Raw genomic sequence first — 122151 nt, 5'->3', positions numbered from 1 at the left:
TATGAGGCAGAGTTCTTCGGGATAAAACTAACATAACGAATTTAGGGATAAAACAGTAACGTAGAATGCAAAACCGGTGAAGAGCTGCTGTCAATTACTGCAACAAAAAATGACATCATGTGCTGCTAAAATGTTTGTTCGTGCAACTGTCATAAAATCCTCCCCCCCCCAAAAAAAAACCTGGTTTTCAAAGCTTTGAACCACATGTTGCAATCTGTCACTGGAAGCATTTCTCTGAGCGCTAAGCACCTGGTACACATGCAGACGATGACGCTCTGGTAATTGTTTCTGTACCTGCGCAGAAGAACAAAAGGTTAAAGGTTCTTTTTTTTTTTTTTTCCAGAAAATTTCCCATCAACAACTTTCCTTCTCACTGACGGAGTAAAACTGACACGTGAACAGTTTCGATTGCCAAAATAAAATGAAGAAAACAAAAAAATAAATAAAAAAGTCTGCAAAAAAAAAAAAAGGGAAATTCCTGGCAGCTCTTTATTACTGCCTTCTCGCCCCCCACCCCTCCTCTCCCTCTGCCTGTTTCCAGGCTTTGGAGGCTGTTTAATACAAAGCTCAGCGCATTGTTCTGGCAGGGCAGCTTTGTGTATAATGACATCTGACAGCGGTGGAGACGAACTGAAGAGCACGTCTGTCTCTCTATAAGTATTTACAAAATCTAACTCTGGGGAACCGCATTCCATTTCTGGAAACGCCATCGAGAGCGAGTCGCCGTGAACAACCACATGGATCTAACTATTACTTTGAAATGCATAGGGAAAAAAAGGAGTGAGGGTGCACTAGTCCCCCCCCCCTCTCTCTAAAATTGGAACAATTTGTAAATGGGTGGTGTAGAAGTGAAGAATGTAAATGAGAACTGGTCTAAGAGGTACAGTTACAGGGAGCGCTCCATTAGAGCCGCTGGCTCCACTCAATCTGGCTGTTGTTCTTGTTTGGCTGCCGTCCAACACTAGAGGGATTTGGGCTCTGCTGTGCTTTATAAACTTAGCCTTAAAAGTAAAATGTACGTATGTTAAGGCCGGGTGTGTTCAGTTTTTTCTTTCTTTCTTTCTTTCTTTCTTTCTGGATCATAGTGAAAGTCTCTCTCAAAAGCAGAGATTTGAGGCCCAGGTTTTAACAGTGAGCAGAAACGCTCGACCCTTTCGACATTTAGGCCTTCACGATTTTCAACTTTGATGTTTTAAATGAAGTCTGAAGTAACTTTGTTGTAAAGGAATGCCAGCTGGATGAGGCAGAGAGAGGAGAGGGAGGGAGGGGGGTTTGGACGGTAAGGTTAGTAAAACTCCTCGGCTCTTGTTTTGACTCCTCTCTAATCTCTCTAATTGGTATTTGGGGACCAGAGACCCCTGAGAGCTGCCAGATCTTTTGAAGTAAATGTTTGGTGATGTGACAGGGTCAGAAGAAAAAGGCTCTTTGCAAATCACTGGACAGGGTTTGTTTCTTGTGCTCCGTCCTGCTGCTGTCGGCCTCAGGACCCAAACCGGTCCAAGCAGGCTTCACCTGCAGCGCCGCTAACCTGGGAGATTGTTCACACAGCATCCCTTGGTTGTTCTTTTCACAAATCCTCGGGGTTGGAGCTCTAATTGAGACGGAGGAAATACCCTTCAGCAAATCCTGGAGGCGCTTCTGCGTGTTTTCGCTTGTTCAAAATGGGCAGTAAAGGAAACGGTTTTAAAAAGACACAACCCGCCACCCCATCCTCCAAGCTCTCATGAAATCTGCAACAATGACATTTATTACATTGCTGTGTCACCAACTTACCATAGTCCACCATTGAATATGCAACAACGTTCACATTAGGTAGAAATAATTGTTTTTGTTCCTATCAATGCAAATTTGACTCATTTAGGCTGAAGACAGCAGATAATGAAAAGGGAAAAGTCAGAGTTTCAGATCTAATGCATAAAATGTCAAGTCTTCTTTGGATGTAGTTCTCTCTCTCTCTCTCTCTCTCTCTCTCTCTCTCTCTCTCTCTCTCAGCATGGCATCAGTCAGTGTGCGTAACTTGCGTCACAGACCATAATAGGTGACGACTGACTCGCAGCGGACCAATCAGTCGCTGTTGTTCCTGAACGAAGTCATGCTGTAGCTGCAATTCCCTCATTACCCAGATACTTGGAGGCTGGAGCTAATGTGTGTCAGCGGATCGTCTCTGGAAAGCAAAACTCGAGATAAGTGTTCCGGCGGAATCGTCTTGCTGAGCTTTACCCAGACTTTTTTTTCTTTTTTCGTCCACAGCGCACTCTTCTTCTTCTTCTTCTTTTTTTTTCTTTTTTTTTTTTTAACTGAACCGAAACTAAGGATATGCTCTTTGAAAGTTTCCCAACCTGAAATATGGTTCTAACTGTGCAGCTTTGCACGTTAAGCCACCGTCTGTGACGGGATGAGAAGCGATCCGCCTTATTCTGGGTAGACTTTACGGTGGAGACGTTCTCATGAAGTCAGTTTTACACGCTTGGGTGAAATTAAGCTGTTGCCATCATTAATGGAGCGGGTTCTACTTCTGATATGCTGCGAGTTGATCATAGCCATCGGTTCTTGTGGTGGATCTCCGAACCATAACCATCGCCCCGTGTGCTGGAAAGCCATCCTCAGATGTCAGGGAGAAACTGAGTGCAGTTACGCGTACGACCAGTACCTGCACGCCTGCGCGTCCGTCATCAGCGGCGTGCGCAGGAAGTGTCCCAGCCACTGCATCTCATCTCTCATCCAGCTCAACCTGACCCGGCACGGCCCGGACCTGGAGGACTGCGACTGCGCCGCGGACCCGGTGTGCCGGAGCACCCAGCGAGCCATCGACCCGTGCATGCCGCGGACCAGCACTATGGGCTGCACCGAGGCACGGCTACAGTGCGAGACGGACCCGGCGTGCAGCTCGGCGATGGCGGACTACCTGTTCCACTGTCGGAAGCTTTTCGGTGGCCAGAGGTGCTCGGAGAGCTGCCGCAAAATGATCGCCAAAATGCGCTCCATGCCGAGGGCGCAGCAGCTCGACGCCTGCGTCTGCGACGGCACCGACAGGAACATCTGCGAGTACATCAAGCTGAGCATGAAGACTCTGTGCGCGGAGTCCGGCGACAGGTTCGCGGGCAGCGGATTCGGAGACTCCGAGGAGGACACGAAGGAAGATGATATTTACCAGGATTATTATGTGGAGAACTCCGGCAGCTCTCCAACTTATCAAACACATCTGAAAACTTTGACCTTCATGGTGGCTGTCGCAGGATTCATCTGAAGGACTGTTATCAACAGTTATTATTATTATTATTATTATTATTATTATTATGTGGTAAAAGGACATTCGACCAGGGCAAGTCCAAGGAATATGGGGGCCCTGAGCAGAACTCCATTTGGGATCCCCACTTGCAGCTAACCCCACATACCCTAGAGAGCTAGGGAGGAAGGCAGAGTTTATAGTTAAAGGGGTAAAGGTCACCGAAATGCAACTCCAGTTCAGACACATTCAGGGAAAAAAAATCTTGCATTAAATATGATCCAGTTAATGGTACTTTTAAGCTATGAAGGTTATCATTTGGAATGCAGAAATGTTGTTCATGCAGTCGAATCAGATTTTAAAAGTTGAGAAAATTCGTGGTTTTGTGTTGCTAACAGTAGTTGGCACCAAAACTAGTAGCAATTTCAATTTAGCATACTCCGTGTTACTTTACAAAGGGTGATAAAGGCATCATATTCTGTGCAATAAGAACATTTACCTAAAAACTACTAAACTCAGCAGCAGTTTATTCTATATTTTTGACTAAAATCTAATTGTAAGATTGAAAATAGTAATAAAGAAATGCCACAGGTGAAATTGTTAAATGTGTAATAATCAGGATGCTAAATTATTTTTGCAGCAGCTGAAATAATAATTGCTTTTCTGCTTTAAATAAAAGTGATATCTTGTTGTACATTTTGTTTTAAGACAAAATGTACATGCATTTTTTTTTTTTTTTTTTTTTTTTTTCAGAGTAAAGTCCAATTCTCTTAGGACCTCCAGACCAGCAGAGGGCCCTAGGCGGTCAAAACCGTTTGCTTGTACTTTGGGCTGTCTCTGAAATATCATCTGAAAATTAGACTTAAGAAAATTTTTTATGCTAGCGTGTTAAACTGCACACTTTACATTAGTGTATATTTTGTTGAAACAACACAATATCATAAAAAATGTTTTTATAAGAGTTTTTTATATATATACAAAAATATATGAACGAGTTGCACTGTATGACCAGGTGAGCCCCACCTTTGTACAGCCGTGTGTGTTTCACAGATGAAGAAAGTTTGTGCTGTCTCTATGTGCCTGAAGTTCCAGAGTAAGCCGTCACTTCCCTTTGAGAGAAACCAAAGTTCATTTAAGCCACTTAAATGAGTTTTAACCCCAGGGCAGATTCTGACATCGACTATAGGAAGCTCTTAGAATGATGCACTTGTCTCTGTAAACATGGATGTTTGCATAAGACAGAAGTGTTAATTCCTGAAGACTGCATGTTCAAACAGACCAAAGAAAGGATAAATCACACTGCTGGGGAAGAAGTCGTTCGGTTGGTTAGCTTCGTCTTCACTGCCTGTTTAAGACTTCAAATGCACAATGCTTGAAAAAAAATGCTTGTAATTTGATGAGGGGAGATTTTATTTACCTGTTAAGAACACAGACCCATGAATGTAAAACTATACTGAATAAAGTGATTTTTAAATGCAATTTCTGCCTCACACAAAGTTATTTTTTTATGGGAAGGAAAGATTTTTGTTCTTTATTGGAGCCATGTGATCGTTTTTAATAAATATTTTTTGAGTGGCATCTTGTCAAAGTGGGTGCAAAATGTCCCCATGGCAAACACGACAAAACACAAACAAAGCAGCACCCCCTGCTGGTTGATGTTTTTTTTTTTTTGGTGTTGTATAGCTATATTTCACTACAGTAGACTTTTTACATTTTAAATCATTTGATATCAGTGAGTTCCAAATAAGTTCTCTGAAACGACTAACACTGCAATGAGATGAAACAGCAAAAGAGCAAACATGAGTAGAACCCGCAACTGGTAAATAATGGTTACTGGAGTTGAAAATCATGTTTTCTTACACAAAATATCAATAAACTAATTATCTTCATTTATTGAAATGATGAACAAATTACCAATTTATAAGACTGGTACAATCTTGTAAATTGCACCAAGATGCAATTTACAATGAAGATCGACCAAAACTACAGAGATGGTAAATGGCCCAAAATAACCCGACTTTACTGGAGCTACATGACATTATTGTCAGTGAAGAAGAAACAAATGTGTTTTATTTGTTTGCCGCACATTTTCCAAGCATAATATCCATTATTAATTTATGTTTTTTCTCAGAAATATGGAACATGGTTCCTTGAAGACATTTACAGCTTTTTAGATTATAGTTTTGCAGACTTGTCAGATGTCTCCAGAAGGCATGCCTGTGGTTTATGTGGAGCCAGCTCTCCAAGAATTCCCCCCAAAAAAGAGAGAAAAACTTTGCCCCCTCCTTCACTTGTGATAATAGGTCTTAAAACCATCGGTGGCAGCTATTCTCCTTTGCTAGGGGGGTGAAAAAAAAAAAAGATCTTTTCTCCGACCCATTGGTCGGACGAAAAGTCGAGTGGCACCTCTTTTATGCAGATGCAAAACACACAATGGGGCAGCAGCACAATATCGGGGCACTTCATTCACCCTGTTCCTCTGTCACCCTTCACATGGAGTGGGGGAAGAGAGAAGACAGCTGTCCCAATAGAAGACGGAGAAGAGCAATGTGAGAGAGTTCAGAGCCGTCGCCTGGCCATGCTCCTGCTGATGTTCCATGCACAGCTTCTCATTTGTTTTGGTTAACAGTTAGTTTAGCATACTAATACTTAGAGGTCTTCCTCAGTTTAACACATAAGTGATGAAATAGCATGCCTACTTTGTTGCACAAAGTGACTTAAAACATCATAAGTTGTAGAAATACATTTTTGAAAGGAATAAGCCACGTTTGCGCGCTGTGTCACAGTTTCTTGGTGTTTTCCTGTGAAAGAATCAGCTTCTGTTCTAATCTGGACATTAATAAGTGTAATTGATTTGGATTTTATTTTTCAAATTAACTTTTGCTGACTCTATATATTTATTTCAGAATGAGGATCATCGCTCACCCAAGTATAATTTTAAGTCAAATCAATCAGAGAGCAGGTCATACCGTCAGTTTCACTTCTAGTTTCAAGCATCCAGCATGTCGAGGTGAGCAAAGCATCCTATGCTGCTATGTAGAAGTGGATGATTATGTAAATATTGGGTGTTTACTGTGATATTTGAGTCATGATTTTATAGTGCTGCAGCATTCGAGCAGTGGATTTGTTCTTATGTAATGCAGGCATAATCATTTGAACACATTCTTATATAAAAAAAATATTAAGCAAAAATGTTTGCAAAAGTTTATCACTGTAGGTTTTGTTGACAAGTCCCTGCTTGAAAATGTTGAGGTAGCACAAAGAGCTTTAAAAGAATTCCCACCATCAAGTGATTTGACTGTATTTAATATGTTTGAGTTATACGCATTAAATGTGATGTAATATTCAGAATCATAACACCAACACAAGGCTTTTCTGTCTATTAATCTGTCAAAATCTCAAATAGTAGTCCAATATACATAGATCAAGCAGAGTTTATAATTTAATGCAAATCAAAAATAAAGTCTGTTGCACAGAAAACTCCCCTGAGTCGTGACAACAGGATAAACTATTTGGTTACTGCATTACATGAGCTAATCCCAGCTGACTTTGTCTTTAAAATCTAAACATATGGTTTTGCTTAAAAAGCTTTAGCCCATTTATAAGCCCTCGCATTTAATAAAAAGAAAACAAATGACCAAATCTACCTAAAGCAAAGTGAGCTGAAAAAAAACCCCCAGTGGCCCACAGTAATTACAGGTTGGTGGGGGGATGGGGGGGGGTAGAGGGGTATTGAGGCTGAGAGGGGAGGGGGGTCATGTTTTATAGAGGTGGGAAAGGTGGAGGAAGGGGCTGATTTATGAGGGAAACGTAGAGGAAGGGTTGGACGTTGGAGGGGGTTTAAGCCCCGTTGAATGATGATTCAGCGAAAGGATATCCAGCCAGCCAATCAGGTGGCTTTTGGTGGCTGTGCTGGACAGAGGTTGTCCTCCTCTGTTCGCCTCCCGCTGTCCAATTGAAGACAGAGTGCCTAACGAGCGAGAGAAGGAGCACAAAACAGAGCTGACAGGACACATAACTTCATTTCCACGGTGCTCGGGCAGCTGTGTGGAGTAATCTGCCGTGGCAGTCCGATAAAACACCCCGTCAGAGACCCGGGGAGGAAGAAAGGGGCGACTCCAGCTGTGCCCAGGCACTTCTAAGTGCAGGGGGATTTGACTCACTCACTCTCTCTAAAGGGAAAATGTCCCTGACCAATTTGCGCTCTCACAATAAGAAGTAGTAGTTCCAGTAGAAGAACCACTAGTTCCATGTTGAAAAAAGAGAAAAGTTTTTGTTTTTTTTTCCCAAGAATTGCAATAATTTTGGGACAAGGGATAAGATAGTCGTTTAGTTTATCTCATTCTGCTTTTGTAGTTACAAATTCCTTTACTGTTTTAATGGTGTACAATTCACTATTTTTAATCTGAATGTTAACTTTGTCAATATGTAAAGATCTCAGCCACTTTAAAAACAAACAGTTGCAAATTTATTTGATTTATTTGTACATGGCATTAAGTCTCTGAAATGAATGCTGGACATGTCAAATATTTCTCTCCTATTTTATGGAGACAACTAAACTAAAACATAACATGATCTAATCTGGATTCTTAGATTTTTTTTTTTTACTTCCAACTGAGCTTTTTGTCAATGTAAATATTAGTAAGAAGAGAAGTAGGCAGTCTATTCAGGGACAGAAGGTTCATTATTTTGTGCGCGCTCCTCTGTTGCGGCCTGGACAAAGAACAAAACTTTCTTAGACTAAGATAATGGCTTCAGGCTGGGTTGCTGTGCAGAGTGAATGGGATCTCCTTAGAGCTCAATAGGGTTCCAAACCTTTACTCCATTATACTGACATCCTAAAGGCCAGAGGCCATCAGCCAGCCTCCTCAGCTCCCCTCCCTGTAGTGGTTACTTAAGTATGTATTCACCCCTCACATCTCACCACAACATCCACACGTGTTTTTGGGATTGTTGCCTTCTTTACCTTCGTGAAAACACCAGATGATGTGCTGGGAAGATATGAAGTTCAGCTTCATGCAGAAGTATTCACTTGTTGGATTTTCTTTATGGCTTTGTCACGTCACAACAGCAAAGCTTCAAGCAAAGCTTGTGAAAAAAGGAGCAACAATCCAATCCATGTCAATGTATAATAAATTGTAAATTGCCTTCAAAATGCTTTACACTACACAAGACGCTGTAAACAGCGTTTTGTACACAAAATGCTTTAAGCAAGGACACAGCATCTTGCGTCTTTGCTTTAACCCTTTAACCCGTGCCCAACCGTTACCTTGGAATAAATCGTACACCAGCACAAAGCCTTAATTAATGATGAAATGGGACAACAGCAATGGATTGTTTTTCGTTTTTCTTTACACAAAAAAAATCTAATCTGTTTAGTTTCATTTATTGAGGCCCAAGGTAATATTTTGTAAAACCAACTTTGTTAATTGCGTACCAACTTACCATATCCATAGACTGAAATTGTTAACAAGCTCAGATTGGACAGAGAGCATCTGTGAACAGTAGTGTTCAAGTTTTGACACAATTTCTCAATTGTACTTAAGTCTGGACTTTGACAGGGTCTTTTGGAGAAGGCCTTGCGTTGTGTGCTCTACTCTGAAACTGGACTCATTTGGAAGTCCAGCTTCAAGTCCATTGCAGCATATAAGAGGTTTTCTTTCATCCATTTTCCCATCAACTGTGACCATCTTCAGTGTTCCTGCTGAAAGCCTTGGATATTGTTTTATAACACTGATTTATATTTCTCTGTCTTGAACCCGTCAGCTGTGTTCCTTGGTCTTCATAAGGATGCTTGTGAACCAATGTGCTCTATAAAAAATATCTCAGACCAAAATAAAATGAATTTTGTGTAGTTATTTCTGAACAAATGCCACGTTTGCAGGACTGCATACGTCTAAATACTGGCCTCTCACTTCTGCCAGACTTCATCTCTGCTTACCCTCTACGGTCAATGAAGGCGAGAGGATATCTGGTGATATATTCAGTATTTCTGGCAAATGACAGAATAAAATAAAACACCATCAAACAAAAATAATAAAAACTTAAAAGGTGTTAAGAAAAGCAAATGTGGCAGCCATTCATTATTAGACTACTGCAACTATAATAGTTAAAATGATTCAGGCTAAATCCTGCTGAAATACACCACCTGCTGGTCAAAAGTTATATTGCGTTCACTCTTAGAAGATGAGGTATTATGGGTAATCCTCAAAGTGGCGAGGTAACGCATCTTATGTGTCTGACAAAGAAACGCGATTATTGTACTTACAAAGTATCACTATGGTTTTCAGTTATGAATATTATTGAACTATGTTTATTGCAGGTCACGACAGTTCTGGCGTTCTGTCGCTATTGTCGTGTTTTAGAAACATGTCGTGTGAAAACACGATGGGAAATTCCCACGCAGTATCGCTCCGGTTCCTCCGTGCAGAAGGAGCGCTTGTTTTACCGCCAGAGACTGACCGTATGTATGTGCTTATTGTGTGAAAATGCGGGCATGTCTTCCCCATTAACACTTTACCATTGCAGCAGATGGTTAGCACTAAAATAGAGTTTTATATGTCATATAAAGTTTGTTTATTTTTTATATTTTTGCATTGTTCAGAAATGTAAGTTTATAAAATCTAAAACAAAAAATGGCTTCCAGTAAATAATGTCAGCATTTTATTTTCAGAACATTTTAATTAATTGCTCAAATTTTTGTAAAAGAAAAAAAAAAATACACACTATATACCATCACTGTAGCCCTCAATTGTTTTATTGTAGATATTTTGTGATCCAAAAAAAGCCACAAGGAACACTGACAATCAATCAAATTTTATTTAGCACTTTTCAGCAACAAGGCATTTCAAAGTGCTTTACATCATAAAAACACAAAAATACAAAGTCATAAAAGACACAGGCAACAACTTTACATTTTGTTGTCATTACACATCAGATTATTGATTAACGTCTCATGATTATGTTTCAAAAGCAACATAAAAAAGGTTTTTCCGACTGCGACTGACCTCACCTCTGTTCTCATTGTGTGAAAACGCAGATTGAGAATCAAAGACAATTAATGCTGCAGGTTAAACGTCTGCTGCGAGTTATTTCCTCATCATGAAAAGCCACCAGAAACACATTGATCATGTAACTTGGAAGAAAATAGATGAACTAATCTTCTATCCAATAGAAAAGTTAGAGTTCGAAACTGAAACAAAATTCATAAATCATCTTTTGTGTCATCCAAACAAGCTTGTGGTTCAGAATCTGTTCATCCAAGTGGATTGAAAGATGCCTGAACAAATGTATTTTATTCTGTGTGAAGTTGCACATTTGTTCACCACAAAGTGGCAGTGATAAGCTGTGACTAAATCAAAAGGATTTCATTTTGTCCTCCTCAAGAGACGCTTCATAGCTCATCTTCCCATGTGTTAAAGCCGAGTTGTAACTTTTAATGGATACAGATAAAACTGGAGTTTGCGCATAAAGGCTGTCGTTATGTTGCATTTATGTCCAGCTCTTAAATCCATGATCTATGTCTGTCTGCTGACTGCCTGACTGACTTCAGTGTTGGGTTTTCTCTCCACCCAGGCAGTTTCTCCTCATCTGGTTCCAATTTGCACCGAAATGTGCTTTACATGATGAGTTATTGGTCCATTAATATTCACTCTAACAAATACCGTAAAAGTGAACTAAATCAGAAACACACACACACACACACGCAGTGTTGTTTGTTGTCTGACTTCTTCTGGATTCAACTGAAAGTTTAATCAAAAAGTAGTTTAATCTGAATCTGGTGCTCTGGACATGACACAGAAAACCTGAATAAATACAAATATTGGTTTTCAAAAAATAAAAAGATGTGTTTCATTAACAACTTGGACCCGTGTGACAAAGTAATTTCTCTCTAAGTCTAATAACTGGCTGTGCCACGCCGGGTAGCAACAATTTCAGCAGGCGTCTGCAAACATTGGCACAGATTCTTTTACATCACTGCAGAAGAATCTTGGCCGTCCCTCCTTCGCAGAACTGCTTTAATTCAGCCGCCCTGGAGGGTTTTTTGAGCATCCACACCCTATTTAAAGTCCATACCAAAGCATCTAAATCAAATTTCAATTCAGATTTTGACTTGGCAAATTTAATCAAAGGCAACTACAGAGCTGCCTTTCGCTAGTAACTACAGAAACAATTCATCAAATCGATATATTTCATGATGATTCTTGATGGTGGCATCTGACAAAATGTGGTGTTTGTTGCTTGTTTCATAATTGCGCTTTGAACTGCCACGTTGCTGAAATGTACCGTACAAACAAACTTGGCTTGACTTGATCTGACCAGGCCACTTCAAAAACTTGTTTTGCTTTATGAATTTCAGGGATGGAATGTTTTATTTGCGTCAGGTTACTGTCCTCAAGTGAGCTTGAGGTTAAGAGCTCTGCCACGGGATTTTTCAGAAGAGAGCAGAATTCGTGACTCCATGAATTATTACAACCAGATCGTTAAATTCCCACCACCACGTTTGTCTGTCAATGTCATGTTCTGTTTCAGAAACATTTTAGTGCAACGTTGTATCAAATTGGTCCAAAAATGTTGCACATTTTTCTTCTGTTTTTGTGACTTCATGGAAAGATTTACCACGATACCATGTTTTCACCACTGAGCAGCCTTTTTCCTTTGATATAAAAGATGCCATGATTTGAAAACAAATTTTTGTTTTCAAATCAAAAATTTGAAAACAAAACAAAATCTAATCATATTTGTCTGATGATTAGAAAACAAAAAATGCTTGGTAATCTGAAACTAATAGTGACAAAAAAGCAAAGAATAAAGAAATATATTTCGAGTGAAGTCCAAAAATAAAAAGCAACTTCGAATCCAAGCGTAGTAAAATGTGGGCTTTATTTGTGTTGTTAACACTTGAACACACGTTGACAGCGAGAGAGGAATGGCGCTTTTCAGCAGTAGTCTTCACTAGTGAGCTCTCCTTTGCATCTGACAGATGGGCCGAGTCCGTCGGTGTTGCAGCGGCGCGTCCTGCTACGTTTCCCTCTGCTGCACGAGGACCAGGACGTCCAGCAGGACCAGTTGCCCTCCTGGAGAGGAGTGGGCTTTTTACCTAGCAAATACAGTTTGCATCAGTGAATGGAGCAAGAAGAACAGAATGTAAATAAAGAATTGATGGGAAGGGTTGCTTGTTTTTAGCTTTCTTACCTTGGTGTGAAGCTTTATCTGCCTTGAAGTTCTGGCAGCCCAGGCCTTCGAACAGTTCGGGACACATACAAATACACTTTCCATCAATCAGAGCGAGAGTACCTCCGTTATGACAGGGCTTACACTTGCATATGTTGTATTCGGCGATATAGTCTTCTGTAGCCCTCCTGAAGTTGTTAATTCTGGTGTTTGCGTCAGGAGAGTCCAGTGGAATTAACATGTAGATGGGCTCAGGCTGAAAAAACAAAAACAACAACAACAACAAAAAAAAAATCAGGGTATTTGTTGCAGCTGGTGGAATATTTGAGTCAGACAAAATGGGAATTCACAAGGGTGGCACGGATGTACGAATGTTTTTCTAAGTGCCAGTTTATGAGGACAGGAATAAGTGGAAAACCAAATGTGACTGTGGTTTAGATAATCGTCCTATCTGTCTCTGCCGCCTAAACACCAGCAGGCACACAGAGAAGATGGCCGCCTGTGTGCAATTTGTGTTGCCCAGGCAATCTATGTTGATAAAGTCAGTCAACAGAGTATCTACTTAGAACATCCTTCAATTATGTCTTACTATGGATAATACTGTATGTCAGTGATGTATCTATTTAGGGCAGGAAATAACGATGCAACTAATGCACTACATTTAAGACGACGCCTGGCAACTGATCAGCAGTGCCTGGTCATTCCTTTGGTTGGTGACAATATAACGTGCAATCCCTGTTCGTTTTATGAGCTGTGAGTGAAACGCACTCATCTCGAGTGTGACGAGAAGAACAGTTTCCAAAACAAATTAAACGCTGAATTAATTTTAGAGGTAGAGCAGAATCATGTTGATAAGTTCGCGCTATAATATCCTAAAAATGTCAAAAGTTGCTTTATAGGTATAAATATTGTGTCCTTCCAGGGTCATTTAGGAAAAGTCAACAAATGTCCATATTTTGCTTACTGGGGTTTTAAGGAGCATTTGTGTAATTGTCTTTTGAACAGTTCAATAAATAAAGCTAACACAAGAATGAATAAGCCACATCATTTTATAAAATGCTGAAAAATAAAATTCTCATGAAAACTTGAACTAGCCACTCCACGATTCCTACCTCACTCTGTAACAGTGCAGGGGCATCTGCAATGGACCTGGCCCAGCTTTGGTAGGTACTCATTTCCATGACCCCCTCCCTGTTCAGCTGGGCTCTCATAGAAACGGCGGTCTCCAGAGTTCCTCCTTTAACTGAAGTCATCACCTTATCCACCAATGCCTTCCCATCAGCACTAACTGTGCAGAAAAAACGGAATAAAGCAATTAAAAACAAAACCTGTGATTGAATAAAACGCAGTATAACGTCATGTTGTTTCATTGAAATATATATTTTTTACAGTGTTTCCAGTCACAAGAAAGAACACGTTTTAAATTTTTTTGCATTGCTTTTAACACTTATTTTCGACTTAAGGTGTTAGAAATCAGCATGACTGAGGAAAACAAGAAAACAACCTGTCTTATTGCTTAGTGTTTTTTCACAGTCGCCCACTCTGACGTGTCCTTTTCCGTTTGAATCTTTGTCAGGAGGAGAAACAGAGATCCCCACTTTGACACAATTTTGAATGCTTCTGTCTGTAATGTCTGATGGAATAAAGCGGGAAAACGCAGCAGTTATGTATCAATAACCTACATTTTTTATTTTTTTCAAAAGGCAGGCCTTAAAATGTCTCACAAATCAGAACGAGTTTAAGGTAAAACTGGTTGCTTGGATACACACTTCTTTCCCTGATGGTGTTCTGGTTGAGAGCGTAGATCAGTTCATATTCGCCACCAGACTTTCCACTTCTTGTGTAGTGGGTTCCGTAGTCTTCCAGGAAGGCAAAATAAATGCCCTTGTCGTAAGCCAACGGTAGTGATCTGACGTGCATCAGGAAGTCCTCAGCAACGTTAACGTCATTGGTGCGCATCCTGTAGGTGCTCAGCTGAACTTTACCTTTTACCCTCATGAAGCTTATGTTCTAGAGAGAAGAATCAACAATACAGGCACAAACATGACATGTCTTCAAAGTGAAAGTTGTTTGCTTGGGTAATGACTTCAGCAGTTTACCTTAATTTTAGAGTACTCTATGACATCCCTAATAAGCTCATTCTTTGTGAAATTCAACCCGGCCTCAACAGAAACGTTCCCCAAAGACGATTCACTGTTTCTGAATTTGAAGGAAAGTCCAGCATCGACTTTAAAGCTCTTCTCTTTCAGCAGTTCCTTCACGACGGAGTGTGTGTCCTCATAGATCTCTCTGGACACAGTTTCCTCTATGACAGTCTGAAACAACAAAGTATATGTAGCAGAAGATCTGACACTGTTGGATTGGACGAGGGAGACGTAGCCGGGACTAACCTCGTAGTTGAGCACACCGACGTTCCAGGGAAGTCTGTCGTTCTTCCCCGTGTTTGGGTTCCTCACTCTGTTACATCGCCCGTTGAAGAAATCATTATTGAAGGGGTTCATTCGAGGATCTGCACCCAAGATGTTGACCCTGGTTCATGGAGGAGATAGTTACAATAGTTCACGTTTGATGGTGCGCACAGAAGCTGCATTTGGCCAGATTTCTCTTGCAAAAGAGATTTTTAATCTCGTTGGGATTTTCCTGGTGAAAGAAAGATAAATATTAATTATTTTTTGCAGCGGTACAGTATTTGTGAATTTTTCTATGGTAAATAAATCCAAATTTGTATTTTTTTTGTAGTGCATATACAAAAATATATAAAAGAAACTGCCTTGGAAAGTTGAAGGGAATTCTTGACACGCTATTGGCTGGCACTTGCAAAGTAGAAAATCCTGGAGAGGCTTTCATTTTCCTTGTTGCAGGGGTGGAGATGAGAATGAGTGAGGATGCTAGCTTCTGCAGTGCTGTTGAGACCTTTTTCACAGCATATTCTTTGTATAGACCTTTGTTTTTAATTGTTCTGGTTGAGGCAATACATATTTAGACAAATACTCCCTCTGGTGTTGGATGATTTGCTTTGATTTGTAACCACTGGAGCAAGGGAGCAGCTGATTATCCTCTCAAAAGGTCAAATAATACTTCACTAATAACCTTAAATCTGAGAAAAGTTGAACAGAAGGAATTGTGGATGCAGAGCAGGGTAAAAAAAACATATTCCATTGGTCAAAATGCACAAGGATCACCTGATTTGATCTGAACACGTTTTACGATGCTTACCCATATCCTGCCGTCCTGCCTTGCTCATTGTTATCGAGGTCGGACGACCCACAGGGTTTGCGGACAGGATCGCAGTCCTCATCCGACCCGTCTTCACAGTCGTAGTCCCCGTTGCATTCTAATCTCTTCTTGATGCAGGTTTTCAGATCTGCGCACAGATGCAGGTTAAGACCAGTGAGACCCAGAGAAACCAAACACAGATGAACAATGTGGGTGAACCTTAAGAGTCTGCTGTACCTGTTGTGCACTGGAACTCAGACTCCGGGCAAGGAGAGGGGGTTGGCCGTGAGCACAACTCTGTGGTTTCGCAGAACTCCCTGTGACCGATTGCTCCGGTGCAGGGTTCCCCACCGAACTGGCCAAACGCCTCTATGCCACGAGAACGCAACTTATGATAGACATTAAAAAGACTTTGTCAACCCCCTAAAACGTGGTGTTAAGATACATGTGATGTTTTCACACACGAGTGGTTAGTTGTGAAAGGTGTGTCTGACTTACTCTCCTTTTGGTGCAAGGATCACAAGAAGTCCATTGTGACCACTGGCTCCACTTACAGTCTACAGCATTTGGTTCAGGAAGTACTTCTGCCCTGAGTATGTGCACACATCATATTCTCTCAGGTATTCAGAAGAAATAACTCTACAATACCATTAAATCAAACAACAAGAAGAACGTACGTACAATCCTACGTCGGAAAGCGTCAGAGTTAGACACAGGGCGCTCAGGCTCAGTTGGACAGCGACGGCCGCTCTCATCGTGAACCCTTGAAAAGACAAACGTCTCATGTTCAGACTTTTAAACTGCCCTCTTGTTAATCATTATATCACCTGTCAAAAAACTTTGCGCTTTCACAATCAATAGTTTGGATTTTGTCCGCAGCCTTATCGATTTGGTGTTCAGAAAATGCCCAGAGTTTGAAAGAAAAAATAAATAAATCAGATGAAAACAGTGAAAGTTATTGAATATTTTCTGTACGTTTTATTGGTTTTCTTATATATATATAAATATATATATATTGCAGTTTTATTTCTTTAAAAGCAAGAGTCCAACTACACCTGTAATACAACATGTAGTCCTAAAGTCAAGAATTTGTACCTAAACATAAACCTAATCTTTCTTCTAAAAGTAAGAAAAAAACACAAATAACTGAAGTCTACACGTCCTTATTATTGTTATTCAGTATATCCACATGATCACAAAATACAACCTTTTACAAAATAATTAATTGACTTCTTCATATTTTGAAACCATAATGGGAAGTGAAAAACAAACACACATGTTTTTTCTGTGGTTTTCACAAATACAATCCTCAAAAGTGAGGCATGGACTTGTTTTCACTCTTGAGTTTGCGCATATTTCTTTGCAAAATATCTCCCGCTCAGGCAGATTGGATGGATGCAGTTGTTCCACGTTGTTCTCGTTGTTAGACGATATATTGGTCAGAGTCCTGTGAGATGCTTAAAGCTTATTTTAGTTACCCCACTCCTGTGTTACACCTATCCAGAGTTGACCTGTTGTCCTTGGTCTTCATGATGTTTTTTTATTCCCTTATTTATCATGTCCACAGTCAGAGCTGTAAATTAAATATACACATTTAAAGAGCATTAAACACTTTTTCGAGAATGAGGCCCGTGTATATTTTGCTTTAAATCCATTCGGTGATTCCTCAAGGCGACTGGAAGCTACTGACAGACATTTCTAGTGCTGGATGAAGAAATATTTTGAAGGATGCTGTTTGCCCTTTCTTTCGCTACATAAGTAGAGAATATTAATAACTCATGTTATTTTTGTTTTGGTCAGTTGGAGAAAACCCGATCGTTTCTGTCTTTCCAAGATTGTGAAACCACACAAACATGTCCTGACCAAAGCGAGCAAATATTTGATGTTTCATCTCTCTCTCTCTCTCTCTCTCTCTCTCTCTCTTCCTCTCTCTCTCTCTTCCTCTCTCTCTCTCTTGTTAGATGTTGTAACACTTTGGCATGTTGAGGCCATGGTGTATTTGGGTCACCATGCAATAAAAATCCCCTATTGATACCAGAACTGTAGAAATCAGGGTGGGGGGGGGGGGGGGGGGCAAATCTGGAAGCATGAACAACAACAAAAAAAGATTCTGTCGCAGTGAAACTCTATGTCCACAGGGGGGCAACATTGAGCAGCAAACGCCAAAACTGATCTATGAGAGATTTACCATTGCTTGGTTTTCATGTTAGATGACTGAAGAAAAGCACGATGTGTAGCAGAATCGTTGTACAATACACAAATCTTAGCTCTTTTTTTCCCCTTTCTGGATTAAAAAACATTAAGCGAATCCTTGCACAATGTGCAGGAAGTTTCAAGCTATTGCACTCGGTGACCCGTCATGTGATCTGGGCAGCTTTTGCTGAGTCTGCGGTTACAAACTGAAGTGAAGTGTGTCTTGATTCCCAATAAAGAGAGAGAACAGAACACTTCTCACTCCGCCGAGCCGCCGAGCCGTAAGGAGTATCAAATTCATAACGGGGCAGAATTATGATGAAATTTGCTGAATCATTGCATAAAAAGACTCGGAGGACAAACCTCTGCTTTCATCCATCTGAGAGAGGAAAAGGAAAAAAAGAACCCTGATGATAAATTCCACATTATTCAGCACGCTGACAAGTACTTTCCTGCTGACTTAAGTAAACAGTCGCAGTATTCCCTGACGGGTCCACAGAGAGTCTGGGAGTTGCCACTGCACTGATTATTGCATGCATCTTGTGAGAAGAGCTGGGGTAGTTTGGGGGGTATGTGGTCATAGCCCTGCGAAGAAGCACAAATATGTGCTGAGGTCACCACTTTTTACAAGTTTCGGCCGTTTCCTCACAACTTTGTCAGGAAACCAGGGCGTAGGTAAGGTTCTTGGCCAACGTTTCTCCCGACTAGAACGACTTCCTGTTTTTCAGAAGAAGCTTGGAAATGTGCATAGATTGTTTTGGCACAATTGTATAGCTGTGTTTTTTTTGGAAAATGTGTACTATATCCAATAGAATATGATGATGGGAATTGTGCTCTGTTACTTGCAGATTTTTGTTTTATATATATATATAGTCCAGGGTGGTGTTGGTGGTGGGGGTTGTAGTTACGGAACAGAGAGGGAAACAAAGGATAAAATCTAAGTCAACCTCAATTATGGCCCAGAGATAAGTGGCTATCTTAAGTTCTGGCTGCGGTGGCAGGGAGCTCCAGAATTGACGCCCTTTAAATGCTTGGTGCCTGAACCGTGTGGCCTCCATGTCAAACGGAGGAAAGGACAAATCCCAGCGCGTCTTTGTCAGCAGTTCATCATGAAAATAAACCTTCCGATGGCTTTGTCCTCATTTGTGTCACCTGTTCCAATGTTTCCAATGCTTTTTCCCCCTGAACTATAGTGTTCATCTCAAAACTGCGGCTCTAGGAATGACATACAACAAATCTCCTGTTGTACAATAAAACGTCTCATATGCTGCTGAATTAAATTACCAATAGAGAAAGAAAGGATATGTCTCATGTCTCATTTGGGTACTCCCTTAATACCCCAAAACAGTAATACTGACTTCCTGATTGAATGTCATATTAGCATTTTGAAGTGGCACAGTCAAAGTCCAGACTGGAATTCTAAAGATCAGGATCATAGTAAGGAGACTTTCCGACCCCAAAAGCTTGGAGCCCATTGGCAAAGATAAATAATTAAATTAGCATCATGCTAAAAGCAAGTAACAAATGGCTGATTTTTCCAATATTTCTTCTAGAATGGAATAACACAGTGGTTCTAAATCTTAAATACTTCTAAATTCTCAACTTGAAAGTACTTACAATAAAAAACCCCCCCGAATACTAATAGTAGGAATTAGTGCTATTGATTTTTATTTTTGCATTTTGGGACCACATCAAAGTGGAAAATACTCTGTAAGGGCTCAGAAATTTTGTCAATTCTAAATCCACAGCAGTGTATTAATACTATTATACCCACACATGTAAACACTAAACTTACTCCAAATTTGTCCCTAAAAGCTAATACATAAAAGCTTATTCTAACTGACAAATCTTTCTCAGGTATAAGCTTTACGTCTGTCGTTAAGCTTCCTTTTATTAAATTGTAGGTTATGAAAATGCTTCGCCTCGTAGCTGATCGGTCCGCAACGGGAACGTCAGACTCCAGGCTCATCAGGAATCTGTTCTTCTGTCAGCAGAACACAGGATAAAGAGCAGGAAACACATCCTTCCTGTGTCCTCTTCGCTCTCACTTGTCTGCCGTCCAACTTATAACACAATTATACTGTACATGTCATTACCAGAAAAGCCATGCAGGTTCATTTGACTACCTTTAACCCTAAATCTGGGCTTCAGCCTAAGTGGAGGAAAATAACCGATTTGTAGAAGTAGTTAAAAAAATATCTGATTATCAATTACAGCTGCAGAAATTATTTTTCTCAAGGAACCTAAGTTTGTCTTTAGGTGATTTTTTTTTTTTTAACTTTATTATCTCATTTTTACAATTGATCTTGTGTTGGGGATCTTTTAATCTTCACTCTACTGAGAATTTAACCTTATTCAGATGAGACATAGTTTATATATATATATATATATATATATATATATATATATATATATACACAAAAACACTGCTATTTTTATGCTTTTATTTAGTCAGGATGATGTGCTTCGTTCATTATTTGCTCCCTTGTTAAAACCCAAAAGGGAAACCACCTTCCAGGTTCAACCTGTTTGCAAAACCAAAAGTAGTCCCACACACACTACGGTTCAAGCAGTTAGAAAATAAGGTGTGCTTTGGTAAATATCTACATCTTTTTAAATGAACAGTTACCTAAAACATATTCATAAAACATTTTTATGTGACGGCCCCCTGAACCGCAAGTTTACAGAAGTGAAAGCGAACCAGAACAGAGAAATGAGCCACAATGACATCATCACTGATGTCAGTGTTGACGCCGACATGCATCCAGTTTATGTTCAGGTTCCAAAGGTTTTTTTTTTTTTTTTTTTTTTTAATGATGACTAACTTCCAAGTTCTCAGTCGATGTACGATGCAAACCCCAGTTTTAAGCTAATAGCCCGTCTCTCCTTCTCTAATTATCCAAAACAAACATTCACTGATGCTTGTGCAAACAGCAAACGGAGCCCACTTCCTGCGAATCGCAGATTTTCTTCCTGGGAACGCCGCAACGGCTACTGTCTGCTTACAGCAGCAAATATGAAAACCATCATTACTGAATCACTGGATGACATCAAAGCTGCCCATACGAAGGAAGACGGTGGACTGCTTACAGTTGTCGGTTTTCATGGAACTGGAGTCGGATCAGTACGCAGCAGAGGAAACGTCAGGCCTCCATTTAAAAAAAAATTTCTGCTGCGTTGGCAGGAGTGGGACTTTAGTTCTCCTGCTTCTAGTCCCTCATTGTTCCTTTTCATAATATGATTTCACTGTGGCTCAGTTAAACCATAAATCTTATTTAAACATGCAGCTCTGAGATGTTTATGCTTCAAAACTCTAGCTTGTTTGCATACCACTATTCCCAATACAGTACTTTAGCTTAAAATGATATTCTCTAAAATCACAACTAATATCCTCGTTCGGTTTCTCACATAAAGACGCAAAGTTGCGAAAAATGTTGCATAACAAATATAGGAAAATCTGGGCACCAATTCCAAATGACTCACATTATCCCCCCCATAATCCCTCTTTCTCACAAATAAGCAGCATAAACACACTTGAAACTTTCGAACTCCTCTGAAAAGTGTGGCATGTCTTTTCCTTTGATTAACTTCCACACAGGACATTGCTGCCACTACCATGTTTTACAGTGGGAAGGGCACATTCAGGGTGATGCGTTTTGCTAGGTTTCCTAAACGCTCCCAAAACGTTCAGTTTCTTTCCTCCTGCACATTTTTGCTACGTTTCGTACATGACTTGTAGCCGTTTCTTGTTTTTAACTCCAACGTCTTTAATTTTGCCCCTTTTCCAATAAAGGCCAGATTTGTGGAGTGCATTGCTAATAGTTTCACTGTCAACAAATCTTCCCAACCTTAGTAGGTGGATTGTTAGCTTTCTTGTGTTTTGTGAATGTTATCTTCTTCAACATTTGAGTCACCGTTGTCATCTTCTTACTTTTATTTTCTTCTCCACTTCCTTTTTTTGGGGAAGGATTCCTTCATGTGATTAAAGAATGCGGTTTTAGAATCATTCCACCTTTCGTTTGCTGGGCTTTCTCTTCTTGGAGCCTCTTTTGTGAGCGGCGTGATGAACCCTTTGCTCTGAAATCCTCTGTTTGTGGGTAGAGCTGGATAATGACACGTCTGCTTCCTGATCTCTGCTTGGCTTACAGTTGTGACCCAGCGTGTCTTCATGTGGAAATCTTGGTCGTTTTTAACGCTGTTCAGCTCATAACCGTATTCAAACCTTTTAACTTCTCAAACCTGTTTGGATTTGTCTTAACTGTATAAAGACGAGTAGTTATTTTTACTCGCTATCAGAGCTCCTTTAACAGATCCTGCTAGTTCACAACACCAAAGCAACATTTGAGGTGGTCACCAGTGATTCAGCCTTGGTCAAGTTTTTAAGCTTTTTTTAAAAATAAAAAAAAAATGTAAAAATGCTCTAATAAAATATTTTTATAGGCCCTTTAAATCACCTTCAAAACTCTGTGCTAGAGGACAACATATTTATGTTGCTAGCTAAAGAGGTATTGTGAAAATGCATACATATATTAAGGTCCTCATGGTTTAATGTATACCTAAGTCTGTCTGTATGTTGACTTTTCATAATGTTCACACTTTATTTTTCTTTCTTACTCCAGATTTTAGACTCAGCAGACATGGGAACAATCAGCATTTCTCAAAAACCTAAGTTGCTTATTACCCTGTTGAAGCAATTAACCATTTAAATTGTTTCAGCCATTGACAACACCTTGTGTCTCCTGTCAATCAGCCAGGTGCAACAGCTCAGTGAGGTGCATTGGGTCTGCACCTTTTGTCAACCGGTGAAGCAACTGGTGGGCCGGGGGGGTTGGTTTGCTTTACAAAACCACATAAACAGTGCATCAGTTGTTGCGTACCTACAGGAAGTACACTTCCACATTCTGACTGAAATAAACCAACAAAATGATGTTTTTTGCATGGCAAGGATGATTTAAAAAATAATAAGGTCAGTAAATTGACAGATTTTGAAAAAAACAAACAAACAAACAAAAACCCAGCAGGTAACCTCTAGCACTTTTATTTATCAATACCTAATGAAATAATACGCTCAGATCGTTGCTATCCATTTAAGAAGAAACTCCCACACATCTCGTTCTTGTATGATCGGCCAACAGTGTTCTGTCCACACTCCATTTTTAAATCTGCACTTATTTGCATATGTAAACTTGTGCAGGTATTTGTTTTTAGAAGTACAAAACTTAACTGTTGCATATCTTTTGGCCAGGGGTCATTAATACCTCCGTATAATCCAGCTCCTGACTCTCTGCAGGTCACATGAGTAGTTATGTTTATGTCAGACCAAAACTACAGAACAGAGGAGAGGAAATGTATGGAACAAAACAAAACAAAACAGGGATTGCCACCAAGATGTAGAGCGAGCTGGGTGGGGGACCTGTATAAATATGACATATAAGACTTGTTCAAGGGTATTATTATTATTTTCTTTCTTTATTCATTTGTGTGTGTGAGTGTGTGCCACAGGTTGTTTTTGACCCCTTATTGCAGGCCCCACATTCAAAACTTTATGTCATGTTTTTTTTTTTTTTTTTTTTTTTTTTTTTTTTACAAACTGAAATACTGTAAAACTTCAAAATATACTCCAAAATTAAATAATTAGTTTGAGTAAGACTATACCATATCTCCTAGAGTGTGTATTTTAGCCTTAATTAATTTGTGAATTAAACAGCTGCCTAACATTTTAAATGTAGCAAGAAAAAAAAAGGACGATTCTGTTTTTTTTCTGTCCTTCTATCCCAAAAGTGACCGCCCCTCTGCCACTTTAAAGCTGCAGTGAGTCAGTCAGTGAAGAGTTAAAGGTTGGAGCTGGCAGCAGTCTGCCCTGTGCGTCCACGGTATTTAGCAGGAAAAAGTCAGACTCCTGCTCGCTGTCCTAAGCTAGGTTTGTGTTTTGTTTTTGTTTTTTCCTCCTCATTTTCCTGCAGAGCCGCCGAGGTGCGACGGCGACAACAAAGTAGCTCGTCGTGTCACCGCGCGCGTTTAAACAGGTACGTCACTGATGTTTCACGACGTTTTTCCATCAAACTCTGAGCAACATTACAGGTTGTTGGTTTATTGATACAGCAGGGCTATAAACGTGTCTGAGTTGGTCGTTCACGGTTTCTGCTGTGACGAGTGTAAGATATTTTTCCTTTTAATTATTTTTGAACCTTCATAAAACCTTGTTTTTCACTTAAAATGTATCCAGGCATCTCTTTGGAAGGTTAAACCTAATGCATTGTTTTCCTCTGACTCATAACATTTCCTACAGCCTCTGGTCTAAGCGCGCACCCCCCTTTTTTTAACCTCAAGTACTTCATTTAATTCTGAGAGAAATTCAAAGGTGTATTTTTAACTACGCACCACCTCGGAGAATTTGTTTAAATTCTAAAGGCATTTTTGGAAGTGACTGCCCTTCGTGTGCACAGCGGGCCCTGTGGTATTTCACCATCTCATTCATTCGCAGACTGACTCATTCACTGATTTCCTCCAGATGTGCAGAAGTTTACGTTTCCTGATGGCCCTGCATTGTGACACTTCTGCACTCAGCACTGCCATAATTCTGCTGACACAGAGATTTATGCTTGTTCTCTGTGGTCAAGTTTAACTTGTTGTGACACCAGTACGTTTAGAAAAAAAAAACCTTCCAGACTTTAAATTTTCCTCCTGACAGGCACCCCTTGAGATTTTTGTTAAAATGTAACTCTGTTATATCCAGGAAGTGCTGACATTACACCAGTTTTATTAGGCTCTACCTCCAGTCAGAGGGACTTCTACCATTGCTGTGCTTGATGGCCAAGAACAATCATGTGTCAGGATTATCCGAGTGATGCATTAACAAGCAGTCGAGTTTGCCTTCAGCAGTTTCCAAGCACAACAAAAACACGCGTCAGTGGCCTGCAGTAATTTACATGGCAAATGATGGGAGGCAAACACATCCTGCTGTTCCATTTGTGTTCAACACCATCACTGGTAGATGATGCCGAGGTTTATTGTTTTACAGTTCTGCAGTAGCTGTTGTAAAGAATTGCACAACTGATACTTTTTTCTTTTTAAACCAAATGAGTAGCAAGTCAGCTGTGGGGCCTTCCACCCCTCCTCTTTGTATGATCAGGTGTTGCTCATTGCCAGATAATTATTGGCACCAAGCTGCAGCACATTTGCTGACTGGCAGGTATGCTGTCTTTATCTCTCTTGGTATCAGCCTCATTTCCTCTGCTCCCAAACTTATCTGGTTTTGATAAGTCTGGCATTCCTTCTCCAAGGCTTAAGCGTAAGAGGACTGTGGGCAGCCCATCATTCAGAAGGCACCAATTTCCTCTTGTTCCTGCTCAGCTGGGCATCACGAGATCCCTTACTCTGCTAGCGTAAGATTAACCTTAGGTAATTGCTCAACCTTTGGCCGTTTCCAACCTTTGGTCTGCTCCACGGTAGTCACGGGCTCTTTACATCTGCGCTTTAACCAGTGTTCCCTCTGGAGCTGGTCCTTGAGGTATGTCTGTCTACTGGGCACAGCAAGATTTGTGCCAGATATTTTTCAGTGGCTTTGTGAGCTTTCTGTTGTAGCTGATTGCTTGTAATTGTGTGTCTTCTACAGTGATAATTTGACTCTTTAGATGCCTCTGTGCTGTTACAAATGTAAATCATTTGTGTGGGTACCACAGATTGACGAACTTCTGCTGCGTTGCTTGTTTTCTGGGTCAGTGGTTTGACTGAACATGGGTAGAGTTGGGATTTTTGTCCAGCATTGTTGATTCTGGCAAACTTTTGGTCCCTCTGTACAGTTGAGTGCTTAGGTGTATAATGAACCGTCAGGATGGAGTTTAAGATGTCAAAGCACATGGTTTTGGCAGCATTGTATTTCTAAATATTTCACTTTAAGCAAACTATTGCAATGCAAAATTGCATTTTAGTTTTTTCCCCTTTTTTAAGGGAAGGTCAAAGTGTCTCGTGGTCTTGAGTTTTTTTTATTGGTCATAATGGCTTGTTTTGCTTGTTTCTGATGGGTGTTTTATATGGTTGTAAACATTTTATTGCATGTGGTTTAATTTGCTCTGGAGCAAATGAGTGAAGCTCTTCATCAATTTCTTAACTACAGTCTAATGTCCTTTTTTTTCTAGCAGACTTACCAGGAGCCCTTAATTACATCTTATATTTTCCACCAATGCTTATCGCTGTCCACTTCACTTTTTCTACTCCAGACGAACAAAAAGAGAAGGATGAGTGGGTGTTAAGTCATATGCCTGGTTGACGCATCTCTGCTTTGCAACACTGAGCTGCAGCCTGCTTCGCCTAGGATTGTCGCTTGTCCCGTAAAGTTGGACCCCTTCACGCGATGTCTACAGAGGTGGAAAACGGTGTACCAGCAACCGCTGACCCAAGTTCCCCACCCACAGCCTCAACCAACAGCCCACCCCCTTCTCCTCTGACGACCACACCCAAGGGCCTGTTGAGAAAAGAAAAGAGGAAAGGTCAGTTGAATAACTTTAATACTCGGGGTTCTTAATGAGCCAATTTTAAAAGGGAGTGGTGTTTTCAGCATGCCAGAATAAAGGTTCGTCACTCTACAGACCTCTCTCAAATGGTGCTAAAGGATGTTCACTGGGGAATAAAAAGCTTGTGTAAATTCTAGGAACACTAATGGATTTTAAACCATGAGTTGATACGATCTGTATGCCATTAATTTGATTTGGGTGTGGTGGAACAAGGAGGAATCTGAGATTTTTTTTTTTAACACAAACTCTTTCTTTGCCCTCGTTTGCTAGCTACACAGCACAACTACTTTCTGTAGCCATTACAATGATATTTTATAATCAAGCACTTGTAATGATATTAAAAGTGTTTGAAATCTGACTTTTCAACTAGAAAAGTTGGTACAGAGTATTGAGCACCTGCAGCCAGAAAAATCTAGCAAGCTAACGGGCTACAACCCTGAATGTTGGCGAGCTAAGATGATGTTTGGGGACTGCTTGTTTGTCCTGAGAAATGTTTTTAATGGCTATGTAGCAATTTATTGTGCGTGTATGAGATTTAATTTCCTGAATAGACTATTTTGTGGGTTGGTCACTTGTTATGCACGAAGAACCACAAGTCTTGCTAATGGAACATAACAAAATGCACCAATGTCTGAATTTTGTAGTTGGGCTTAAATTCCTAATGTGACAAGGAGGCTTGCATAGTAAAAAGACTTTCACACAAACATTTCAATCAACTTGTGTGTCGGATATCAATACTTTATAGTTCCAGTTGTATTTAGCACCTGTAAAACTGTAGTACCAGTTTTTGCTTTCTCTGAAAGACTTGACCCATTACATGCCTTTTGCAGCCTTGGTCCACCCAATGTCTGGGTAATGCCTGCAGCCTACAACAGGATGTGTCCTGTTTGAATTTACAAGCAACAATTAGAGTTGATTTCCTGTTTTTCTGTACTATGCGGAACCGTTCAACTCATAAATTTTCTACTAGCAGGAAGTGGCTCAGTTGCTCTGGGCTCATCAACACTCAGTCCAGCAAACAAAATTGGAATTAAGAGTAATTGAAACGGTCTTTGTCTTTGGAGCTAATGCACAATTTGAGAAGTAGCATTTTTGGTCTGTTTGAAACTGCTTGACAAAATGCTAAATGTGTAACAGTTTAATAATAAAAGCAACATTTTCCTGTCTTTAGTGATAGAGAAGACGGATGAGTACCTCCTGAGCAGGTTTCAAGGGGACGGTGTGAGGTACAAAGCCAAGCTCATCGGCATCGATGACATCCCCGAGGCCCGTGGAGACAAAATGTGCCAGGATTCCATGATGAAGCTTAAGGTACAGCTGGGGTCAAATCATTTTTAAACTTTTAAAATTGTTGCTGTGTGCTTGTGGTGGACTTTATGAACAAATTTCCTGCAACGGAACAAATTTGTTTCTTTTCTTTTCCCCCTGCAGGGCATGGCAGTAGCTGCTCGGTCCCAAGGCAAGCACAAACAGAGAATCTGGGTCAACATTTCCATGTCTGGTATAAGGATCGTTGACGAAAAGTCAGGAGTGAGTCTAGTTTTATGTTGCAGGTGGAGGATTACTATGTACATTTCAGATGACTCACTGTAATTTATTTTTTCCCCTTTTATCAGGTAATTGAACATGAGCATGTGGTGAATAAAATCTCCTTCATTGCCAGAGATGTAACGGACAACAGAGCGTTTGGATATGTATGTGGGGCTGAAGGACAGCATCAGTTCTTTGCCATAAAAACGGCACAACAGGTAGCGACATGAGTTGCAGAGCAATAAATCTAAGATTCACACAGGCAGCACTGAGACTTAAGTTTTGTGTGGACTTGCACAGGCAGAACCTTTGGTCATCGATCTGAAAGATCTTTTCCAAGTAATCTTCAACATGAGGAAGAAGGAAGCAGAGTCCTCAGAGAAGGTAACATTTTAGCATTAAGCTGTAACTTCCTCTGCCACCCTCTTAAAGTTGGGCACCGTCTGTTTCTTTGTGGAAGTAAACATTTTCTTAATCTGTCAGCTGCTAAGATGCAATCTGTTCTGTACATGCCTCCTGAAAATCAACAGTGCCTCTCGATGTTCTGTCAGAGAATTGCATTCTCGTTCACTGAAAAGGTTCATGTCGGCAAAATTTATCGAAGGTATAATCATTGACATTGTGACTCTCTTCACAGGCTCAAAATGGCTCTGCAGTTGCAGAGGTAAGCTCCCTAAAGATGCTTGTTTTCAGAAAAGTTAGACTTTCTCAACATTCTCCTCTCTTTTTAGAACTGTGACAATAATGAATCAAAGCCTGCACAGGTAGGAATTCCTGTCTGGGATTTATTTTTATTCTCTCTCCCCCCTGCCCCCATTTGTGTTTACTTTAATATTTGTGTTTAATTTCCAGCCAGTGGAGCAGCTCGACCTTTTTGGAGACATTAAAACTCCCCCAGACATCAGGTCTCCAGAAGTAAGTTTGTAGCTGCTGCAAACTCTATTTTTGGAGTCGTATTATGGTATCTTGATATTAAAACTTTGTATCGGTGTGTCACCGTCTGTCATAACGCTTGCTTAAAAAATCCAATGATTTTAAAATGGCTTTACTGGACATCAATGTTTTTGTGTTTAATATTTAAATGCCATACTAATTTTTTTTTTTTCTGGAGGTAATCAACCTCTTTAAAAATTTGGGTAATTCACCCTTTACCAATCTTATGGTTCGTCTTGACCTTAAAGCTGCTACAAGTTTCTTTTTTTTTTTTTTCCCCCCTTTGGACCCTTGAACATTTTTAATATGCTGCTTCTATAAACTACCAGTGTTTATATTAACATAAACAAAAGTAAAACACTTGGTGCATGATTTTTTTTTTTTAGATTTAAAAATGAAAGATATTTTCCAAAGATCACTAAAAGTATTCCTACTCTTTGAACTTCCAAATATTGAGGAGGTCCACTACAGTGTCACTACATACAGCTGTTTTTGTGACTGCTTTGTATTCTAATCTGGAGTCTTTGGCAGGATTTGAAAATGATCATTTAATTTGTTCAAAGAATTAAGATTATGGTCTTAAACTGTGCAAAGCTGGTGGTGATCTGGTAATTGCTGAATAGAAATGCACATCACACTGCTGTGATTATTTTCCTTCTACTTTACAGTAACACCAGTCTGTCCATCACATAATCTCAATTCAATTGAAAGCCTTTGTGGGCACATAATTCTAGAGAACTTCTTTTTTTTTTTTTTTTTTTTTTTTGTCACCTCCATACGCTGCTTAAGTGAGTTTCTGGCCTAATTGCCAAATGGATCTGCACACCATTAATGTATTTAGTTAAAACTTGACTTGTAGCAGCTTTAAATAACCCGTCTCTCTCACCATGTGATTGTTCATATTGTTAATATGCACTCTCTGAAATTGATTCATTAATCTCTCCTTCTCTCACTGTCCATGTTAACCAGGAATCTAATGACATTCTGTTGCTGGACTTTTCTGCTGGAGTTGACGGCAATCAAAATTGCATGAAGGATTCCTCTTTTCTGAACTCCCTTGGCCCTGACTATGAAGCGCCCACAAATTCTAAAAATGTGTCAACTTTTGGCTACTTTCCTGCTCCAGATAGTGACCCATTTGGAGATGACCCCCTTTCTAGTCAACCCAATAGTTTTGTACCTCCTAATGCACATCAGCCACCTACAAATAATCTTGTTTCTTCTGACACTGTTAAGACAAATCTTAATGGTTTAAGTGGAGAGACTGGGCAAAATCTGCAGATGAATGAACTATCCAGTAAATCAATGATCCTTGCACTCAATAATGGACAGTGGCCACTAGGGGGTAGTATAACACAAGGCACTGGGATAACGATGATGGACGGGAATGAATGTCAACAAGGAAAATCTGCCAAAAACCCATTTTTTGACTCCTCTTTGAAAACATCCCCTGTCTCTTACAACATAAGTAACCCAGAAGCACCGGTGACCCATAGCAACGATTCTGTTGTCATAAGCCCGCCTCCACAGAACTTTAAGTCTGGACGAGGTCGAAGGAACACAAAGGTGAAACCACACAGCCGGTAGTTACAGTGGGGTTGCATGAGACTGGGTTCACGTCTAACATCACCTTTTCATGGTTCTGTTGGGTACGAGGACAGTTTGACTGCCTGTGTGTGGATGCCATGCAAGGCCTCAGTGACTTCTGAATCTTTCAGGACATGTTCTGTCTCTGTGCTTGCACGGTGGTTTGATCCGTCTTTGAAACACTGCATTTTGACTCTGCTGCTGAACGACCACTTTTTTCTTTTCTTCCTTTCACCTTGGCTCTTAACCTATTTTTCTAACATTCATGCTTCAAGTGACTAAAGAGCACTGGTAAGTTTTGAAGCATGTTTACACATCAGTAATCAGGGTTTTATTTTGAGCATGCTAGATTACATTTGAGCAGTTTTGGGTAAATATTTTGGCATTTGTGTTGCGGAGCAAAATCCCTCATTGGCATCTTTTTGTGTAACTAGGCTGGGTCAAGTGATCTGTTTGGTGCAGACCTATTTGGTGCTTCTTCTGAGACGTCTCCAGCTGACCTTTTCAACAATACACCTACAAATGTTGTTCCTTCATCCATGGCTGCTCTGGGTAATGAGCTTTGTTTGTTCTCTCCCAAAGTTTGGGTAAATTTACTGTGAACTTACTACTTTCTTTTATACATCCAGGCAATCTTCAGTTGGGTCCACCAGCTACAAGTGTACCTGCTATGGGCGTGTGGGGTTCCTCCCCTGCTCCAGCCACAATGTATCACATGCCAGGAATTGCTGCTCCTGGCCCTAGACCCAACTTTGTGCAACCGGCTCCCTTTGCCGTTCCCATGCAGCCCCCCGCCTGGGGTCCGCAGGTGGCGCCTCAGTTCAGTTCCCCACCCCTCTCTCCACCTCATCTCCAGTGGGCTCAGCCGGCTCCCTCCAATCCCTTCCAAACAATGGGAGACCAGGGTCCGTCACGCCCCCCTCCCAGGCCGCCTGCTAAGGAGACCCCGGCCCGAGTGGAAAACGGTGCCTTCACTGCTTTGGATCCTCTTGGCGATAAGGAGAAGAAAACTGGGAAGGACATGTTCAAGAACTTCCAGCTCGCCAAACCTCCCGCTATCCCAGCCAGGAAAGGGGAAGTTGCATCAAGCACTGCTGCACCCACTGCTAAAGAGTCGGGGGCATTCGATGAATACTTTTCCAATAAAGTGGGTGTGGCCCAGGAGGCTGCAGACCATGATGACTTTGACATCAGTCGGATGTCTTCGCTTGCTAATAATGGTAAGATGGCTCAGGGTTTTAAAATAAAGGAATAATTTGGATTTGTTTTTTGAAGTGAGATTGATCAGTAATGGTTCCCTTATCTGTTGATCGTACAGTATGGGATTCCCTCTAGAGAGTGGGTATAGTTGAAAACTTAAGAGTCCATGCTAACAAGCAATCGTTTCTCAAAAGTAGAGGATCCAGACCCCTTGGTATGAGGCAAAACGTAGAACAAGGGGCTGGACTTTTCCTGGTTATGTTCTATGTATTGACCAGATCCAATCAATGCGTCTTGAGTTTTAGATTATCTGGAAGATGGAGACCTGAAAAATGACAGACATACCATTTGTGATGTTTCATAAATATTGTAAGGGGGAGAAAACTCCTGAAACAGGGGCATTTGGGTCGCTAGTTAGCCTTTCAGTACTCTAAGGCTTTTCAGAGACCAGTAATGGAGCAATTACTGGTATTGCCTTCCTAGAACTTCATGCAAACCATTTTGCCGTACATTCTAAGAAACCCAAGTTTCTCTCTAGATGCTGCAAAGCAAGTACCTGTGCAAACTCCTGGCCTCCTTGATGCTGCCTTCTCTTCTGCTCCAGTTCCCAACAATTCAGCACAAACGCTGGTGCAAGGCTTCGGTCAGGACATGTTTGATAAAGCCTTTGGTGCCCCGGATCCTAATCCTTTTGGAGTGCCAATGGTAAGGAAACTTGTTCATTAAGATGTTGCATTCTCTCAGATACTCTTGGTGATGAAACTCATTTCTTTGGCAGAATACAGTTGTTCAGGCCTCTGGTTCCACAGATGCCTTTGGAGATGCATTTGGTAATCCTTTTGCTTGACCACAGGTTGGCCCATGAGTAAGTACCCGTTTGCTTGTTCCTTACATCATAAGGGAACGAACCTAACTCCTTTCTTTCTTTTTTTTATGCCTTACAGTGAAAGGAATTGCAGGGCAAACAAAGCTCTCCACCTCAAACTTATCTTCAGGACAAGCTGCCCTGTGCAAGACGATCCAAATGAACTCTTATTCTTGTCCCTGAACCACCTTTTTTTTTTTTTTTTTTTCTTCTCCCAACACACCAGCCTCTGACTCTTGTTCCTGTTGACTGATCCACTTGGTAAATGTTTTGGTATGATTTTCTGATGAAATGGTTGTTTAAATGTTCACTGCTAATGCAATCTTTATAAAAGAAATAAATCAAATTATGCAGTAAATTGTTTGCCCTGTTGCTTCCTTTGCAATGATGCAAAGAATCAAGAATTACAATTGGCTTATTTTCTATCCTACAAAATCTGAAGTGAGTTGACTGGTTTGCTCTTTGAGAACATGGACATTTGCATTAGATTTTTTTTTCTCTCCTGTATTAACCTTTATGCTGTCCTTCAGTCTAAAATTTCTAACAATTTCAGCAAGAATTACAATTTCTAAAGGCAAAACTGAATATTGACGCCATCAAAATCACATGGCTTGAGATGGAAGATTTTGTACTTCATTTATTTTGAGTGGTACAACACAGATCTAGAGTACTGCATTTTGTCAACCAATCGGAGTGCCCTGTGATGGCCTGGTGATCTGTCCAGTGCAGGGGTCTCAAACTCCAGTCCTCAAGGGCTGCTGTCCTGCAGCTTTTAGATGTGCCACAGGTACAAAACACTTGAATGAAATGGCTTAATTACCTCCTCCTTGTGTAGATCTGTTCTCCAGATCCTTGCTAATGACTTAATTATTTTATTCAGGTGTGGTGCAGCAGAGGCACATCTAAAAGTTGCAGGACAGTGGCCCTCGAGGACTGGAGTTTGAGACCCCTGGTCCAGTGTGATCTTTGCCTCTCATTTGTTGACTGCACCCCTCCAAACCTCACAAGGGATAAGGGTGTAAGATGATGGCTGGACCCAATCTGAGCCTGGAGCCTTGTCTCCATCCTCAGGTACTGCATTACAGATTCTCCCCTGCAGCAGAGCCTGCTGTGGAAGTGCAGGCCAGTAAGCATGCCAAATTATAAACTTGTTCCTGTTTCTTGGAACAGTTGCAGGAAACGCATCTTAAGCTTGCGAGTAGTACATTCACACCCATGATTAACAGTGAAACCTTCTGATTCTTATTTTGACAACCTTTTTTTTTTTTTTTCTATGTTTCTTGTGCCATCAGGACACTTAAGTTTTAACATGGGTAAAATATTAAAGGTTCCCTACTGCAGTTTTGCCTACATGGAATGTTCTGTGCCTTAATTTATTTTTTCTATCCCAGACTTATTTTTCAGTAAGCTTTTAATTAATTTGCTTGGTTATATTTGGCTTTTAGTACTCATGCCATAAAGTTAGCCAGTTATACTGATTAACAAGCGAATGGACTGTCCCAATTTACATTGTCTTCACACAGTCACTGCTCTGATTTTCATTTTGAGACAACTGGCTGTACCTCTGAATTAAGATGGTCATTAATATTTATGGAATCATCTTAAATGTTTTTATAGAAATCAAGTCAAATTTTATGGATCATGATTTGCAAAAGTAAAACATCCAAGCAGATTACATCACCACGGTGTGACAGAAACTATGCACAAAACTCCTTCCTCTAGTCTCTGAACTGTGACCTGGTTGAAGCGATTTGTCTCCAACTACTGCTACCGATAAGTTTGTAGAAAGTCTGCAATGAGGTGTGACATCTCTGGTATACATGCTTCATAATGCATGCACTTGGAGAAACATTGAGTTTCTCTAATTGGTCTGCTGTTGTGGTTTTAACACCAAGTTCTGACTGTTCTGTCCGCTTTAATGTTTCAAGTAGTTAGTTCTGTTCTGAGAAACATGCTGTCTACATAACAGGGAACCAAACTGAAGTTAATCACAAACGCAATTTCAATTATTCTGACGGCCTTACTTGGATTTAAAAATTTTTTTTTACTGCTGTTGGATGAACAAGTGTCGGTTTGTAACTACAGAAATTGTTGCTGGATGAATGTTTTCATCAGTATTAGGAAAATACTGCAGTAATGCTCATCTAGCATTGTATCTTTCAAACTCAAGGTATCAATGTGATGGACGAACACAAAGAATATCATCGCTTCTCTTTTTTGAAATCGGTACGATGCATTTATCTTTGCCTTCTTACTCATGCCACAAAAAAAACTGCATGCGATTGTAAAACTACAGAAATGGTTGAGATGAACTGATGTTTGGTAGAGCGGCCCAGTTAAAGTCCAAGGTTTTGTGGCGTTGCTGCCTGGAAACCAGCTATACATCTTTCTTGTATTTATGCACCACTTTGTGTTGCTCTAATTTCAAAACACTGATGTTGAAAGGGTTATGGGAACTTCTGCTGCACAATTTTTCTAATATTTCATGATTTTACTCAGTTTGTGTATCTTTCCAATACCAAGTCTTTGGTTGTAGAGTTCAGTCAACTGAAGCTAGTCAGGCAGGATCCAAAATACACTTTGAATTAACAGAGCTTGGCAAGTTTTGGAAACAATTGAGGTTTTTCTTTGTTGTAAATTGCGTCAAAAGGTTGTTCATACAATTAACTGAACAAGGTTGCATTGTGCTTTACTGAAACAATACAAACAGCATTTGAGAACTGTTTGCACATCTGAAAACTTTGCTCAGTTGTATAATACTGAGCCCTAATAATGGATTCCAGTCGCTGAAAAACATTTACACTAGCTTTTTGTTCTTCAGATGCTTCAGCTAACGTAAAAAAATTAATTTATCTAAATATAATCACAAGTCATTTTACATATTGCTAAGCTCTGTGCAAGCATTGTATGTTTTATTCTGAAATCGTTTAGTTCCTGTCTGGAGTGATTACTCATAAAAAATGAGTAAGAAACAAGTCTTTATTTCGTTAGAAAATATTGAAAACTGATTTCATAAAAGAAAATGCACATGTGCATTTCTGCAACAGTTCCTACAACCCCTGGCAAAAAGTATGGAATCACCAGTCTTGGATGAGCAGTCATTCAGACATTTCATGCTGTAAAACAAACTCGGATCAAAAACATGATACAATATTAAGGTCATTCCAAAGTGCAACTTGTTGGCTTTCAGGAACACTCAAAGAAATGAAGAGAAAACATTGTGGAAGTCAATGAATGATACTTTTATTGACCAAACACAGGGAAATAAATATGGAATCACTCAATTCTGAGGAAAAAAGTATGGAATCACTCAAATTGGAGGTAGAAAAAAGGACACACCCAGTCTATTTCCTTTCCCTAAATGGACACCTGCCCCAGATTAGATGTGCCCGTTAGTGTGCAGTTCAAAACACCTGCAGTCATGACACCTTGGAGGGCTGCTGGACGAAGTGGAGTGGCGAGAACCATGACTCCAACAAGAGAAATGTCCCTTGAAACAAAAGAGAGGATTGTGAAACTTCTTGAAGGTAACCCTTCACGCATGGTTGCTAAAGATGTGGGCTGTTCACAGTCAGCTGTATCCAAGATATGGTCCAAACACAAACAGCATGGAATGGTTGTTAAAGCCAAGCGTACTGGTAGACCAAGAAAGACATTAAAGCGTCAAGACAAACAACTAAAGGTCATTTGTCTTGAAAACCAAAAAAGTACAACTAAACAGATGAAGCATAAATGGGAGGAAGCTGGAGTCAATGTATGTGACCGAACCGTAAGAAATCGCCTAAAGGAGATGGGATTTCAATACAGGAAAGCTAAATGAAAACCAGCATTGACACCTAACCATAAAAGAACAAGATTCCGATGGGCTAAGGAGAGGCAATCATGGACTGTGGATGACTGGATGAAAGTTGTCTTCAGTGATGAGTCAAGAATCTGCAATGGACAAGGTGATGATGCTGGAACTTTTGTTTGGTGCCGTTCCAGTGAGATTTATGAAGAGGCCTGCCTGAAGAAAACAACCAAATTTCCACAGTCCTTGATGATATGGGGCTGCATGTCAGGCAAAGGCACTGGGGAGATGACTGTGGTTAATTCTTCTATCAATGCACAAGTTTACATTGACATTTTGGACAGTTTTCTCATCCCTTCAATTGAACAGATGTTTGGAGATGATGAAATGATTTTCCAAGATGACAATGCATCGTGCCATAGGGCAAAAACAGTGAAGGCATTCCTTGAAGAAAGACACATTCAGTCGATGTCATGGCCTGCAAATAGTCCAGATCTCAACCCAATAGAAAACCTGTGGTGGAGATTGAAAAAAATGTTCCACAAGAAGGCTCCAACCTGCAAAGCTGATCTGGCAACTGCTATCAAAGAGAGTAGGCACCAAATACTGTTTGTCCCTCATCAAGTCCATGCCTCAGAGACTAAAAGCTGTTATAAAAGCCAAAGATGGTGCAACTAAATACTAGTGATGTATTTTGAATGGTCTTTTGTTTATGTGTTTTTCATGATTCCATACTTTTTTCCTCAGAATTGAGTGATTCCATATTTATTTCCCTGTGTTTGGTCAATAAAAGTATCATTCACTCACTTCCACAATGTTTTCTCTTCATTTCTTTGAGTGTTCCTGAAAGCCAACAAGTTGCACTTTGGAATGACCTTAATATTGTGTCATGTTTTTGATCCGAGTTTGTTTTACAGCATGAAATGTCTGAATGACTGCTCATCCAACACTGGTGATTCCATACTTTTTGCCAGGGGTTGTATTAAATTTGCGACATAGCATGTTAATCAGATAATGTTTGTCACTGACCACACAAAAAATTGGCACATTATGGAGGCAAAGAAACTAAAAGTTGTGTATTAATAAGAAAGCATTAATAACTTTTCCATTGTTTTTCACTGCAGATAATGTTTAAAAATGCATTCTCTGACATAAAGACATTTTAAACACGCTTGAAACAAAAAGCATATATGGTATGCAATGTCGACCAATTATTGTAAAAACATTTTAGATTCCTTCAATATATCTTACAAATATTTGCCAGGTGAGATTATTCACAAAAATTGATTTAATAAATTACTTGCTCGATTCCCTGAATTTTTTATTTTATTTTTGTATAGGAAAAACTGAAAAAGCCCTTTATTCCCTATCCTGTACATTCAGACAGTCTTTAGCATCATTAGCAGCTCACGGTTAACCTGTTGTACTATTTTCTGCTTTCTGTCTTGTGTCACTTTATTGTATCTTTTTTTCCTGCTGAGGAAACCCAAATGCCTTACAATTAAAAGTGGCAGGGAAGTGTGTTTAAGACAGCTAGCCAAATGAGATGAATATCAACACAAGCTAGCAAAGCGGTAAATACTACCTTCATAACGTCTACTGGTCATTAAATCAACCTTTTTATATCTGGTACTTATAATAATCACTTTAGCTTACTTTGATAAAGTCCTATATTGACTTCAACTGTGAATACAAGACAGTGTTTACGTTGGTTAGACATCTTTCAACTCAATATTCTGCCAATAGATCCTGTCATGCCCCTAGTGGCCATTTATAAACACAGCAGAAAAGAAGGAGTTCAAATTCAAAATCTGGCTGCTTATGGAAGAGACGAGGTGTCTGTAGTGACTGACACTAATGAACATTTCCACAACAGTAATGATCTATGACTGTAGTTGAGTAGAAAATATTATTGAGGTACTTGGTTAAAAATTTTCCAAGCTACACTGCAAAAAACACAATCTTACCAAGGAATTTTGGTCTGGTTCCTAGTGTAAATATCCTATTACACGGGAAATAAGACGAAACTGAATCAAAAGTAACTTTTCAGTACAACATGGAGGCTTGTGTTTTAAGTAAATAAATGATGAAAAAGTACTTATTCCAATGGCAGAAAAATTAACTTGTGGGGAAAATGTATGTTTAAAAAAATCTGGCAATGAAACTGGAACTTTTTCATCAATATTAAGGAATTATTTATCTAAAACAAGCTTTTATATCTTGCTTTAAAGTTACTTGTAAGTTTTGACTTATTTCAAGCTTGCGAAGATATTTGCACTAGAAACTACACACAAAAAAATATTGGGTAAGATTTTTTTTTTTTTTTTGCAGTGTACTGTCTAAAGGTTTTGATAAATATCCAGGTCTTCTCCATATATATCCACAATTTGTTCCTGTAAGTTGACATAGTCCTCCCCGTCGTCACTGCTGTCCTCTTCCTCACTCTGTCCTTTTGTGCCGTCCCTTGCAGCAACAGAACCCAGAGTGGGATTTACATAGTCATGCTCATCGTCACTGCTGTCCTCTTCCTCACTCTGTCCTTTTGTGCCGTCCCTTGCAGCAATAGGACCCAGAGTGGGATTTACATAGTCATCCTCATCGTCACTGCTGTCCTCTTCCTCACTCTGTCCTTTAGTGCCGTCCCTTGCAGCAACGGTACCCAGACTGGTATCGACATAATCATGCTCATCACTGCTGTCATTTTTATCCTGTGAAGGGTCTTCATAGTCGTTTGAATCACTGTCCTTCACGTCCATTTCCTCAGTTCCCAGACTGCTGGTGTTCACCGGCTCAACGTTTACATAGTCCCTCTCTTCCTCTTCCTCATCGTCTATGTAACTGTTTCTAACCGTCACTGCAACATAAGTTGTCATGAGAATAAGCAGACAAAATGGCGCTCAGGTTTTCCTTTTTTACTCATGCTGTAAGACATCAAATGTCCAAAGACTTGGACATGGCCACTAACCTTGATTTAAGACCACGTCACTTGGCTTTTCAGCCAGTTTTCTTCTTCTGCAGACTAGGCAGGCAACCAGCAAAACCATCAGGAAAAGCACCAGGAACCCGGCCAGCAATATGTAAAGCAGCAGTTTCCACCATGGTTCTTAAAGTAAAAAAAAAGAGTTCTTCAAACGTGCATGATGAAAATCGATGTTGTACGCGCTCTTAACACTTCCTCTACGCATTCTCATGATGAAATAAAGGACGCAATCACTTCTGCTGTTTTAGGAAATATTTTGTTTTGCAATTATGCTGTTTTTGAAACTGCTGTCTAAAAATACTTTTCTATCCTCCTGCTCTAATAGGTTATATCTCTGTCCTAAGTTGCTTTCTTACTATCTATCTCGCTAGATATGTTCTTGCATCCAAAAAAGTGCTTTAAGGGTGTTAACCTCAAGAAACGGCTCATTTTAGTCTTGCCTTGGCTTATCTTGATGCTGAAAATATCCTGGAGTTGATTTCGCAAGAGCAAAATGACCACAGAAAAGCAAGCGTTAAGTGCTGATCCCTGAGGTGAAACTCATCGTGACTTTTGTCTTCTTACCTCTCACAGTGACATGAATCCATCCTGACTCATCAGACTTGTACTTTCCATTCACTGTATTCAACCTACAGCTATAGTTGCCCTCATTTTCATAATCAGCCTTGGAAATGGTAAAATTAGCTGACTGGTTGCTTTCTAATTTTGTAGAATTGCCATTATATTGCCAAAGGAAATAAAATGTCAAGTTGTTGGGGATTGAGTCAACTGAGCACTCCATGGAGAAGCTGGAACCCCTGGGGATTTCTGCATGTGACGAGTTAATCGACGTCCCATCAGGAAGTGTCAGTGAGATTCTGGGCTGAGGAATGGCATCTGAAAACAAACAAAAAAAAGGATTAAATCAAATTCAGTTTTTTTCAATGGAAAACTAACTGTACAGTAGATTCATTATACTGAAGTGAAGTATTGTGAGCCTCGTTTTCTTATTTTGGTGAGTATTGCATACAGGTAAGAAAAAACACAAGCTGAGTGTCTCAGACAATTTGAATATTGAATGAAATCAATAAAAATATTTTAAACAAAAAGCTCATAATTTCCATGCACTCAGCACCTGGTTGCAACAACTTTTGCATGAATTGCTGCGTCAGTGCAGCGTGACACGGAGGCGATCTGCCTGTGGTTCTGCTGAGGTGTAAATGAAGCCCAGGTTGTTTTGATGGCGGCCTTCTCGTCTCCATTGTTTACTGTCTCATCTTTCTCTTGAAAATATTCCATAAATTCTCTAAAAGGTTCAGATCAGGCCAGTTTGCTGGTCAATCACTACACCACCATGGTCATTGAACCTGCTTGTTGTACCTCTGACAGTGTGGGAACTTAAGTCCTGTCAGACAATAAAATCAGGATCTGTAAAGTTTGTCAGAAGCATAAAGTGCTCTATGACGACCTGGTAGATTTAGAGCACCAGGTAGTTGCTACTAGACGTCACTGCTACGATGTCTAGTCATAGGAAACGTCTATGACTTGACATGTTCACAGTCTACCACTGTCTCTCTTGACTTCAAACAACACAAATTCATGTCCAGTCTTCCTCCAGACTTCCAAATGAAATGCAAACTTAGTTTTTATCAGAAAAGTGGAGTTTGGACCACAAAGAAAACATCTAGCTCTTTTATTCCTCAGCCCAGAAAAAGCACACTTTTTCCGATCAACTCAAATTTCTTCGAATATACCTTGACACAGCACTCAACTAGCTTCTTTATCAATGACTTTTTTTGGTTTAGCCTCCTCTTGCAGGGTGAAAATCACTGTTTTCTGTACATCTGTGACATCAGCAGTTTAGACTGATCATGTCGCCTACTGACCCAGACTGAGAGACCAATTAGTGGCTCAGAAAAACTTTTGGGTGTGTTTCAGGTTAATTGGCTGATCAGACTGTGACATCACGACTTCACGTTATTGAATTTTTTTGATAGTATTCATGTATTTTTTTTTTCCAAGACAGAATTTAGCATTTCTGTTATCTGTAATCCATAACTATCAAAATCAGAAGAAACGGTGGTTTGACATGTTTTTCTCTGCGCAATGAACTTATTTCACTCATTTTTGAGACACACACCTCTACATGAACAATGAAGCTTCTGGAAGTGAGGCTTGAACTATTTTAGGTGAAACTATACATTTCTTTCCACAAATGGGGGGGGGGGAAAGAATCAAAATGTACAATACCAATCAAAGCTATCCATCTGTACATGCACTCCAAATTCTTAAGACCACTTGAAAAATGGCAAACATTTACATTTTGCACTGTTGGATCTTAAGAAGACTCTAGGTAGAGCTTCAAAGAGCAAAAAGAAGAAATGGGAGCGATACAAAAACACTCCGAGTTAGCATTTTTATGCAAACAACCATAAAGCTGAAATAGACTGTTCACCATCTGATCAAAAGTCAAAGAAATTAATTTGTAGAAGAGTAAAAATTAGAAAAGCTTTGAAAACTGAACAGTCAGACCCTATGACTAAAATAATACTCTGTGATGTATATTATAACTCTGTGATGTATATTATAACTGAGCATCTTACTTGAACAGACAACAAGCGCCTTGTTGCCAGTTGAGCTCTGGGTCTTGTTATTCATACGGTGACATTTATCAAAAGAGTTTTCATTTCCCATACACAAAAAATCAGGGGATGTCGTCTCTGGCTTCAGTGACTCCAGTGCTGTCCCACAACTGGTGTTTCTGCAAAGCACTTTGCTGTTGTTGAAGTGCCATCTGTCATCATCGAATGTTTCCAAATTCTTGTCTTGGATTTGAACTTTTCCATAGCACTTTCCTTTACTTTCAAATCTAACAGAAACTGATAAACATGAGATTAGAAAGTACATATATGTGAACTGTGAACACGACAAAACAAATACAAAACAAATTTGAAAGTACATTTGTGTTTTGAACATGACTGACCTGAAGCAGCATAACGCAAGACACAAATGTGGGCAGCTGTGAACAATTAGCAAAGTGCAGTTATGAAAACAGTATGAAGTTTTATAGCTTCTTTAGTTCAAGACATTTCTAATGAAACAGAGAAATGCTAAAAAGACATCTCACCAATAGCCAGAATAAAGAGGAAGTTCCTCCACTGACTGAGCCCCATGACTGAGACAAAAACCGACTCTCTGAGGAAGTATATGGAAGGCTGTGACGGTAACAAAAACTGAACTGAGATGTGACATCTTTCTCACACTATTTACCCCCCTCCCCCTGTGTCTATCTGACAGAGCAGAAATGCAGGATGTCCCTTTTGCGTTCGGAGATTACAAAGCGGGATCATTTTAAGAATTAAATAATTGACCCAAAAGTTTTACCTTTTGGTTCCAAATGATTAAATTTAAATATCAACCACATTATTCAGCAACGCACAGTAAGGCTCTCTCCTGCTTTGTTATCTTTCATGCATTAGCTTCATCCACGGGAGGAAGAAAAGCAGCAGAAAATGTGTTGAGAGTTGGATAATTGTGACGACAAATGATGCAATTTCCTCCAGATGAGAGCTTCTAAAGCCGTAGCTTGACTATAAATGTCAAAACGCTAACAGACTCCAGGAATTGACCCCTGTGTTGCCTAGTTGCACAACAGTAAACACAGTTAAATATGACAGAAGCAAAAGATAATTCATGGCTGATTTTACATTTATAGATACATCCTTTTATTTTATTTTTTTTAATTGTCGTACTTTTGTCTCCTGATATTAGCTTTGCCACATAGTGATGTTGAGGCTCAGCAGACAGACTGAAACACATCCAGTGGTCAATATTCGTTCTACTTTGCTCATACCAGGTAAGATTTGTTTTAGCAGAGATTAAACAAGGCAATGGGAACATTCCTCCGAGATTTTTGTCAATGTTGACATGGTAGCAGCTCGTAGTTGTTGTACATTTGGAAGCTTATTGTGCATGATTTCTCTGGAAACCCCAGTGGATCAGCAGCCTCTGGGATACAAAGACCAGCCAGTGTGGTCATAGCAACCATGCTGCATTCAGTCACTTAAATCCCTTTTTCCTCCATATTCTGCTTGAAATTAATTTCATTGAGTCAAATCCACCAGACGGCTTGATGGAATGAGTTGCTGCCATGTCAGCATCAATTATTTGTTCAGTCAAAACTAAGATGTTCAATCTTACATAGTTTTCATCATGACCAAAGAACTGCATCATCATTTGAACTTTTTTCTTGAAGTCTTAATCTTCAAATCACTGCCCATCGAGGAGTATTCTATGCTAAAATACCTGCTTTATACACTTTTTTGTACAGTCAACGTCAATTATCAAATGTTATGACATTAACTTTATTAAATAATAATAAAAAAAAGACCTAATTATACTGTTCCTGCTCTTTGGTGACTGTCAAATGTTCCCAAAGTGTCTTGTCCTTCGCTTAACCACTTCACATCCATGGCCTTAACTTCAGTACTTATGAAATGTTTTGAAAGAATTGCTGCTGAAATGTTTCCGACGAGCAAGACCTCCTGCAGTTTGTCTATAGGCAGAGGATGCTGTCACCAGTGTAACCACTTCATATGTAGGAGGACTCTAAGGCCGATACACTGGTTCTTTTTGCAGCTTTTGATACAGTCCAGCCTCTCTTGATTATTCTTGAACAATGGTGAAATCTTCAATGAAGATTCATGAGGGTATTGCAATCAAACTGGGGCAATAGATCTTGCAGCACCCGCCTCACATACTGTTAGCATAATTATGAATTATTACCTTTTCTGTGATGTTTCTTATCTTTTTGCAACACGTTTGTATGTTTTACAGTCACTGTAGAATCAGCGGCAGCAAATTTCTTGTAGGGGACAATAAAGTGTGTCTTATCTGCATAATACCGAATTGCAAGCATCAAAAGTTTTAAGCTACCCATCTGGCTTTTGAATGGGTCAGTTTCTTTTTGCACTTCTATCTACCAAATTGAGACGTTTTCTGCAGAAAAGAAGACGGATACTTTTCTGTGGTTTCTCAAATGAAGGCTTCACAGACGCTTCACACCCCACCCACAGTTTCAAGAAACTTCCAAAGGTGTGGCAACATGTAAATCAACAGGAAAGCCTTCACTAATCTCCACCAGATATACCAAATGAATGAATGGACTTCACATCCTATTTCCTATTTCAGGATAATGTCTAATTATAATTTTGCATGAAACAATTGTCAATGTTTGATTGTGTACTTGGGTACAAAAGATAATTTGCTCATTGAATCTGTAGTAAACTCAGATAAAGATCATGCTTAATGTATTATTCTGTATTGAATTTAGCCAAACATGAAAAGAAAAAACAAAAAAAACAAAAACAAATTTAAGGTAGAAATGTCCAGTCCATAAAACAGGAACTAGCCTCGTCGGTTAGTGAATTGTGTAAATACAACCACAAAGGTGTAGATTTGCATTTGTGTAAATTTACATGTCAGTTGAGGCGCTGATATTTAGGTCCTGGTAAACATGAAAGTGACATAAACATGTATTTTTTTATGACAAGGGTTTGAATTCGTCATGAGTAGTTTTTAGACCAGCTATGCACATTACATCCAGTAACAGAGACTGCATGTTTTCAAATGCTATAAAAGGCCTCATAAGATAACAATCACTCTGACGGAGGACAGTGTGAAGAAACGAGTTGGTGACAAACCTGGCAGTTCTGAAACCACCATGAGTGTAAATAGCATGCGACTTTTCACCAGTCTGTGAAACCGAGGAAGCTTCATAATTAAAAAAAGAGAAACATTCAAGAGTTTAAAATGTTCAGTTGCTTTTTCCTTGAGAACAAATTAGGCTGACTACACTCTAGGACAGGGGTGTCAAACTCATTTTGGTTTAGGGGCCGCATACAGCTTAATCTGATCTGCAGGGGGCCACACAAGTAAACTCATTGCAAGAATAAATAGAACCAATAAAAGTGGACTTGTTGTTGATTTTGATATTAAACGAATTTCACTTTTACAAAATATATTATGAATAATCTCAGTTTTTAAGAAAGGTATCTGCAATTTCAACAATACTTTTACTCAGTTAAGCATTTATTTAAGTGCATTATGCATAAGAACTGATCTCAGTGATTGTACAATGTTGCAAAACATTTATTCACAGTTTTTGGAACTTAAAAACACTGTCCTGCATCACAAAATACAACAGACAAAAATTAAGAAAAGATTTAAAATCAATTTTCAACATCTGGGAAGCAATTTGAACAAATTATCTGGCTTCACACATTTGAAATCTTAAGTGTCAGCTGTTTTAAACAGACATTTGATTAAGTACATTTGTTGATGCATAAAATGCATACATATAGAAAAACATGCATACATAACATGTATGTATGTTAGCATGCACGAGAAATATGAGGTTGCCAGGGCCAAAATAAAAAGCTGGTAAAGCATAGAATCGAACTTGTTTACAGAACCTGAAGCTCAGTGCTGCCACCTGCTGTTAGTTCCGCTGCAATGTTGCATCATGTTGTGTGCTCTGAATAAAACACAGCGCCCCTCGTGGACAGTATAGGAACTGCAGATTTTCAATTAAACGAAGTATATGTTTTTTCATGAATAATGATAATGCATTTAGACCCGGGCCGGACTAAATCGTTCGGCGGGCCGGTTCCGGCCCGCGGGCCGTACGTTTGACACCCCTGACTTAGAACCTTCTTAAGATCCAATAGTGCAAAATGCAAATTCTTGCAATTTTTTGACTGGTCTTTGATCAGGAGTGTATCACAAATATTGTTACACTACTGTATACTTTGGATTTAAATGTGGCTGATTTATGCAGGAAAATATTAACAGAATTTCAACAACAACTGTTGTGTCCGCATCAAAGGAACTGCGGATAATTATAAGTCCAAGATTTATTCTGTCAAATGCAAAGAGGAGATCAAGAAGGGACCAGCGGCACAGAATAAAGTTATGAGTATCTTTTGATCTACGACATCGTAAGAGAAGTGCAAAATATTTTTAGATGCGAGCAGTAGAACGCTCGAACCTATAAAGTGACTCTTGACACGGTTCCTCATATTTAAATTTGATAGATTTCACTGTGTGTCACACAGCCACAAATACACATACAAAATCTGCTCCTCATGTGTAAATCAGTTTTAAGTCAGATTAATAAATCTACGTCATCTATGTTGAGGACTAACAGAACACTGTCAATAGTGAAGTCAAATGAAAGTTATGCCTGGTTTTCAAAACTTTTTACTAAAATATATGTGTGGTGTACATTCAGCCCCCTTTTAGTCTGCTTCTACAAAATAAAATCCAGTGCAGCCAACTATGTTCAGAAGATACCTAACTAGTAAAGAGTCTGTTTAGATTAATAATGTACGATTCAGTTATAATAGGAAAAAGAAAGATGGTCTGAATGCTGTTCTAATTAGATAAAAAAAAAAACAGAATTCAGAAAATACACACCTATGGTGGTAACACAAAATCTATTAAAAATACGTTGAAGTTTTTTGCTACAAATGGCAAAATGTGAAAAGGTTCAAGCTTATTCATGTTCCTTTTACATTTTGAACTACTATGGAGGACCAAAACTGACATAAGAAATAAAAGCATAAATATATATTTAGTTTTTCCTTGTTCTTACACATAAGTTTCTGTCAAGAAATGTATATATTTTCTTTTTCATTTCCCCTAAACATGCGTTTTTGTCAAGAAAAGTAGATATTTTGTTTTGTCTTATCCTTATACAACCCGTCCTTTTGTCATAGCCTCCTGCATCGTTATGTTAATGAGGAGGGTCTATGGCAAGCCGTTTTAGCATAAATTCGGTTTCGACTGACTATCCGTAATTACATTCCAGATATCTAAAAATGCATTTTGACTATAGACAAAACTATATTTTGACTATCCCAAATGGTAATTTAAGATATCTGCATTTACATTCTGACTGGTAAGAATAATAATTCAAGATATCTTCAATTACATTTTGACGAGTCAAAATTCCTTTCAAGATATCACGAATGATGCCTCTGGATCTGTCATTTGATCGGACACATATCCATAATTACAATTTAAGATATCTTGAACTTATTTATGGCTAATCAAAATTACAATTTTAGATATCTGAATTAAGAATTGCGTGGAAGCCCCTTTGTGGTGTCCAAACAGTTGCCTGCAGAATTTTATGTTTCCTGCACAAATTTGTCAGTAAATCCCACAACGTAGAAAGAGCTCGGCAATGATGGATATGCGGGGAACGCAAAACTTCATAAACTATAAGAGTGCTTCTGAAATCTGCAAAGAATTTCCTGTTTATTCACTTCCGACAAACCGAATGCACTTAAAAACAGCTTTGAAACGCTAAAATTGCTATTGTCAAAGCATTTTCAACATGAAAGTGATGCATTTTCAAACAGAAAATAACTATATCAAAGTCTTAATAATGCTAATTTTCGGCTGTAACAACAAAATTACATCAATATTATATAAGCCCCCCTCCCCCAGATTTTCATATCGATGCGTCCCTGTATATGATATTTAGACTAGATTGTTTCAAGTGGGAAAGTAGGAAAACTGCATTCCTGTATCCAGCTTGGATGCAACAGAAGCAAAACAAAGCTGCAGTGAAACATTCAAGTTTGAAGAATAATGAGTAAGCCCCAATTAACTGGTGGAAATAAATTTGGTGAGACAAACCTGTATTTAAATAACCCCAATTTTATCGATTATTCTGATGATCAGTCTGATTAAAAATTGGCTCATTCTGAAGATTTTTCATTTAACCCTTTATGCCTTTTTTATACAGTTTTATTCATTAAGATACAAATAAACAGATAATTAAATCACGTATAAGAATATATTTACAAAGTTTTTTCCATCTTAAATGCAAAATGTATGTTTTTTAATCTTTATAACTTCTTTTCTGCAGTTCCAGGGTGTCTTTCTTCATGACTCTTTAAGGAATGAGAAGCTCAGCTCAATGTTTTTATCCAACCTTGTTATTAATCAGTGAAATAAGTTGGAGGAGAGACGTTTGGTTCCTGTTGCAGCTCAGTGTTAATCCGGTTAATCTGAGAGATGAGCTCCAGTCTAACACTGCAGTGAGGATTAAAACCAGCCAGACAAGGTGAGGGATGGAGGAGAGGTCACCATCAGGAAGTTTGAACCTGTGCAACAAACTGCATCTTAACCACAACTAGCTGCTGATTTTACTGAGTTTTGGGATTTCCAATTAATTCCTTTATTTTCCGGTTTGGGTTGAATCAGGTGTGGCCCACGTTGGCGCTGGGGCGGGTCATTTCCATGTTGATTAATTCTCAGCTATCAGACCTTTTCTGTCCAACACTGATCTCCAGTTTTCATTCTGCTCTGATCTTCCAGTTCCTGGGATTTTTTTCTCCAAAGAGAAAAATGTTCTGCAGGTTCAGAGATTCAGGTAGAAACGGAAAATATTAAGATTTCTCATTTTATGCTTCAAAACACTGACCTCTGGCCTTCATGAGATGGGAATGTTTTACTGTAAATGAGGACTTTCTGAAAGGCAGAGTTGATGAAAAAATCTTTTTATCGCAATATTTAAATTTGAACAGGAAAAGAACAGAATGAGCAGTAAATGAACCAAATGCAGAAGAAGAAAAAAAATATTTCTCTAGAACACATGAAGAAAAACTGCAGCAAATATAGAAAAGGAAGATTTAACATTCAAATCTGACGTGTTTAGAAAAATAGGAGCCAACAAAATCAGAAAATGTTCAGGGATTGAGAAAAACTGATCAACATGTCAATGAAATCTGATGAATGAAGGGAAAAACTAAGAGAAACATCTTGATATTCAGAGTGAAGCTTTGACTGGAAACAACACAAAAACATGTGGATCCTGGAATAATCCTTGAATAATTCCAGCTTCCATCTTTAAAAAACTGGAAGTAGAAAAGGTTTCCAAGGACTCAATCACAATTGTTTCACCAAGAAATAGATTGTAGAGATGAACTATCTGTTCAACAGGGAGAGAGTTTCTCTAACAGGAGGAAAATCTTTAGACTCTTTAGACTCAACTCAGCACAGAAACACTGAGGATCCAGACCAGACTGTTAATCCAGGAATCAGAGGTTCAGTGAAGGTGGTGTTGAAAGTGTGGAGGTGGATCAGTGAGTCAGAGGAGACTCTGTAGAAGGACAGAATGCCAGCAGGACAGTCCACCTACACTGCTACTCTGTTAGAGTCAGAGGAGGAGGAGAGATGAGTTGGTCTGTTATTGTGACAGACAGAGTAACCAACATCAGAGCAGTTCAGACTCCAGGAATCATCATTCCCTCCAAACAAACAGTCTATACCGTTTCCTTTCCTCTTGATTCTTCTGTAACTCACTGATATAAAAACTGTTCCTCTCCACTTGACCTCCCAGTAACAACGACCAGTCAGACCAGTTCTACACAACAGCTGATTCCAGTCATCAAATCTGTCTGGATGATCAGGATATGACTGAAGCTTCTCCATCCATGTCACCTTCCTGTTGTCTTTAGACAGTTTGAGTTTTCTGCTCACTGTGTTTGTGTTGATGGTGAGTTGACAGGAATCTGATGGAGAGAACAAACACAATCCAGCTGCAGCTATTGATCATTTATTGACATTTTGATGATGACGCCTGAATGAGTGATGTGACAGTTTGAAGATGGTTGAATGTGAGCTGCTCTGTTGTCATGAATCAGATGAAAAACACACTTACACTTCTTCAGTCTCCATGGTCCTGGTGTCAAGAATGGGACTCCAGCAGGCTCCACCCTGAAAGGAGGAGGGGGGTCAGACCATCAGTCTCTTTCAGCAGCAAACATGGACATTACATGTCTCTCAGACACACATTGTCCTGCACTGAGACAGGAACAGTCCAACATCTGGATTGCAAACTGCAATGGATGTAGGAAGGACAGTTGGTGCTGCTGCTGGACTTTCACTGCAACTTTTAGAGCAACTTGGCATTAAAAGTGTCATTATTTACCGAATAACACTTCATGACAACAGTCATAGACATTCATAAAGACTCTTTTGTGTTCATAACAGGTGTTATGTCATGTTTATGACAGTGTAATGTCAGTCTTATGCACACCCGTCAAGTAAAGTGTTACTTTGTTTTTTCATTTCTACCACAGTCTACAGAGCACAATTCTACTTTTTCATCATCATTCACTGCAATTCTTCATTTCATCTGGAAAACAAGGGATTTCCATTCTCTCCCGATTCCTCTCATTTATTTGATCATTTTCCAGATGTCGCCCCCTGGTGGAGAACAACTGTTGTTGAAGTGTTGTATCGCGAGACTACGTTTCCCACAAATCTTTTCACTGAGAATTTACCGTAGACATGGAATTTACGTCATAAAAAAACATGGCGGACTAGTTATCGCACGGGATCCGCTACCTATTTCTTTTCTTCGATACATTGTGGCTTGCTTATTCAAGAAAACGGGATACTGTTGAGCAGGTACGTTGCTACGAACGTGTCGGTGAGATTGTTACGGTCGTTTGAGTCACACTACTTTGATAGCATGAAGCTATATCTCAGACAGGCTGCCACACTGAAGCATTGTTATGGGGAGTAAGCGCTGCCTTGTGCACTTTTCTACTTGCCATGAAAAGGTGCGCTTTATTTGGCGCGAGAGTCGTTTTTGCACAAAGGTGTGGTCGCTCAATTATTTAGTGGATTTATGTTTACACTAACCCTAAACGCTCTCCCATGTGTCGAACATCGCTGGCCTTGACAGTTAACCGAACAGCTGAGACTTAGCAGGAAAGAGCAGTGGATTGTAGTCAAAACATTCTTAGTTTTGGTGCAGAAGTTGGACAAGTTGATTATTTGTTGTAATAAAAATAGTGTTTTATTGCTGTAAACTGCCTGTACAAAATATATCTTACGAAGCTCTGCAGAGCCTGTTTTAACGGTTTCTTAGTTTCCATGCAACAGATTTAATGTTTACTGTAGCTAAACATTTAAATAATTGGTGGCAATCAAACTAATTGTGCTAGCTTTTAAAAACGGATAATTTTTTTACATGTGACCTTGCAAACGTATTCATAGCCATTTGATTTCATCTTTTATTTCATTATAACCATAAAGTTACTGCCTTTTATTGGTAGTAGCTCAACAACAACTTTAAAAAGTTGTGCATAAATGTTAAGTCAAAGGAAAACAATTAATTGCTATGAAAATGATTGTTTTTAGACTGTAATTTTTGCCAATTCTTTTCTGTAAAATTACATAGCATTTCAGTGAAAGTGGGTCGTCTGCCTACTTGAAAGTTAATTTAGATCTCAGTGGGATTCAAATCCAAACTTTGAATAGGACACTAGCATGCCAAATAACTGAACGAACAGTTCTACTGCTCTGGCTGCATGTCTTTTTACCTCCATATTCTCAACACTCTGCTGAAGCAGTGAAGAAAGTCATCACCATAGCATGATGCCACCACCATCTTTCACTCAAGGCATGGCCTGTTAAGGAAGATGTGTAATGTTAGTTTACATGGTGTTTATGGACCACAAAGCTCAGTTCTGTTGTCATCTGATCAGAGCAGCACATCTTACATATTTATTGTTTCCCCCATGCATTGTGGAAACTGCAGCACTCTTTCATAACTAATATTTAATTGATTTATGCAAAGATGTGCTGTAAATTCAAATGGTTGCTTTCGGGTTTGATTTATCCGTATCAGAGTAAAAGAGACTGCTTTCAAATGCAAGCAATTTTTCTTTAGATTTTTATTTCTTAAATATCTTGAAAACTATATAAACTGTTCTTTCCACTTCACAATTATGTGCTACATTGTGTTGCTCTATTGCATAAATTCCCAATAAAATACACTGAAAGTTTGTGATGTAATATGACAGAATGGGGGAAAATTTTCAAGGGGATATGAATATTTTTTCAAGGCATTCTATGTACTTACGAATTCCTCCTTTACATTACTAGATGTTTATTATAGCTAATAAATAATACAAGTGTATGATCCTGTGGATGTTTGATTGAAATTACAATGATAAAAGACAGAAAAGGCAAAGAATAGCATGATAAACCACTTTATCACAGCTGTAGCTGAGAGTATGTGAGGATGTAGGTTTATTATCTGATCCTGATTTTATTTTGTTGTCAGGTTGGGAGAACTGATGAACATGTAACTCTGGACTTGGAGTTTCCTAGCTAAGGACGTCACTTTGTGGTAGGATATACATATGATTCATTAAATATTTTGCATTAGGTTGTGGTTGAGTGAATATTTTTGAAAATATGTAAGCTAAGCAAATTGCTCTTTAACTGTCTGTCTTAAAGACTTTTAAAGTAGCTGTTAAATAATGACTTACTATCTCTGGATAAATTGGTCTTGCAGTTTTAACTGCACTGCTTCGTAATCTCTGGTCTTCAGGTTAAAATGTTTCGTCGGTCGAGATTCAGTGTCCGCCCCAATGTCGGCACGGTCGGGAGAACGGCAGCGGGAACGCCTCAGGAACCCCCAGCAGCAAGCCAGGAGACGAGTCAGACCCAAAAGGAACCAAACGAGGGCAGTAACGCTTCTCTAGCAAGCAACTCTGACGCGACGCCATCAGAAAACGCTCCCAATACGAGGTGAGTGGGAGAGTCGACTCAAGCTACTCGAGTACCTGTAGCTTTTTCTGTAACATTGAGCAGCTATACTAACTCTTCAGATATTTGTTTAGGGATGGCAATGACCAGAACGGGGACGGCGCCAGCTCCTCAGCATCAGTCCAGAGACGGAAGCGCTTCTCCATCAAGCCCAAGGTGGCTCCTGGTCGGCCTCCGGCCATCTCCCGGACACCAAAATCCCCCGTCAAAGCAGCCTCTACCCCTTCAGGCGACAACGTGTGTGGGTCAGACCTAGAAAAGCCATCGACATCGAGTCAGCTGGCGAAAACGCCAGCCCCTCGAGGACTCCAGTCCCCGAGGCGAAGGAGACTCTCTGAAGATGCAAAGCAGCACAAAATACAACCAAAAGTTGGCCCTGTCTCCTCTGAGAAACCAGGACCTCCGTCTGTTTCTTCGTCTGAGGACTCGCCAAAGCCAACCCATCTGCCGGCAGACCGCAGCAAACAAGTGGAAAACATTTCAACCAGTCAGGCCAAGGAAGTTCATTTAAGAGCACACGACAGAGTGCCACCTTCTATACCAGACAAGGAAGCTACAGAAATATCAGAGAAAGCAAAGACTCTCATATCATCAAAAAATGTAACTTCAATGACCCCATCAGCGATGTCCCTGAGCAGACTCCTGAATGACCCGTCAGACGTACAGAGGATGCTAAAGGCTCGGAGGCTGAGAGAGCTTCTGAGGCAGGAGCGCTCCAAAGAAACGGTTGGCTCAGGATTATTCATATTCTCAGCATACAGGAGATTTAACTTCATTACAGTTTTTCTTATTGCTATTAACAACGGTATTATTGGATATAAATAAAATACTGCATCATTTTGTGTTGCAGAATCTCAAAAGAGCTAAGACACGTCGAAAGGACTTCACTTTAGACCCAACAAAAATGACCATGAGAGACCTCATCCATTACCTCCCTACGTCCAATCCCATGAGGTACGTTTCTTGACATTTTCTCCAGGTCAGCATCTCTGAGATGATATTTCGTGATTGTGAATGAAGCTGCTTTTTAAAACCTGATTTGTCAATCTTTTCAGATCCAGTTTGGAAGAACACAACGAGGAGAACGAGACGGTGATTCCACCTTCGCCAAGAAGAGAAGGGTGTGTTTGTCTCATTATGCCTGATGGCCTTACTGTGGGTTTATTGATGGAGAACATTGGGAAAAATGTTACTTAAGATGACTCCATAAATGAGAGTTTCTTATTTAATCTTATTTTGATATAACTTTGAATACCAATGGCAACATCAGACGTTTGCTTGACTCCTTCTGTTTAGCAAACGTCTTATAGAGTTTAGTTGCATTTCTAGTGAAAAGTTGAAGTGTTATCAACAAGCCTGTGATTCTTCTTAATAAAACAATTTAAGTGTTAATTTATATAAAAAGAGCAAACTATTTAGAGATTTAAAACATTTCTTTTTGAAGACTAACATACTTTGTGTTTTGCTCTTTAGGTTGCTATGGCTTTATCTGGCCAGCAGGTGTCACTGTGGTCTGCTAGAATTTGACTTTATTGCTTTACACCTTGATGAGAGGCGTTCAACAGCAGCGAGACTTTTTAAATTTATAAACACAAATTTATCTGAAGATGAGCTCTATAGGAAATTACTTTAGGTACAAAATGAACATAGCTTGCATCTGATATAAAATAAAATATGAAAAAAAAAAGACTTGTGAGCATCCTCTGGTGGTGCTCATTATGCATGAAATCTGCTACGTTTGAACTTTGACCGCCTTTAGTACCCTTCATCCAGAAATGCTCTTAGCGTGCCGTCTCAATTTTGGTTTTCACTTCAAGCTAAATGACATTAAATGAAGGAATATTTTGGATAAAGTTACACATTTTTGCCTGAAATCCACATCTGCGGGTCTTAGCAGTGGGCTGAATAATGTCTCTTAAAAATATGTTTTATTCCAACACACATTATGTTTTCCAACTCCTAAAGGTCAGCGGAGCGTCCTCCGGTACCTGAGGTCACCCCTGCCAAAGTGAATACCAGAGAAGAAGAAGAGGAGGAGGAGGAGGAGGAAGAGGCTGCGGCAGAGGAAGATCAGGAGGAATCTCTCATGGTTCCTCAGCTCAAAGTAGCAGAAGACGGCTCGCTGATCATTGATGAAGAGAGGTAAGCAGAGTTCTTCACAGTGCGTTATGATCCCTCTTTGTTTTGCAATCAAGTGATGTTTGATTGTTTTTCTTTTTTGTGATTTATCAAACCTCCTCTCAGCTTAACGGTGGAAGTCCAGCGAGCCAAAGGGCCGAACCCGGCGTCCGACAGAGACCCCATCTTTGAGAGAGGCTCCACGACAACTTACTCAAGCTTCAGGAAATCAAATTACTCCAAACCCTGGTCGATTGAAGGTTCAGCCCACACAGATTGTCGTTTAAATTTATTGCATGGCTGTGATGCGCTTGAATTTATTTTTGACATATCTCTGTTGTGTTTGGTTTTCCTCAGAGACCGACATGTTCTACCTGGCAGTCAGCATGGTGGGGACAGACTTTTCCATGATTTGCCAACTGTTTCCACACAGAGGTCGATCAGAAATAAAAGTAGGATTATTAACTACTTGTAATATGTGTATTTACAAGACATTAAGAGGCAAGTCACAGGCGATCTAAATGTACAAACATATATCATTTTTCAGAACAAGTTCAAAAAAGAAGAGCGAGAAAACTCCTGGAGGATCGACAAAGCTTTTAGTAAGTGCTTGTAGTGTGACAGTAGGTGAGTAATGATTGGTGAATGTAATTTAATGGGAAATTTGCTTCTTAGGAGAGAGGCGAAAACTGGATATAGAATACTTTTCTAAGCTGCTGGAGAAAATTATGGAGTTTCAGAGAGAGAAGAAGAAACTCAAGTCACTTGTTGGGAAGAACAACAAAAGGAAAGCCAGAACGAAGCCAAAGGGTAAGAAAGGGCCTCAGCTGTTTTAAAGGGGTGTTTCATAGGTTTGTCTCATTTCTAAATCTGTGCTTTTATTTACAGACAAGAAACCGGCAAAGAGTCTGAGTGACGTTGAGGAAGAGGATGAGGACGAAATTCCCGACTTGGACGAAGAGCAGGAGAAGGAGAACGAGGACCAGTGTAACGAAGGGGAAACTCCTGCTTCTGAGCCGAAGAAAAAACGCAAAAAGAACGGGGAGGAAACGAATGAGGAGAAAAGCAAAACAGGTCTTTAAAGGAAAAATCTGACTCTTGTTTTTATAAGTTTGTTCCATTCTGACCAGTAGAGATGGACCAGTCAGAGATTTTGTAGTTGAAAAAGGATTTCACTTCAGAATTAAGAGTATTATAAAAAAAAAAAGATAATATTGTAAGCTGTTTTTCAAAAGTAAAATCAGCTGGTTTTGGACAACCAGCTGTTCTCTCGAACTCAAAAGGTGTGTTTGTTAATAACACAAATGTCCATTTGATGTTTTGAGTTTTTTTTTTTTTTTTTTTTCAGCCGAAGTACCAGAAAACTCGGAGGCGGCACTTCCCGAGAGCCACACCGATTCAGAAATGTAATGCTGCGCAGTAGGTATGAACGCAACACTTTTTTGAATGAAATTGAAATTGAAACTTTTTGGTTTGCTCTAACATTTAGGTCTCCAAACGTAAACACAACCAAGGATCCGGTCATCAAGCCAGCCAAGCTGTCACGAGCCAGAGCACCAAAACCGCTCCTGCCTTTGGGCCTGAAGCGAGGCAGAAAGGGGAAAAGCGAAGAAACCCAGTCAGATAAAGGAGATACGAATGCGAGTGAAGAAGAACAGGTTATTAATTTCTATTTTGAGCCATCAAAATGTTCTTTATGTTGTAATTTTTTCTTATATAAAGCCTGTTTATGTTTTAGGTGACTAAAAATGAATCAAATGCACGCAAAACTAGTAGGGAAAAGTTTTCTGGCGATGACATTTCTTCTGAAGAGGAAGAGGAAACGGTAAAGCATCAAGGACCCACCAGGTAAATGAATCCATCTTTTGCCAAAATAAATGATAGAAGGCCCCAACTGATTAATTTCTAATCCCCAAGTTATTTACAGTACAACTTACTTTTGTCCATTTGATTTGTAGATATGGAAGAATCCCCAAACCCAATCTGGCCTTTGCTTATCCTAGCAAAGATGAATTACATTCCTCTGAAGCAGAAACGTCTTCAGCCTCAAAGTCCAAACCCAAAGTTGCTCTGAAAAGAGGCAAATCACTGAAACCGCAATCCGACCAAAAACCCAAGAAATCCAAACTGGTTACTCTCAGATCCTCCAAGCCAGACTTTAGTGACGACGAGGACGAAGATGAGGAAGATGGATGTTGCAGCTCCGTTAAAGGCATCGTGTCTTCTGGCCTGCACTCGCTGAATGCTGTGATTTCAGAAGTGGACGACCCTATGGCCGAGGTAGGAAGCAGAAAATCCCCCACTTAAACGCCACCGAGACGCATCGTTCATTTCCGTTTCTCCTCCAAACATTGTTTGTGTTTCAACTATTTTTTTCCCCTTTTTTTCATATTTTACTTTACATGTTTTAACCCCTCCACTCTTGACCCCTCCCATTCCTATAATTAGCTTGATATCTTGGCCAGTATGCCTGATATGCTGGGCATCGCCCAAGATGCACTGTGTCCTGATTCATCTTGCCATCAGACACAGTATGAGACAAGCACTGCTGAAGCATGTGATCATCAGCTGGACCTGCTGGTTGTAAGTCATGTATGATTAAACTGTGCTGTGTGTTAAAAATTAATCCCCAGTTACACCTAGTGTTGAATTTATTCTTTCTCGAGTCCAACCTCAGATGTTCAGTTTAGATCAAATTTATTCCAATGTATTATTTGTTTGCTTTGTTTTTCATGAGTTATTACTGCAGTAGTTTAGCTGTTTTGTGAAATACTTTGACCTGTAACACAATAAGTTTTAAATGAAAAAAAAAACAACAAAAAAAAAGTCTTTATATTTCTTATAACCCGAAGTAAAGAATCACAGCTCCTTAGTATCAACAATGACGACCTAAAGAACCCGTACAGATTCTTTAGTATGGTTCCATTCTACAAGTCAAAAGAAATAAAAGTTCAACACATTTCAAACAAAACCGATTTGAACACCTACATTAACATCTTCACACACATATTTTTAATTTAAATTTTTTTGCTGAACACAGACACAAGTAAGTGAATTTAACTATGCAAAACTGCTTATGCGAGTCACAAATCTTGTTCTTTATTTTTGTGCCCTTGAGTTTTTCCACGATTTTTTACACTGGAAGTAGATTTGTGTCTTGTGGGTAGTGTGAATGCCTGTACAGCAGGGGGCGCTGCCAAACTCATAATAAACCAGAAATACTTCAGGCAGATTCGCTAAACAAGACGAAAGTGTTTCTATGACTGTTTTATGTTCACGATTTTGTGAATGGCAAAACAATATTTTACATACAATAACTAATTAAAAGAAAATATTTATATTGAGCTAAAATAATAGACCCACTGCACAAAGAAATAAGGTCCTAATTATAATAGACCGACAACATCCTGTTGTGGTTTGGCCTTCCATAATCTGGTTCATAGAAATAAAACACAGTGATGCCCGATGTATCGGCACAAACATCTGTACTTGCTGATGTTTGTCACTTTTTAACATATCCTATTGTCCCATAATTAAAACCACACTAATATTGACAACCAATATCTATTTCCATCTTATTGTCTTTTTTTTTTTTTCGGGCGAGTGAGGGGAGGAAGTCGGCCATTTTGACAGAGATGATGATATACGATATATAGTCATAACAGTAATTCTAAAATCAGATCTCAATATCGACCCAATTTTTACATAAGTGCATTCCAATTAAAACACATAGTTTTGAGATAAATTAAATGTACTGTTGTCTTGAAAGTCAAATAACATGCACATTCAGCAATGTGTTACATTTACAGCTTACAGTGCCTTGTAGACGTATTTACACGTCTTGATTTGATGAAATACTGCGTAACCGTGAGATGGAAATTTGTACACAGTTTTTAAACATGTTTGTGGTTGTGAAGTGACATTCTCAAGAAGATCAAGGAGCATGAATACATTTGTAAAGCACTGTGTACTGCTGTGAAGATTATGAAGAAGTGTAACTGGGGCAATTGTGCATATTTTGTGTGTCTGTTTCTTTTTTTCTATTGACATTTAAATCTTTTTTTTCTGTTGCAGGATGTTATCGACATTATTACCTCAGAACAAACAGAATGTATGTTATAAGTTCATTCTTTGAAGCCTCTGAATAGAAAGTGCAGCATGTTTTCAGAGACTCATTTATGCTTTTGTTTTTTTAACACTCAGTTTCTCAGGATGACAGCTATAATGAGGCCGCTCAAACCCTCTTGACCATTGGCAAGGTTAGTCACGTCTGCATGTCAACACAGGGAGAAGCGACTACGCAAGCCTCTGCATCAGGTAGGAGCATCAGAAACCACTGAATTCCTCATCTACGTTTGGATGTTGCTTTATTTAAGTTGAGTTAATGTATACGATGTTTAATTTCAGGAATGGCAACGGATAGGAATAAATCAGACCACTTGGATGAACAGATTGTGGCTGATGCGCAAAGTGCTTTGTCTACTGCATGTTCGCAGACAGGCGAAGAAATTTCAGAAACTGTTGCTGGTGTGGACCCAGGAAACCTAGAAATGAGGCACAGCGATACATCTCATGTTAAAACCACTGAGCCAAAATGTGAGGAGCTAAAGACTGCACAGAGCTCAAATAGCAATTCTCCGTCAATCAAGGTGGCGCGCTTTTCTAAAGTGAAGCCAAAGCCAAACCTTGGGCGATCTTCAAGGACCGCACCTCCAACGATCCAAACGGAGATTTCCAAAAAGAAAGAGGCTGAAGAGAGACGCTCGGTTGGTGCTGTTGAAGCAACCTCAAAGAGAGCAGACTCTGATGAAGCATTGTTAGAAGATGGTGATTCTCCTAAGGAAGTTCGACTAACAGAAGAGAAATCTGGGAATTCCTTGATCACACAAGGTTGCTCCATGTCTTTATCCCAGGTTGAATCTAGTGGGAATGAGGTTGCCAGAGGTACAAACTCACCCAGTCATAAAGGTGCAAGTGTTGCACCTCATGACAGAACTGTTGAGTCTGATTTAAGCAGCTCTTTGGAATCCAAGTCAGAGTTGACGTGTATTGTACCAGAGCCATGCACACCTTCAGACTCAATCCAAGACAGCAGCAGCAAACATCCTCCTGCTGAAAAAGCTTTACCCGCCAATCAAAAGAGTATGGGTGTTTCTGCACCTAGAAGGAGTCGGTTGGCAAAAATCAAACCCAACCTTCCGCAGATGTCAAGAACTGCAATGAATAAATCTCAGACTGCAAAGACAGACCCACTCACTACGTCAAACTCAGAATCCCAAAAGCAAACCATACCGGATGTGGAAGCCCAATCTACCAGCTTTTTGTCAAGAAATGTCGACGTGTCCCCTCAAGCAGAACATCAGAATACTCTTAAGGTTCTTTCTAGTCCAGAAACACAAGTTGAATATACATCAAATGTAGAATTAGCTGCAGCCCCAGAACAAAGTTGTAGTCCTGCTACATCGATCTCCCCTATAGAAAACAAACCAGCTAATAAACAAGAGAGTAATCTCACATCTGCTCAGTTGAGAAGAAGCCGTTTGCAGAAGGTTAAGCCCAAACCAAATCTAACCCAGACTTTAAGAGCTACAGTAACTAAACCTCAAGCCACAGAAGACACAGCAATCAAAAGTCCTACAGAGTCGACATGGATTCACTTGGAAGACACCGACTGTGTTTCAAGGTTGAACCCAATACTGGCTTCGGACTCCATTCGTGTATCGACAGCAAAGCAGGTTACAAACAAGCCTGCATCTACTGAGATTGTTAATCAGGTCAACATTGAACATTGTCCAGTTGACCAAGGTCAAAAGCAAACCAGCACTGAATCAAGTTCGGCTTCCAAGTCCACAGATAAAGCTTCGGATTCTCTCGATGAAACAAGTGAAATTAGTTGCCATGGTGACATGACATCACATGTTAGCCGAACAAACTTTGATTCTGACCAAGACCAACGCGGTGAACCTGCTGGGTCTGTAAGACCTGAGGAAGAGTCGGCTGACTGCAAACCTGACGGGGAAAATGCAGCTGCTGAACAGCCGAGGCGAAATCGATTATCAAAAATCAGACTTAGACCTAACATTTCTCAAGCATCAAGAGCTTCAAAGCTGACACCTCGAACATCAGAAAGCCAATCAGCGAAGCACGCAGATCCTGAACCGGACCCAGACCCAACATGCGGCCCGTCTTCGGACAAAGAAAGTGGAAATAATAATCCTGTGATGGAATTAACTCCACCTCTTACCTCTGAATCTTCAGAAATGAAAAAGACACTTTCTGAAGCAAAGAAGCAAAACTTTAACGTCAATCCTGAACTGATTAAACAAGAGTCAACATCCAGTGAAAATCTCATAGGTGCAACATCTTCAACCTTCAGCAATAATAGCCCAACAGTTAAAGGACCACAGTTTGGTGAAAGGTCAAACCTTAATTCAGAAGCAGATCTAGAAAGAAGCAACCTTTCAGCTTGCTTTGCACCCTCTAAAGAGTTACAAGTCAGTCAGAAGGAGGATAAAGTGCCATCTGCTCAGCTGGTCAAAAGGAGTCGATCACAAAAACCTAAACCAAATTTATCACAGACCTCAAGACCTGTAAGGTCCAAAGCCGATGACAAATCTGAAGTCCAACCCCAACTCGGTGCACAGCAGACAACCGCAGAGAAAGAGAAGTATTCTGAGTACACAGATGCAAACCTGACAGCTCAAGGTGGACCAAGTGAGAGCATAAATGTTTCACAAACAGTTAAATCGGCAATAATCAGCAGTGCAAAGATGGGCAGTTCAGCCCGAGACCAGTCGGAGCCTTGTGTTGCTTCGGCCCTTGATCAAAAGGATGACAAATCATACGCAGGAAACTCAACAACTACGGAGGCTGTAAGACCTCAAAGCCAAGCCTCTGAGCAGAATAGAGAAACTGAGGAAAAAGTACTAACAAATGTTGAAGTTTCAAGTTCAGCTGTCACAGAAAAAGCGCCTCAACGAAGGCAGCGCTTTTCCAAAGTTAAACCCAAGCCCAATTTAGAAAAAAGCTGTAGAGTTGCAGTCAGAAGGCTTCAGTCCGATGATCACAGCAGACCTCTTGAAGACCAGAGTAAAGGGATGTCGTCTGTTGCATTGGAGCAACCGCTGGAATCAACTGAGGACAAAATGTCAGATAAAGACCCAGCAAACACTGACTGTCTGTCATCTGGCGATTGCAACTTGGCGATTAAACCGAAACCCAACCTGCGCTGCAGCGGACGTCTTCAGCAAACCCATCCAGCTGGAAACACAAAACCAACGGAAACAGGTTTCACGGTTCTCCTGTCCTCTGAGCAATTCTGACTGGTTTCGATTTAATAACTAATGGGATTTAAACCATTTTTCTTCTCTTTTCCACAGACTCTGACAGTACTTTGCAAGCCTTTGGTGCCTCTAGGGAAATCAAGAAATCTGTATGTGAACTTAAAGCCGACACCCATGATCCAGAAAAAGGAGTCCTTGAGAAATCGAGTGAAAAAGACTCAGGTGCAATTGATTCTCATTCCTCTGATAGTCGTGTTCAGCCACAATCTTCTTATGGGGTAAATATGCTTCTTTATTAACAAGACTCTTTCTCAACAATGTTTTTTATTTCTTTTTTTTTTTTTTTTATTCAAAAAGTCTTGTGTACAATTGTTTCAATCCATTTACCTTGCCAACCCTTAACATAATTCAGTGCAACTAATTTGGCTTTTTGAAGTAATCTAATTTGTAATTAATCCCAATATAATCCAGCGGTGAAAATAAAATTTTGAAGATCAAGGAATTATTTTTTTTTTTTAAATCGCAAAAAAAAAAAAGCTGGAGTTTTTCTTTGTTCTTGACAAAAACTCAAAATGTGGAAAACACAAGGGGTGAGAAATACTTTCCCAAAGACTGTAGAACAACCTCTGACTAAATAAGTCTGAGAAAGCGTGCTTTGTAGTACTGAGTGTCGGCACTTTGATCAGCGATGGGTTGTACTACACAAAAAACGCCGTTACTTTCCCCTCAAATTTTCTCCCTTTGATTCCTTTAATCCCAGCATAAAACATCAAGTACCGAGGCGATTCAGAGAGATCCGCTCATGTCACAGAGTAAGTCAGAGATTTTCTCCTGCTCGCGTCGATTTGTTTGAAGTTTGCTTTCTCTTTCCTGTTGTTTTTTTTTTTTGACTGAATTATGCCTCGCTCCCTCTCAGTGCTGCCAGAGCAAGTGCCTTCAGATCCAGACGAGCCCTTTTTCATCCTCTCCCTGACGGAGATCCCGGTCCCCTCAGCAGGGGAAGTGGGAGCGAGCGGAGCCCAGAACCTCTCTTATCTTCCCGCAACAGGTGCATCGGGACAGCAGCCGAGGTTCGTGTCGGCTCTCCGTCCGGGGAAGTTTGGGGTTGTTTAGTTTCGTTTCTGATTCCCCCCACCACCCCCATTTCTTCTCCCTTTGCAGTGTTTCTGAGGTGAGTTTGAGAGCAGAAGAAAACCATCCGGAAGTTTCTGTTGAACCTAAAGTCCTCAAGAACTCCGTCGCTGAGGCGAACGAAACAGCCGGTGATGATTTAGGCGACAAGGAAACTCGTCTCAGCAGGTGAGGACGAAAATCGGAGTAATTCTCCAGATTGTCAGGTTAGAAACTTTTAGTTTAACTTTATTTTCATTTGTCACAGGAAAGCCAAAGTTTCCGCTTGTGACGTTTCCGAAGCGAGCGTTTCTGAAACGAGGAGTTCCAAGTGTAGAAAAGCAGCAAGTAGGAGAAATCAGAAGAAAACTCCAACCAAAGCAGCACAGACATCTTCAAAACCTGCAGCCTCTGCATCAAATTCTAATATTCCCAGTCAAACTAAAGCAGCAGAGGCAGCAGCAGAGGCAGCAGCAGAGGTGCTTGCGGCACCAGTTTGTGCGCATATTGACCCGAGGTCTTCGTCTACGGTAAGGAGGAAACAGATTTGTGTTTGCTAATGTTTGTTCCCCAACATGAGCTTTATAAAACCTAAATGTTTGCTCTCTGTCGCAGGCTTTCACTTCCCCGGAAACGGAGAGCGGCTTTGTCGACAACGAGCCTACGAGCGTGTCGCAGTACTTCCTGAGTGACATCTTCACAGAAGTTGATGAGGGATAAAAGCTGCAAAGCACTTAACAGTTCCACTTTTTTTTTTTTTTTGACGCTCTTATATCATTTCTACAGTGGTTTATTTAAGGTTGTATTTTATTTTTTTTACTCTCTTTTTTTTCTCAGTTCTTTTACCAGACTTATTTCATAAACTTTAACAAGCACTTTGAATGTGTACAGATGTACTGAAATGTGATTTTTAAGCTTCTGTCAGTTTAAATACAAATGTGAAACGTTGTAAATATGGCCGACAGAATGAGGGAGACTGAACACGTGGCAGCTGACTGACGCTTTACTATCAGCTGTGAAAATGTAAATATTGTGCAGTAGAACTGATTCTTTCCCTCTTTTCTCCATGTTCATACTTTTTCAGACTTTAGGCCGTCATTGGTTTTGAATAGAAACTCCATAAGAAGAAGACATGTTTGCATATATTTTATTTATTTTTTTTCTGTGTTCATCGAAACTTCAAAAGATGTCATTCTGTAAAATAGACCAGATCCAATGTTTTCCATGTGTAGCTGTGTGTGTCCTGACTTGTACAGATGAGAACCAGTCAAAATATTATATTTGATACCTTGAACTACTTACGTTTGCAACTTGAACATCCAGTGTGTGTGTGATATTTTTTGAGGCGTGCAGATGACTGCACAATGCAACCAGAAGTCGGTTGCCACAAAATATTAAATGAATGCTTTAGATTTATTAGATTTAGTGACTTGTTTGGTCCTGTTAAAGGCTCTGAAATGTGGGGAAAATGATTAATAACACCAACAACATTGTAGCATTTAAGTGCTTTATGATTTAATATAAGCAACAAATATTTAATTGAATTAATTAATAGAAATATGCTTTTCAGTTGTAGTTGCTTTCTGCTGTCAAATTCCCTCTAATGTCACTGGAATACTAAATATTTCTCTGAAGTGTGACGTCTTAAATAAAACTGTCAGCCACTTCACTGTCTGATGTATTTGTTATTGTCAGCCAACGGATGATTTACATGGAAAATCTGGCTGAAATCTATAAGTTATCTACTTCAACACTGTAATAAGTTTTTCTTATCTTATGCAGTTACCGTGATGTCATGTAACTACATGCATTTTCTCTCCTTTTATTCATAAAGTTCTTAAACGATTTCTAAGTTGCTGAAAGTGCCATTTATTAAGTTTTATAATTAAACCCTTTAATGGACAGAAACACTTAAGAAAATTCAACATGCTATTAGATCACTTTCATGGCACTCTGGGCTTGTTTTTCTTTTTTTACGTTTAAATACTTATATGTTTTAGTTTATTTTCATGCCCCACCTGCTGGTCTGAACAGGCATTGCTACACACAATTATCAATTCCCATTCAAGGGATTTTTTTTTAAACACATTCTGCAAAAAGCAATTTATCAACTCCAAACACAAACATGCTTGTCATTTGTATCATCTTGCAGTGCAAGTGAAGACAGCAGCTGTCAGTGCAGGCCTAATGCTCTTAACTGTCCCGTCAGTCCTGCCATTTCCTTCTTTTCTTTCTTTTTTTCACAAACCTTGCTGTCAAAGTTTTGAGACAAATGTCTCAGCCTTTTGTTCAGAGACCAGTTCAGAATAATAACTGCCGGCGGTTCAGGATTTCAGCTCGTCTGTGTTTGTTTAAAAGTTAATCGAAACTTGAGCTCTGCAGCGTAACACCTGTTTCCTCTTGTATTCTGACGTTCATGTTTGATGGATGAGCTTCAGGCGTTGAAGTCGGAAAGGCCTCCCAGCTGTTTGTGTAATCGGGTTTAAATCAGGACTCTCCACTCCAAAACATTCAGATCTGGGAAAACACATGTTGGTTAAATGAAAATATCACTTTAAATCCAAATCTGTTAGCGTTCTGAATCATTTTGAACTTATCTCTAATGAAGGCAAGTCTGAGAAATCTTAACATCTGAATATCTTCTTTTTATTTTTTTTTCCCCAGCAGCTTACAGACATTACCGGCATCAACTGGACTCCACAAATCTTATTTACTTGTCTGAATATTTAAGTTCACTTAAGATGTATAGATGTGGCATTTGAAAATGCTTCTTGTTGTCGGGATCTTCTGTGAGTCTGAGTCGCTCCTGATTGGCTGCTGGCCTGCAGCAGGGACACACACCTGCAGCTCGTTGGATCACCAGCCTGGGAGGGTTTAAGGAGCTGCAAGGCTTCCACTCTGCTGGATGAAAACTCAAACATGTTTGTCTCTAGCTTGCTGATGACTCTTCTGAGAACTCTAGAATTTATGTGACTCATCTGTTTTTGTCTTTTTTTTTTTTTAGCTCCACTGTCTCTGTTCACTCTTCTCTCTCTGATTCTCAGCGATCCTCTCGTGTTTTCGAACCAGAACCGTGTGCTCACCTGCAGCTGGATCCTATACTCCCCTCCCCTCGCCTTCCTCCCTCTGAGAAGCCCTACAAGGTACTATAAGCCCATTTAACCTGCAACATTAGAATTTCTTTCAACGGTTCTGACCTCACTGTCGTTAATCTGCCTCTCCTCCTGCAGATGATCCCCAGACCGGAACCAAGGAGAACTTCTGCAATATTCTTACCTCTTTGTACACATTTAAAATAAATGCTTAAACTTGCCTCTGTTTCCGTGTGCGATTCTGCATGGTGCTTGTTCTTTAAGCCCTTCCACCTTATGGTTTCTGGACAGCAGTCGGCATTAGTGAGGGCCTTAATTTCAGTCCAGGATCTGCTTGTGTCTTCACAGACAACATGTGAGGTCCTCCAACATGAGTGACGTTTTGTTTGCATCCAACTTCACTTATCTAGGGGCGATATTGTGGTTTACAATGGCATATGTTGTGACTTAAAAGAAATTTGACACATAAAGCTTTGAACTTGGGTCTGTCTCTTTAAGAAATTCCTTACTGAAACTCTGCCTTCAGGAAGTTATCGTATCACTCTAACGTTTTTACCAGTGTTCCACTGAGAAGCGGCTCATGAGCTCAGATGGTGCACAGCTCCCAGGTGTTTTGCACAGCTGCATGGTTGCCATGGGAGATCAAAAGATTTCTCAAACATGCATGAAAGAATCATGCATGTAAAGCTCTAATTTCAAACTTTAATTTTTTTCAGGTTTTAACTTGGTTAGGAACTGTCTGCATGAAAAACAATTTATTTCCTGATTTGAGATTTTGATGAATCTCCATTTTTGAATTTCTCTCTCTTACAGGGACAATTTTTGGAAAGTGACCAGGCAGTAAGGAAATACTCCTGCTGCTTTTGAGTGGGATCTTTGTTGCACAATGCACGCCAGTTATGCAAGGTACCACTGATCCTTTCTCAGGAATTACTGAATACCCTTCAAATTAATCACACAATACCTCAACTCCACTGTAAATTCACAAATGAACTGGTTGTGTTCCTCTAACTTCGATTCCCCAAATGGAAATTCACAGTAAATTTTTCATATGAAGACTGTGACAAGACTGACTTCCATATTTATTTATTTATTTATTTTTACACTCATACATAATGATTTATACAGCTAATACTCTATACCTGGGCCTGCATTATTCCCGCTATAGAGCTGCTTGAATGAGCGTGTGTACTGTTTGAGGCTCTAATCCTTCGTGCTCCAGCCTCTTGTATGGAGGCTTAGGATTGTTTTGATCTCTGTTGAGTAACTACCTGCTCCGTCTGCAGATCCAGTCCGAACGCCGGTCCAGTCAGCTGCAGGATTATCCCGCTGCCAGAGAGCGCAGCCCGAACAGAACCTCTGAGGCTCAGCTGAGTGGAGCCATGGCCGACAGGAACCAGGTAAGCAAACGGAGGAGAAAAGGTTCCTGTGCTGAAAACGATAGTTCTGATGCGCAGATCAGCGATTATTTTCTCTAGTAATAATTTGTGAGGGGAAAAAAAAACATAAAACATTTGTCATCAGGTTTTTTTAATATTAAAGGGAGAAAACTCTTATATATTTTTTTTAACCTATTGAGTGAGGTACATATTGATTATCCATCAAGACTGAATCCAGACCAGCATGGCTGAATTATGAAACTGGTTCTGATCCCCCCCAAAGCTCAAACACATGACTTGTTAATGTAGCAAATACGTTGTGAATCCACTACGCATTACGTTCTATAACAATTTTGAGATTCAAAGATATGACAGCATTACTTTTGTTGACAGATGGAAGTTTCATCTGATGCCAAATCAACAGGAAAATGCAAACTTCAGGCAGAATAAAAGCATTTGACTCATTTGAAATGCTGTCGATTGTTTTTGGGGTTGCGATGAATAACCCAGTGGTGGAGTCCTTCAGTGTGGAAGGCCAAAAGCTGTATTAGACATATACTGACTGCAGACCATACCATGGACACAATCAATACATTACAACCATGAATAAAACAGCAACTGCAGCTGTATTCTTGTATGTTTGGTTAAAAAAGGAAGGGGGAAAAAGTTCCGTTTGGGAATTCTCACTAATGTCGAATGTCTTCTTCCTCTGCAGTTTTTAGTGTTTGGAAATGGACACAAAGGACATTGTGTTTTGTGTCACAAAAACTTTGCATCGGTTTATTTAACAACTTCGTCCTGGATTGCAGACGTGCCCAGTTCAGCCCTTGACTTCTGAGAGCTTATGCAACATGTCTGGAGGTTCAAAGCCTGGTTTCAGCATTCTGTCAGGTGTTTCAGTCGAGGTTACTAACGGACATGGTTCTCATTTTTACGTGTACGGTCAACGTCAGCAAAACTCTTGCACTCGCTTGAAAGTGCAAGAGGGGGAAATCTCCACAGAGTTTGATCACCGTATTTTATCGACAAGCTGAATTGTGACAAGAAAACTGAAAAAAGACAATGCCGAAATGATCCCACGTTTCGTTGACTTCCAAAACAAATCGGACCGTTCAATTAGCTTTAGCACGATGCGCTTTTCACACCACGTCTGAGTAACCAATCAACACTGAAACTTGCGTGAGGAACTTTGGTTATCAGGGTCACTGATACTTGAACACTTGGGCTAGTCCAACACTTTTGGTAAGAAGCAAATTCATAGAGCCGATGAAAGAGAAAGTAGTCTGAATCTTAGAGGATAGTAGATGCTCTTTGTGAGGTTGGAGCTGATTATCCCAAACATTTCATAGTGTTCAGTACAGTTGCATAATGATTAACTGTACAGGGCCTTGTATTAATTTACCTTAAACTTTTTCACATTGTGCCACATTAATGTTACAAATATTTGTGTACTTCACTGGGCTCTCTTTATAAAAGTCCAACTCAAAATGGTGCGTATTTGTGATGTGTGGGGGGAGGAAAAATCTGAGAAACGCTCCATGATTTGGATCCAATCCACCTAAATCAGTTCTTTCTGCAACCATCTTTTCACTGCAGTTATAGCTGCAAGTTGTTTTTGGTGTGTCCACCCACATGCAGACCCGACGATTTGCCCATTCTTTGCGAAACGGCTCCAGCTCAGTCAGATCAGACGAGGCTTGGTCTGTCTGGGAGGAGCGTTGTTTTCCTCCAGGAGGATGAACTTTTGTACCCCGGTTAGTCTAACGCAGGTTCCAACAGGTTTTCTTCTGGGAGGTTTCCATCTATCTTGTCATCAACTCCTAACAAGGAGTTGATGAAGAGATGGATTACGTTTCTGTTTTATAATCAAACACAACTACAAGAGAAATTAGTAGGAGAGACTGTAAAATACCTTGCAGGAGAAGTTCTTTCAGCTAATTGTCATTTTCTGGTCTGGGCTTCAAATTCTTGGAATACGCTACCATTTTAGCTAAAATATGACATCATTAAGGAAGTCATTCATCACTACGTCATCAAAACTGCACTCATGTTTTCAATAATTTTTCAATGAACCGGTGTTTTTTTACATGTTTTCTTAAGGAATTTAATTTGTATTGATGTCTTCTGCAAACGATGCTACTTTTTGCAATCCATTGGAATCTGTCATAAATCATAGATCATGTATGCTTTTATGCATGTCAATTGTATTTTTTTTTTTGTAAATCCCTTCCATCAACCTGCTACTACAGATGAAAATTTGGATAAATCTGGCACACTTGCGTGATGCATGCATTGTTCCCTTTATGAAATGAATAAAATCCAAAACTCAAATTCAAACGATCCTCCTTGTTCATGGTTACGTGCAGCGTCATATTTAACGCACAGCTTTTGTCATTTCGGTTTCATCTCGGCGCCCCCTTGTGGCAAACTTGGCACAGTTCTTGCTACTCATTCAAAAAGGTCAGACATGTGGAGAATAGTTGTCACGTCAACAGTCCCACCTGAGCTGTGGACTTCTGAAGCTCCTCCAGAATTGCCATGGAAGTCTTACCTGCGGACTTTTAGTTTCATACTTCACAAATCTGGAACAAGCTTAGAAAATACTGTTGACTTAACAACCTGGAACCAACATTTAGTTTTATACCTAGTTAATGCAGAACAAACTTAAGATCCAGAGATCGTAGTTTCATAGTTTATAAACTATGATGTACTTCTTCTTATTAAACACGGGGAACCAATATTTAGCTTTATTCTTACCAAGTAGCAACCCAGAAAAAAAATCAAACATGGAGACACAGAAACTCCTACTAGTTTATAAATTGTGGAGCTCTTGTTCTTATTATTAATCGAGAACAAACTTTAGATCTAGAGAAACTCCTCTGAGTTTACATTATGTAGTAGTTTCATCTTTTTCTTTTGTTTTTCTAGCATTTCCTTCTAATTCATGTAAAACACTTTGAATTGCCTTATTGCTGAAAATGTTCTATATAATTAAGATTCCTTTACCTCACCTTTCTAATGGCTGGGTTTTTTTGGGGGTTTTTTGTAGTGCATCCTATGTTCTCAGTGTTGTCAATACAGACTTTCTTAGATGCAGGTGTCACATTATGCCGCCGTTTCGTCCCCAACAGGATGAGAGAGTCCTGCAGCAGATTGAGAGGGAGGTGCGCATGCAGGAGGGAGCCTACAAACTCCTGGCTGCCTGTTCCCAGAGAGATCAGGCCCTGGAGGCCTCCAAGAGTCTGCTGACCTGCAACGCCCGCATCCTGGCTCTGCTCGGCCAGCTGCAGAGGATGAGGAGAGCACAGATCTTGGAGAGAGAGGGACATGGGTCAGTAGAAGCACAGGGATTGAGCGTATGCATGATTTCATGGGAAGGTAATTGCTCAGGGAGATGCATATAAATGAGGAACTTAAAAAGTCTTCTTTTTTTTTCTTTAAAAAGCGAACCGAAGAAGTAATTTTTGCAAAAAAGAAAAATGCACAGCCTGTACCAACAAATGAGATGTCAGGCGAGGTTACTTGGAGATGCATGAGCTGTGTTTATATTACGCAATGAATAGATCCAGAAATGTCCATTTCTAAGTTAAATCTTCAGGTCTGAGAGTCGTGAATATGCATCTGATGTGTCAATACTGCTTAAGGGAATTACTTTTCGATTTAGAATAGACAAAAACTAACAAAACACATTTTGTTTCTTTTATTTTCTCTATTTCCTGGACGTGGGTGGTTGGCTGCTGGTTATTTTTGACAGCAGGATATCTGAAGATGCAGTGCCATGTACTGGGAAAGTGTCACTTTTAGGTAACAAAATGTCTTTGTACAAATCGTATTTGTTTAATCCTTTGTATATTAAGAGCCAAGTTTGTCATGCAGCTGCTTGTTGCAACAAACTTTTCTTTTTTTTTTTCCATGTCTGACTTATTAATTTGCACTCTGCAGACCTGCGAATCCCCCTCATGTGGAAAGACTCAGAGTACTTCAAAAACAAAGGAGGTAAGCAAATGGGATCAGGTTTTCTCTCAATAGGCAAATATCCAAATAAAAGTTTGGCATATTCATTGTAAGAATATTAATTTTTTTTGTAGGTATTTCTATGCCTGTATTAGTATTTTTATATGTAAATGTGACAAATTCCACACAAAAATGTAATAAAAATCCCCAATAAAATCATCTTTTCTCCATCTTCAGAGCTGCATCGCTGTGCCGTGTTCTGCCTGCTTCAGTGCGGCTCAGACATCCACGACACCGACCTGGTGATGGTGGACAGGACGTTGACTGACATCTGCTTTGAGGACGCAGTCGTATTGTAAGGCCAATTTTTCACAACCGAGTTAACGCGTTCCAACGTGCAAGATCTTAAAGACCTTTCACATCCGCCCAGCGACAAGGTGGGCCCGGGCTTCTCACTCCGCGTCGAGCTCTACAGCTGCTGCGCGGCCGAGGATTTCCCCCCGGCGGCCCCGGCTCCGGCTCCCAGGAGAATGAGCTTCCTGGGAGGCTCGTTGGGATGCTCCTCTGGGAAAAAGATCCGTGCCGCGTTTGAGTCTGCGTCTGCGTGCGGCTCCATCTGCCCCGGTGGAGGGACCGCGAGGCCTGGACATGTTTCACCTCCGTCTGCACTGTGGGCACGGTCACTCTCCTTGAAACACGTTTTATTGTTGTTTTTTTAAAAGAGAGTCTAATTGTATGAATTTCTTTGTATTCATAGGGGCCCAAAGTATAGCCTGTTGGCTCAGACAACACTGACTGTTGAAGATGTCAGAGAGGGTTTCAAGACCCATGATTTAACACTTTCAGCAACAGGTAATTTCCTGTTTTTTCCCTCTTATTGTATTTTTATTTTTTTTTTAAGTATGATTTTAGGCTTTTTCCCCTCCCCCAGAGGATAGTCCATTCTGGTTGCCTCTGTATGGAAACATGTGCTGCCGCTTAGTCGCTCAGCCTTTATGCATGACCCAGCCAGCGATAAGGGGCCAACTCAAGATCAAGGTGAATGCTTATTGTAACTTTTTTTTTTTTTTTTTTTTTTACCACCACCAATCACAACAACTCCCTTTGATTCTGATTTACTTGCGTGTGTCTTTATTGCTCTCACTCAGCTTGAGGAGGATGCAGATCACTGGGGAAACTACTTCTGTGTCCTCATAGGCCAAACTCTTCTCTGCTATGGAAGTGGAGAAGACCTGGAGTCGGAGGACGAGCCTCTGCTTGTAATCCCCATCACAAAGGTTGGCTTTTAAATATGCAAAGTCAGAATGAAGTCAATACAAAGATGTAGAGATTATGCTTGGGTTGGTTACAGTTGCATGACAAAACCACTAGAGGGCACCAGTGAGAAAAGCTGTTTTGAGCGTCTCACGGTTTGAATCCGGGTTATTTCTCCCCACACTCGGTCAGATATCACACTAATCTATTCAGTTATTTATTATAGTAGTTTAATAATGATTTGTGAAAATTTGCTTGTTCAAAGATCAGAGTATGGAATGAATTCAGTCAAATACAGCTGCAGATGGACACTTAAAGCAGTAAAATTGTTTTTATGTTAACTTGCAGCATCCTACACACTAAGAACACCTTGTCATATTTATTCATGTTATAGCCATAGATAAAATGGATCGTCTTTGCAGTAACGTCATTCCCCGCTGAAATTCACACCCTTAGAGCATTTATTGCGTGTTGTGGTAAGAAGAAACATTCTGTGCTGTCACAATTATTTTCTAATTAAACAACTGTAACTGAGGCATTTCTTTTAAATATACACTTTCATTTTTAATTTGACACATTATTCATATCATTTACACAAAGTCCATGAACACAGATGGATCTCCACGTCTTTAAGGAAAAAAATATCAAGACATTGCACTGTTTGCAATTATTTGGAATTATCTTTAGGCATTTTTTTCTAACTCCAAGCTGGATAAATGTCAATGCCTAATGGATTCAAGCGTAGCAGGAAGAGTGTGAAAGAAGATCGATGCCCTACGTATCAAAATGTGTATATATGAGTCAACTTCTTGTCTTTTGGCAAAATGGACCAAAAAAGAGATTTTTTTTTTCTCCCCTTTGAGTCAGTTAAAGGACCAAACGTCTCGTTTGAAATTGCTCTGATACTGGAACATGATCACTGAACCATCCAACGTTTTGTCGCAGACAGTCAATAGGATGACAAGAAACGTGTTGAGAATCGAAGATGCAAAGTAACTGCAGAAGATTTGACAAGAAGTGTGACGTTACCTTGAACTCATCAACTTATACTGCGCTGCACCGGCTGCAGCGTATAGCAGAGGGAAACGGGGAAGCAACGAGCCGTCAATGAGAAAGCAGAGTAGCAGCTCAGATTATCTGTCATACCATTCTGTCACGACATAATGACAAATATGTGAAGGACATGTTTTTTGTAGGTTACATACTGTTGCTTTTAAGAGATGAAAATAGGTGTGGTGTGAAAATGTTTTTCATTTAGTTGCATGATCATTATGTAAAGCAACATTTGCCCAATAGCTGTGCACAAGCATATTTTTAGAACCTCAGAAAGTCAAAACCTCCCTTTACTTTCCTTAAACATTCATGTTTGAAGTCTATTAGCGTCTTGGATTAATTGTGTAGTTGATTATTAAAAATGAATCCTCAACAACAGGACTTGACTTATTGCACCCAGTGACATCCACATCAAAACGGAGATTTACACATGAGCCATCTGTTTTTTAGCTACATTCATTTATTTATTTTTTTAAATGTTGGTTTGAAAAGAAATAAAGTTGTTTACCTCAAACCATTCATTCATAGTTGAGGAAAAACCAGTCTGAGCTCCAGTCTACTGATTCATAGCTCTTCGACTTGCGACGTGTAATTTTAAGCCCTCTGCAGTTTTTCCTCAGGAACTGCTGCAGGGCGTTTGTGACAGTGTAACTTGTACTATAAATATGATGGAATAACTTCTAAACTAAGCCACAGCGTGTTATAGGGACCCCTATTTAAATAACTACATTTATCAATATTGCACCTGGATAATCACACAGTGCAAAAAATGTTGGAAGTTCAAAAACATTTCACAAGATGAAAGGATACAGAGCAGATCGTTCACCATTCCTCTTTAGGTGATCTAGAGGGATTGTACAGCCACCATCCCTCCTTTAAACCCACAGTAGATTTTGGTTCTGATAAATCATTCCTATAATGATTTACAGTATGTTTTGGATTATTATGTGGCTAAAACCCCAATGATAAGCCAACATTGGCTCAGAGGAGTTAAGATTTTTAATTACAATGTTGCGGTGTTTCAGTTTCATGGATTTTTTTTTTATTGCGTCAAAACACAAATATAGGTTCTGAATGTCTGGCTTTTGACAATTTTCTTTGCAGAGTTAATCTTGATGAAAGGTGAGCCATGTTTCCTCTAACTTTGATCGCTGACTTTTCAGACGTAAAATAGTATTTATTTCAGTTGTGCATACATAACCACTGGTTTAGAAAACTAAATATGTGCATATATATATATATATATATCACCTCGAGTTTGGTTTGGACAGCACGTCTGACTGATGCTGCCTGCAGGAAGACGAGGAGGGGAAAAAAAAAAAAAAAGCCTTGAGAAAATAATCTCATGGTTAATCTGCACAGTTTTGGATAAGCCGGAAACCAGTGACGTCAAGAGGACCAGTTTAAACCAGAAACCTGCAGACGGCCGCATCTGTAAAAATCCACCTGACTCTTCTCTTAGATAATGACAATTTATCAGATCTTGTTCCTTGTGAGACATTTGTTTCCCCCTTTGCAGGTGGATCTCTTTGTACATTTATTTTTGGTAAATGCCTACTACATACCAGCGCATAAAAAAATAAAAAAAAAACAATTATGAGGAAGTGAGAGTGAAGAGGAAATGTTCTTTTAATATGGTTCATTAACTTATTGCTTATGAGACAACAACTTTGCACAAAGATGGGAGGTTTTGTTTTTCTTCAAGTTATTTGTACGTTGTATAAATACAATGCATTCCAATGTGCAATCATATTCAATGTATTGGATGATTCTAGGCAATCATATTCAATAATCTAGAATATTACTGTAAATTTAACTTTAGTCAGTGAAACACTATACAAACTATTTTCAAGCTTTTATTTTTGTTAATCATGATGATTTTCTGCTTGGGGCTGATACAAACATGATATTGAAGATTAAAATATTACACCAGAACAATAAATAAAAAGTTTTTAATACCTGCTTAAAGGTTATTTTCAAATGTTACTTTTAATTTGATCAGCGAGTGGAATATTCTGATTCCTGTAAGTTTCTGAAGAGAAAATAAACCTTTTAGACATCGATTGCTGTCGTGTTGAATGCGAGGCCACTCATTCAGCATGGGCAGTCGGATCCCTCCTCATCAATCACAGACTGGCATAACCTGCTGCTCACCAAGCTGCTCGGAAAAGCCAGGCATTGTTAAACAGGAAAGGGGGAAAAAAAACGGTGTTTTGGCTCGTATTATGTTACTCGTCTAATTCTGATTTCATGTCAAATGTCTTTTACGTGTGTTTATACCGATACAGGAGTTTTCAGTGTCCCCCCCCCCCCATCATCGTTGTCATGTTCGATTTAATAACGAATGTTGGGAAAAAGAAAATCGCAATGCAAAATGGATGTTTTCTCTTAGCCTTGGAGCATTAAACACTTTCCTGATGACAGATCTTGATTAATGTTAAACTTGAGATGAAGTTCAGACATGCTAAATATGTTTATCATTGCAATATCTAAAAGCTGTGTACAATTTGACTTCAAAAAGTGAAACAAAAGATTGTATTTCAAGCTCCCTCACCCCCTCCATCGCATTGTATTTTCATTTTGTACTCCTCCACCAAGCCTGTTTTTCCAACGTGGTAAAATGTGACCCGACTCAAGAAACCATGAAATGCCTGTCGATCCTGTCATGTCTCATGAGATGAAGAGGAAGTTCACTCAAATTTCCATTCCTGGTAAAGGTTGCACCTGCAATCCAAAGTGTTTATTTGTTAACTGAACTTTTCCCAGTTCTTTCACATAAAGTCAAACTGGCATGTGGAGGAAGGGGCTCTGGTCAGGACAGACCAAATTAAACCATAGCTGACCTAAAATTAAAAAAAAAAAAAGAAACAAGCACTGCGTGAAACATGATGCTGGCAGCATCATGGTAACAGACTGGGCCAACGCCCTTAAATGAAATCTATGTCAACACATTGAAGCGAAGTCCCTCAAACAGTAAACGGTCTACCTGTATGTGATTTAATCTCAGCATAAATACAGCTGGTCTGTGAAGGCCTCTGGGATTTATCAGAGAACATTGCCCTGATCCTTAGCTGACTCGAATTTAGACATATAGAGATGTTTGTGTGTGTGTGTGTATAATTTAATTTTTTTTTTTTTTTACCAAAATGTAATATTAATGTAGATGTTCTTACAGAGAACATCTGAGAAATCTAAATTAAATATGAAACTTACACAGCGTCTGTATTTTATTTATTTTCCGCTTCAGGATACCAACGTCTGTGCGTGTGAGAGCGATCCTGTCCACGGGCTGCAGATTAGCATTAGCATTAGCATGCAGCCTCAAAGAGGGAATGCGACCTGCGCAGCTACCACCCAGAATGCTGACGACTTGCCAGGCTGGATCAAGGCCCTCCAGCAACATGTCTACAACCTGAGTAAGACTGGGACTAAGGAAATTATCTGTTAGAAAAATAAATCTTGTTTATCTTAAGCTCTTATCTGTTATGAAAGCTTCTTGGGCTATTATTAGCAAAGTGAAAGCAGGTTTTTGGTTTCTAACCGCTGCAGTGGAGGGGGTTGTCACTAAGCAGAGGGGAATTTTGGAGCGAACCGACGAACTTACTGGAATTCATAGGTACCGAAGCAAACGTGAACACCAAAGTTTTACTCAGTATTTTGTTTATTTACTTTAATTTTGTCTTATTTCAAGTGTTCTAACTTATAAGCAACTTTTCAGCAAGTTATAGGAGCTTGATTTTAGTAAATAATTTCTCAATATTGATAAAGTATTACATCCACTGGCAGATTATTTCACTGACGGGGGAAAAATGTTTTATTAGAAGTGAAATAATCTCAGTTCATTTTCTTAAATGTCTTATCAATAATAAGGAATTATTGACTTAAGCCAAGCTCTTATTTCTTGCTGAAAAGTCACTTGTGAATTAGTTCAGTCTTATTTTAAGTGTAACAAGTCATTTGCACTAAAAACTACTAAAAATACTTGATAAGATTTTGTGTTTTGGCAGCATGGTGGATAGTTTTCAAAGGTTTTTACGAAGAAAAGCCCGATTGGCGTTTGTTCTACTTGATACTTTGTAGAACCACCTAACACTTTTGCACATCTAGAGTCTTTGAGTTTTCTCACATGAAGTAGATTATTGTCTATCTTGCATCATCCTGCCAGGAGGTAAACAATTGCCCCAGTGTTAAATCTTTTTAGGTTTCTGTCTTTCTACCCTCCAACTTGACAATGTGTCGCCGTTTTCAGGGGGATGTAAAGTGTTGGTAGGTTCAATTTTAACGCTCATTGTGCAAAAATGTAGAAACCTGTCATATTATTTCATTTATTATAATGTTTTTCTCTTCATTGTAAGAATTTTCATTTATCTTTGTCATAATAAATTCTAAGTACTGATGTTTAAACCCTCGAAAAAGTCTCCTTAATGTCAGGAGTATTAGTTTTAGTTTTACTATTTTCTGCGCCGCTTGTTCAATAAAAGCATCAAATGCCAACAAATTTGCAATTTTTCACAGTGTGACTGGTGTCCTAAAGAAAAGTATTTCCAATGGGAATGTTCCTGCAGAGCAGTATTTGTTTGAGGGGCCATTATTGTTGGCCCCACAAACAGTCTTAGCCGTATAGTTATCTCAGGCATAACAAATAGTTCTTATCGTCACTTTCGTCATTATTACAACAGTGCCACAAAATATTGTGCTAAAACTTTAAGTCCTTGTCTTCCACACCTAGAAACTGGACACTTTAATTTTCACGTGCCAAGAATTATGCTGTTACCTTCATTATTTAGGGCAGGTCTAGTTTTAAGACCAGCCATAAATAATTAGGACGTTGCTGAAGTAGCAAAACAAAGTCCACTAAAGACTTTGATGCATTTATCAACCAAAAAGGGTCTGTGCTGCTAACAAAATGGCTGAAAATGCTTTTGATTGGTTTATCTGACTATAGCAGTCTGCTGCCTCTTACAGAACATTAGACTTGGACTTTTATTAGTTGACATAAAATAAGCTGCTTTGTGGTGAGAACAAATTTGCTGAAGCCTAAAAAAAACAAAAAACAAATTGCTGCCGCTAATCTGTCGCTACAATGAATGATGAAAATGAACAACTGAAAATATCGTGTGTGTGTGTGTGTGCGCGTGCGTGTGTGTGTTTTCATCCTCTGGGCCTCTTTACTGACATGTGGTACAGCAGGTATAACGAAAACCTGAACTTGACTAGACTCTGGCACAGCGACGAATAAAGCCGACATAATTATGATTGAATAATTACGAAAAGCTTTTAATGAATACATCTTTGTTTGTATTACGACATGTGTAATCGCCGACTTGGGCTGTTTCAGGTCAGTGGAAACGGTGTTGCGATGAGGTGATGAAGATTGAGGCGCCGAGGTCCAGGAAACCCAAAGCGGCCAAGCAGGGATCTCTGTTTCACGAAATGGGTAACGTCTCCAAAAGCGCAGCGGCGCAGCTGCATTCAAGCATTTCTGGGATGACGCAGAAATGCTTGAAAACCTCTGATTTCAGGGGTTTTTCTCGGAGGTGATTTTATTTTTCCTCCTCTGTCAAAATAATTAGTTAATGCATTCTTTTTCAATTTAGTTAATTTCCTCTTGCTTTGTTCTTTTGTTGAGATTTTCCTCTGATCCGATGCCAGTACAGAAAACAAGACTTGAAAAGATGCCATGAAATGCATCCTTGATTTGAGCCAACACATTAAATCGACAACACTGGAGTTGTTTTTGTGTGTGTGTGTTTTACAGCTGCACAGTTATTTACATTACTGTTATGGAGACGAGCTGAAACGGCAGTCGCTGCCATCGCCCTGTTGGCAGACAAACGTCTGATAAAGAAAATGTCAACGTTTACGGTGCATTTCGAAAGTATTCATACCTCTAGAAGTTAACTCTTATGCAACAGCCACATATTTCAATGTATTTTCAGTTTTTTTTTTTAATGTATGAAAACATCACACAGAATTGTGCCGTTGAAAGAAAAGGGTGCATGGTACTAAAACATTTTTGTGTGTGGTACACAGTTTTTGTCTGCCCCTTTTACTGATACCCTAAATGAAACTTTGCACTACCATCTTCCTTCAGACATGAATTAAATTCAATTAAAATGACTCCAACGCTGCCTGACGTAATCTCAGTATAAATGCAGTTCTGAGAGAGCTGAGCTTAGCGATGGCCACTCCAAGACATTGACTTTTTTATGGATAAAACACGTTGTAATTAATTTGGTGATATAAGGGGCATCCACAATGAAAGCCTTACTTGTGCTCAAGCTTCCTGAATCATGTGAATGCTGAACACCCACGCTGTGTTTTTGCAGTGTATGCAGGTATGAACACCATCTTACCAAGTGTGTTTGGTCTAGTTTCCAGTGCAAATATCCAAGTACACTTGAAATAAGGCAAAACTAACATGGATATGTAACTTTTCACCAAGATGTCTTCATAATCTTAAAAAAGTACTCGTTCCAATGGCAAATTATTTCACTTATAACATGAGAAAAATGTCTTAAGTGAATTTATCTGCCAATGGAACAAGAACTTTTTCATCAATATTAAGGAATAATCGACTTAGAACATGATCATATCTAGCTAAAATTACTTGTATGTTAGATTTAATATTTCAAGTATACTAAGATATTTTGCACTAGAAGCTGGACCAAAATGTCTTGGTAAGATTTTGTTTTTGGACAGATGAATGTGACACTATCAGAAATCTGAAAATGATACTAAAAGGTGAACCAGACCTAATTATTTTCCTGATATCGTGGATAATTTTTCTGGGTTTTCCATGATGTCACACAGCGACACGTTATCCTAAAATGTATCCATATTTGTGTGCAGCTAAGCTAAACTAAAGCATAAAATGGTGAGATTAGGGCATGTAAACCTCTGACTTTTAAGAAAGTGAACTTTTTTTTTTGTCTCATTCAGGCATTTAGCAAATGTGTTGGTAATCCTTCAAAACCAAGAACAGGAATCGCCTGGTTTGATTTAATGTCAGAGAGAGAGAAAATGTTTTTGTAAAATCAACTCAGTTCATTCAGAAAGCTTAAAAAAAAGTAATTATAAATCTTCAAGACGTAAAAGTCATAAATCAGCTGCTTTACAGGCTTTTCTATTTGACACATTGGGACCAGAGCAAGAGATTTTTCTTCATATAATAATCAACAAGCACTGGACTTATTGCTTTCATACCTACTCAACAATCCAAGATTATGGTTTTGTGCAGTTGACAAGCGAGTCCAAATATTCGCTTTCCTCTTAATTTTCTGTTTCCACATTAATTTGAAATATTGATTTCTCTCTAGTTTGCCAGCCTCTGACTCAAAGACCCAGTGAATTAGTTATCAGCTTTTTTTTTGAGGTGCAATGTAAATGAAAGCAGCTGTTAAAATGATTTAAAACACCAATATGGCAAAATTATTGCAAAATTGTATCGAAATTTCAGTTAAAACATCTGAGAATATTTAATCTCCGTATTTGAATTAAGATTTTATTAAATTTTTATAAGCAATATGATTTTTGAATAGATTTCCCCGTTATTAAGAAATATTAAATCTATGTAGCCGCACAGATCAAGTAGAGACGAGCAGAATTGGTAAAAACCAGATTGCCCGTAAAACGCCAGTTCAAAAGCAACTTTATTGCGGGAGACTTAAATCTTCACATCAATACACGCATTGATATTACAATGACTGCTTCAACAATCGTGCCTGTTCTTTCATGCCAGAAATTGAGACAGAAAAAAACAAAACAAAGCTCAAAGGTTCAGTGTTTATCACCAACGAAGTTGGGGAGGAACCAGACCTTAAAGTGGACAAACGAGTCTGAGTGAATAACAGGAGTACCCATAAATGTCCCGGGACAGAATGTCAGACGCTGTCGTCAGGACCGACCGCGTTATCGCTTTCACCTGCTGACAAAGACGTCAGTCATGCCGATCAAAATATATGTAACATGTTTGTGGTTAAGAGATGTTTCGGAGTTTTAATGTGACGGGAAGGAGGAGAGGGCAGGAAGCAGGGGAAGAAAATAAAAAACCCTTTCTCAAACTTCCTCATATCCAGTCGTCTCTCATCGCCTTCAAGTGTTTCCTGGGACTGCGAGTTAAACTTGAAAGATTTGAGTTTGATTGTTGGATTTATTATCTCCATCTCCATCTTCCACTTCCTTTACAGTAACACCCTCCTCTCCGAGAAAGGGTCCTGCCATTCCAGATTTGTCTCATGAGATACGAACGTTGCTGTCCTCTTACTACAGCGAAAGGTATGATTGGCTGCAGCAGTCAAACTACTGCATCTGTTTCTGCTCTCAGGATAAATCGCAGAAAATCCTCTCGACGCTCGGCTGACGTGCACAATCACTTGTTGCAACAGCTGGACGGTCACGGCTCACGCCAAACGGAGATTGTTTAAAATTTTCCCTGCTTGCACTTTCAGTAAATTTAGGTAGAAAGTCTGTTCCTGGCTAAATACCCAATGTTAAAATTTGAATTTTCAGTTCATACAAAATATGTCAAAATATTAAGAGATTAATTCTCAATGTGCACCTTTTTATTTCAAATGTCTAAACACGAGGTGCTTTCTCAGCTTCACTTACTTTCATATTAATCAAATTTGTGAGCTGCTCTATTTCCCACTTTAAAACTTACAAGAAAAAAATGTCTCCTAACGTGCTGAAAATGCGAGTTTCAAAGTAGAAATTTCCACTTACCGTCCGACATTACAGATGTCTGGAAGAGATTGTTACGCTTAGGATTTCTGTGGTTGTGGGAGTCGACAGTGAACCAAAGCCTGAGTGAGGAACAACAAAAAAAACCCACACACACACACACACACACACACACACACACACACACAGGGGGAATCTAAACAAGATATTCTGGATATGATTGGATTTGGATGTGGAAGGGGAATAAGTCACACCCTGTTTCTATTTTTTCTATTTTCTTCCTGGATTGGAAAATTATTTATTAAAAGCGATACAGCAGAAAACTTTTTTTTTTGCCTTTAACCTTCTGCATGCATCATTTCTGTTTCTCTTTTGCTTGATTTGTGGCTTTAAACACAAAGCAAAACTGCAGCAGATCTAACCGATGGTTCCACATAGTTTGAAATCTCCACATTAATGTTGATTCCAAGGCTGAACAGGTTTCATAAGTCCAAAGCCGACTGAAAGCTTTTTTCTTTTTGAGCTCATTTATAGGTTATTGATTAATATATTGCACATGATTGCTTGTTATTTATTTATTTGTTTATATCTAGTCATTTTGAACTTATCACTCTTAGGTATGTATATATATATATATATATATATATATATATATATATATATATATATATATATATATATATATATATATATATATATATATATATATTTTTTTTTTTTTTTGGTGCCAGTGATGCATATTGAAGGCTGAGATGTGTTAAAATGAACTAATTTGTTTCAGAAGCGTCGATGTTGAACAAACGAGTAGAGAAAGATCACCCAACGGCAGCTTGTCGTTTCCTCATATTTCATCTGAAAATTTCCCCCCTAATTTTTTTTCCTCTTTAAAGATAAAAACAAAACAAACTTGCTTGCTGCCTATGATACAATGGTTGATCAACTACAATGGAATTAATGTAATGTAATCTCCTGCCATCCAGAAGAAAAAAAAAAAAAAAGACCCACAGAGCCAAGAAAAACCAAACGTCATTCCAAAGGCAATGCAGGAGCCAAATTCACTGTATTCAGTAGTTGAATCCTCACCTGATGAGTGTAATTTTGCATATATATATTGCCATTAAATAAGCCGTACAAGTACTTGCAGAAGTAGAGGCAATCATTCTATATGGTATAATCGTGTAACATGATACACCACATACTGAGACATGTTCCTCATACTTTGGCTCAGGTCTAATCTGATTATGACAACTTGACATTAACCAAGAAATCATTACTGATATAAATGTGTTATAAAAGTATTACTGATTGCACTTTAAAAATTAGGTAACTTTATTATTGCCTATTCAGTAAGTGAAGAAAATGTGTCTGTTTTCATTTAGCAGAGTCAGAGGATTTAAAGACGCTTCATGTCGGCTCTGAACTCATCATTGCAGCTGTTCCCCACGTTTTACTGCTTCCAGATGACTTGGTTTAGTATTATATTAAGCATTTTTATTACATAAAAAAGGATTTCTATATTTAACCGTCGGTAAGCCTAGGCTGACAATAGTCTGATGAAAGCAGCATTGTTGGAGAACTTTCCGTTCCTATTGTAAACTGAGAGACCTGTTCATCAGAATGAGTAGCAGGACAGGAAAAAAGCTCCAGACAGCTGCAGCCTGAATATCAGGTCTGTCTTTTTATTTCAGTTCTGTGCCAGCCCGTCTCCACGTTATCGCTTCATGGTCTCAAAGAAAGAGCCTGTTGAAACCAAACTTTTCAAAAAATATCAGAGGCCACGACTGTGCGCAGCTCTGATTCTTTTCAAAATTAAATGCTTTTTTTATTTCAGCTGGAACAACTGGTGGCCTCAAGACACTTTAAAGTTGAATAAGACGAGGAACAAGTCTGTAGATAACAATCGGTTCCAAAACACAACAACATCTCTGTGCACAGGGAGATAACGTCACCACAAATACCCACGAGATTACAAAACCCTAGAGGATTTTATAACATAACACTCTAGAACTCTAGACCTTTCTGCTAGTACATCCCAGGACTGTCTGGTATGTTTGTTTTTCTCTGCTCTTTATTTGTTCACTAATGTTGCCAAAAAAAGTGTGTATATATATATATTTGTGCCTTCACAGAACTGATGTATTAACCCTTTCATGCATAGTGGTCACTACAGTGGACAGGTATCTAAAAGCCATTTTCTTGTGGATTGTTATGTTATAAATGCACACAGACCAGTGAGGTGGACACTAATGCATCATAAAATTCACCATCAACTACTGACCATCAGCTGCAAATGCAAGAAATAATTTTCTTCTTCTGTAGACTACTTTTGCAGGTAAAAAAAAATATTGTGACATCAGATAACCCCTAAAGAACAATACTACTGAAGTATTTTTCAAGCAACTTTGTATTTGGAGAAAATTGGAGGAAAAAAAAAAGTTTTACAGAATTTTTTTCTTAACTTTTTTATGCCTTAAGAAAAAAAAATCCTGACACAAAGGATCATAATTCATGCATGAACAGGTCAATACCTAGTCAGTTTACAAATTCTGTGACTCCCGAAGGCAGTTCTATTTTGGGGTTTATTAACGTAGAATGCGGCTAGCTATAAATGCATGCCACACCTTTCAGAATTTTATACACCAAAATTGGAAGACATTAAACAATTTTCTGTCCACTTCACAAAATCACACTGCTTCGTGTTGCTGGATCACGAGTACCAATGAGATCCACTGAATTGTGATGCGACAAACAGTGAACGCTTTTTCGAGCCGCGGCGGAAAGATAATTTGCCATCTTTGTGACAACGGCCAAAGCTTGATTGCATCATTTGTGTCTTGCCATTTATAGCAATTAAGATGCCATCCCAATAATATACAAATATGTTTAATACCATATTATCACAGCTTAATTATGTCATTCACATAAGTGGACGTTGATGAAGATGATTGACCTTTTTTTTTTAGGTCAGCACTGACATTCCTTCACTGATGTCACCGAGGCCGGGCAAGACGAACGCCTCCTGAGGCGAAACACAATAGCACTTTGTAACTCAGTGCATAAAAAACAAACCTATAATTTAAGTTGTTACACAGGGCGGCAAACAAGAGTCGTAAGTTTAAGTCTGGAAAGAAAGACGCCTGTTGTTCCACTGCGAGATGCACAGAGAGAAATCCAGCGATTGGTCACAAGACGTCACACAGAACAGGTTGAACCGCAAAGTTTGATATTTGATATATGCGAGGCGACAATGGGTCACGGCAGCAAAGTTCGGCTTTAACAACAATGGCCTCGCTTCACCTTGAATACACTCATTTCCACCAGATTGTGTTCTGCTGTGTCATTTCAGCAAAATAAAGCAAACAGTAAGAGGCAGAGAGCACAAGGGCGACTTGTTCTCTCTATTCCTGCTAAACCTCTTTTCCCCCATTTTTTCCTCCTTTTTCGTGTGTCCATTACATTTCTAATAGTTGTGCATCTCGGCAAAAGCTTTTATGCTCTACTTGTGAGAGTAAACCTGTTGGGTCTGGCCTTGATACTTTGTCATGCTGCCAGTCAGAAAAAAAAATGCATAAAAAGAAAAATTACAATCAATTTATATGTTTTGTTTGGCTTTTTATTTTTCAGTTCTGAATTTCTGTCTTGTGGAAAAGTAAATACCGTATTTGCAAAACAATATTTCCAAGAAGATGTGATACAATCTGTGCACCAAACTCTGATTAAAAAAAAATAATAATTGACTCCAGTAGCCATTTTTTATCCACAAACAAAACGTTTTAAACAAAACATTATTTAATCCCAGGTATATTAAATCTAAAAATGATATTTCTAATTTTACGAGGTTACAATGCGACAGCGCCGCATTCTGATCTTATCTCTGAATAATCAGATGATGTTAGAAATCTCCTGCTCTGCTCGTCGCTAAAACAAAGCAAAACACTCCATTAAACCGATGGACAGAAGCCGACATCCTGGTCAGAATGATTCATCAGGTTCTGTGTCATCACGCCATTAAAAAAAAGGGGAAAAAAAGCTGCTTCATATCCTCATTCTTGCAAATCCCCACATCAGAGCAAATTGTGTTTTTTGAGAAGTATCTGTCTGAATAGTTTCAACTGTCAGGGTGGTGTGGTGTGTTTTTTTTTGTTTTTGTTTTTTTTAATGGAAGACAGGATTGTTAAGTGGGGTGTGTGCAAACCACAAGGAAAAAAAAAAGTTCCTGCATCTTTACACCTTCGTCCTTCGAGTTGCGCAGGGACTGTTGAATATCTGTAAATAAAATATTGATCTTGGCCCCCGTCTGTCCCGTACCACCCATCACTCGTTTGCGAAGGAGTCCTCGCTTTCTCCACCTTCGTGTCGACGCACATTCACCGACGCATTACACTCGGCATGTATGGGAGACATATTTCAGGTCATCGAATAAAAAAAAAAAAGTTAATATCAGACGAAGACAACCTCAAGTTAATACAACAACGGAGTCTTTAGTATAGACTTTTTTTATTGTGGATAAAAAATGGCTACTGGAGTCAATCGGGCCTTTTTAGGTAACCGACTGAGTCTTGTTGGCGGCAACGGCTGCCGTCAAACGCTTACTCTGGGGGAAAAAAAAAGTGTGTATAATTACTGTGGCTTGTGTTCCTTACTGCACGGCCCAGTTGCAGAGTGAAATTAAATATGCAAAAAATATTCCATTTCCCCCCTTTATACGGTACAGCAAAACCCCCAACATGAACATAAAGCTGCCAAATCTACCATGCCGTTTGCCTAAGCAGCCGGGACAGAAATTGGACATTTAAAAATCCTGAAATAAATCAGGCTGGCCTCGGCGAGGCCTCTTTAGTGTCAATTCAGGACACTAATTCATTGTTTAGCGCTCAACTTCAGTGACCATTTTTCTTTTCTTCTTTTTTCCAGCTATTAATCATCCTGACAGAGATACAGCGGCGGGCAGACGATTGCTCCCGTTCTCCTCGCCTGTGGTTTTTTAAAACCTGGTCGAAATGGACAAGAGCATGATGAATGCTGCTCGTTCTTTAAGGACGCCAGGCACACTGTAACGGCTCCTACTGCTGGGTTTTTTCTACCCGTGCGCAAATCCAGGACTTCATTGAATGTTGGTTTGCAAATTCAAAAATGAAAAAAACAAAAAAGAAAGTCAGTCACAAAAAAATACTAGCTAAGTTTCAGAAAATGGTACATTTGTCTACTAATATGTTATCATTTGTGTTATGAAAATAAAAATGGTGAACCGGAGCAAACAAACCAAGTTGCTTCAAAATCTAGTCAGTTTTTTTTTTTTTTTTTGCTGTGCACATAAACCATCCTTCTCATTTCTTTATATTTGTTGCAGTAAATTTTACGATTAGCTATAAATAAAGCCTTCTGTCATCTGTCACCCTGCAGCTTTCAGACTCTCATCCTGAAACCAAAGCACAGTCTGGCTGCTTTCGGGCTGACTCACGAGACAAACATTTTATTTTATCTTTTTACCGTAAGTTGACATCACCCCACCCATTGGCAAGCGCTGCATAGTAGCTGTTTGACTACCTAGCTTTTCGATGCATTGTTTATATTGTATCCTAAGTGTGACCTTGTGGAATGCTGTTGACACACTGCAGGGAACTATAAAAATAAAGAAACAGTGAATAAAGTTCAAACCGTATCTCGGTGGCTGCCCAGCTAATCCGCACACCAGGAGAAATCAAAACAAAATTCCACGGATCAAATTATGTGCAGTGAAGCTGAATGATGCAGGGATTAATTATTAAACATTTTTACTGAAATGTTTTTAATGCCTCATACTGGGCGTGAGTTTGATCCATTCTCTTTAAATCTTCCATGCACTCTGATCTGATCCTGTTCTCTCTGTAGATTACCTAATGGAGTCGTGTTGGGTGACTGACTGGGCCGTTGAGGCAGCGTTTTGAAATCAGTTGGACGGTTTTCTTGTCTTTTGAGTTTCAGATCACTGTCTTGCTGGAAAATCCATCCTCCCCCCCCCCCCCACCTTCGTTCTCTGGTCAAGAAAGTCCCGGTAAATTTCTACATTCATCTTTTCTTCAGATATACAACAGCCACACATTGTAAGGTTCCCTCTTCCAAACTGCAGGGTTGAAATGATGATTTGTGGGTGATGCGCAGTGCACATCTAGTCTAAGCAGCAGCCGCGTTCCCATTACTAACGTGCGTAAAACTTTGTCAATATTCCGCCAGTGTCAAAAAACACAATTCTGCAATTGCAGTGTTTCCACTGTCACTGTAATGCTGAGTTTACACCAGTGGCATCCAGGCTTTGATCATGTGACTTGTGCGATGAGAAAAAAGTGTTTCTGTTGCATCAGAAACACCATCTAGCCCCATTACTTTTATAGCTCTGGAATTAAGCATTCAATATGCTTAATTCTACATCAATATAGGACATGGAGTTTTTATAGATTGTTGATGTAACATATCTTCCTTGAACCATTTGTGTTCTTAAGCTTACAGCTCGTGTTTCATTACAAGAAACTCGGGAATTTTCTGCAACAGAAATGAAACCTGAAGTATAAACAGGGGCCTGTGGACTGATGATCAGCAAAGGAACAACTTAACTGAAGTGACAATACAATGCCTGTCAGGACCTGTACGCAGCCATTATCTCATTGATAATTGGGTTCCCTCCGAACATGTCACCAGATCAGAGAAGTGTTGAACATCATGAGCAGTAAAAGTTTTCTCCTGGTCGCTTCTGCTGCTAATGATTTTAAAGCTCACTTCACCTGAGAGAGTCTGAAGCGCAGGTCGTAATGGAGTGTGATAAAACAATACGTCTGTCACGTCAGCAAACGCGTCTTCGGTTACAGTCCAGGGTGTGTCGCCTCTGCCTGCATGTTGTTGTCTCACCGCAGATCTGTGCACGTTTTCACTTTGGATGAGACGGTTTGTATCCGAGGCCCGGACAGTAAAGCAACAGGTTGCACGTGTCGTGCCAGTGTTCAGACAATAAACAGAAATGATATAAAATAAAAATAAAAAAGGTTTGCTTGATGCAGGGGAATTTCTTCTTTAAATGTTTCATATAAAAAAAGGTACAGAAATGCTTCCAAGGAATGGAAGGAATTAGGTTCTTTAAGGTGTATACATTAATGTTTGCTATACTTAGCTAGCATTGTCACACCAATTCAAACTTTTTATACTGTACTTTGTACAATCTGATTTTGCCTATAAGTCACCAAGATCTTAACCCAGATATTTGCTTTCTTGCATCAAAACCTTTTTTCTTTCTCTCGTTGTGGCTAAATTAAGTGTTGATTTCTATGTATAGCTCTTCCTCGCACCAAACGAATCAAAGCAACTTCCCAGGCTGACCCCCGAAAAAAAAAAAAAAAAAAAATTCCCCTGAGCTATCATGTGGCAACCGCTGGCAGAAAAATATGCAGTTTGTTTTTATTGCTTTGTGCGGGCACACACTTCACACAGCCGTCACACAAGTATGCAAAGCAAAATAAGAGACGGTGGAAAAAAAAACATTACTAACAAGTTCTTGATTCGACAAGCAAGCCACTCACTTTTTAAATGTAATTTATTTGATTTTCACAATCAAATTTATGTACAAGTCATGTATATTTACAGGATAATTAAATGTCAATGAAGGCATTTTCTTCAAAGCACATTCTGCTACATTGTGCCTTTAATTTCATCTCTGTTGAATTACATTCATTTTTTTTCAGACATTTCAACAGAAAGACATAGAAAGTTAATATTAAAAAAAAAATAGTATTAGGAAAAATAAAAAGCTTAGTTTAAAAAAATAGACAAAATTAATTTACATCTTTACAGTAAATTCCAAATGTAAAAACAAGAATAATCTCTTAATTTTAAGGAGAATAAAAGATAGTAAAAATCTTTTACTTCTGAATATGCATGACTTTAATCTCCATTTTCTGATATTTGTTATGACACTGGGTTAATGAAGTATAATAGGAATGATTTCCCCTGGAGTTTATTTTATTCAAAGATATTGACAAATGAAACTAATCACTCTTCAGATTATAAATGGAATAAGAGAATGTTAATGCGTACACGTTTTCCCTCATGTTTGTGTCATTAATACTGAAAATCATGCAAATTACTTTGATTACAATGTATCCATTCAAAATGCTGACTTTGCCATCCTGCTGTTCTTCGTTAATGGCGCATAGACGCCATCCGGATGCGCAACGACGCTAATGAGACGCTTTGAGTTGAGTCAATAATGGGAGGCAGCTTAAATGTGGTGTAGGGGGTCCTTCCCTGATCGTCACGATGAACTTGAGATAATGGTCTGCAGCTTCCTCATCTCGTCGGTGGTCAGAGGAAACACGGATGTGGGGCTGGAGTTCACCATCAGCACGGCTGAAGGGTCCACTTCCAACCTCTGCATCCTTCTCTGCAGCAGGTCTTCCATGTAGAACTTGGAAGACTTTCTCGGGGGACTGGATTCGGGTTTCACTGGACTGCGGGGAGCCGTCATCTCTTTGGAACAGGCATCCCAAAAATCTGTTGAGTTGAGCTTGTATGGTTTATTGATATCCTGCTGGTCGAGTGGCCAGGCGTTCTGGCCACCTCCGACTTTTCTTGGAAGACCACCGGAAGTCTTGGAGCTGGTGAGGTGGCTCTCCTGGTGGTGATCTGCCCGAGTGTTTGGCATGAGTCCTGGTTTGTTCCTCAGCCTCAGGTCTTCAGCTGAGCTCTGGCGTTGAGGACTACGAGGTGTTTTGTAGCCTGTCGGGAGAACGTCCACATCCGACATGTGTTTTTTCCCCGCGGAGACGTCGTAATCGGAGACGGGAAGCTCTTTCGCTTCGGGCAGCTTCGCCGAAGAACCGTAAAACCTGAGCCAGTTACGAACCACGGACAGCGGCACCTCGATTTCCATCTTGCCTTCCTCTCCTTTGGGTATCCTATGCAGAACGTGACTGAGATTGAAACCCTCCGCTTCTGTCCTGGCCTCTCTGTCCTCTGGCGGCTGGACTGGAAAGTCTGCTTTCAGAGAGCCGGCTTTCGGTGTCGTCCCGAGGACGCCTTTGTTTGTCTCCGGCGTCAGAGCAGAAATGAATATGGGGCTGTCTGAGGGCGTCCGGGCTTGGACGTCAGCGTCGCTGCTCTCTTTCTTCTCGGACTCAGAGAGGGTCGGGACACCTTCGCCGGACTCCTGCGTCTCGCTTCCGTCGCTTCTTACTACGCCTGCGCTAGAGGGGTTGTAGAGCGTGGAGGGCTTGTTCAGAAACTTTGGGATCTTACTGGACGAAGGTGGGCCGAACGACGAGGGAGGGTCAGTGTCGGTGTCGGGCTCTCGAGCTGGAGCTTTCGTGCTCAGGTTCAGGGGTTCAGAGGTTGACAATCCAGTTGAGTCCTTGTACTCCTTCGCCAGCTTACGCAACTGATCTAGAGACTGGCTGACCATGTTTACTGGGTCCTGAGGAGTCGGGTAGGAAGGGAGACGTGGGACTTTCGGAGGAGGGGGGATATGTGGTGGTATTACAGCCGGCACAAAAGGTGGCAGAAGTGGGTGAGCTGGCCATCCAGTTGGGTAGTAATGGAAAGGTAGGGAGTAGATATTCCCATGTGGGTCCGACTGGAAGCAGGGGGTTAGCTGAGGGGGAAAATCAGAGATTATCTTAGTGAGACTCCTTTCTCTTGTCTGTAAATTAAGAAGTAAGCTTTCCTAAGTAGTTCAGTGAATTATTCCTTGCATTAGAACCACTTTCTTCACATCATTAGCTTATAAAATACAGCTAAAAATGACTGAAATGAAACCAACCGGTGACAGCGGTAAGAGCCCACGTTTGGGCGGCCTCGGACCTAGATTGTCTTTGGGGTCGCGGTAGGGCCTCGTCTGATGTTGCAGCATGGAGCTTATCAATATGCCTTTCAGCTGACACTCGTAAGGCAGAAGCAACCTAAACAAATGGGGGCAGAGTCAGACGAAAGCTTCCAGCTCGATAAAACCACTCGGTCATACTGCTCTTGCAGATAACCGCACTCACTTTTCATAGTGTCTGCGTGTGCAGGTGGCTGCACTTGTGCTTCGGGGGTTTCCTCCCAGCGCGTTGTAAACCTGTTTCCACAGCTGATGAGACGTCACCTGGAGTGTAGAGGAGAGGTTAGTTTGTGTTTGTTTGTCTGGAAACGGCATTAAAAACAGATGCACCAAAACAGTTTTACTAAAAAAAGAAGTAAGGGTTTAGTACAATCAATATCTACCACTACAAATAACTAAGAAAATTCAGTCACTTTCCATTCAGACATCTATAATATCTGTGTCTTCAAAAATTTGACATTAAAAGATGCTGTAAGGCATATATATATATATATATATATATATATATATATATATATATATATAAAAGAATTACCTGATGGTAGCCACCCAAGTCATTGACAGTCTTGAACATCAAAAATAAATCAACTGGAAAGCAAAAACAAACAAACAAAAACATTAATATATATCAATATAATTATTACTCTAAAGTAAAATGAATGTATTTGTCATTTATTGCAATTCAGTTTTTTTTCATATTTGGTTGCCTTAGACCATTTTTCCCCTTTCTTGATTTTGAGATCATGCAAAGTGTTATTATATTCACAGGGAGAAAAAAATACACCACATAAAACGTTCAGTAGGATTATTCTTTGAAAATATTTCTTAATTCATAGAGGTATGCAAATGTTTTTAGCTAAACAATTTAGCAATATGAAACGTATATATTGATCTAAATTCCTCTAATAACTGTTTCAACACCAAATCTCACATCTTGATGTGTAGGATGTTTCCTAAGATCACTTTTACTCGATCTGACATTTTTAGATGTTTGTTGACAATATGTCAAACAAACGCAGCTGGAATGCGATGCACTTGAATTGTTACGACAGTTTTTTTTTAAAGACACAGTGAGGACATATTGACATTCGTCTCAACACGTTTTCACAGATAATTACTTTGCTTGAAGCCCAGATTGGGGATCCTCTCTATCGGCGTGTCTCGCTTCTTCATGAAAAGGTAAAGATTTTTCAGGAACTGCTCCTCCGTGATCTCCTCCATCGGCTTTTTGGTGCTCTCGTCTTGGACTTCCACCTGCGCCATTTTCACTTGCAACCTGAAAACAGTAATAAACAAGATTTTATAGGAGAGCAAATTTAAGATTTTTTTTAATTTTATTTTATTTCAAGATGTCATCCCAATGAGCTTTCTCTCCCGCTGTTCTCAAATGTATCGGGATGAACAGCTTTACTTCAACACCTCGATGAATCGATGCAACCCAGCCACATCGTGTCGACTGATACGGAAACTTTTAGTAATCTCAGCAGCGCGAGCGACTCACAGCATCGGCATGAGGCATAAACACAGCATGCTTTCAATGCTTCCTTTATCCACTTAGTTAAATCTGTTTCCTTACACGTCAATTGCAGCACCCTAATATTAGTTAGAATATTAAAATATTAGAACAGACATTATTTCAGCTAATGAAAGATCGTTCTTTTCCATTTTCATCCATAATGCAAAAAGAAATGTTCTAAGAGTTTTTCTTTTATGGCATCCAAATAAAATCACTCAATAACAAAGATGAACGGTGACCAGAAAAATCGACAAACATGATAAAAAAAAAATTAAGATTAAATATCATGAGATAATTATGTATGGATTTAAACCAAAGTATCTCTTACCTTTTGTTCTCCAGAAGACGATAAATTTGGAAAGGCTTATCTCATCGCCCTGACGATCAGAAAACAAGCCGAGAAGCCCGTGTGGGTTAAAGATCCTCGCAGGAAGTTTAAAAGACAACTTGGATCACGGCAGCAGCTTATTAAGGCCCCCGTAACGTCAGTCGCGCATTAGTCCCTTGAGACTTTGTGACAAAGTGATAAAGTAGCAGAAAGGAGGTGTTTACTTTAACAACTTCCTGCTGAGATTCGAATTGTCCGACCAGTTCGACTCGTTCCGGAGTTATGTGACCAGAAAAAAAAACAAAACATAATAGGATTAATCATGACTCGGGACGGTGAAAAAATTGCTCCCATCATATTCTCTATTCAGACATATCTATATCTGTAATTACTATTATTATGTTTTATTTAAACACATTTGATGTATTGCATAACCTTTCACAGACATTCCAGTGTGGACCTCAATTGGCCTTTAACAGGAAAGTGGTGCAGCAAAGGGAATAGCATCAAAAATCATCTTATCAGGACATCAAATCAATGTTTTGCATTTCTCAGAAACACAACTTTCTAAATGTGCGAAGATGTTGAAACATATTGTGGAAATCTACTGACATGTATGTCGCTTGAGTTAATTTTGCTCCACAATGGGTTCCTTGTGTTGAATTAGGCTGCTAAAATTGATTCTCAAATAATCTTCTGCATCAGAACCGGTTTACGGGGTTCATGGGGTTTCTTCCTGCAATACCTACTATACCCTGCAGAACATTATCTCTGAATGCACAAGAAGTTGGGCTACAGCAGCAGATGACCCCACCAGGTGTCACTCCTGTCAACCAGGAAACAGGAAATTAAGGCCCCTGTTTTTATAGATACACTAAAGCCGGGCGATGACAGATTGGAAAAACATTGCCTGAAACAGCTGAAATTTGATATCATCTGTAGATAGCAGGTCAAAACCTCCTCCAAGAAATCATGAGTGCATGCTGACTGGTAGCAAACGTTTTGGCTGGTAATGGAGTCTAATGGAGTGGAGGGTATTTTTATAGCACACTAAAGTAACAACTGATCCACAACTATGTCACACCAAATCACAAAAAGTTCAAATAATCTCAAACTGGTTTCTTAAGCATGACTTCGCCCGTACTCCCATGACCACCAGTCATCCAAAAAAGACCTCAATCCAAACAAGACCATTTGCAATGTAGTGAGTTGGGAGATTGGAATTACAAAAATAAATTGGCTTAATGCCAATTTAAAAAAAAACATGTTTTTCAATTACAAGGTATGATAAGATGTTTTTTGGGCTTGTATTGACCATTAGCATATTTCGCAAAATTGCAATGGGAGCACTCTTTACATCATGAGTCAGACGATCAAACGCCTTCTTCGGGAAAGACGAAGGCGACTGGAAGTGGTAGGAGGATGATGGCACGGCATGTTTTTTTAACGACTTATCGCGTGAACAACCGTATTCACATGTGATTTTAATTGTATTTCTTATTTAGTGGAAACATTGCAATTGCGAGATTGTTTTTTGAACACTAGCGGAATACCGTCAAACGTTTCGCAGCACATTTGTAAAGGGAACACAGCTATTGCTGTGGAGCGAACGGCTCTGCAACAACTGTGATGCCATCACATCAGTTTAGACCAAAACCGCCGAATGTTTCGGACATCTTGTTGAATAATTGGAGAACAAAACAGGGACCAACCCAGCAGTAGGTGTCGTGTGTCTAAAAAAGCGATTCATATGAGTTCAGATTAAGATTTCACTGTACTGGGAACAACACATATGACCTTGACATATGACCAAAGTAGAAGAAAATGAACTTGAACTAAAATAAGCTCTCAAAATAACTGACCTTTCTGGCTGATAAAAAATGCTGATGATTATCCATAAGAAAGAAGAAAGTATGAAGTTGGCAAAAATATTTCTGGAGTTTTTATTTTTTTTATATCCTCCCTATATCTGTGCTGTTTACTTTGTCACAACTAGAACAATCAAAAAGTGTTTTTACAGCATTTAGGTTTTGGGTATCTCTTTAAATCTCATACAAAGCAGAAGAAGAGAACATTAGAAAATAATTAAGGTCATGATTTAGTCTATCATGTATGCAATATGTATTTGTAGTCAATGTTTCGGAATAATAGATCAAATGTTCCTTACAACAAAATAACTATGTTGTCACAGTAAATGATTATAAAAAAAATTAATTAATATTGTATTTTGATTATTTAACAAATCGACACAAATTATTTAGTACAGAAATGTGATTCAGATGGAAAATAATGGAATATCAAAATCTGAAAAGTGTACCATACATTTACAGCCCATTTTATAACTTATAATATTGCTTTTAAAAAAACTAAACATTTATTTCAGAAATGTTATTACTGAGTGCAACACATTTTAGAGAATAAATGGACACAGATGGATGTTTGAAAACCTTTTACTGTTATGATCATTTCTCACTTATAGGTAACAAAAACATGATATTTCAAAATTAAAATATCAGCCTAATAAAAAAAACTAACACTTAATACAGAAAAATATGGTTAATATCTTTTTAAAGATTGTTTTCAAAAGGAACCTTTTGTCTGATAAATGGTGTGAACACGTATTATAATTTATTTAATATAACTGCATATTTAGCCACCTGTAACAACAACGTTCTCAGTCTTTTGAGTGAAGCCAGTCAAGCTTCATTAAATTTTCTGACAGCAAACAGGATCATGAAAACTTTCCAAATGTCACAAAGTCTTTCACTTGTAAAAACAACCAGCAACCCGGCCTAATGGGAACCAGAAAGCCGAAAACGGTGAATTCAAGGTTGGAGTTAAAATCCACAGATATCCAGAGCGAAGGCTTCTACCAGGAAGTTCAATTCAGAATAAACTCTTGCATTTGTCCGGCACCGTGGTCTCTGTCTGTCTGTGTGTGGTTCTCAGGCAATCGTAGGAATCCGAAGGGCGGGGCGCCGTCCCTGTCAAAACACCGCTGCTACACCGAGCTGAACCTGCAACAATGCAAATATAGAAACCAGAAAACTGGATGAGTCAAACGGGTGAAATCCGTTTGCTTTAATCCTCTAAAGCTCCTCTGTCAAATCAGCATTGTGAAAGCATTGTTTGGTAATTAGGGTTTTGTTTTATTTTTTTTTGTTCTGAATTTGTATTATGTAATTTGTATGCTGTAACATCGGTGATATCTGTGGATAAACTAGACACATTGTGGGGGGAAAGAACTGGAGAAAGCAGCTCAGTCTTAAACTCTATCAGAGATCCTCTGATTGGTTTCAGTGGGTGTGAAAGTTACGGTAAAGATACTGCTTCTTTTGTCTGTCGGCTACAGAAGAAGCAAATTGAAGTAAACATAGTAAAAGTGGATGGACTAAAGGATCAGAATCAAAATACACAAATTTACTGGGAAAATAAAGGAAACTTGATTGCTGCATGCAAATGAAAGATTTGATTAAATGCTTTTAAAACACGTTTTTGCTCCATCAAGGCCCCAGTCGGTATCAACGGATGGTAACTTTGAGTATAAATGCTACAATTGCACTACATCAACATTTACAAAATAATTTAGGCAAAAAAAAAGTTATATATTCCATGCATTGCTGGTGTTGAATTTTGCAGCAATTTTCAAGTAGTCATAATATTAATATAGTTTACTCTGGTAATATTACAACTTTATTCTGGTAATATTTTGTTCTTGTAATATTGACTTTATTCACAAAATTTTATTTTATTCTTATTTTATTTCGACTATATTAAAGTGTTATAACTTTATTTTTTTATATATATATTTTTTTTACTTTATTCATGTGCGAGTTCATTCTTGTAATACTGTGGCTTTATTCTCGTAATTTTCAGACTTTATTTTCATAATTTTAGTTTTTTAATCTTAATTTTTTCTTAGCATGGTCATATTTTCAAGCAACTAAAGTTTTGAAAATACATTTCCAGCTCCCGTTTGTGATTTATTGGCAGGTTTTGTTGTTTAATCTGACCAAAACACCGATTCGGTTTGTTCCTCTAAACTTTGTAAAGCAAAAACAAACCGCGGTCACAGCAGCACAGCCTGTCACAGTAAAGGTAAAAGGATTTTAACCTGGAAAAATTATGTAAGAGAAATATTGTAGTTTTCAAACCTCAACGTTTTAAGACCTTTTTTTTTTTTTTTTTTATACATGCCAACGACCGACCTAGGGGCCTAATCTCTACCAACGAACCAACGATAGCACAGGGAAGTCTTAAGTGTGAAAACAAAGATGCGAAGATGAAATCTTATACTACATTTCCTCATTCTTTTTTTTTTTTTTTTTTTTTTTTTAAGTTTTCATTTCTATTTGGAAAGGAATTGAGTGGAATTTCCCAGCAGCCACATTTATAAAACTGTTGGACTGCGAGAGTTAATGCCGAGTTAAAAGGTCGGACATTCCTCACACCATTTGAACGGGACGGTTCTATACAATGGTGCTGTTGATATGGGCTGTTGTCACAACTCTCTGTTAAACTGGAAAGGGGACCGCTTGCAGATATCCATTGCTTAAGCCTATTGCAATCAAACAACAAACACACCATCTACAAGAAAACTGTAAAATATGCATCTTCTTTGTGTTGCAGAATAAGACACAATGGCTCCCTGTTAAAATACGGCATTCCGCGTTGATGTTTACACATGCCAGGCTGGATGCAGGTATTCCTCAGAAAATGTGATGTTTGTATATCAATAAATCACAGCCAACTTGTCGGTCACGCTATGTCAACCGTGACAAAAAATGTTGTCTTGTCACAGCAAAGCCTCTGAGTGACAAATGAAGGACACAATGACTCTGGGACCCATGAATGCAACGTATTCTTTGCTGATCATATTGTAATGAAGTTATCTTAAGCTACAAAAAAAAAAAAAAAAAAAGATGCACACGCCCAAGAGAACACATCAAAGTAGGATACAACCTGTCGTTTTAACACGGTCCCCTTAGAAATTCAAAAGAAGACGGATTATTTTTTAAAACATTTGTCAACAGGAGTTTCCCCCAGTTTCGCTTGACCTAAATTGTTCAAGTCGAGGTTAAAAATAACTGAGCAAGTTGTGTAAAGCTGGAATTCGTCGTCCAAGATTCATTTTTATTTTATTTTTTTGTTTCATAAAAATTTAGGATAAAAGCTTGCAAAGGGATGCTAAATGGGAGGGTATTACGTATGTTCCAGTCACATGGTGTCATTTTATACCGCAATCAAGCAAATATGTTAACCCTAGTCGTCATAAAAAATTCAGTTTATATCAAAAACAATTTAAAAGAAACATAACTTTGCATCATAAAAATATCTGATTGCTTCGAAACTGGACTCAAATAATCTGCTTTATTAATGCATCGTGAATCTAATTTAAACTTTTTTTTTTTAAATTCATGGTTTGAATAATACAAACTGGGAAAGTTTTGACAGTCCTGGTGAACAGACTGTGGTTTTATGTCCCTAACATGTTTCCTCTTACAGCAGCGAGAGCATCTAATGTCAGCAAAACTTACTTTTTGCTAAGTGCAATCTGCAGTTTCCATCGTCATTGCTCCATCTGTTCGTCTCTAAAGCTTACGGCTTTTCTTGTGGATTCTCTACCACACATGGGATCATATTATTATTGCCCCATAAAGGTGCATTTCTGCTGTCTTGCAGTTTGTACTGAAATTAACTGCAGCAGAAGGAAGTCCTCAACCTTTCAGTAGTAATGTGTGTCCCTTTAACTATTCCAGACTTCAGTAGTCTAAGATCACTTTGTGGCCACACTCAAAATTAGTCAGGTTTAATCTACAGGAAAATTACATTAGAACATTAATTTTACAGCCAGTATTATTTGTGTTGTCATTATACTCTGCTTAGTTAACTAATAAGTAAGTGCTTAGACACTTAACAGGGATGATCAGTCCTAGAAGCTAAAGGAAAACTTTTTTTTTTACTCTTTGTTTCTGGCAGACTGCGTTTCTGCATTCTTGAAATAGCTTCTCCTGGTATGTCTTCCATTTTGACCGTCTTCTCTTGATGCACCACTCTGCCTGTCTTTGTGTACAGTGGAAAAAACGGAGCCATTTAGGGACCAATTCATTCCTCTGGTTACAAAACGCATGAACGGACAAACAGACGTTTGGACCAGAGACTGTCAAGATTATAAAGTGAGAATAATTGGGGAATTTTCACTGAGTTATTGTTGCAGGAACGTAATCAATCCGCCAATCCAAACATCCGTCTATTATCTTCTACTTTGGTCATCCTTCGTCCCCTCAGGCGTCTTCCTAAATCGGCCGTTATGTGGTTTCATCATTTTCTGCGTCCTATTCTGGTTTCCTTCCCTTTGGCTAGTTTGTCTTGACTTCTGTCTGCACTCGAACCTTCTCATTGATATTCTGACCTTCGACCTGTCCCTCGTTTTTTTGACTACCTTTCTAAATTGTGGATTATCCGTTTCATTTGATCCGGTCTTCTTCTTGGACTCTACTCTGAGTGTTAGTCACGCAGTCCCCCCAGCGTGTTCTGGGGTCTGGTTTGTGAGTTTTTGCCGCAATCGGTGGGCCTCCGGTTTGGACCCTGGCTCCGTCATCTTGCCACTATCAGCGTGCGACAGAAACACTTTGAGGTCCGTTTACCAGGACGTGTCCATTGGTTTGTGTCTTAATCATAGGGCATGATCTTTTTTTTGTACGCATTAGGTTATTGTAGAACAGGTTCGTGCTTGGCTACGAATATTGTTATGTAAGATTATTAGTAATATGTGGGTGGGGATTTACCGTCATGTGCCTTTCCTTCACTATTTCCTCATTTTTTGTTTCCTCAATTTATTGGCATTCACTGTCTGTATTTCTTGTTATTTGTATCTTTTAGGTGTGGCTCCCTTTACTCCTCCCAACCTGCTAATTGCATTACTCATTCTGCTTCCTTATATATCTATTATTTGTTCAACACCAAAAAACAGAGAGAGTTGGTCTCTGGAGTTGTAGAGTGAGGTGATTAACTGGTTATACACGGAGCAAATGCATACTAATGGGGTGGGAGGGGAAAGAGGATTCTTAGAGACTCCCTGTTTCTAAGAAGGGGGGGGATTGACTTTTTTTGGGCAAAATGAAGCTGAACATAGACAACAACATCAATAGCCTACAGGCTACTTGTTAAGCTGAAGGTGATGTATTGATATTATGATATTAGCTAGTCATTTTTTAGCTAGCTTTACCTGCATCCAACAGCTTTACTCAACAGTCGGTTAGTTTGGGGGAAAAACTGAAAAGTTATTTGTGTTTTGCTGGTTTGCTGCCATGATTCTAACACACCTGCGTAACTCCACACAGCAGCAGTAGGTCTCCTTCACTGCCGGACAGGTGTAAACCAGCACTAGCGTCGTAGTGCTCATGTTGCGTTTAAAGGCGGCTCGGAAAAACAGGTTACCACATGTTAACAACGGATTAACTGCTGATAAAAGTGACAGAGGACACAGACATGGGAAGTGTGGAAGCCTCTACTGTATCAAATTGACAGGAATAACAGAGAGTTGGCCATTCTAAGGTAAAAACCCAGCGCATACAGTGTTCATGTTTTTATTTTTTATTTTTTCCATCCAGACGGCTTCCCGCGGCCCCCCAGCAATGGCACGGCGCCCCCCTAGGGGGCACGCCCCACAGTTTGGGAACTTCTGTCTTAGCTATAGATTTCCCAAGTGAAAATATTGTTCCCTATTACATCAACAAACGGTTTACTTGTCCTGAGAGAAGGTCTCATTTGAAACCGCAGATCTGCGTGCTGCACGTATTTGCCAGCCCAAAGCTAACGAAAACGAGAGTGGCTCTTTGTTCGTCGTCGGACTTGCCCATTGGACATCCTCCTGTTCCCAAGAATGGCTCCAGTAAGGAGTTGTGTTTGGGCGATGAAACAACTTGAGCATTGTTTGCTTCATTTTGTGGTGCTGAGTGGTTTGAGTGTAAACAGGCCAGTGAGTCAGAGTTTTTTTTTTAAAAAAAGTTGTTTTGTAAAGTTAATGACTAGTAAAGACTCACCAATAGTATCTTTGTGCTAAAGGTAAAAGCTGTTTTAATGGAAAGATGCTACTCACTATTTGTGCTGATGTCATCACAGCTTTTTCTATTCATGCAAGAAATGGGCGTGTAACACTTCTAGGATGGTTAATATCTGTATCAATTGTACTGTAAAGGTACCTTAAGCACTTTTTAATTATTAGTTATTCATAGGCTATGAACCAAGGCCAACCAAGCCTGTTGTTACATGACTGCAGGTACTAAAAAATAATCTGTGGCACCCTGATCTGTGTAGTGATTTTCTTGCAGACAAAAGGTGATGTGGGATTGTAAATTTGCTCTGACATTATGTGTTCTGATTTACTAAGCCATGATTATTAACACAATATGGGATAAGAGTGAAAACGTTACAGCTGGTTTGTTCCAGAAATCTGGAACCACGTTCCAGCTGGCTAGTGGTAACTACACAAAACAGAAGTTAGAGGCTTATGTTTAAGAAAATATAATCTTGTGTATTGTTGACCAAATGTCTTTGTTTACCCGGATATGTCCACTTTTCATTAACAAGTTTTTCACGGGACTAAATTGTGACGTCTTCCCCGACCTGCTGCCTAGTCATTGGCAGATGACGATGACAGAGTGGAAAATTAATTTCCTTCATACCGTTCCCACTTGCAACAAATGGGCGGAGGAGTGCAGCTTTTTCATAGCAGACATGCATGTTTCTGTGTGTGACAAAGGTGCTAAATTTACCCTGAGGTCAAATTGACACGAAAACTATGAAAAGGTGGTGCAGAGTGAGAGTTTGTCTATTAAATTCACTAAGGAAGATGAAGATGTAACCCAAAAATGGTGTGTAAAATCTTGTTGACTTGTGAAAGCCTACCAAAAGTTTATTTAATTATCCTTCCTAAGCACATAGGGAAGTGTCCTCTTTTACTTTTTATTTGGAAATCTAAATAAGGTCACTCTGACCTTGTGATCTGCAGCCATCGCCACTGCAGATCAAATAGACCAACAGATCAGAAGCGGAAGAAGAAAATAAGAATCACACTTTGTTTTTGTTCTTTGTAGATTGAGAGCTGCTATTTCCCTAGTTAGATAACGTATCTCAGGGACCGCAAGCTAACAAAAGCGACACCGATTTGCTTTATAAAGTCATTTCATTTTTCTTCTGCAGCAGACTGTTCACAAAACCGCACATTTACCACCCACTGAATCCACAACAACACACAGGAGAGCAACTTGGTGCATTTTCAGACCAGGGTACTTAGGGAACTCGATTTGATTGGACCTGAAATGACCAAAAATATCAAGCCGTTATTTGGCCTGGCCCACTTTCACATCCAGTAAAAGCGAACCAAGCTGGTGTAAACTGGCAGAGCAGTGGGCAGCGACTCTGGTCCATTGTCCAGAGGCTAGTCCTCCACTAAGCTGTCCTGGGATTGCAAGTTTTCTTTTCCACTCTTTGGACCCTTTTCCTGACTACAAAGCTGTTGAATGAAGACCACTAATGCCACAGAAAACCCCAAAATGAAAAAAAAAAAGTAAAAAATCAACTGCGTAACTATTTGAGAGCAATGCAGCCGTACAAAAGCGCGACACAAAGCAAAACGATTTGATGAAGCTCTTAAAAGTTGACCAGGGTTGACATAAAGGTTTACATGCGCTTTCACACCTGCCTAAGTAAGCTGTTCAAGGAAAACAACTTTTGCTCCCTCTAAAGCTCTCCGTAGAGCCAAAAAGTACCATCTGTTAATCTGAAATCTTAAAAATGCATTCAGGCATAATTGCTTTAAAGTTATTTTATGGTACTTTAAGTCTGACAAATGAGCTACATCGTGTGACTCCACTGGTGAAACACAAGGCTAACGTAAATACAGGTTTCATTTGATTATCCGAGATTAACCGTGGATAATCTCGGCTCTTAGTTTCTGCATCATAACCGACATTTGCGTCAATTTCGTGAGGCCAGCAAGGTATTCGTCACGACGATTTAGTCATGTCGGTCACGTCTGCGCACTTTCAAAGGTTTCTTTTGATTACTTCTCGTTTGCAGAATGAAACCCCGTCCCCACAGAGAGTGAAGCTTCTGAATCAGAACCGCATTTCGCCCGTCTCCAGGCTTTGTGCCGGGAGCCGCGCGTTTGTCACGTTCTTTCAGACATAGCTCCGTCAGGTGTGGCGCTTCTTGCATCGTCTTCCAACGCATCACCGACCAGTCTTCCCATTGTTTCAAAGGGAACGTGTTAAAACAGCTGGCTACAATTCAGATATGCAAACATTCGAGAGTGAACAGGGATTTGGAAAACAAAGCTGAGACACACAAAGCACATTCCAGATAGACGAAGATTAAATTGAATTAAATTACACAGGCTTTTCAATGGAAAGGAAATATAACGATGACCTGTTTTGTCTGACTCTTTTGCGGTTGCGTTCACCTCCCCACCCTTTTTTCTTTTTTTAAACCACATTTATGAAGCACCTTTTTCACAGTTTTGACCTGATGCAGTTTTGTTCTTGTCACATTAAAAGCACAACGACCATCAGCGCTTCAGAACATGATGTGACTGCGTGTTTACTTTACACCGATCCAAACAGCAGATAAACATAAAGGCTGTTCAGCAACGGCAAAACTGCTTGGCATGCTATGAAAAAATTGTCAGTCATTTGTTATTAAAATGATAAGATATGCCTGAGGCTGTGTCATTCAGAACCTGTTTCAGGAGTTTTACATGTGTACCTTTTAAACAAAGAGATCTCTTAGGGGTTGATTTGGTTTGGGGCTTTTTCTAAGCCTAAAGCAAATATGAACCAAGATGTTTTTGTAATTACATTTTTGGCACTAGTGGCCTTTTTTGAACAATAACTTGACAGGAAAGAGGGAGGTGAAAGAACATGTAACAAATGGCTCAAGCCTGGGAACAAAACCCAGGACAACAAAGACAACGACTGCAGCCTGATCTACCGGCTAAGCTTCCCAACGCCCCTGGAAGAAGTTTCAAATCAATGTTTGCTACTGAATCGGTATTTATTAGTTGGAAAGAAAGAAGTGGTCTGAAACTAATGCTTCTGAGATTCCTTATTTTCTAGTTTTCTTTATATGTTCTTATTTAAATTTAAATCAGATAGCCCCTAAATAATGAAATCTCTATAGATTGTGAAGCCTGACTGCACTGATGACACTCGTCCATGCAGCTCCTCTTTGCTTTTACTTCTGTTCTAAGTTCCTAAAAAGGGACCAGAATTTCCCTAAATCAATATCCACAGGTCAAAGTTTTGCAAAAGGAGATCAGAAATCAGAACTGTAGCTAAAATGTAAAAAGCGGAATACGACGTGAATGATGGAGAAAAGTTGTTTAAACTCTTAATGTTTAAACAACTTGTTGGAACATTGCTGAATCATCAACTATAAATGAAACTGGTCAGGAATGTGTTATTTGGACACTTTGCATATCTGAGTAAATGAAGTAACTGGACACAAAAGATGTACAACCCCAACACGGTCCCCAGATGGCATCTGTAACTAGATTAGCATAGCACGACCATGGATGGAATATATTAATTTAATTTAATTTAGAATGCTTGGATTGTCTTTTGACATCTTTTACTAGCCACCTGAGTTTAATTCCAAACTTTTGTTGTTTTGACCTACAAAATTAAGTAAAAATAATAATAATAATTTGAGTTCAATGAGTGCAAAAACAACCCAGCAGTTTCCCTGTCTGCAGATGTTAATCAGACCCATTATATCGTCGTATCAGGGCACGCAAAACTGAAAATTCCCATCCAGGACTATTTTGTGCCAGGGCGAAATAAACAAACGCGCACTCGCAACCCACCGAGAAACACGGCAGGTTTTGTGGAATGCAAAACAAAAGATGACCATGCTTGATACTGAAAAAAGAACACATTGAACCCATCCATTTTTTTTGTTTGTTTCATTGTTCCAGGAAACGATGAAAGAAACTTGTGTGGTCAGTTTCTGGAATAACACAAAAGATAAGATGCACTGTGCTAACAGAGCGTGTCGCCCTGAGCCATGATAATTTTCTTATCAGCATACGACACTTCTGTCTCCGCTGATATGACGAGCTGTTAAATTGACCAATACAAAACACTGATTCTACATTTTTTAGCAAACATCCACTCGTTGCCATTGTATCTGTTCTTTTTTTTTTCTCTCTTAAAGGGGCGGTATTTTGTATTTTCCAGACACATAGAGCCGTTTTATAGCACAGTCGAACTATAAACAGTTGTTATAAAAGAGCTAAGTGTGTCAAACATGACTGCAATATAATTTCTTGAAATTGGGCCTTTGTCTCTAAGAATTTCCTCCTCTTTCAGACTCCAACTTCAGCACATCATCACAACAATACATGCCACCTTCGCTCCATTTATAGGGCTTCTGAACCCCAGTTTTTACTAGACGACACTTATTATTAAACCTTATCAAATCCAAATAAATTATTGATCTTAGTTTTGTGGGTTATGTGTTATTTTATTAACCACATTTCCCTTCAGTAAACCATAAAGGGTTTCTATCGAAGCTCGCTAAAGCGGATATGAAGCCCAGCAGCTGTCCCAAACTGCAGAAATACAAAATGGAGAAGCGTTGACTTACAGCACCAGAACAGGCATCGAAACCTCTGTGACTTCAAGTTTAAGGCTCCAAGAAATCAAATCCTGAATATATTTAGGATCTTGGCAATGAAGGGCCCTGACCGTCAGAACTAATATTTTAAACCATAATATTCAGGAGGCCAGAACAGGCGTAACGTCTTCTCTTTTGTCCTCATTAAGAGTCTTTCTGCTCCATTTTGTAAAGTCTGAAAGTGACAGAAAGGGAGAAACTGTGCGTCCAGGGTCCTGTGCTGAAGTGATGACACTAAATCAGTTTCCTCCACGTTGGCACAGAAGACATCAGTAATTGTTCCCTCGTATCGGTTTAATTTTTTACCATCAGTCTTAATACTTTAATAACTAATAATTACATTCCCAATACACTCAGTGTTTTAAATTCCGCCGATCAACCTATTTCCCAAATTGGATGGAAAATGGAGGATGATAGAAGGTCTCCATTCATTGTAGGTCGGCGGACTAAAGAGCTGCGACACACAACATCACACTTGTCTTGCAAATCCACTTTCTCTTTGCAGTTCATAGCTGTTGAAACAGGTTTTTAAACACCTTCCGAGGTTGAACAATGGTGTCATATTAGTGGATTCCACCCCGCGCCACCATTCTGCGTCGGGACATTTCAGCAGACTGCGAGGCATAATAAATACTGAACAAAAGGACTTTGTGACAGAGGCTTTGGAAACTCCAGAGTTGTGTTAAATCTGTCAAAACATCCAGTTCAAATGTTGTATTTTGCGTTTCATAATCATTTCAAATTCGACAAGTCTAAGGTCAGAGAGTGAATTAGATTAGGTTTTACTTAAAAAAAATAAAAAATTTAAAAGTTCATGATTTGCCTCAGGTAGGGGAAAAAGGCAGCAGTAACACTCAACTGGAATTAAACAGAAGAAGCCATCCATCCTGTTTAATCGGCTGGTTCGCTGGAAATAATTTGAGAGTGTTGGTGTGAACTTTTGTAGCTCAAGCGCCTCATTACAGCTTGGACTCCAAGCTTGTCGAACTGGAGACGATTAAGATAATTTTACATTCGATTTAAAACCCGATGCGACCGCTGCCATCAAGCAGCCACACCCTGGACTGTAGAAGAAGAAGAGGTGTGAAGATCCGATTATGATTCGGATTATTTGCCATCGTGCCTTTTTCGCAGCTATTAAACTCTGTAAATTAGTGTATTATCTATCTATATATCTATATATATATATGTATATGTATTTTTAACCATTGTGAAACATTTCGTGATTTTTATCTAGAAAAGTGTAAACAAAACTTGCTCGCTCACATTGCTTGTGAGCGAGTGGTATAGTGATTGCTTCACCATGCAGCAAAATTTGCACTGAATGCAGCCTATTGTTATGAAATAATGGGTTATTTTAATATCCTTTATGTGCCAGAGCTTTGATGTTTTATTTTTTAAAACACTTATGCAAGAGAGAAGCTCTGAATTTAAAGTTCCTTCTTTCACCACACAGTGGCGCTGTGGCTCAAGATGAAACAGTTGCATTAAAACCATGCTGTTTGCAGTTCAGTACATTTAGTGCTGCACAGAAATATCCTGATCATGCTTCTGCTTTTATTTCATTATTTATTACATATTTAATCAGCGATATGAGTCGAGCTCATAAAGGTGCAAGAGAGAGAAGTTCTTTGAGCTGTGCAGCTGATTTTATTTTCTACACATATTTTTTGAGTTTTTTTTTTTAAATAAATATATATTATTATCTTCACTCAAAAAGCTGACAGAACTGTGTAGGAGATGTGAAAGCAGAAATATTACAAAATCAATTCATGTCTCTTTTATTACAGTACTCTGTCGTTTCCTGACCACCTTAAAGCAGATTCAAAACACATCTCCCGCCTCTCTCCCATTCTGCTCGTCAATAGGAACAGAAATTAAAATTTCAGAGGCAAAGGGTGAGATTGACACTCAGATATGTTTGGCGAACTTCTGAAAAGGTCACGCCAAAGAGAGGCTCCAAATGTCAAACATGCGTCTCTGAAGTTTAAGCCTTTGTAAGATTTGATGGTGGGATTTTTTTTTTTTTTTGTCCGACTTCAAAAATGTCATTACTCATATTTTGAGAGCAATTTTCTTTATTTCATTTTTGAGAATAGTACTAGAACACTGGACTACCAATGCATATGTATGGCAAATTGTGACTATTATTAGCATTTTAGCTTTAACAAACCAAAAGAAACCCAACCTACAGACTTGGTTTCATTTTTTTGTAAACTATTATCAGTATAGATATGAATGCTGTGAATATTTTATGTGTGTATTTTTTGGGATGATTATCTTGGCCCTAGAGAAAATTATTGCAAGAAACAAATCTTCTTATATTCCACATTAAGTGAAAACAAACAAAAAATAAACATAAATAGAATGTGTTAAAACTAAAATACCTTAAGTTGCCCTGTTGCTATTTCATTTAAAATTGATTTCAGATTTATGCTTTTATTATTAATATAGGTAATTTAAACACTACAGTTCTCCAAAAGGCTTCACAATTGCACCAACAGCCATAATAAGCAGTAATAAAACTGGAATAAAAGATAAATATAAAAGAGAGAATATTTAAGACTTCTAATAACTAGAGTATTTTTTTTTACTTCTGTACTCGCCTGATCATCTTTGGCTGGAAATTCAGTGCTTTATAAACATTGTATGAATATCCTTGTTTGGTAAGGAACAGTAATTATTACCTAAATAACCAAAAAATATGTCCAACTACTTAAAGCATTTGACATGCTGAGGTGAGTGGATCTTCATCAACGTAGGCAGAATGCTAACGCAGCACAACATCTGATTAAGTTATGCAACCATTGAGTCATTTCTATTGTCACTGCTAGCTGTCATAGCAGTGGCACGTATGTGCAGCACATGTTGTGCTGCACATACGTGCACGTGTTTGTGACGTCAAACAAATCCATTGAGATCACAACATGAATGACATAATTTGCATAAAGTTTTTTTTCTCTCTACGCTCCAATGAATACTAAAGAAGTAAAGCTGAAGACAAAAAGCTTCCATTTGCAGGACTTCCTGATTGGTAGATTTCACTGCACATGATAATAAATACGACTAACGTTCAGTTTGTCCGTAAGAAAGTCTCACTCCCTGTCCTTGTGACAGAAAACGAAACTAACTTAAAAACAACCCGACCATCAGGTTTTTTTAGGAACACGTTGAGACACAACAACCACCATTTTTCTCTCAAGGTACAAACTTCAACCGACAGCAGTCATATCTATTTGTCCATCTATGTGATATTCCAAATGAATCAACCATTCAACCATTTCTCTCTTGGTAAACCTTTAAAATCAATCCACCACGTTTTAATGCAGGTCAAATTTGTGGGGATTTTATGGGTTTTTATGATAGTGCTGCTGTGATTTTGCACAAATCTCAACCTCCCCATCTAACAGGATAAAAAAATAAATAAAAATAAATAAAAAATCCTGGTTATGGAACAAAATCGTGGAAAAGGGCATGAATGAAGTGACATTCACATCCCAAAAAGAGATGTATGATGAAATGACCAGCCAGTGTTGTGTTCAAGACCACCTAACCCGAGACCAAGACAAGACCAAGACCAGAGTGTATCGAGACCGAGACAAGACCAAGACTTTTAGGGTCCGAGACCAAGTCAAGACCAAGACCGAGGAAAGTCGAGACCGAGTCAAGACCAAGACCAGCGGCCGTGCTACATGACACAATAAAATGTAAAATATGATCGAAATTGCTTCTCAGAATAATCTGAAAGATCCATATTCCCATAAAAACACCTAGATATTAAATACTTAATACATTTTACCAATATTAAATATTCCATTTCTGTGTTACAATGTGTGATGGTCTCGTGCCACCCTAAAAACATAACACCCTGGGAATTTGCCCATATTGCTCATATAAGAATCCACCACTGTCTGCACCATTAAACATAGCAATTGAGGCAATGCCCTGATGGTAAATAACACTCAACTATGAACACTGACCAAGGAGCAACAAGCAATAAGTAACCAAACAGAAGGCGCTCATCCTGACTGTTTTCACACTCTATCCCAGTACATGAAGCCAGGTAGTCTGACACCATGGCAGACATTACAGCTGCCACTTTGAACAAAAACAAAGAGCAATGTGCATGCTCTGCGTGCTCTTTCGTTCTTGTGTTTTAGTTATTTGTTAATTTAAATATCAACATACATAATTAAATAAAATAATGATGCAGCGTACACAGAGCATTACAAGAACAAAGAACGGGTGTTCTGTCAGGTCAGATCGTCATACTCTTAACACGAACTCACGGTGTTCTGTCAGATCAGCATACGCTGTCAGATAGTCGTACGCTTAGCTCAGACATGCATACGCTGTCATTACCATATGATTTTATTTAATCAGCAACATAGAATCATGACGTAGATCATCATACACTTGGTTATTAACAGTTGTATGGCATCCAGCTGCAGCCAGACCTACTTTAAATACACTTTGAAACCACGACAACGCATGTATATCTATCTAGTTATCATATTATGTCATATTATAAACAATTTAATGACTTATTTTCGTCATAACTTGTTGCATATGCTGAACTGACAACTCCTCTGACGGTCGGACTTCTTAATGCGCATGCGCAGGCATGGTACTCACTGCACGTATGCTATTCTGACAGTGTATGGTAATCTGATAGAACAACGGCTCTCAGTGAGTGACACTCCAGTCCTATCTAATAAATAAAGAGCCGTGGAGAAGAATCGACTGTTTCTGAATGTCACATCACTATATTGCAGACTTTTGGACATAGCGTTGTCCTATATATGCGATAAGTCAGTCAACATCTCCGCACAATAATTCAGGCAATGAGTGACTTTTTTTCATCACAAATTCTTATGCGTCTCTGTACAGCTAGCTTTGCTAACATCACGTTAACGGAGCTTACCTTCTTTGAGCTACTTTTCTAAGTGACGAAAATAGTTAGACGTTGTCCCCATCGTCTCTGAAAGCGAAGCGCTGCTGAGTTAGCTCTGGCCATCGGATTTCTTACTATATATGCAGCGCTATTATATTACTGACGATTAGACAAACATTTTCTGCCGCTGAGAGAAAACCACTGCGCATGTCCTGGAGCGCTGCGTGCGAGTGAAAGGTGGGGAGGGGAGGGGGAGAAACACGTAGTTGCTTGGATTTTAATTGGTGCGTTTTGCATCCACTGAAAACAAAGATGTTAACAAATAAACTGGACAGTATGCTGCACGTTTAGTGATATTTTCACAGTTGCGGTCTCGACTGGTCTTGAAATAAAATGCCGAGTCCTCAGAGCCCGAGACCGAGACAAGACCGAGACGAGACCGAGTCCGTCTTAAGACCGGACTCGAGACCAAGACCGATCTCGAGTACCACAACACTGTGACCAGCACATGTGTGTATTCTCCCAGCAAAGGGTGAAAGATAATATCCTGATAAGAAAAATGGTTAAGATTAGTTTTTTTGTTTTTTGGATTATATTTGCTCTATTGCTCTGTGTGTGCTCCTACTCTGGATGTAACCGAGGAGGCGGATGTATTTTGAGCAAATATCACTGACCTTTTTTTGCCCTTGGTGACCTTTCGAACCACAATCTCATTTCTAACAGTGATAACCACCTGAGACCCTATACAGACGGAAAGGGTATATTAACGGCATGGAAGGCAATTGTAATGTGGCAAATGTCACTGTTTGATGGGTGAACCTCCAAGGCGAGCGTCTGCTCACCTCCCACGCAGGTAACGCATCTCTGAGGCTTTTTCACTTGAAGAGACGGCAGTCATTTTCTAATTTTGGAAATAAGTGACTCCCTAATTGAGTCTTCCGGTTTCATCCCAGGTGTTGGACCTTTGGATGTGTCTTTATTGTCTCTTTGCATGGATCTTGCCATTTCAAAAAATGTCATTGTGTTAGTTCATTTATTCTCATTGTGTTTTGGACTTTTGTCCGAAGATTAGTTAGTTTCCGGTTTTTCCTTTGCTCTGTGGTTTCCCTGTGTCTAAGCTTTGTTTCATTAGCCGTTCCTCAACCCATCAGCCTGCTTCTTCTTCTTCTTCTTCTTCTTCTTTTTCTTTGGTATTTATTGGCGGTTGGCAAACAACAAATCCCAGCCCAGCTGCTTTCCATCTCCTAATTTCCCTTTGCCTGCACTCTCTCTCAGCTGTCGCCCATTCTGATCTGATTAGCTCCTCTGGTTCCTCTGTGTGCATAGATGGCATTTTGGTTTCACCAACTGTGTTTCCATTGACCATGAAGTTCCACAAATTGGAATTATGAAAATACATTTGCTTACTGGCAATGTGCCAGTTGTGTGTGTGTGTGTGGGGTGGGGGGAGGATGCTTTGTCATTTGAAAGTATTGAATCCACCGCTCTTCTGTAAAATTGACCACTTAAAACGGCGCGTATGTAGCCCCTCTCTAGTATGAGGGACTTGCTGCTCCAAAGTCTCAGTAAGATGCTCACGTCTCCTGCGATGGCCAATAGATTATTTTTAGTGATTTATCATGTGAACAAGCTTATTTATGTGTGATTTTAATTGAACTTCCTATTGAATGGAAACACCACAATTGGGAAATTGGGTTTCTTCGACATTAGCAGAATACCGAAAAAGTTTTGTGCTCACTTGAAATAGAAACATAGCTATTGTTCTCTATTGGCTCTCTCCATTTCACTCCATTTAAATCCTTTTTCTTTTTAAAAGTCATTCTCATCTGCAAGTTCTTAACACCCAGGTTCTCCTTTATTACCAAATATGACGACTTCACAATGTTGGATTCAACTTTTAGAGAAAGTTGCCCATACACATACAGGGCATGTTATTATAATAACCTAATGAAAAACTGGTTTCAAGACATTTTTTAAATAAACCAATAAAAACCTGGCAGGCACATTGTTGCATGAGCGTGAGAAACCCTGGTAAGAGAATGTTTCTGGGAAATTGACACACAATCAAGACTTTCTTGTGTTCATGATTTAGCACCTTGTTTTCAGAAATTGGAAAACCGGTTTTGGATCTGTCAACATCAAACCATCCTGCTCTTCGGTCTGGGTCGTCCCGCATATTTAAAAAATTCGTCGTCACTCTGAAGCACATGACTTAAGAAGAACCAACTGCCACTGAGTTACTCAGAGGCCCGTCAGTGAAAGATCAAATCGAGCGACTGCTGGCTCGATCACGTGAAAGTGGAGACGTGTCCAAAATATTTCAAGCATTTCACTTGGTAATTAATTGCCAGTAAGGAGGAACAACACTTTAGTAAATTACAGTATATGTCTGTAGTATCAGGAAAATGTGCCTCCGGCTCTCACATACCATCACTTTGTGGTTTGTTTTCCAGTCTAAACGTGTTTGGCGTTCAACAGTTTTGCGCACTGTGAAGTGTTTCTCACATACCAGATGAGGAGACGTTTTTGTCCTGTGAGTTGAAGAGCATTACATAAAATTTAACGAGCAAGTTTATTAAGGAATTTAGGCGGTTGCTAACTAAGTCTACGAGAAAGAATTTAAAATCACAGGTTATGTAGGAGCAGGAAAACAACACAGGACTAAATAAAAATAACCCTGACTGAAACAATGAGGCCAATGTACAAAGAAAACAAGAAAGGAATGAGGGATTACGAAGGTGGTAGATGAGTGACGAACAACAGTTGGTGACAGGGTGAGCTCAGGATGAAGTGAATGTGTTGAGGACATCTAGGGGCACAGACAGGTAACAAAGAAACCACATTTAGACACAGACAGAAAAAACAAAAGCTACTTGTACAGCAATATGCTTATAGAAGTTAGCAGAACGATGTGCTTTCTTAAGCAGCTGAAACCCATTGTGTTTGATTGGTGTAACTCTGCCACATGCGCCATTTTAAAGAGATTCAGTTACATTTGTTTACGTTTTATTGATATTTTACAAACAGTCCTAAGAAAATGCTGTAGGAAGGTTTTTTAAACGTATATATGATAGAGCATTATCCAGCGTTGAACTATAAATACATTTATTTACTGTTGCCAGGACATTAAATTATCTTGTGTAACGAAACCAGTTGGAAATAAAGGTAAAAGGTTACATAAAGTAACATTTTGTGACTAACTCTCCACAGTGTGCTGTCAGGTTTTGTGTCCAGTAAATTCCAGACCAGGTTACATGTAGCAAGTCAAAGTCAAATCAAGGAGCTTTTATGTATTTGGACGCAGTCATAGCTAACCCTCAGTACCTGCTGTCGGTATACTGTCTGTAATTTCATGTCCACTGAATCTTTGCTATTGGCTAGTGAGCAGATCACATTAGCTAATACCAATTCCTCTAGGTTTGACCCATGCACGGTTGCATTTCTTTTGAGCTGATTTATCAACAAGTTGCATCAAAATTGAGAGAAACTTGCTAGCGCTAGCTTATTGTATCAGAAGCTCTAGTGAGGACAAAATATCTGACTTTCAAGGAAAATTGAATGCAGCCAAAAGAAAATTCCTTATCCCAACATTAGCTTGAGAAACATGCATAAGGTCAGATCTTAGGTTTCAGATATAATGAGTGACAGATTCCTTCATACTTGATCGTAATTCATTTGGTGAATTTTTTTTATGATAATCTTTCCCTCCTGGATCATCAGTGTCAACCTACAGCATAACTTTACCAGTTAAAAATAATCAAATACACAAATAATGTGAGTACGTCGATTGAACTGGATTCCATTTTCTCTTGCAAGGCAGTGGAATTTTTCACATAAATTTGCAAGTATATGTAATTAGATTTTTATTTCTTCTGAATTGTAGTCACTGACACGACAATATCAATCAGTTTACATTTTTAAAAGTTGAGGTTCCACATGCTTTGTACACGTATTTGCTCTGAATGCGTCTGTTCACATGTAAAAATGCTGAATCAGACTTTGGCAACAGAATTCAATAATATCCAGTAATGAAGTGACTAGTGAGTAAGAAGCAATAAAGTTGTGATTAAGAGCAATTAACTCCACCATCACAATGACAAAGTTAGATTTCACATCCTTAAGTTGCTAAGTAAGTTGTTTTTTTGGTTATACTTGTACATCTGAAATTTAAATTATTGCCATTTTAAAAAGAGCTTTTTAAGACAAATTCAACCTTCTAAAATGTTCAGCAACACTTTCATTTATACCATTAACTGAGTACAATAAAATAACGATATAAATTAATTTACATGTGCTTAACAACATGTAAACCTTAATATGGATAATGTATATGTCTTGATTCTTACATGGAGTCTTTTACAGACGTTGAGAGCAAAGTGCTGTCATCACAAAGAGCACATCACACAACTTCCAGCATCAGTTGACGACAGCATCACTTCCAGTAGAACGACGTTTGAACTCTTTCAGTTTGCGAGATTGCATCACCAAGTCTGAACTTAAGCTTCACAACTTCTGCAGCTTTGCAAAAAGTCTACGGCAGCCTTTCAGTTGTTTAACTTTTGTATCAAGGGGCTAACACAAAGTTTTTAGAAACAGACAAGAGCAACGATTCATTCGGCTTCCTTTAGGCCTTTTTGCAGTTCTTCTTCTATAAAAATGTGCTTATTCTCTTATGTGTGTCAAGTTGTTGCACCGGTTCTAAATAAATGATTTTTAATAGAATCTTTTTATTTTTTTCATAACATTTGTGTTCTAAAAAGTGGACAGGATGAATCTTAAATGATATCTTTTGGCTCTACCAGCAGTCTGCCAAAAATATGCATATTTTTTTTCTCTTGTAGCAACGAAATAAAAAAGCAAATATGACAGTTTGACAGGCCAAAAAAAAAAAAGAAAAGAAAAAAAAAGAAGCTTCACACCAAAGAGGAGATACCCAAAGAGCTGTTAACCAGAAACCTGTCAAAATGTGGCACAGTGTGCAATGTGTCTTTAAATTATAAGGGCTTTCGACAAGTTGGAAACAAAATTACAAATAGCACACCTGAAAACTCAACAGGAGACACAGAGACCAGGAGCAAGAAAATAAAAATAAAAATCTAAAGCAGCGACTGAGAAGTTCATCATCTCTCTGTTCATCTGTCTTCTGGATGCCAAGTTTTGGTTAACAAATCCCTGGAAACAGTTTCCAGGGATTTGGATAAAAAACTTCATTTTGTCTGCTGGCTCCACCAACACAACCGGCATGTTTTCTCCTCCAGATCTTCTCTATTCTGTGCAGACAGCCTGTTTCGGGCTCTGAGCTAGGTGCCTTTGTTTATGCATCATTCATAGATCAATAACACACACAGCAAGACTTTAAATTATCAATATGATCCTCATCCCTGGAATGAACTACCAGAAGATTTGAGGGTAACTAAAAGTGTGGAATCTTTTCGAATACATGTTTTTAATTTTATCATTCATTTGAGCTCTAAATTGTGTAATAATCTTATATTTACAATGTAACATTTTTTTGCCTTGTTTTTAACTGACATATCCTAGTAATTGATGTTTCAAACACGTTTTCCCAGTTTCGCCTATACATTTACTTCTTTATTCATACTTTTTAATTCCTCAAGATTAGTAATTGAACAATTTATATTAATCCTTCACTTTATTTAGTTATTTTTTTCAGAACACACACACATTTGTTGACAATGCTACGCACGGCCACACATCTCCACAAAGATCGAGTCGCTTTCAGGAGCTCAGTGACTTCCAAAGCGCACCGTGTGATTGGATGCCAAATGTCCCAAAAGTCCATTTGTGATTTTTTTTCTCTCTATTAAACAGTCCATTCATCTGCTATTCAATGTTTCCAACTTCATTTTAATTCAAACATGGGGAGAAAAATGCATCTTGACTGGTCTGCTTAAAACTTTAACCTCTACAACCTGACAGAGCACTTCTAGAATAAATTAGAGAAGAGAATGCCAACTGAGTTTACTCGTCCAACATCAGTGTTTGACCTCACAAACACTCTTCCATAAGACTGGACAAAATGACCAGAAACATACTCCTAAGCACTGAGGCCAGCCTTCCCATAAGAGTTAAAGTTATGGCAGTAAAGGGTGGGCCACCACCACAATTAAAATGTCACATCATCAAAGGTCTTGTTCATGTAAAGGAAAGTGACTCAATACTTTTGGGGATACAATATATGGAACTAACTCTTTTTATTCTATCTCATCTGTGATATTTATGCATGTTGTTTTTTCTCTTTCTTTTTGAGGGAGTCCTATGGGAGGGGAGGGTTTTTTATGTAAAGCATTTTTGCGCTGGTGGAACTTGAAATAAATTCAAATGAATTGCAGATTATTTTTGCTCGTTAGAAGCAAAAAAAATCAAGACTTTGAGTTTGTCCGAGAGTGTTGATGTGAGTCTGTGGGTTTTAATTGTACTGTTTTTACATGAGGTGACAAATCAGGAGTTTTATAAGTGCATCAGCAGCGCCCTCTACTGCACAGACGTAGACCACAGGATTTTCTGGCTAATGAAACGGATTTTCTGTTTATGAATGCATCTCAGCATTAGGGAAGGTGATTTGAGTGACGGCATGGTGCTGAGAAATATTTTCAAAGGAAGATTTGCAAGATCCAAGCTCTCCTAAAGTACCGCCGGACGTCTCTTTTGAACACTAATGCAGCAAAATGGGGCGAACTGAGGCCATCGAGCGCTACACACTTTGTTGTGTTTGTTGCCTTGTTATGCTAGGTTGTGTGCTGCAGCCTTGTTGAACATTTCAGAGATTATTATGAGGACGCGCTACATTATCATATAATTATTATCTGCCCTGTGAGCCGCTGATTAAAGCTTGGCAAGAGGTGCTCAAGGCTTGTGAGCCGTGGCAGTAACGCTGCTCGGGTTTAAAGCTGTTAATGGTTTTGAGCCATTTGGTGGAACCGACAAAACACAGCCAAACACGAGTCACGGTGACCTCAGGTGCCTGCTGTGGCTTTGTTCTTTATCTTAAGTGTGTTTCTTTCTTCTGTAGTTATTAGCTTCTGCTAATGAATTCAACACTAATGAGAACAACATAAAGGAACGTAACATGCACGTGTGTTTTTGTGCAGCATGGTTCGGGGTTGCGTTTTCAACCTGGCTGTCGCATGTTGCTTTGAATGAGTGAATCATATTCCCCCGAGTGGAGACTAGCTAAAGTCATAAAAGACTCCATTAACCACATTTGGCTAAAAAAGCGGTAAAAAAAAAAAAAAAACCCTGTGGGATTTTTCTTTCTTTCTTTCACAGCAAACAGGAGATGTTCTGTGATACATCTGAGGTGCAAATGATGATTCTGGGATAATAATATGTTGTTTTAAAAGTCATTTTTTCCCCTATAGACTGTGTTCTCTACTTTTCCACATTCCAAATACATAGATGTACTTATGCAGATGTAAATGCATGATTTCCAATTGCTTCCTAAATTAGCACAGCTTTGTTTCAGACTGAAGCATCTTAGTTCACGTTCCATTTAGATTAATATTCGAGTTTCTTAGTTTCCAGTTTTAGGGCGAGCGTATGTTGTGTATGCATCCACCTGAGACATCTAGGGCGTGTGCTCCTTCACTTTAGCGTACCTTCTTCAGGGGCTGGGGGAGGGCGGCGCCGATTTATGTGTTTGCATCCACCTGAATAATAGTTGCGACGCTGTCTGTCACATTAGTGTTTTCACCTGTTTTCCTTCTCTATTTATCCGTCTCCTTCCCTCTGCCTGTCATGTTGCTTCTGTAGTCCATCACCTCATTCTCTCATGCCTGCAGGTACTTTGCAATTGGGTGCCCCTTAAAACACTTCATAACACTATGGACATTTTTTTTTTGTTTTCATGCATTCTTCCTCCTACTTTACCTTCCATTGATCCTCCACCACAAAACTCTTAACTTTGAAAGCACGACTCTGCACTGATTGGCAAATTTACATAGCAAAAAGCAGAAGTTTGATGATAATAAAACATGTCAGTGAATTAAACGTAATGGTTCTGATGGTAGATCAGGCAGCAATTATTTCTTTTATCAGCAGAGTTGTTCAAATCTTTGGAGCAAATTTTAAAGGTCGAGTTACTTCTTGCAGTTTGAGTAACAGGCAATGACAATCGTAGCACTCTGTCACCTGAACTGATGCCTCTTTGTATATTAATGCTAAGTTGGAATTCAAAGGGTTCAATCAGAAGGCCAGGGGAATAATAATTAGGGAAGGTGCCACGGATCAAAGGGTGGCTGAGTTTGGAGGCTGAGTCAGGAAGTGTAAGGTTGTAGGAAAATCGAGGTCTTAGATGTTTTTGAAGATTTTGCTGCAATGATTCAAACTATAAAGGAGCCAGAGGATAATAAAGATACAACAGTGATGAGAGGTAAGCTGCAGCCAAGTCGTTCCAAACTACAATAAAATTAAGCATTTTATTGTTTTTCCTTGAGATGTAACGAGGGAGTAAGATGTGTTTCACCTGAAGCATATTAGTAACCCAGTAAGCAGCCAGATTTCTCCCAAGTTTAGACCAAAAAAAAAAAAAAAAGCCAGTGTAGTTCATTCAAATACATTAAAAATATATATCTTTACACTGTGGTTCTGTTTGCTTAAGAGCGGTCATTTACAGAGAAGTCAAACGTTTTCGACTAACTCTGACCGTTGTTTGTTGTTCCGCAGCAATATGTTGCAGCAAGCATTTCAGGATGCTTAGAGAGTCACCTATGTGGGATATTGACTTGCTTTATCATCGTCACATACCTAATTGAAATATGAAATAACCTTTTAACTTCCCAGTTTCAGTCGAAACAAAACACCAGTTTGAAATAAGAGTTTCCTCCACCTCCCACCCACCATCATTTAGAAACCGTTTTTAATAGTGATCTGAACACTTTTCAATACAAAAGACCGATCATCTGGATCGCAAGACCAGAAATCCACGTTTTCTGTGACAGAACAAGAAAGAAAGAAACAGCAAACAGAAAAGCATTTGGCTTTGGTGAAAACCTTCAGTCAGGTGGATGGTAAATCAATACATGTCACCATCAAACGACAGTAGATGAAAATAAATTTTAGACTTTAAATTGTTTTCAGGCACATCCATCTTTTGTCTTCTCCCAAGACTTGGATAAACTGCAAACTTTACCACTGTGGAAAGAACAATATTCCCTTTTTTATTAAATATTAAAGAGGCATGTTGGATTTTTATGATTCAAGGCTTTTTTTTTTGTTTTGAGTTGTAAGAGCTTAGAGGTGAGCACTGAATATACAGTGAGTATTCACTGTATAATAAACACTCAAAACCAGGAGTTTTGAGTGTTTATTCTCAAAAAATGAAGTGCCACAAAACAGCTTTGTAATACTAAGGAAAACAGATGAAAATCTTCTTTATTCATCTTTTATGTGCTGTATTTATTAGCGATGCAAACAACTGGTTCATTAGATTAAAATCAGGTCCACATCCACTTAGAACTTTTTTTCAGTGGTGTAGTGTGGCCACCATCCAGTAGAGGGCACCGCTGGTCATTTTTAAGTGGCGCCAACTGATACAGAAGAAAAAATGACGGAGAAATGGGAAGGTGAAGCAATCCCAGTGAACTTGTTGGTGGGATGGGGCGCCCCCTAGGGGAAACACTCCTGTGTTTGACTTTCTTAATGGGTATTATCCTACATCACAAGGGAACATTGAAGTAGTGCTTTAATGACCTTTGGGTTCTGTCCCAGTTATCTCCTTTACCTTGGCCCTTCTTCCAAGAAGACTCAGTTTGGTGGAGTGGCCAGGATTCGGGAATAATCCTGGTGGGTCTAGACTTTTTTTGAATTCTCCCAAATATGTTTTTTAGGACAGCTTTGGGGTCTACAGACAACTCCTTTAAATGGTCCAAGCCAAGCTTCATGGCTTGGGTTCTGTCCCGTTCCATATCATGTCCAATAAACTGAATTTACCACAGTTGGACCCTTATGGAAGGCTTAAAGAGCCCTTAAAGAAAGCTGGTTCTGTTCTGGGGATGACTGTGAAACCTCTGGAGATGATTATGCAAATCATAGGATTAAGGAAATTATGGACAACCCTGACCATCCTCTTCACGAGACTGTCTTGGGAAGGTTGGACCATCTTCAGTCAGAGGCTCTCTTCA

General features: G+C 39.2%; 6 protein-coding genes and 2 pseudogenes across 11 annotated transcripts; 4 read left to right on the top strand and 4 right to left on the bottom strand.

The window, feature by feature from the left end:
• The first annotated feature begins 1030 nt into the window (after window positions 1–1030).
• gas1b (growth arrest-specific 1b) lies at window positions 1031–4705 on the top strand. The gene has a single exon (XM_088010813.1). It carries the CDS (start codon window positions 2498–2500, stop codon window positions 3245–3247), a length of 750 nt encoding a protein of 249 aa, XP_087866939.1. The 5' UTR covers window positions 1031–2497; the 3' UTR covers window positions 3248–4705.
• Window positions 4706–12092: 7387 nt separating this feature from the next.
• Window positions 12093–16404, bottom strand: c9 (complement C9). The gene is made up of 11 exons (XM_015013383.2): window positions 16298–16404; window positions 16115–16205; window positions 15854–16004; window positions 15617–15764; window positions 14791–14929; window positions 14500–14715; window positions 14170–14410; window positions 13905–14033; window positions 13513–13688; window positions 12422–12656; window positions 12093–12326 (listed from the first exon to the last, which is right to left on the bottom strand). Exons 1-11 carry the CDS (start codon window positions 16399–16401, stop codon window positions 12166–12168), a joined length of 1791 nt encoding a protein of 596 aa, XP_014868869.2. The 5' UTR covers window positions 16402–16404; the 3' UTR covers window positions 12093–12165.
• Window positions 16405–23607: 7203 nt separating this feature from the next.
• On the top strand, window positions 23608–32795 carry dab2 (DAB adaptor protein 2). 5 transcript variants are annotated; one of them, XM_015013398.2, is made up of 15 exons: window positions 23608–23835; window positions 26124–26298; window positions 27494–27633; window positions 27754–27852; window positions 27939–28070; window positions 28153–28236; window positions 28490–28516; window positions 28584–28616; window positions 28705–28767; window positions 29755–30351; window positions 30807–30924; window positions 31002–31592; window positions 32111–32277; window positions 32351–32437; window positions 32517–32795. In XM_015013398.2, the coding sequence occupies exons 2-14, from the start codon at window positions 26163–26165 to the stop codon at window positions 32417–32419; spliced, it is 2256 nt and encodes a 751-aa protein (XP_014868884.2). In that variant the 5' UTR covers window positions 23608–23835; window positions 26124–26162; the 3' UTR covers window positions 32420–32437; window positions 32517–32795. The 5 variants fall into 5 exon arrangements, with proteins under 5 accessions (XP_014868884.2, XP_014868882.2, XP_014868886.2 ...); XM_015013396.2 differs by having other exon boundaries at window positions 26029–26298; XM_088010811.1 differs by lacking the exon at window positions 23608–23835 and adding an exon at window positions 25071–25210 and having other exon boundaries at window positions 26029–26298.
• Window positions 32796–36962: 4167 nt separating this feature from the next.
• LOC106933863 (uncharacterized) lies at window positions 36963–42384 on the bottom strand. The gene is made up of 6 exons (XM_015013386.2): window positions 42314–42384; window positions 42170–42205; window positions 41790–42065; window positions 39772–40083; window positions 39193–39330; window positions 36963–39081 (listed from the first exon to the last, which is right to left on the bottom strand). The coding sequence occupies exons 1-6, from the start codon at window positions 42357–42359 to the stop codon at window positions 38567–38569; spliced, it is 1323 nt and encodes a 440-aa protein (XP_014868872.2). The 5' UTR covers window positions 42360–42384; the 3' UTR covers window positions 36963–38566.
• A 6844-nt stretch (window positions 42385–49228) lies between these two features.
• LOC148155961 (stonustoxin subunit alpha-like) lies at window positions 49229–50632 on the bottom strand (annotated as a pseudogene).
• Window positions 50572–65007, top strand: zgc:162472 (uncharacterized). Its single transcript, XM_015013389.2, has 26 exons — window positions 50572–50673; window positions 52340–52405; window positions 52610–52809; window positions 52902–53553; window positions 53678–53781; window positions 53883–53948; window positions 54793–54969; window positions 55072–55205; window positions 55303–55397; window positions 55493–55547; window positions 55621–55755; window positions 55834–56019; window positions 56294–56351; window positions 56435–56603; window positions 56684–56793; window positions 56904–57225; window positions 57394–57528; window positions 59020–59056; window positions 59149–59262; window positions 59353–62232; window positions 62325–62506; window positions 62989–63040; window positions 63145–63298; window positions 63390–63527; window positions 63607–63868; window positions 63954–65007. Exons 3-26 carry the CDS (start codon window positions 52616–52618, stop codon window positions 64056–64058), a joined length of 6516 nt encoding a protein of 2171 aa, XP_014868875.2. The 5' UTR covers window positions 50572–50673; window positions 52340–52405; window positions 52610–52615; the 3' UTR covers window positions 64059–65007.
• Window positions 65008–67329: 2322 nt separating this feature from the next.
• LOC106933868 (rhotekin-like) lies at window positions 67330–88014 on the top strand (annotated as a pseudogene). The gene is made up of 14 exons (XR_015764952.1): window positions 67330–67336; window positions 67717–67830; window positions 70941–71140; window positions 71564–71613; window positions 71752–71805; window positions 72001–72118; window positions 72194–72433; window positions 72521–72615; window positions 72695–72801; window positions 72912–73040; window positions 77318–77486; window positions 79409–79507; window positions 82260–82347; window positions 87667–88014. The product of XR_015764952.1 is annotated as a rhotekin-like (transcript).
• Window positions 88015–90295: 2281 nt separating this feature from the next.
• On the bottom strand, window positions 90296–94635 carry arid6 (AT-rich interaction domain 6). The gene is made up of 6 exons (XM_015013384.2): window positions 94438–94635; window positions 93712–93869; window positions 93129–93181; window positions 92760–92857; window positions 92534–92672; window positions 90296–92365 (listed from the first exon to the last, which is right to left on the bottom strand). Exons 2-6 carry the CDS (start codon window positions 93854–93856, stop codon window positions 91031–91033), a joined length of 1770 nt encoding a protein of 589 aa, XP_014868870.2. The 5' UTR covers window positions 93857–93869; window positions 94438–94635; the 3' UTR covers window positions 90296–91030.
• Window positions 94636–122151: the final 27516 nt, after the last annotated feature.

This window comes from Poecilia mexicana, unplaced genomic scaffold, assembly GCF_051168715.1.
Source record: "Poecilia mexicana isolate PSO_F unplaced genomic scaffold, ASM5116871v1 scaffold_12, whole genome shotgun sequence".
In the NCBI taxonomy this organism is placed as follows: Eukaryota; Metazoa; Chordata; class Actinopteri; order Cyprinodontiformes; family Poeciliidae; genus Poecilia; species Poecilia mexicana.
This window is presented reverse-complemented; position numbering and strand designations above follow the sequence as displayed.

Coding starts and splice junctions, on each gene's coding strand:
- gas1b (XM_088010813.1), top strand. CDS start 2,498: ATGGAGCGGGTTCTACTTCTGATATGCTGCGAGTTGATCATAGCCATC.
- c9 (XM_015013383.2), bottom strand. CDS start 16,401: ATGAGACGTTTGTCTTTTCAAGGGTTCACGATGAGAGCGGCCGTCGCT. Junction 15,765..15,853: donor TGAGTTCCAGTGCACAACAG/GTACAGCAGACT, acceptor ATCTGTGCGCAG/ATCTGAAAACCTGCATCAAG. Junction 14,411..14,499: donor TAGAGTACTCTAAAATTAAG/GTAAACTGCTGA, acceptor TCTTCTCTCTAG/AACATAAGCTTCATGAGGGT.
- dab2 (XM_015013398.2), top strand. CDS start 26,163: ATGTCTACAGAGGTGGAAAACGGTGTACCAGCAACCGCTGACCCAAGT. Junction 28,237..28,489: donor AAGCAGAGTCCTCAGAGAAG/GTAACATTTTAG, acceptor CTCTCTTCACAG/GCTCAAAATGGCTCTGCAGT. Junction 28,768..29,754: donor CAGACATCAGGTCTCCAGAA/GTAAGTTTGTAG, acceptor CATGTTAACCAG/GAATCTAATGACATTCTGTT.
- LOC106933863 (XM_015013386.2), bottom strand. CDS start 42,359: ATGGGGCTCAGTCAGTGGAGGAACTTCCTCTTTATTCTGGCTATTG. Junction 42,206..42,313: donor CCTCTTTATTCTGGCTATTG/GTGAGATGTCTT, acceptor AATTGTTCACAG/CTGCCCACATTTGTGTCTTG. Junction 40,084..41,789: donor GGCGCTTGTTGTCTGTTCAA/GTAAGATGCTCA, acceptor GTTTGTTTTCAG/ATGCCATTCCTCAGCCCAGA.
- zgc:162472 (XM_015013389.2), top strand. CDS start 52,616: ATGTTTCGTCGGTCGAGATTCAGTGTCCGCCCCAATGTCGGCACGGTC. Junction 56,604..56,683: donor ATGCGAGTGAAGAAGAACAG/GTTATTAATTTC, acceptor TTTATGTTTTAG/GTGACTAAAAATGAATCAAA. Junction 63,869..63,953: donor ACCCGAGGTCTTCGTCTACG/GTAAGGAGGAAA, acceptor TCTCTGTCGCAG/GCTTTCACTTCCCCGGAAAC.
- arid6 (XM_015013384.2), bottom strand. CDS start 93,856: ATGGCGCAGGTGGAAGTCCAAGACGAGAGCACCAAAAAGCCGATGGAG. Junction 93,182..93,711: donor CAATCTGGGCTTCAAGCAAA/GTAATTATCTGT, acceptor TTTGCTTTCCAG/TTGATTTATTTTTGATGTTC. Junction 92,673..92,759: donor ACACGCAGACACTATGAAAA/GTGAGTGCGGTT, acceptor CCATTTGTTTAG/GTTGCTTCTGCCTTACGAGT.